General features: G+C 51.8%; 4 protein-coding genes and 1 non-coding gene across 14 annotated transcripts in view; 4 read left to right on the top strand and 1 right to left on the bottom strand.

Annotated features, from left to right (window-relative positions):
• The window catches only part of PIK3R3 (phosphoinositide-3-kinase regulatory subunit 3), an 89,163-nt gene extending 28,315 nt beyond the window's left edge, over positions 1 to 60,848 (bottom strand). The window contains exons 1-3 of one of the 3 annotated variants that reach the window (XM_029083133.2): positions 60,766 to 60,848; positions 51,854 to 51,950; positions 48,042 to 48,128 (exon numbers count right to left, since the gene is read on the bottom strand). In XM_029083133.2, the coding sequence (XP_028938966.1) occupies positions 48,042 to 48,063 (22 nt within the window). In that variant the 5' untranslated portion in view covers positions 48,064 to 48,128; positions 51,854 to 51,950; positions 60,766 to 60,848. Of the gene's footprint in view, positions 1 to 4,898; positions 5,232 to 5,474; positions 5,702 to 48,041; positions 48,129 to 51,853; positions 51,951 to 60,765 lie in introns of those variants that run through there. The other 2 variants (XM_029083132.2, XM_029083131.2) reach the window with 2 other exon arrangements.
• Positions 60,849 to 66,772: 5,924 nt separating this feature from the next.
• Positions 66,773 to 66,845, top strand: TRNAK-UUU. The gene has a single exon. It is a non-coding gene; the product is annotated as a tRNA-Lys (tRNA).
• Positions 66,846 to 77,915: 11,070 nt separating this feature from the next.
• On the top strand, positions 77,916 to 91,649 carry LOC107547149 (tetraspanin-1-like). 3 transcript variants are annotated; one of them, XM_029083134.2, is made up of 8 exons: positions 77,916 to 78,046; positions 78,839 to 78,903; positions 84,740 to 84,946; positions 86,598 to 86,672; positions 86,829 to 86,927; positions 87,424 to 87,564; positions 87,731 to 87,814; positions 91,373 to 91,649. In XM_029083134.2, the coding sequence occupies exons 2-8, from the start codon at positions 78,847 to 78,849 to the stop codon at positions 91,616 to 91,618; spliced, it is 909 nt and encodes a 302-aa protein (XP_028938967.1). In that variant the 5' UTR covers positions 77,916 to 78,046; positions 78,839 to 78,846; the 3' UTR covers positions 91,619 to 91,649. The 3 variants fall into 3 exon arrangements, with proteins under 3 accessions (XP_028938967.1, XP_028938969.1, XP_028938970.1); XM_029083136.1 differs by lacking the exon at positions 91,373 to 91,649 and adding an exon at positions 89,888 to 90,294 and having other exon boundaries at positions 77,918 to 78,046; XM_029083137.2 differs by lacking the exon at positions 91,373 to 91,649 and adding an exon at positions 88,708 to 89,280 and having other exon boundaries at positions 77,919 to 78,046.
• An 11,577-nt stretch (positions 91,650 to 103,226) lies between these two features.
• On the top strand, positions 103,227 to 111,128 carry LOC114818216 (tetraspanin-1-like). 4 transcript variants are annotated; one of them, XR_003766055.2, is made up of 9 exons: positions 103,227 to 103,307; positions 103,724 to 103,788; positions 107,146 to 107,301; positions 107,398 to 107,472; positions 108,154 to 108,252; positions 108,765 to 108,905; positions 109,489 to 109,563; positions 110,004 to 110,808; positions 110,989 to 111,128. XR_003766055.2 is itself a non-coding variant. In XM_029083043.2 (8 exons), the coding sequence occupies exons 1-8, from the start codon at positions 103,271 to 103,273 to the stop codon at positions 110,055 to 110,057; spliced, it is 702 nt and encodes a 233-aa protein (XP_028938876.1). In that variant the 5' UTR covers positions 103,227 to 103,270; the 3' UTR covers positions 110,058 to 110,950. The 4 variants fall into 4 exon arrangements, 3 of the variants coding, with proteins under 3 accessions (XP_028938876.1, XP_028938877.1, XP_028938878.1); XM_029083043.2 differs by lacking the exon at positions 110,989 to 111,128 and having other exon boundaries at positions 110,004 to 110,950; XM_029083044.2 differs by lacking the exons at positions 107,398 to 107,472; positions 110,989 to 111,128 and having other exon boundaries at positions 110,004 to 110,951.
• Positions 111,129 to 120,866: 9,738 nt separating this feature from the next.
• Positions 120,867 to 135,314, top strand: LOC100090373 (cytochrome P450 4B1). 3 transcript variants are annotated; one of them, XM_007664815.2, is made up of 12 exons: positions 120,867 to 120,970; positions 125,801 to 125,939; positions 127,320 to 127,364; positions 127,645 to 127,772; positions 128,091 to 128,215; positions 128,717 to 128,868; positions 129,127 to 129,233; positions 130,095 to 130,285; positions 131,511 to 131,644; positions 132,753 to 132,817; positions 133,007 to 133,089; positions 133,565 to 135,314. In XM_007664815.2, the coding sequence occupies exons 2-12, from the start codon at positions 125,828 to 125,830 to the stop codon at positions 133,731 to 133,733; spliced, it is 1,311 nt and encodes a 436-aa protein (XP_007663005.1). In that variant the 5' UTR covers positions 120,867 to 120,970; positions 125,801 to 125,827; the 3' UTR covers positions 133,734 to 135,314. The 3 variants fall into 3 exon arrangements, with proteins under 3 accessions (XP_007663005.1, XP_001519517.3, XP_028902530.1); XM_001519467.5 differs by lacking the exon at positions 120,867 to 120,970 and adding an exon at positions 121,231 to 121,596; XM_029046697.1 differs by lacking the exons at positions 120,867 to 120,970; positions 127,645 to 127,772 and having other exon boundaries at positions 125,813 to 125,939.
• Positions 135,315 to 140,966: the final 5,652 nt, after the last annotated feature.

The raw sequence follows: 140,966 nt of genomic DNA, 5'->3' as shown, positions 1-140,966 counted from the left end.
GCTGCATAAAACTAAAAAAATGCTAGTCCCTTTTCTAGGGACTTAATGGTACAACAAGGCTAAAACTGCATTCCACCCCCACCTCTTCCAACCTGATGGATTTTCCTTCACGACTTTTCCAGAAGGCCACTACCCTGGTCCAGGCACCAGTATTAACCCAGTTTAATGACTCCATTAGCCTCCTTGCTGATTTCTGCCCTTCAGTCTCACCCCCATTCAAACCATACTTTCTTCTGCTGTTCCCCTAACTCTTTTCCAAAAGCGTCATTCTCAACACCTCAAAAACCTTCAGTGGCTACCCATTCCTCTCAGCATCTGCTGGCCTTCGGACTGTCCCTCTCCCTCCTACTTATCTATTCTCTTCTCCCACTACACAGCCCCCGCCCATCCCCACAGCCCAATTTGCACTCTGGATTCCTCTCAAGCTAACCCTATTATCATCTATCCTGACCCCAATTTCTATCTCACACCTCTCAACCTTCCTGGAATGGCTCTGCCCCTTCAGATTCTACACACCCCATTTTCAAAGCCCTTCTGAAATCCCATTTCTTCCAGGAGGCCTTTCCCCATTAATTTCTAATCCCTGCATTTCTATCCCCCTACTGCCTGCTCAACACTTCTGTATCACCTAAGAATTTAAGTCCTCGCAACCTAAGCGCTCAATCTACACTACTGATGAGGTTCAGAATTCAGTTACCCCAATACTTAAAATGAATGCCCACAAAAGAACAATATGGTTAACGAAGTAAAGCTGGGAAAGGTAGGACATGTGAGATAAAGCCTGAGGACTTCTTTTTCTGTCATTAGGGGAATCTGCAGAGTACTCAATAGCATTGTTTTAATTACTTGAGGGGGAATTTAGCACTAAGCCACCATCACCTACACTACCCTTACTAAGACATGTCATCTGGCCCCAAAATGAAATATCCTCATGATGAAAAGGAGGAAGACTCACAAGAGGTAGATCTATTTGAAGTAAAAAGTCCAATTTGACTGCCTAGTCAGCCTCACAGATATGGGTCACTTGCTCACCAATGGCAAGAACCACATGATGTCAGGTGACCTAATTCTGTGGCCCTTGGTCTCAGCAGTCATTTTCCAATCACTGAGCCAACGGTCCCCAACTGTGTGCCCTGCAGTTCTCCATCAAAGCCCACTCCCACCCCCGGATTCTATTACTGAACCCCAATTCTAGCTCTTGGCAAAAGAAGAAGGCAAATAAAACAGCTAGCGGGGATGACTTGAAAGACCGAAACAGGAGTGTGGAGATCTGTTTCTATTTCCAGCTTGGCCCTTAGCTTGCTGCTAGGACAGAAGGAATGCCACACTGAATCAGAACAATGGTCCACCTAACCCAGCATTCTGTCTTCAAACAGCGAGCTGGTGGCAGTCCCCAGAATCCTTCCGCAGGAGTTAGAACACTACTGGAGAAGCAGTGCGGCTTAGTGGCAAGAGCACGGGCTTGGGGGGTCAAAGGACGTGGATTCTAATCCCAGCTCCGCCAATTGTCTGCTGTGTGACCTTTAATTCTCTGTGCCTCAGTTACCTCATCTGTAAAAGGGGGATTAGGACTGTGAGCCCCAGGTTGCACATGGGGCAACCTGATTATCTTGTATCTAACCCAACGCTTAGACCAGTGCTTGGCACAGAGTAAGCACTTAATGCCATCATTATTATTACTATCATTGTTCTAACATTTCTTAACTTCCCCCCGGTTTAGTTTCCATGAGGACGGGGAGCCTACTCCCCAAGTTCTTCGGCATGTTTAAATTTTTTTAAAACAGAGTGAAAAGCTGGTAGATGGGCTTACAAACAATGCTCTATTAAATGGCTTAAGCATTTCATAAATACTATCACTACTTCTAAAATCAGAGAGATAATTATGTCATCTTTTTTTTTTCCCCAAAGTACTGGAATGGTAGAGCAGGGGAAGAATACACAGCACCAAGTACCAGTGAGCACAGAGTCCTAGGATACCCTGTAAGCTCCCGCATCACTGGGAAGGGAGGCCTTCCAAAAGGCTGCTCTTCCTGGGTAGTCCCCAGCCGTGTGTTCTTAGCCAGATCATCCTAAGCACTTTAGGGGACTCACAAACCTTCACATTATCTACCAAACCAGAGTACTGCCAAACGCCACATCCAAAAACCCACTTTTTCTCTCACTGCTCTAAGTTAAGGGGAGGCTATTCCCTGTGGACGTGACCTCTGCGTGATCCAACACATGGAGTAATTTTATTTAACAACTTGGCACTTTTGAAGAAAAGTAAGGGCCCATATGAAAGTAACAAGAAAACCAAAAGTCTACAGGTAGTCTGGGAATTTGCAGTCTGGGTCCTTGCGTCAACATCAATAGTGACTCTTAAAAACCATTTGGACCCTCTGATATGGAAATTCTAGAAGTCACAGACTTTTAAGCTTCGGGCCGTTTTGTCAATAGTAACTCACTTCAAAATCCCTCATTTACAGAAGAATGGGAATGGAAGTGATGACATTAACACAAACCTAGCCATCATAGCCAATTTTCCTACCAAAAAGATGAACTTTTTTGACAAGGTAATATATAATATGACCCTCTCTTCATACAAATTCTCAGATGAAACTGACCCTGTAATAGACGAGTGCTACAAAAAATATAATATGTACTAAGAGAAGCATCTGTACACCCTAACTAGATAAGAATCACAGTATGGTAAATTTCATCCAGAAAGGCAATTTTAAACACAAAAGTTAGAGACTCCCAAACCTCATCCTGGATTTCGGGTGAGTTAGATTGAAATGTGTGACTAGTTCGATACTCTGGCACAATCTTAATTACCCAACCATGTTTCTGGCAACCTTTCTTAAACAGCATTTTCTGACCAATTTAACTAGGCCGATATTTTTCAACCATTAATTCTTCTTCCCCTCCCCCAATCCCTTTGTATGTCTGCTGAGCCAGTAATGCATACAGTAGATTTCTAAGGCATTTTGAATGCTTAATACCTACATTAAAGAAAATTTAGGATCGCTTACCTTGATTTTGTTATGGAAGTACATATCTATCATTTACCAGTTTCCCGTCATATGAATGACAAATGAATTATAAGAAGTGATGCTTTACCATTAGGGGGAACAAAGGGGAAAAATACACACAATGGACTCCGGTAGGGCTTACAAACTTTGATAAACATTTGGGGACTGTACATAGGAAAAAAAAAAACCTCAAATGTAGCGAGCCAAAAATTAATGACATTCAAATACTTAAGGCAGCAGAGAAAGGCGAACTGATCGGAAAAATGATGGGAAAGTCAAAAATTGATTTTTTATTGTTTTTAAAATGCTACTGAATAATCCAGTTTTAAGACTAAACCGAAAAAACTGAAAGCCAAAACAATTCATTCTCTGTTACTAAAGAATTTTTTACACATACTTTTTACATGAAATCCATGTACATCGAAAGCATTGCCTATGGCCTCAAATCCTTTCAAACCCAACCAAAAAACACAAGGGGCACCAGCTTTCACAACATACAATCTTATAATTCATTCGTTCATTCAATCGTATTTATTGAGCGCTTCCTGTGTGCAGGGCACTGCACTAAGCGCTTGGAAAGTGCAATTCGGCAACAGATAGAGACAATCCCTACCCAACAACGGGCTCACAGTCTAGAAGGGGGAGACAAAAAAAAACAAGCAGACAGGCATCAGTAGCATTATAATAAATGAAACCTCCAATACCGATTTATTCTGCAGACTTGGCTGTAAGGATTAAAAAAAAAAACTCATACTGAATTCATTCCAAGCAAAAATACTCATAAAGCCCCTCTATTTATGCAAAATCGTTTGGATGACTATTAAAAGTGTCAACTGAACATGCATATATGGCTTAGAAATTTGATATCGTAAAATGTAGGACTCTGAAGAAAAAAAAAAATCACCCAACTTTTCAGGTCTTCCTTTCCATCTTCCAAAAGGGCACAAAAGAAAGGCAACTGAGGGCTTAAGCAACGCTTTAAAATGAACGGTGCTTGTCTACGTGTGAATGCATGCATTCACATATATGCGGGGACATATGTAACTGTACATATGAGCACTCACTAACCCCCTCCCAATCTCTCTCTCTCACACACACATACGCACACCTTCCCTTCTTTCTTTGCAGATTAAGTAATGGTGGAAGACTCATTAAATCTTCCACTTCGCCCTAAATGAAATGCAAAGAAAGTACGCCTATCCTTCTCAAAGGCAGCTTTCAAAGAAGAAATCTCAGCGCAGGTTCAAGCCCTTACAACCTCTCCCCCACCCATCCCAGAACATTACCCAACTGGTATTAGGGTTCGGAAAAAGCAAAAATCCAGACGTATATATGCACTTTTATATAGACCTATGCATGTATATATAAAGTCCCCAACAAACCTTCTCAACCTCAAAAACGGACGATGCCAGAACGGCACAATGAACCAAATTCTGGTGATGCACGAAGTACCAAACTCTCCATACGTGAACGGTAATTAAATCAAAGAAAGGAACCAGAATGGAGGAAGACCGCCTCTTCCCGGCACCTATCTTGGATGAAAAAGCCTCTTTTGCAAGCCCATATTCCTATTTTGTGAAGACTAAAGTATAATGCCCCGCACTCAAGGGTCAAAAGCCCCCCAACCCTCCCCAAAATAAAACCCCTGAACGGGGTCCCTTCCCCCAACTCCCAGTCCTGGACAATAAAAGGGACCGGGTTCCGTTGCAAACTTTAAATATAAATATATATATATGCATATATATATATATATGGTAAAGGCAGACTTCAGCCCTTCTCTGCAAACGACCCCCCTTTACTTGAAGAGATAAACCTATCTGGAAGCCCCCACAGGACGCACTGTTGAGCATAAATGCAATAAGAATATTTCTTTTTTCTCCTCAGTACCTGGAGGATCCATTTCAATATAAAATATCAGTTCCGTGGAATAGGGCATCATCACCTCCCTCCAGTCTGCGTCATCGCGGTCCATATTCCACACTGTATTGTACATCGCGGGGCCGGGCGCGGGTCGTTAGGAAATAGAGAATATATACTTTTTTTTTCGCTAGAAAAATTGAAAAATAGAATCCTATCTTTAAAAAGTCCCCTACGGAAAGGTATCTGAGGCTTTGGAGCGGTCACCGCTGCTGGTAATAATGGTGGTGACCTCCTACCCAGCCAAAAAAAAAAAAGATAAAAACGCAAACTTTCCGTCCCAAGGGTTTGGGGGAAGAAAGTGGATTTGGGGGGGGGGGGAATAGAGATGTTCAAAAGGGGGGAAAAAAAGGACCACCCCGACGGCCACCTGGAAAATCTTTCCTTAGAAAAGGCACTTTTGGGGGGGGAGGGTCCTTTGGAAAAGGACCGTCGGAATAAAAGGGGGTTGGAGGGGGATGAGGGGAAAAACGGGGAGGAAAATTGGGGGGGACTGTTATGGGGGAAATTTGGAGGGGAGGAGGGGATAGGCCGCTGCCCCCCAACCTCGACGCCCTGTTGGGCCCGGGGCGGGTGGCTTTGTCAGCGGCCCCGTCGGGCTGGGTCCGTCCGGCGGGCGCAGTGGCCGTCGCCGTCGGGTTCCGGGGCGTCCGTCCCAGCTCCTGTCAGCGGGATGGGCCTCCGCTCCGCTCCCCCGCCCAGGATGGCGACCGATTGGGGATGGTTCTTCGTCTGCCCCGGCGCCCCCACTAGAGTTTCATTTTAACAGCGCTGAGGGGACGGCTCCTCCCCGCCCCCCCCCTCCTCCCCACCGCCCCGACGGGGTGAGACCAACACGCCTCCAGGATGGGGGGGGGGAACGGCCAGAGACAATGGTCGCATCCCTCCCCCTCGATGTCTCCGCCAAGACGGGTTGGGGTGGGATCAGGGCGGACTCCTCAGGCGGTTGGGGTCGTTGTCGGGAAGGGGGCTGGACCCCTTCTCCCCACCCTCCGCCACCGTGATCCGGCTCCGGGGGGGCGCCCCCGCTTTTAAGGGGGGGGCGGGGATGGTACGGTCCGGGCTGGCCGCGCGCCAGGGGCTGGTGCCGCGAGCACGCGAGCCAAGGGGGGGGCGCGAGGGAGGGGGGGGGGAAAGAGGGAGAGAGGAGGGACGGGATTGGCTGAGCCCCGTTGCCGGAGCCGGAGCCTGCGTCTTTTGTCTGCCTCGCTCCACCGAGAGGGCGCGAGACGCCTGCGTGCCCGCTCCGGCCAATGGGGAGGCAGCCGGCGCCGGCCGCTTGGCAGGCCATTGGCTGGATCCCAGTTACTAAGCGGGACAAAAGGCAGAAGGGGGAAAAAAGAAAGCGGCCGTTGGCTGACAGGCCGGGCTGGCGCTGGGGAGCTCCCGCTGAGGCTCGCTCTGCCCTGCCCGGAGACAGCCGAGGCCGACGACTGAGGGGGAGGGGAAAAGGGGGAGGGAACCGCACTCCTCGCTCTGCCCGGAGACCGGCTTGAGGAGCGCCTGCCCTCACTTTTTCCAACGGCCCCAACCCGAGGGGGAAAAAAGATGGACGGCGAGCCCATCTCCCCTCAGACGGTCCCCTCCAGTCACCCCACCAAAAGGCGACATCAGTCGACCCCCCCCGTCCCCCGCCCGCGGCTCCACAAATAAACCTAATGTCGGAAAGTGACGGCCTCATCCCCTCCATCGTGTCCTCCCCAAGCTCCTTGACAGCTGAGGCCCGGTGCCCTCCCTCGGTCTCCCGGTGGGGATCCGCAAATATTACCGTAATCGATGTCGGGGATCCGCAAATATTACTGTAATCGATGTCGGGCCGTTGTCGGCTCGGCCAGGGTATACAAAAGGTCTTCCTTGTCTCGCCCCGAAAAGGGAGCCAGACTCCCAGACGCCTCTGGGCGCCTCCGAGTTGTCAATGGTGTGACGCTGGGCCGCCACCGAGGCCCCGGGTCATGTCTCGTGGCTGGACTCCCCAAAACACCTTGGGCAAAGCTAAACTCATTTCCAGCTTCTGGGCTACCTGCTGTTTAAGAGGGTCCCCTGTTTTCTCCTAGCCGAGAGAAGGTTTGCAGAAAAGCGCACAGAGGGAGTCAGAGCCGTGGCCCTCGGGGGCAAGACGCCCAAAAGCCACCTGAGCCCCAAGACAACGGCTCTGCACTTGCCCCTTTTCCCAACTCCCTTCTCCCCACCATGATCTGGGTTGCACTACTCGGCCAGAAAAGAATGGTCTGGAATCACCGGGCTTGAGCGTGGCTCCTGAGATAAACCACAGGTGCTATTATTCATCACCATAAAGTCACCCTTCTGCCTCCCAGCCCCTTAAAATGGACGCTTCAAGACTGGATGTTAGTCCCGGCAATTCCCGTCTATTTCAGAGGCGGTGTAATTAATTGGGCGAAGAACCCGAGCGGAGGAAAGGCGCGTTTATATTTTGTAGGGTGCATGTGAGATTGCTGTTCTACACACACCACGGCACAGTACAGGGAGGCAGAAAACTGCTCCATTTCCTCTTTAGTCGGGAGTAACAAAGCCCATTGTGTTATATTTGGCAACCTGCTTTAAGCCCCAACTAAACCTCCTACCCTAAGCTGCTGTGCGGAGTGGCCTTGTGGCTGTAACAGCGGCTGCCACGTCTCACCCTCCACCTCCAGGGACGGCTGCAACTTTGGAGTGGGTGGAGTTACCCAGGTGACCAAAGACTTCAAACCAAGTCAACTGTTTCTGCCACGGATGATGATTTGGGGCAGTGGGCGAAACCCCAGAAGCAGAGTTCCCGGGTGCTCTGGGTTTTCTTCTGAGGTTTCTGAAATTCAAACACGGGTCAGGCCGGGCCCTGACTGGAGGCGGGTGGGGAGTAGGGGGATGTCGGCGGCCCTCCAAAGATCGGGAGGAAGCCTCCCCTCTGGCCATGGACCGGCTCTGATCAATGGCTTCCCAGCGGTCACCTCGCTTAGCCATATCTGGGAAGGAGCAGCACCAGCCTTTGAGAGCTCGTCAGGCAGGACAATCAGTCAAGGGCAAGCTGGGTTATTTTCATTCACGTCCCTGCCCGTGCTGCCTCGATTCGACGAGGGAGAGGATGAAACATGTGGAAAGATAATGGTCTCCAGTTTTCTACCATGACTTTTCCCCTGGACTAAGTTTCCCATTATGCCGTGGAGCTCCATTTTGAAAACAGCACAGTCAGAGGGCTTTTCTTTGGGCAGAGACTTCTCAGGGTAGAATCGCGAGGAGAAATAATACACATTTAATCTTGAAGAACGGGGCACATGGAATAAAGGAGACTGCTTAGCTGTGCCACTTAAGGTTGCGTTTTTTTTTTCTTTTTAACAGGTGTCCAACCTTTTTTTTTTATATACTTTGGATGGGAGAAAAACAGAGTGATGTAAGAAGTGGTGATGATTCAATAGGTGGCCCACTTCCTTCTGAGACAGGATTGAACCAGTGCCCTAGCATGGTGGTAAGGGGCAGGATGATCCTGGTATGGCTTCCTTTCAGTTGAGAAATAAAAAACAAGGTCCTGGCGGCTTGTCACTAAACAGCCCGAGGCCCTTCTGGCAGAAGGAGCGGAGAAAGGGAGGGAAAGTGGGAGGGATGGTAGCTCTAATGTTCTGGACCGCCTCCATTTTGAGGTGTGGTTCAAATTCAGTTCTGAGAGTCGAAACTCCTGAGTTCTAATCCTGGGCCTTGAGCTGCTGGTCTTCGGGCTAAGTAATAGGCTTGGGCAAGTTGCCCCGTTGGATCGGGCGCAGTTTGCCCCCTCTGTATAATGGGCACTTTCACACCAGTCTGTCCTAGAGTGAGGAGAATTGGTTGTTGACAAGCGGCTGAGTGGCCTGATGGAAAGAGCAGGGGACTGAAGGTTGAGAGATCCAGGTCCTGATCCCAGCTCCGCCACGTGATTTTGAGCATAACCTCTCTGGCCTCGGCTAGCTCATCTGTAAAATGGGGATGAAATCCCCATTCCCCCTCCTATTAAGATTTTGAACCTCGTGAGAGACAGGGACTATATCTGACACGATTCACCGAATCTACCCCATTGCTTAAGCACATAGGAAGCATTTAATAAGGCCCGGAGTTAGTATTAAAATTCATTAGGCTAGTTGATCGTGAAGGGTTCTGAGAATGAAAAACATCACGAAAGGGAAAAAAAAAAGTCTGATGGCTAACGTTATTTATTTTCGATCCTAGTTTACCATAGTGTGGCTGTGAAGTGATTCATTGCTATTTCTGCACACTGTGCTCCAGTTTTCCCCCCAGAAGTGGCTGCATTTTAGAGATGGTGAAAAATTTTCTCTGCACGAATGTATATACAGTTTGGTCTCAGAATTCCTTATGCCAGCAAAATCTGCCTGGAACCAAGCCAGTGGGTTATGGAGTGTTGTGTGATTCAAGGTGCTATTTGAGTGTCAAGACGTGCAAAATGGAAATGCAGTGCTTGGATTGGAAAAGAAAAGACCACTGGTTTGAAGAGCACAGCTGGTTTTAAGGATCAGGGAGCACTGGCTTGGCTTCCCTTCCCATCTCCCCACCCTTATGGCCCCCTCACACCTCTCATTTCAGCCGCAGTTTTCCTGCATCTCCTATTAGCTTGAGATTACAGAGAGCTCCTCCGGGGGTAGACCCCAACAAATTTAAAGTAACCTATAACCATGACCTTCCTTAGGGTTAGGGTTAGGGTTAGGGTTAGGGTTTAGGGGTTAGGGTTAGGGTTAGGCCCTCTGAGTCAGAGAAATAGCAATTCTACATGGAAGAGGTCTCTTGCTGAAAGAACCAACTGAAACCAGGGTCATCTTGCCACCATCTCAGAGGAGAAACCGATAGTTATCCATTGAAGAGCCTGTTCTAATCAATCCATAGTATTGATGATTATTGTACTCTCCCAAGCATTTAAGTACTGTGCTCTGCACACAGTAAGTGCTCAATAAATGCCATTGATTGGCTGAATGCTTACTGCAGTGCCTTGCACTGTACTAAGTACCTCGAAGAGTAGAGTAGAGCTCATAGGCATCATCTCTGCCCTCAAGGACCTCAAAATCCTGAGGTGGATCGGGTAATAATTTACAACTTGGAGGAAGAAGGAAAAAGGGGAGATGTGTGCAAATTAGTGCTCGAGTTACAGGGAGGGTAGGATGCAAACAGAAGGGCTACTGGAGGTTGTGAGCACCCAAGAGATCGGGTGGTGCCGAGGTTTCTTAAGATGACGAGGAGCAGTGCGGCCTAGCGGAAAGATCCCGGCCCTGGGAGTCAGAGGACCTGAGTTATTTTTGTTTTGGTTTTCCCCCATGGTATTTGCTAAGCACTTACTACGAGCCGGGCACTGTACTGAGCGCTGGGTTGGATGCAATCCATGCCCCGCATGAGGCTCACGGACTTAATGCCCTCTTTACAGATGAGGTAACTGAGGCCCAGAGAAATTAAGTGATTTGCCTAAGGTCACCCGGTGGCTGAGCCAGAAGGACAACTCAGGTCCTTCCAATTCCCAGGCCTGTGCTCTATCCACTAGATCATATTGCTTCTAATTCCAGCTCTGCCACATGCCCGCTTTGCGTACTGAAGAAAGTCACTTCACTTCTCTGGGCCTGTTTCCTCACCTTTAGAATGGGGATTTCATCCTACTGCCTCCCACTTTGAGCCTCATGAGGGACAGGGACTGTGTCCAATCTGATGATCTTGTATCTACCCCCGGCACTTAGAACAGTGCTTGGCCCACAGGAAGTGCTTAACAGGTACCCTAATTATACTTATTATTGATGGCTGCTGGAAGGGATCCTTATTTGACAACCTTCCCTGCCCTTCACTCTTCTGAAGAGCATGAAAACTAGGACTAGGCCAACTAGCTAAAAACATCAAAAAAAGGCCAATACTGAGTGGAAAAGCTTGTTTATCTCAAAAGTTAAAGATGTTTTGTTTTGTTGTCTATTACCCCATTTCTAGACTGTGAGCCCATTGTTGGGTAGGGATTGTCTCTATCTGTTGCCAAACTGTAATAATAATAATAATAATGTTGGTATTTGTTAAGCGCTTACTATGTGCCGAGCACTGTTCTAAGCGCTGGGGTAGCCATAGGGGAATCAGGTTGTCCCACGTGGGGCTCACAGTCTTAATCCCCATTTTACAGATGAGGGAACTGAGGCACAGACAAGTTAAGTGACTTGCCCATAGTCACACAGCTGACAAGTGGCAGAGCTGGGATTCGAACTCATGAGCCCTGACTCCAAAGCCCATGCTCTTTCCACTGAGCCACGCTGCTTCTCCGTTGTACTTTCCTAGCACTTAGTACAGTGCTCTGCACACAGTAGGCGCTCAATAAATGTGAATGAATGATTGAATGAGAATGCTTCAAGCTAGGCACAGGCTTCTGATGATGATGATGTTATTTGTTAAGTACTTACTAGGTGTCAAGCACTGTTCTAAAAGCTGAGGTAGATGCAAGCTAATCAGGTTGGACAGAGTCCCTGTCCCACATGGGGCTAAGTCTTCATTCCCATTTTACAGATGAGGTGACTGAGGCACTGAGAAGTCCCTTGCCCAAGCAGCAGACAAATAGAAGAGCCAGGATTGGAACCCAGGTCTTTCTGACTCCCAGGGCTGAGTTCTATCCACTAGGCCATGCTGCTTCTAGCCTGGTAACCCTGCAGTTGAGGAAACCCGCGGCTTAGCCGACGTCTACCCGGATTGACGGAGTCCTAGAGCAAAAGCACACCATCTCTCTGCTCCTGAAATCCCCCTTCTGCAGTACTGGTGCTATCTTGGGGCTCTGAGAATCATTATTGCTTTTCTGTTAAGTTATCCAGACAGCTGACCATAGGCTAGCCTTAGTGAAGAGGTGACAGATAAGCCATAAGTAGATTTGGCCAGACAATTGCATAGAACAAAACATGGAAAAATAATCCTACATGCCTGTTCCATATGCCCTCCCCTGATCCCTGGAAAAAGGGGGAGAGAAAATAACGCTGAAAAACAAATAAACCCACAGCAGGCTTTACATTGCTTGAGTTACAGATCTAAATCTGCCTGTTCCTCCCTCACCTCCACCATCTCTTACTATGATCTCCATCCCCAACATTTATTTTCACTCTACTTTTATTTGATCAGCTGCAAATTGCAAAAATTCCAAGCGGTTTGCAGAAAATTCAAGAAAATAATCCTGCAAATAAAGAAACTGCTTTGGGCTTTCGGTAAGGAGACCCTCTCAGAAATGTAACACCATATAGGGCTTTAAAATACCTCCACTTGCTGTATTCATTCTTTCAGTGCTTTTGGAACAATTTGTAGCTCAGCCTTTTTTCCTGGAATGTTCAGTAACTGGCCCATAATTCCCCAGGTCTCCAAATCCAAAAGCAGTTTTTGGAGTGTTCCGTAGTTGAAGGGGGAAAAAATCACCCCGGTTCCCCAATTTGATCATTCTGTTGCTTTTTAAAAATATGCGACAATATTTTCCTTTGCTCCTGACAAGAAAAATCTCCAGCATCCGTCGGAAAAGGGACGTGCCGACCCCGGTTTAAAACTAATTAGAATTTAGCTGTCTAGAAGGTTGATCCTTCACTCTAAGTGTCCCTGCTTGTGGCTGTCTGATTGAAGTCCGTGGAAATTGCGTGTCGCTCGGAGGTTAGGAGATCATCGGGCCCGTTCGGATAACGATCTGCTCTTCCGTCTGGAGCAGACAGTTTCACGTCCAGCCCTGCAATCTCTCCCAGGCAGTTCCTCCGCTCCATAATGGAGGCAAGTGGGGGTGAGGACATTTATTTCTCATTTAAGAAATCCAACAGGGAGACCGTTCTCAGAATTGTTAACATTAGTTTTTGAGCCCTTCATGCTTCATACTCTAGGCCCCGCCGGGAGAAAGAAGGGTAGGAAGAGAGAAGAAGAAAAGGGATAAAAGGAAGAATTTGTCAGGGAGAGAGCGAGGTTGTAAAGCTGGGTGACTCTTGAAATGTACTTTGTACAAATAAAGGGCTTTTCAAGCTGAGAATCTCAGAGCATTTTCCCACAGTAATTAACTACCAAGCAAAATATTATCAACCCCTTTCTGGGCAAGGACACTTGCCATTCTATTTTTCCTCCGATCTGTAAATTATACCTCTCCTGTGTAAGCTTGTTGAGGGCAGAGATCGGGTCTTGAAAAATGTAATGAGAGACTCTAATTAGCCTTTCAAAGCTTCCAGCTGCCTTATTCCCCTTGATCCAACTCAGTTCACTCCATTAGAGTGTCAACTCTTCAATTAGAGCATAAATTCCTTGTGGACAGAGAATGTGTCATTCACTTAGTATTAATAATAATAATGTTGGTATTTGTTAAGCGCTTACTCTGTGCAGACCACTGTTCTAAGTGCTGGGTAGATTGTGGTTAGTATGGCACATTGCCCCCAGTGGGACTCAAAAGATGATCTTTCTACTAATAGGTCGGACCTACTTGTCTTGAACCTACCCCAGTGCTTAGATTAGTGAGTGACACATGGTAAGTGCTTCACAAATACCGTCATCATAGTAACCATGCTTCTAACTCTACTGTACCCTCCTAGATACCGTACAGTGGTCTGACCTCAGTAGATGCTCAAGAAATACTACTGAGTTACTAACTGACAGACTGGAATGAATTACCGATTTTAAACAAATGGGCTTTTTGGTTCTATTCAGTTTGCCTTCTGCAAATTTCAAATTTACGTTCACCCTTCACAAACAGCCATTTTCTTACCAAAGTACTCGACAAGAACAAGATAATTAGAAAAATCACGAATGATCTTAAGGCACACCTGATCATTCTGGGCAGAGGAATAAAAAACAAATAGTATGCCACACGCTCTTTCACCTAGTTTAGCATTTATTTCTTTATCCTATTCTCTTCCCCTCAATTCATTAATCCCACTCTAAATTTCATCCATATGTGTATTCCGCTTTAAAAAGAGATCATGCATGTTAAAGGAAAATCTTTGTATGTTAAAAATAAAATAGGATGAATGGCATTTAGATATTATTTACAATAGTAGTGGTAAAGTGCACTTTTCTTTCAAAAACATAAAGGTCAAAAATCAGTGATGTGACTGTGCAAATCCTTGGTTGCCACTGAATGTGAAACAGGGGTGGGAGGAAGCCTTTGGCCCCTATGGTATTGGAAAGCTAAAAAGCCCTAGTCCTCCTCCTAATCAATCAATAGTATTGATTACTTTATACAGAGCACTGCACTAAGTGCTTAGGAGAATATAGGTGAATTCGAATTCATTCAATAGTATTTATTGAGCACTTACTGTGTGCAGAGCACTGTACTAAGCACTAAACACACACATTCCCTGCCCACAATGAGCTTACAGTATAGAGGGGAGGAAGTCTAGAAGACGCGATCCCTGACTTCAAGATAATTACAATTAGACAATTATTCTCCCCTGCTTCAAAGCCTTATTAAAGGCACATCTCTTCTCTGACTAAATCCTCCTCTCCTCTTCTCCCACTTCCCTCTGCATCACCCTGACTTGCTCCCATTTTTCATCCTCGCTCTCAGCCCCACAGCACTTATGTACATATCTGAATTTATTTCTATTAATGTCTGTCTCCCCTCTAGACTGTAAGCTCCTTGTGGGCAGAGAATATATTTGTTTATTGTTATATTGTACCCTCCCAGGTACTTGGTACAGTGTTCCACACACAGTAAGTGCTCAGTAAATACCACTGATTGATGGACTGAGTGTATGCATGGCTGCAAGGGCCAATGCGGGACCCAGAGTCCAGGCAATTTGTGCACACAAAACCTCTTCCTTGTTGCAACACAAGATAGGTAAGAGATGCCCAGCAGTGACTGCACTATTTTCTTTCTACCGAATGTGAGAAACAAATCCTGGTATTTAATAAACACTGGCCCCTCATTGATTACATTGCCCTGAAGCACGCTCAGCTCACCACAGAGATGGGCAGTGCCAACCCCTGCCTGACCAACATCTGAAACGCTCCAAAATTCTCCCTGGCAATAGCGCCTGGGGAGCAAAAAAATCACTTTAAAACTAGCAAAGACAGTTCGATGTCAGGCTGCTGGAGCAGGAAGCCATCTGCAAGGAGTTTCCAAAACCAAATCAATCAATCATATTTACTGAAAACTTACTGTGTGCAGCACACTATTCTACACGCTAGAGAGAGGACCATACAACAATATAACACAGTGGGTGGACACATTCCCTACCCATATCGAGCTCACAGTCTAGAAGGGGAGACAGACATTAATATAAATTAGGGATATGGACAGAAGTGCTGTAGGGAGGGGTGAATAAAGGGAGCAAATCAGGGTGACCCTGAAGGGAGTGGGAGAAAACGAAAGGAGGGCTTTAGTCAGGGAAGGCCTCTTGGAGGAGATGTGCCTTCGATACGGCTTTGAAGATGGAGAGAGTAATCGTCTGTCAGATATGAAGAGGGAGGGAACTCCAGGTCAGAGGCAGGATGTGGGTGACAGGTTGGCGGTGAGAGAGACGAGATGGAATCCCACATCAGGGAACTGGACTTTAACAGGTTTCAAATAATGCTTTCGGACATGCCCATGTCATCCCAATCCTAAAAAAACCCTCCTTGACCCCACAGCTCCCTCCAGTTATCGCCCCGCCCCCCTCCTACCATTCCTCTCAAAATTCTTTGCGAGAGTTGTCTTCACCCACTGCCTCAGGTTCCTCTCCTCCAATTCTCTCCTGGATCCCCCTCCAATCTGGCTTCTGACCCCTTCATTCCACAGAAACCATCCTCTCAAAGGTCACAAATGATCTCCTTCTTGCCAAATCCACTGGCCTCTACATCATTCTAATCCTCTTCGACCTCTCAGCTGCCGTTGACACTGCTGACTACCCCCTTCTCCTGGAAACATTACCCAACCTCAGCTTCTCTGACCCTGTCCTCTCCTGGTTCTCCTCCTATCTCTCTGGCCACTCTTCAGTCTCTTTTGCAGGCTCCTCCTTGCCTCCCACCCTCTAACTGTGGGGGTCCCTCAAGGTTCAGTTCTGGGCCCCCTTTTATCCTCCATCTATATCCACTCCCTTGGAGAACTCATTCACTCACATGGCTTATTAATAATAATAATAATAATAATACATGTAATGGAATTTCTTAAGCACTTACTGTACTGTTCTAAGCTCTAAAGTAGATATAAAGTGATCACTGTGGACACAGTACCTGTTCCACATGGGGCTCCCCATCTTAATCCCCATTTTAAAGATAGGTAACTGCGGCACAGAGCAGTGGAGTGACTTGCCCAAGGTCACCCAGAGGAGCCAGGATTAGAACCCATGACCTAACTCCTAGATCCATGCTTTACCCCCTAGGCCATGCTGCTTCAACTGCCTCCTCTAACTTGACTCCTAAATCTACATCTCCAGCCCTGATCTCTCTCCCGCTCTGCAGTCTCGCATTTCTTCTGCCTTCAAGACATCTCTTCTTGGATGTCCTGCCATCACCTCAAATTTAATATGTCCCAAACAGAGCTCCTTATCTTCCCACCCAAACCCTGTGACTTTCCCATCCCTGTAGACAGCGGCACCATCCTCTTGTCTCACAAGCCCATAACCTTGACATTATCCGTGACTCCTCTCTCTCATTCAAGCCACAGGTTCAATCTGTCACCAAATCCTGTCAGTTGAACCTTCACCACACTGCTAAAATCTGCCCTTTCCTCTCCATCCAAACTGCTATTATGTTAATCCAAGCTCTTGTCCTATCCCACCTTGATTACCAGATCAGCCTCCTTCCTGACCTTCCTGCCTCTCCCCACTCCAGTCCTTACTTCACTCTGTTGCCAGGATCATTTTTCTACAAAAATGTCCAATACATGTTTCCCCACTCCTCAGGAACCTCCAGTGGTGGCCCATTCACCTCCACAACAAATAGTAACTCCTTACCACCCACTTTAAGGCGCTCAGTCACCTTGCCCCCTACCTCACCTCGCTACTCTTCTACTTCAACCCAGCCCGCAGCCTGCACACTTCACTCCTCTAATGTCATCCTATTCACTCTACCTCTATCTCATCTATCTCGCCGCCGATCTCTCACCCACATCCTGCCTCTGGCCTGGAACGCCCTCCCTCTTCATACCTGACAGACAATTACTCTCTCCCACTTCAAAGCCTTTTTGAAGGCACATCTCCTCCATAAGGCCTTCCCTAACTAAGCCCTCCTTTCTCTTCTCCCACTCCCTTCTGCTTTGGCCTTGACTCGTTCCCTTTATTCAACCCCCACCCAGCCCTTTAGCACTCGTACATATCTGTAATTTATATATTATTAACATCTGTCTCCCCCTCTAGCTCTAAACTCCTTGAGGGAAGGGACAGGGTCTATCAACTCTATTGCACTGTACTTCCTAAGCACTGGCTTTCCCTATCCGCCCTCCCCTCTGCGTCTTCTCCTATGCAGTTCACTGTGAACCCCTTAAGCACTTTGATGCTCACCCCAGCCTCACAGCATTTACATGCAAATCCTACTATTTCCCCTCTTAGTGATTTAATGCCCATCTCCCCGCAGACTGCAAGCTCTTTGTGGGCAGGGATCACCCTGCCAAATCTATTGAATTGAACTTTCCCGAGGCCTTAGTACAGTCTGCACACGGCAAATTCTCAGTGAATAACATTGACTGACCGACTGAAACACTTCCAAGTGCTTAGTCCAGTGCTCTGCAGAGGGTTGGGGCTCAATAAATACTATCCGATGCTGGACGGATTTGATTTGAGGACTGCTGTCCGTGAGGATCCCAGCTCTGCCACTTGTTTACTGTGTGACCCCGGGCAAGTCACTTCACTTCTCTGGGCCTGAGTTATGTCATCTGTAAAATGGGGATGAAGACTGTAAGCCCCATGTGAGACAGGGACAGTGTGCAACCTGATTATCTTCTATCTACCCCAGCACTTAATACAGTGCCTGGCATATGGTAAGTGCTTAACCAAACGTAAGTTAATTAGTTCACACTACTAGAATGCTTGAAGCTGGAAACCACTTCCTATGTTAGCAGTGTAATTATTTGCTATGCAGTCACTACCTCATTTTCCTAGACTCTATAGATGCAGTGTGTCTTCTGGGGATTCGTTGTAAAAGAAGAGCGTTATTCTGTGGCAGCCAGAGCAAGTATAGAATTGGTCACCCCTCCCCCAAAAAGGTTCATTCCCAGTGCTCCATCAGAATTCTAGTTTGATAACCTTAGGAGATAAGGTGCACGTCTTATCTGGCTGGCCTTAGGCTCTTCCAATGGGCCTGAGGCCATTTTGCATCCAATCTGAGCAGTTCCCGATTTTAGCCTCCTTTTCTTTTTGAACCTGAGGCCCAAGTCCCTTCGGCAGTATATCTATTTTTAAAATTGGAACTTTTTAAAATAAATAACGCAGTCTGCCGATGGGAATATCACCAAAGATCACAACAGTTTGGCTAGGTCACCATCAAGTGGATGACCCGTTTTCTTCCACGTGACCCAGATCTTCTACTTATCTGCTAGCTGCACTTGGGTGTGTGATCAATCCCTTTCGGAAAGTTGTTAGGAGGCCAGCAGGGTGGCTGTGGCCTGCTGATACACCACCCAAGATTCAGATACAGAAACAGATAGCCAGCTTCGAGGGCCTTAAAGAAGTGACTGTTGGGCTTTTTGGCTTCACCTCTTCCTCAGCCAGGGCTTTCTGGAGCTCTACAAAGGTCAGGGGGAACTGGACTTCAATGGTCCAAGCAGTTGAAAAAAGAGGAAAAGGCGAGAAAGCGAGATCAAGACACAGAAGGAGTTCCAGAAGAAGACAGAAAAAGGTGGAAACAGAGAGTGATCTGGGAGGAGGCAGAAACAGAAAGTGATCCAAAAAGAAGAGAGAATATGAGAGTGATCCAAAAGGAGAAAGAAACAGTGATCAAAAGGAGACAGAAACAGAGGCAAGCCTAAAAGAGTTCCAGAAGGAAACAGAAACCAAAAGAGTACCAGAAGACAGGAAAAAAAAAAAAAAAGAGTCTCGGGGGAGACAGAAACAGAGGCAGAAACAGAGTTCCAGAGGGAGACCAAAACAAAGAAACAGAATGAATCTTGGGGAAGACAAACACAGAAAGCAATTCAGTCCCTGACACACATGACCCAGAAAGCACCCCCTCTACTCTCTCAGAAACTCAGTCCCTAAAGGCCCACACAGTCATCCACATTCACCCTCTGTACAGAAGTAGCGTGGCACAGTGGAAAGAGCCCAGGCTGGGGAGTCAAAGGTCATGGGTTCAAATACCGGCTCTGCCGCTCGTCAGCTGTGTGACTTTGCGCAGGTCACTTAACTTCTCTGTGCCTCAGTTATCTCATCTGTAAAATGGGCATTTAGACTGTGAGCCCCCCGTGGGGCAAACCTGATCACCTTGTATCCTCCCCAGCGCTTAGAACAGTGCTTTGCACATAGTAAGTGCTTAACAAATGCCATCATTATCATTATTATTATTAGAGCAGCACCAACAGGAGGTGGTCAGGAAGACTCCTGTTGCTGACAGGGGATGGTGGAGGGAGAGAAGAAGGGGACCAGAGTTCCCACTGAGACTGCCTGTGGGCCACCTTCCACTGGAGCCTGTGGAGACAGGCACTCCAAATAGTCTGGGAAGCAACAAGACCTAATGGATAGAACACAGGCCTGGTAGTCAGAAGGACCTGGATTCTAATCCCAGCTCTACCGCTTTTTTTTTTTTAATGGCACTTATTAAGCTCTTACGACGCGCCAGGCACTCTAAGCACTGGGGTAGATACAAGCCAATCAGATTGGACACAGTCCCTGTCCCACATGGGTCTCACAGTCTTAATCCCCATTTTCCAGATGAGGAAACTGAAGCCTAGAAAAGACCTGCCCAAGAAAAGACAACTGGCAGAACCAGGATTAGAACCCAGTCCTTCTGACTCCCAGAACCATCCTCTATCTACTAGGCCACAGCTGCTTCTCTTCTCTGCTGCGTGACCTTCACCAAGTCACTTGACTTCTCTGGGCCTATTACCTCATTTGTAAAAGACGGTGAGCCCCATAAGGGACAGGGACTGTGTCCAACCTGATTAGCTTGTATCTACCCCCAGGGCTTAGTACAGTGCCTGGCACATAGTGAGTGCTTAACAGATGCCATTAAAAAATAAAACTATGGGCCTCCTTCTTTATCTTGCAGCCACAACCCCACTCCAGCTGTGAAAGCAGGGCCTGGAGGATCCCATTGGCCTTCTTTTGGATAGTGGTCTGGGAGGTAAAAAAGTTTGGGATGTTGCCAATCCCTGGATCTGTTATCCTTTCCCAGATTTTCCTGGAATGGGGAGGGGGGTGAGATTTGTGGGGGGATGAGGGGAGACTGAACTAAGAACCCTCTGACCTGAGACTTCTTACAAAAAAATTAAACAAAATTTCTGAGATGAAACATTGCATTTTTGGAACAGGACAAAGCCTTAGTTTGGAAAAATGTCAACTGCAATCCACGTGCTATGTTACATTCTTTCTTCTCGGAAGACTCTGGAGATATTTTACAGAGTATTTAGTAATGCCTGCCTCTCCCACCCACCTCTCTAAAGCTAAGGAGAGTTTTGGAGGTGGCCGGGGTGACACTTTTCGGGTCCTACTGGTTTGTGCCGAGTAACTTGACTGCAAGGAAAAAAAAAAATCAATAAATCCCATAATTGCCCCCTTTCCCTTGGATTAAATAAATCATTTTATCGTGACACTGAATCCAGAGAAGTTAAAGAAATCAAAAACCTAGGTAAGACAGACCCTGTAGATGAAGTTTTTTGCTAAATGATACTCTGAAAATAAGGAGGAATTCAGCTTCCAATTTACAGTGAAATGTCCAAAGCAAAGAGAGAGGCCAAATGGGGAATGATTTGTAGGTCATTGGAAGACTGAAATGGAACAAGATTCCCCTTCTTCATTCCCTTGGAATTTTTACTGAAATAATAACAATACGTTTCAATGGAGGAATCCTCAGGAATTACACAACACTGAAATCCAAGAAAGCAGGAGAGGAAGGATTGTACTCTCCCAAGTGCTTAGTATAGTGCTCTGCACACCGTAAGTGCTCAATAAATATGATTGAATGGATGAATGAATGAATGGATGGATGAATGAATGAATGAATGAATGAAGGGTCTGTGTTTTCTATTATTTGGCTGAGAGAAGTAAGGATTTGATTTGACTCTCTCCCTGCTCTGGATCAGTTCCTTGCCTGTGGACAGACACACAGGGTCTCAGTAATGTTAGAAGACAGAGGCTGCCTCTAGACTGTAAACTCATTATGGGCAGGGAATGTGTCTGTTTGTTATACTGTGCTCTCCCAAGCGCTTAGTACAGTGCTTTTCGCATAGTAAGCACTCAATAAATACGATTGAATGAAATGAATGAATGGAGGGTAGGCTCCAGGCCTTGCAGGTTGGGCCCCATCTGCCTCCCACAGCTCATTGATCTCTCTCCCAAGATCTTTGTACGGTGCTCTGAACACAGTAAGCACCCAATAAATACTACTGAATGTTTTGAGGTTTTTTTGTGGCATTTGTTAAGTGCTTTCTTTGTGCCAAGAACTAAGACAAGAGCTGGGGTATATATGCATGGTCCCTGTCCTGCATAGGGACTGAAATCTTCGTAATCTGATCGTAATCTTAATCCCCATGTTACAGAGGAGGTAACTGAGGCACAGAAAAGTTGCATGACTTGCTCAAGGTCACACAGCAGACAAGTGGGGGGTAAGGAGCCAGGACTAGAACCCAGGCCTGTGCTTTGGCCACACTATTTCTCACAATGGCACAAAGCCCAGTCTGAGTTGACCCTGAAAGGAATTTAGGCCAAGAAGAATACCTGGCCCTGGATCCCGGAGCCAACTGTACTCTCCCAAGTGCTTAATACAGTGCTCCAAAAACAATAAGTGCTCAATAAATATGATCGATTGACTGTGCTAAACACTGAGGTAGATTCAAGCTAATCAGATCAGACACTATTCCCTATCCCACCCAGGCGTCACAATCTAAGAGTGAGAGAGAGAGGGACCTTTGTCCCCATTTTGCAGGTGGGGAAAATGAGGGCCAGGCAGATTCAGTGACAGACCTGGGACTGGAACCCAGGTCTCCTGATTCCCAGTGCCCTGTTCATTCCACTAGGCCATGCTGCCTCCCTAGGGCGACAGATCCCAAGTGGAGCAGTTTGTGGAAACTGAAACAATAGATCCAGGCAGCATTAGAGCTAACAATCACCTATCTTTGAAAAATTGAAGGATGAGCCCGGGCCTGGAAGTCAGAAGACCTGCCTTCTAATCCATGTTCTGTCATTTGCCTGCTGTGTGACCCTGGGTGAGTCACTTCACTTTTCTGGTCCTCAGTCTCTTCATCTGTAAAATGGGGATTCAATACCTGTTCTCTGTCCCCATTAGACAGTGAGCCCCGCGTGGAACAGGGTCTTGTGTCTCACCTGATTCTCTTGAATCTTCCCCAGGGCTTAAAAATAATAATAATGATGATGGTATCTGTTAAGTGCTTACTATGTGCCAGGCACTGTACTAAGCGCTGGAGTGGAGACAAGCAAATCGGGTTGGACAGATTTTCACAGTAAGTGCTTAAATGCCACAATCATTCTTATTATCGACTATGAAAATCATCAGCAGTCCAGCATATAGGCGAAATTACCTCCCCACGTCTCTACTGACCCTATAGCTGGAACCCATCCCATTGCAGCACTTTAGCGTCCTTCAAAAAACTGAATGTTGGGTAGGCACTAGGTACAAGAAGCCGTAATGAAAAGCAAATAACTTGATGCTTTCTTCTCTACCAGGCTTTCCTTGGCTTGAGAAACCTACTTGGCCATGACAGGGGCTCCCCAAAACAGAAAGCCCAGGCAGTAATCTTGTACTAATTTTTAGAGGTCACACTGGGTTAGAGGGTGTCAGTGCTAGACGGAGTACCTATGATGGAAATTTGGGGGGCCGGGGGCGGGGGGGAGAGGGGAGCCCTCAGGTTGCAAATTCAAACACCCAAAGCACGGGAACTGCAGAATCCAAACTAGTCTCAGTATGCCAGCTCAGATCCTCCCCTCCCCAAAGACATCTGGATGTCCTTTGATTGGCTGAATGCCCAGGCCCAAGCCAATATATATTTCTTATTCTTCCAATAGAAGCAATGTGGCCTAGTGGAAAGAGCCCCAGGAGACTGGGGCTCTAATCCTAGCTCTGCAACTTCCCTGCCATGTGATCTTGGGCAAGTTGCTTCACTTCTCTGGGCCTCAGCTTCCTCATCTGGAAAATGGGGATAAAATACCTATTCTCTCCCCACCTTTGACTGTAAATGCCCTGTGTGGAACAGGCACAGTATCTGATTGCATCATATCTATCCCAACACTTAGTATGATACTTGGCACCTAGTAAGTGCTTAAAAAAACACAACTATTATTACTATCATCATTATTAATATTAACCCGCCGGGAAATTTGGGGAAGCAATCCATTTGGGGACAAAGAACTCAACAAGTTGAACCCAAGTTTTGGAAGAGAGGGTTGGGGGGAAGTAACCACTTTGAGTCAGAAAAGGCAGGAAAAGATCATGTCCTGGGTTGAATTTTTTTTTTTTCCAGAAAGCTCAGGGTGAGTCTGTAGGAACAGTGCGGTATTGATTTACAGCTCGGATATCACAGCCGCGTGTGCAGATATTTTAAAAATTAAATGCATCCCTTTCCCTATTTTCAAATGGACAACTGCAAGGATCCCCTGGCTTATGGAACAAGTTAGGAAGAAAGGGCTAGACTTACGTCTGGCTTGGTCTGATAAGGGCCCGGTGGCAAAGACTGATGCCATCAGGCTTCCACCCGACTCCATGTAACCGGGTGAAGAGACCAACTTATAGGGGTGATAATAATAGACATTTAATTTTAAAAAAGAAAGATGTAATTTAATTGCCAGGTAAACCATAATTGGTCCCCAATGGCCCGCCCCTGAAACCCGTAGTTTTGAATTATTTAAATACGTATTTACGTGCTCCACTCGAGCTGAAGAAGAGGTCACAACAGGTCAGTGACGATCAGATGCTTATTTCTAAGAGGCTACTATGGTGGTTTGCTATTTTTGTTAAATGTATGTAATTACCGAGCTGAGCCACCCCAAACTCAAAGGGGAACTGAAATCACAACAGTGCCATTAGGAAAATAAGTCAGAAGGTTCGGTTGACACCCCCAGGGTCGATCTAAGGTGATTGGATGGGTGGGTCAGTGGGAAGGGGAGGGGGCTGTTTAAGCCATGAATAGGGGCCTGAGGGAGGGGGCGGTGACCAAGATTAGGGGCAAGAGGTAAACACACCATTCAGTAGCTTCCTCACAGGGTGACTCTCCACTTTCACAGCATCACTCAAGTACATCTTCTCCAAGAGGCCTTCCCTGATGAAACCCTCTTTTCCCCCAGCTCGCTCTCCCTTTTGCGTCATCTATGCGCCTCTATCTGTGACCTTTGGACATCTGATATTCGCCCCAACCCCTCAGCACTTATGTACATATCTTTAAATGCTATATTATTCATTACTTATTTGTTCAGATCAACGCCTCTGCCCCTCTAGACTGAAAGTTCATTATGGACAGGGAATGTGTCTGCTAATTCTGTCGTATTGGACTCCCCCAAGCGTTTAGTACAGTGCTATGCACATAGTCAGTGCTCAGTAAACACCACCATTGTCTGATGGATAGAAGCCCAGCTTAGTACCGGGTGTAATAATTAATAATTATGGTACTTGCATGTTCTGATAGCCCTTGGTTTAAACTGGTGGTACCTGGTTAAATTCAGAGATGCTAAGGTCTCCAGTACAGCACTTGTGTATACTTATTCATTCCACTCAATATTTAATTCTTTTATTTTGATGATTCCATCTGCAAATATTTTTATGTCGGTCTCCCCCATTACAGCATAAGCTCCATGTGGGCGGGAAACTGTTGCTTCTCTGTTTTGCATGCTGAGAACGAGTAAGTGCTCAATAAATGCTATTATGATTATTGCATTTGTTAAGCACTTACTGTGTGTCAAGCATTGTCCTAAGCATTAGGGTAGATACAAGTCAATCAGATTGGACACAGTCCCTGTCTGTGGGGTTGGGGGTGAGTGGGAGGGAGAGAGAATCAATCAACACAGTGCTCTGCCCACAGTAAGCACTTAATAAACATCACCAATTGATCTATCAATCAGTGATATTTATTGAGCCTCTCTGATGTGTGGAGACCAGTGCTAAGTGCTTAGGAAGAGAAGACAGAGTCATTATAAGAATAACAGCATTTATTGAGCACCCACTGGCACTAGGCATTTGCACGCAGTAGATGCTCAATAAATACCCCTGATTGATACCACAGCTCTGTCTCTCTGCCAGGTCCATCCAGCTTGATGTCGTAACAACACGCTGCGTGTGCACCTGATATAACATAGCAACTTTGGATCAATGTCCATTCAGATCCCCACAGATGAAGCATTCTCTAGCGGGGAGGGGTGCTCCCACCATCCATCTTGCTCCGGAGCTATCGTGTCCTCTCCCAGGTCTCTGTTCACACAAGGGTCGCACCCATTGAGCGGACACTTTCATATTTTGAAATCACCACCCCCTTCTGAGGCTGTGCCCCGAGACAGCTGCCTTCCTCACTGGAGTGGGCACCGGTCTTAGCTTCTCTGGGTCTCCTCCCGTCCCAGGCCGAGCCCTGACTTATCGCCCGAGTGATAAAGCACACAAGATGCTATTGTCCCAATTGATAAACGAGAGATAAACACATGGAATCAGAGGGCAATCACCCAAGAGTTCTGAAGAACTAAAAAGGGAAGGAAAAGAAGTGTTGGTAAAGAGCGGGTAACCTATCATCCCAAATGGCGTCTGTCCAGAGGACTGGCCAATGTCAACTCTCTTCTTTAAGGAGGGCTCCACAGGTGCCCTCTATAAAAATGCAAGTGTCATTTCTACATCTGGCAAACTGGTAGATTCTGTAATTATGCTTAGGATCAGTGAGCACTTACAGAAGCACAACCTGCTGGAAAGACAATACGGTTTCTGTACAGATAAATCACACCTCACTACTCGGCTGGAGTTTCTTGAAGGGTCAGTAAGACTCTTGATAGAGAAGAATTATGGAATACATTTCAATTTTCCAAAGTCTTTGGAAAGATTCTACACCAAAGCTTTCAAAAATAATTGAATTATTATAGGATGGGAGGGAATGTTCTACCTTGGAGGGGAACCAGTCTAAAAAAGATTCGGGGTGAATGGGAGAGATAATAACTATTATTATTAACAATAATAATAGATAATAATAGAGAAGCAGCGTGGCTCAGTGGAAAGAGCATGGGCTTAGGAGTCAGAGGTCATGGGTTCTAATCCCAGCTCTGGCACTTGTCAGCTGTGTGACTTTAGGCAAGTCACTTAGCTTCTCTGTGCCTCAGTTACCTCATCTGTAAAATGGGGATTAAGAATGTCAGCTCCACGTGGGACAACCTGATTACCTTGTATCTCCCCCAGCGCTTAGAACAGTGCTTGGCACATAGTAAGTGCTTAACAAATGTCATCATGATTATTATTATTATTATTACAAGCAAATCGGGTTGGACATAGTCCCTGACCCACATGGGGCTCACAGACTTAATCCCCATTTTACAGATGAGGAAACTGAGGCCAAGGGTCATTAAACTTGCCCATGGTTCCATAGCAGATAAGCAGCAGAGCAGGGATTAGAACTCAGTGCCCTTTGACTCCCAATCCTGGGATCTTCCGATGTAGTTGGGGCAAGCGGGACTAGAGAGACCATGACTGGCACAGGCTTCGCGCCAGAAAGGTGTGGGGGACAAAACTGCGGACCCCGTCCCCAGGCACACTACCTACCTGAGGTGCCAAAGGCCGGAGAGGGCCATCAGTGACGACGGAACAGGCTCCCTCACCTAAATAATCCCCTGATCTATGATTCTATTTATCTATTTTGGTGGTATTGATGCCCCACTAATTTTGTTTTGCTGTCTGTCTCCCCCTTTTAGACTCTGAGCCTGTTGTTAGGCAGGGATTGTCTCTCTCTGTTGCCGAATTGTACATTCCAAGCGCTTAATACAGTGCTCTGTACAGAGTAAGCGCTCAATAAATATGATTGAATGAATGACTGAATTTATGTCCAGTGGTGGGGCTCTATCCCCATCTCCACCAACATGGATAGTCCATTCATTTAAATTCTGGTTCTTTCTTAGAGAGAGTAATAACGATAATAATTATGGTATTTATCCATGTGCCAGGCACTGAGTAAACACCTCTGCTTCTTCTCTTCTCCCACTCCCTTCCACATCACCCTCGTGCTTGGATTGGCACCTTTTATTCATCTTTCCCTCAGCCCCACAAACACTTATGTACACAATCATTTATTTCTTTATATTAACAATAATAATAATAATAATTGTGGTATTGGTTAAGCACTATGTGCCAAGCACTGTTCTAAGCACTGGGGTAGATACAAGTTAATTAGGTTGTCCCATGTGGGGCTCACAGTCTTAATCCCCATTTTACAGATGAGGTAACTGAGGCACAGAGAAGTGGCTTGCCCACGGTCACAGAGCAGATGTCCGTCTCCCCCTCTAAACTGTAAGCTCCTTGTGGGCAGTGAATGTGTCTATCAACTCTGTTATATTGTACTTTCCCAAACCCTAAGAGCTCAATAAATACCAATGATAGAGTTGATCCAGGGCTCCTGATTCTCAGCCCCAGACTCTTTCCATTAGGCCACACTGCCTCCCAACCAATTGCCCAAAGACACCCAGGGACTCAGTGGAAGGGTCGAGGGCAAAACTTTTGGGCCTAGATCCAGTCACTGAGCCATTTTCTCCAGAAATTTGGACCCAATTCAGTAAGGCCTCGGTAGACCGGAAAATGACAGAAATCTTGTCAGGAAGCCAAAAGGCTGAATTTGGTAGAGAGAGGTTCAAGTTCTTCCATGCTGGGCTGGGCCCTGGGGATCCTGCTGAAGCCTGATAAACCACCTCATCTAATGCTTGCAAGAGGGCCAGTCCAGAGAAGGCTCTAGACATCGGCCAGAAACCAGGGTGGGGCTCGAGCCTTGAGCGAGGAGGATCCCTCTAAACTGTAACCTCATTATGGGCAGGGAACAACGCGTCTGCTAATTCTGTTTTACTGTTCTCTCCCAAGTGCTTAAAACAGTGCTCTGCACAGAAGAAGCACTCAATATGCCATTAAAAAAAAAGCCTGCCAGATGCGAGGGAGGGGAGGGGGGTGACGTCATAGGAATTAAATGGAAACTGGCAGTTTTACCTTCTGCTTAGGGTCCCCAGGGTCAGGACTTTGGGCAGGGCTGGTGACCCATCAGACCGCCCCCCTACAATCGACATCGACGGTGGTGCCATCCTGGAGTCGCTAGTTGGGGATCACTGTGCTGGGCACCTCCTGGGCAGGGAGCACTGTTTAAATCACTTGGGAATATTCAGTATGAGGAAAAGACACAGCCCCTGCCTACGGAGACCATACCAGAATAATAACATCTGTGGTATTGGTTAAAGTGCTTATTCTGTGCCAAACACTGTACTAAGCCCTGGGGTAGATACAAGATAAGCAGTTCAGAGTTCCCGTCCTAGATGGGGTTTACAGTCTAATAATAATAATTCTGGTATTTATGAAGTGCTTACTGTGTGCCTGGCAACATCCTAAATACTGGGCTGGAAACATGCAAATTGGGATGGACGTAGTCCCTGTCTCATGTGGGGCTCACAGTCTCAATCCTCATTTCACAGATGAGGGCACTGAGGCACAGAGAAGTCAAGTGACTTACCCAAGGTCACACAGCAAAAAGGTGGTGGGAGTCTAAGAATGTAAGCATTGTGGCCTAGTGAATAGAGCACTAGCCCAAGAGTCAGAAGGACTTGGGTTCTAAACTTAGCTCTGCCACTTTGCTATGTGACCTTGGACAAGTCATTTGTGCACCTACTGTGTGCAGGGCACTGGGCTGGACACCTACAGAGTGTAAAGCCCTGTACTAAGCACTCATAGGGGTCGGCGGGGAGGGTAGACCAGACTTAGGAGACCCGATCCTGGACCACCGGGAATTTACAATCTAGCAGGGGAGACAGACACAAAATAATTACGGCTATGAGGAAGGTGAGAAGGGAAAGGTGGGTGACGAAGAGCGTAGACAGGAGGGCTGTGCTGCCCGGCTCCTCTGGCCCAAGGCATCTGGGGACTGGAAGGGGCGGTATTTTCTGGGAAAGCCTCCAGCGGCAGTGCCAGTCACGCCCCGGGCGAGGGGAGCGGGCTTCTCCCCCCACCACCCGGGCCGCCGCCTCCTCCCACGCGGGGCCCCGAGGGTCCAGGGCTCCACGGCGATCCCCGAGCTGCATTGTTCGGCTGGGAGTGTGTGCAGGGGACTGGATTTCCTGCCATTGTCCCGGGAGGGCGGCACAATGAGGCCTGTGACGGGGAGAGGGTCAGCTGAGTCGCACATGGGCCACCCGCCCGCCCGGCCCGAGGCCTCAATGCGCTTTCAGTTTGGCCGCTGGGGTGGCCGGGTCCCTCTCCAAACAACACCCCTTCTTGTCACCCTCCTGGCTGGCTTCTCTCTGCCTTGTTTTCCCCCAGCGGGCCGGCTCCAGAGTTGGCAAAGAAGTGCCGAGGGGGAAAAAAAAAAGTGCCCAGGCTCCCAGCCTGGGCCCTTTGTTTATTTACTTGCCGGTCCACGGGGCGGTCACCTGATGAGGGACAGAGGAACAGAGGAGGAGTTGAGCCACACTGAGGACTCAATCAATCCATCGCATTTATTGTGTGCTTACGTGTGCGGAGCACTGTACTAAGCGCTTGAGAGAGTGCAACAGAAGAAAAGACAGACACATTCCCTGCACACAATGAACTTACAGTCTAGAGGCCTGCAGTCTCCCCAGAAAACTGCCTTCCAAGGTGGGGAAGCAGAATGTAATAGTGGATAAAGCCCAGGCCTGGAAGTCAGGACCCGGGTTCTAATCTCGGCTCTGCCACTTGTCTGCTGTGCAGCTTTGGGCAAGTCACTTCTCTTCTCTGAGCCTCAGTTCCCTCATCTGGAAAATGGGGATTATATGCAGGACAGGGAGTGTGTCCTACCCAATTTCCTTGCAACCACCCCAGCGCTTAGTACAGTGCCTGGCACTGTAAGCCCTTAACAAATACCACAATTATGATTATCCCAAGGATCAGTCTGGCCTATGACCAAGCAGGTGAGGTGGGGGAAGGTGTGGCCAGACAGGAGGGCCAGGCGGGACAGAAGGGGATTTCCCAGGGTTGTGAAAGGCCCCTCCCCCAAAACTCCCTTCAAGCAAAGGTTACCAACGGCCCCCAGCCTGTGGGCAGGGAGCAGGTGCAGGCTAAGTCTGGGGGCATTGTTTAAAGATTAACTTTGGATGTCAAACCGCTAAAGAAATGCTCCTTATTCCTTAGGAGGCAGCCTGCTGGGTCGGGGGGGTCACAGGGTGGAGGGCCCCTTCCCCCCCTGCTCAGGAACTGGGAACATCCAGGTTTCAGCCAAGATGGGGGAAATCTTCTCCAAGAGGCCTTCCCTGACTAAGCTCTCCTCTTCTCCCACTCCCTTCTGCATCACGCTGACTTGTTCCTTTTACTTGTCCCCCCAGCCCTCTGCCAGCTCCACAGCACTTATGTCCATATCTGTAATTTATTATCATCATCATAATAATAATGGTATTTGTTAAGCACTTACTATGTGCCAGGCACTGTACTAAGCTCTGGAGTGGATATAAGCAGATCAGGTTGGACGCAGTCTCTGTCCCACATGGGGCTCCCGGTCTCAATCCCCATTTAAAGATGCGGTCATGGAGGCCCAGAGAAGTGAAGTGACTTGCCCAGGGTCACACAGCAGACAAGTGGTGGAGCCAGAAATAGAGCTCTTGACCTTCTGTCTCCCAGGCCTGTGGTCTTTCCACTAGGCTATGCTGCTTCTCATATCATGTTTGTCTCCTCCTCTAGACTGTAAGTTTGCTGTGGGCAGGGAATGGGTGTTTATTATTATACTGTCCTCTCCCAAGCACTCAGTACAGGACTCTGCATCAGTAAGCACTCAATAAATATGACTGAAAGAATGAAAGAAAAGAGGCCAGGGCCTGGGACCCCTCCCCCATCCATGGTTGCCACTTTTCTCCTCCTTTGGAGAACAGGGAATGAAAGTTGGTATTCATTAAAGGCTGTCATGGTAATAATGCCCATCTCTGAGGCTTGCTCCCACTCTACAAGTAATAATAATAATAGTGGTATTTAAGCCTTTACTCTATGCAAAGCACTGTACTTAAGCATTGGGATTGATAGAGTATAATCAGATCAGACACAGCCCATCCATCTCCTTGTCAAACAGAAACTCCTTATCATAGGCTTTAAAGCACTCTATCACCTTGCCCTCACTTTAATCCAAGCCCTTATCTTATCCACCTTGATTACTGCATCAGCCTCCTGGCTGACCTCCCTGCCTCCTGTCTTTCCCCACTCCAGTCCATTCTTGACTCTACTGCCTGGATCATTTTTCTAAAAATACGTTTAGTCCACGTTTCCCCTCTGTTCAAGAACCTCCTCTGGCTGCCCATCCACCTCCGCAAACAGAAACTCCTCACCTTCGGCTTTAAAGTAGACAATAGCCTTGGCCCCTCCTACCTCACCTTGCTGCTCTCCTACTATACCCTAGCCCACACGATTCGCTCCTCTAATGCCAACCTTCTCACTATACCTCTATCTCACCGCCCACCTCTTGCCCACATCTGCCTCTGGCCTCGAATGCCCCCCTCTTCATATCCAATATCCAGCAGATGTTTATTCTCTCCCCCTTCAAAGCCTTATTAAAAAACACATTTCCTCCTAGAGGCCTTCCCAATTAAGCTCTCATTCCCTCTTCTCCCATTCCCTTCGCCCTTGGATTTGCCCCTTTTATTTACCCCTCTCAGTCCCACTGTGCTTATGTAAATATCCATAATTTATATTATGTCGGTCTCCCCCTCTAGACTATAAGCTCACTGTGGGCAGGGAATGAGCCTACCAACTCTGTTATATTGAACTCTCCCAAGCGCTTAGTGCAGAACTCAATAAATACAACCAACTGAGTCCCTGTCCCACATGAGGCTCAGTGTCTAAAAGGGTGGGAGAACAGGTATTTTATCCCTGTATTACAGGTGAGATAATGGAGGCGCAGAAAAGTGAAGTGACTTGCCCAGGGCCACACAGCAGGCCTGGGCTCTTTCCAATAGGTCACGCTGCTTTAATATTTACTGCTTTAAATTAAGGATGCTGGGTCATCACTCCACGGGATGCCCAAGGCTGGCAGAGGGGAGAGACAAGGGCCTTGTACAGGTGGCTCTTCTGCAGGCAAGATTACAAACTCCCATTAGGAAGGCCTGAGGCCCCAGTCAGTCAATCCTATTTATCGAACACTTATTGGGGGCAGAGCACTGTATTAAATGCTTGGGAGAGTACAATATAACAATAAGCAGACACATTCCCTGCCCACGATGAGCTTACAACCTAGAGGGGGAGACAGACATTGATGAAAATTAATAAATTGCAGATACAGAGGTAAGTGCTGTGGTGTTGGGTGAGGGGGATGAATGAAGGGAGCAAGTCAGGCCGATGCAAAAGGGAGTGGGAGAAGGGGAAAGGAGGGCTTAGTCAGGGAAGGCCTCTTGGAGGAGATGTGCTTTTAATAGGGCTTTGAAGTTGGGCAGAGTAATTGCGAGTTGTATATGAAGATGGAGGGCATTCCAGGCCAGAGGCAGAGCTTGTTAAGTGCTTACTATGTGCCAAGCACTGTTCTAATCACTGGGGTAGGCAACTTAATCACGTTGGACACGGTCCCTGTCCCACATGGGGCTCACACTGTTATGCTCATTTTACAGATGAGGTAGCTGAGGCCCAGAGAAGGGAAGTGACATGCCCAAAGTCACACAGCAGGGTGGTGGAGCTGGAATTAGAACACAGGTCCTCCCGACTCCCAGGGCCAGGCTCTGTCCACTAAGACATGCTACTTCTCCAAAGATGGATCAGTACTCCCAGTTGATCCAACATCAATGTCACCACGACCAGGGCCGATAGCTTTTCATTCATTCAATCGTATTTATTGAGGGCTTACTGTGTGCAGAGCACTGTAGTAAGCGCTTGGAAAGTGCAATACAGCAATGAAGAGAGACAATCCCTGCCCTCAGTGAGCTTACAGTCTCGGGGGGGGAGAGAGGCATCAATACAAGTAAACAGGCATCAATGTAAATAAATAGAATTATAGATCTATACGTATATACATAAGTGCTGGGTTGGGGAGCAAAGAGGAGGAAGGGAGGGAGAGCTGAGGAAATGGGAGTTTAGTCTGGGAAGGCCTCTTGGAGGAGGTGTGCCCTCAGTAGGGCTTTGAGGGTTGGGGGAAGGGTGATCTGCGTGGGGGGCACTGTAGTGGCCATCCCCCATGTGCAGGTGCTGTACTGGGCACCCACAGAGTGCAAGGCATTGTCTTGGTTATCTGGCCTTCAAGAAAGGGAGCAGGCAGCCCTGGTTGTAAGAGCTGAGGACAACCCTCTGGCTTGCCCCCTCCCTGTCCCCGGCCCTGGGAACCTGTGGCTAAACCTTGGGCCTGACTCCTAGCCCCACCTAGGACCTGATGATCCAGTGTGTACCCCAGCACTTAGTACAGTGCCTGGCACGTAGTAAATGTTTAACAAATATCATTAAAAAAAAAAACACAGCCGGGGTCACGGGGTCACGGAAACCAGGCAAGGGGAGGAGGGTTGAGGTCCCTCTTCTCCCCATCCCCCAGAGGCCCCAAGCTTGCAAGCAAATTCTCGAGCTTGCAAGCGAACCCCCCAGCTTGCAAACAAATTCCCGAGCTCGCAAACGATTACTGAGCTTGCGGGAGCCAAGCACCGGCAGAGAGGTGACATCATCGGAGGCTGCAGTGCAGCCCCCTCCTCCCGGCCGCAGAGCAGCCCCCTAGCCAACGTGCCCAGCTCCTGCCAGGCTGGGGAGGGTACTTCGGGACCCCCGACACCTCGGTGAGGCTCCCCAACAACCCACAGAGGACTTGCCCCTTGCCCCGGACTCCTCCAACTGCCCCCAAAGCTTCTGCCTCTCTCTGGCTCCCTGCAAGGGCCCAGTTCAATAATGATGATGATAATAATAGTAGTAGTATTTGTTAATAGTAACTGTGGTATTTGTTAAGCGCTTACTCTGTGCCCAGCACTGTACTAAGCGCTGGAGTGGATACAAGCAAATCAGGTTGGATACAGTCCCTGTCCCCCGTGGGGCTCACAATGTCAATCCCCATTTTGCAGATGAGGTAACTGAGGCCCAGAGAAGTGAAGTGATTTGCCCAAGGTCACAAAGCAGACAAGAGGCGGATCAGGTATTAAAACCCATGACCTTCTGACTCCCAGACCCAGGCTCTATCCACTATGCCATGCTGGGTGGAAAGCACTTACCATGTGCCAGGCACTGTACTAAGTGCTGGGATGGATGCTCTATCAACTAAGCCATGCAACTTCTCAAGTGCTCAGTACAGTGCTCTGCACACAGTAAATGCTCAATAAATATGTTTGACTGATTGACCCTCCCCTCATCCATCTGGGACCACTTCCTCTCCCACAGAATGGCTCAGCTTAAACTGAAGCATTCATTTGTTCATTCATTATTTATTGAGCACCCTGCCCACCACAGCATCCACCGGAGCCCTCCCAAAGGAGCAGAGCAGCTGGGCCTTCCAGAGGAGGTCTGGTCAGCCAGGGGCCGGTGGAGGATGGCAGTGGGATATCTGCTCCGGCCGAGCCTGGTGCCCGGAACGGAAGGCTGGGGACCGGGCGATGGGCCTGATGTTTCTTGGGAGCCAAGTCGGTCTCCTGGGTTCTCCAGCAAGGCAAGGGACTACTCTTTCCAGTGCCCCGCTTAAGGGATATACCCACACGGGCACTTGTGCACATCCATAACCACGCCACCTCCTTGGCCTCCCCTCCACCAATCTTTCTCTCCTGCATACGTGCACGCACACACACACACTCTCTCCTTTATACATCAGCCTCCCCGGTGTCCGTCCTCCCGCCCTCCAAATCACTGGAGCACGGGGATTACAGCATCCCGGGTTTGGGGATTTGGGAGCAGCGGGTACCGAAGGGTGGGGGTGCTGGCACTGGGGTCCCCGGATCTGCCATTCACAAATCGGACGAGGATTTGATGAGTCACACAAAGCGCTCAAGTGCGGCTGTGCCATCCAAGGGGATGACATCACCGTCTCACATTCCTCGGCCCAGCCGGCTGAAACTGCCTTTCCCAAAGCCGCTGCCGCACTGAGCCAAGGGAGACAGGTTGGGCGGGGCTGTGTGGGGGGCAAGAGGGGAAGAGGAGGGGGCGAGGAGGGGTGGGAGGGAAGCAGGGAGACCAGGTAGAGCCAGCCGGGCCTTCTGCTGCCCACACGATCCTTGCCCCGGGCAAGGGCAGGGAGGCTGACCAGCTGGCATCTTGGGTCCGTCTATAGAAGGCTTTCCCTCAGCCCCCCAGTCATTGAAGACAGAAGCCCCCACCTGTGAGGTGGGCAGGCAAGCCCAGTGCCAGGGATGGGGCGAGGGCTGGAGGGAACTGGTCAGTTTGGGGCATTCCTGTGCCCCGGCACAATCTGAGCCGGGAAGAGGCAAAAACTCCCAACCCTATTAATCTTCCCTGTTCTGTCTAGCAACTGCCCTCTCCCCTCACCCAGCCTGGCACTTGCTCTCTGTCCCTCTGCGTTCCATCCTGCTGCCAGTCTGAGAAGCAGGATAGCCTGGTGGAAAGAGCCCGGGGCCTGGGAGTCAGAGGATCTGGGTTCTAAACCCAGCTCCACCAGGCACCTGCTGTGTGACCTTGGGCAAGGCAGTTCCTTCATCAGCAAAACGGGGATTCAATACCTGTTCTCCCCACTACTTAGATTGTCAGCCCCATGTGGGACTTGATTATCTTATATCTACCCCAGGACTGAGTACAGTGCTTGGCACATAGTAAGCACTTAAACACCACGATTATTACTGTACAAAAATAATACAATGCTGGTGTTTATTAAGCACTTACCGTGTGTCAAACACTGTGATAAATACAACCCAATCTGATCAGACATAGTTCCTGTCCCGCTAGGGTTTCCCAGTCCAAGGGAGGGAAAACAGGTAACACCCCCATTTTACAGAAGGGGAAACAGATATAAGAAATTATTTGCCCAAGGTCACGCAACTGACAAGTGGCAGATCTAGGATTAGAACCCAAGTCTCCTAACTCCCAGCCCTATTCTCTTTCCACTAGGCCACAGTACCTCCCAGAAGCTCAAGTGACCAGATGGTGGGATGAAGCAGTTAGCCTGGGTATGGATAAGGCTCAGGATTGGCTCTGTCTCCAGCATGGCCTAGTGCAATAAATATGGGCCTGAGAGTCTGTTGTACTAGACTCTCCCAAGCGCTTAGTACAGTGTCCTACATGAAAAAAAAAGCTCGGTAAATACCATTGATTGAGTCCAAGAACTTGATATTAATAATTGTGGTATTTGTTAAGTCCTTACTATGTTCCAAGCACTATACTAAGCAGTGGGGGAGTTTCAAAATAATCAGGTCCCAGAAGGGCTCACAGTCTAAATAAGAGGGAGGGCACGTTTTGAAACCCCATTTTGCAGATGAGGGAACTGAGGCCCAGAGAAGTTAAATGATTTGCCCAAGGTCATACAGCAGGTCAGTGGCAGAGTCAGGATTAGAACCCAGATGGGCTGACTCTCAGGCTTGTGCTCTTTCCACTAGGCAAAACTGTTTCTTGTTCTAGTCCTGGGTTCTAATCCTCATTCTGCTACCTTCTTGCTGAGTGATCTGGAGACTGGATCTGATCTGATTATCTTACATCAACCCCAGTCCCTGGTACAGTGCTTGACATCTAGCAAGCACTTAACTACATTATTATTATATTGGCCCCCTCGAACTGGGGTGGGTTTTTGACTGTCCTCTGCATCATTTGCATTTTTTTCCTTTCTGTCTGGGGGCTTTTTTTTTTTTTTTACCGTCAGTTTGGGGAGCGGGTTTCATTAGGCATGAAAAGATTTATTAAGGAATCGTGCAGAGAGCAGCCCACAGAGTGTGTGTGTGAGAGAGAGAGTGCGCACGCGAGAAAAAGAGAGGGAGGGAGAGAGTGTATGTGCGTGCATAAATGGAATGTTCCACACACTTCTTCCACCCTGAACCTGCCAGGGAGGGGAGAGGCTGAAGCCACTGCTAAAGAGTGAACGAAGGGGAGGCAGACAGGCAGAGGTAGACAGAGAGACAATCAAGCAACTGTATTTATTTTTTAGATGGTATTTGTTAAGTGCTTACTATGTGCCAGGCACTGTACTAAGCGCTGGGGTAGATTCGAGACAATCAGGTTGGACACAGTCCACCTGGGGCTCACAGTCTTAATTCCCGTTTTACAGAGGGGGTAAATAAGGCCCAGAGAAGTGAAGTGACTTGCCCAAGGTCACAGGGCAGAGAAGTGGTGGAGCCAGGATTAGCGAGCCCGTTGTAGGGTAGGGACTGACTATTTGTTGCCGAATTGTACTTTCGAAGCGCTTAGTACAGTGCTCTGCACACAAGTGCTCAATAAATATAATTGAATGAATGAATGAACCCAGGTTCTTCTGACTCCCAGGTCCGTGTTTGCCCCAACTGGACGGTAAGTTCGCTGGGGGCAGGGAATGTGTCTGTTTATTCTTATATTGGACTTTCCCAAGGGCTTAGTACAGTGATAAATATAGCTGAATTGAACGTGAGCATTTACTGTGTGCAGAGCACAGAACTTGGGAGAGTACAACAGAATAGACATGTGCCCTGCCCACAAGGAGCTTAGAGTCTTCAGTAGTATTAATTGAACCCCTACTGCATCCAGAGCGCTGTACTAAGCACTTGGTAGAGGACAAGAGAATTGGTAGACTGGATCCCTGTCCTCAGGGAGCTTGCAGTTTAGAGGGGAAGAAAGGCCCTGAAGTTACAAGTAAGAGGCATAATAATCTCATTTTTAAGTATATAAGAAAATCGGCACTACTTTGTTACCTTGGGCAAGTGACTTCACTTCTCTGGGGAGTTGTGATTACTTAAGGGCTTAGGCGGCACAAAGGTATTGGCACAGGGAGGGACGCAGAGAGGCGGAAAGCCCGGGGGAGTCAGAGGTAGAGACGGGAGGAAGGAAGAGAGGGGAAGAGTCCGAGAGGTACAGAGAGTGTCAGCTGAAAATCTCAACTCCGGGGACAGATGGTGCTGGCCGAGGAGGCAGGCAGGGGAGGAGGTGGGACAGGCGGTACCCTGAGGATGAGCACCAGGAGGCCTGCATTCGGTTCTAATTCCCTCCCTGACACTCCACCGATTAATATCCGTCTCTCCCTCTAGACTGTAAGCTCGTTGTGGGCAAGGAATGTGTCTGTTACATTGCACTCTCCCAAGCGCTTAGTCCAGTGCCCTGCATATGATAAGCACTTAATAAATACGACTGACTGACGTGACCGAGAGAGCGAGGAGGCTCCCGGCTCAGACTCTCGGTGTTCCCATCTGTAAAATGGGGAGAGGGGTTTAAGCAGGGGCCTCCCTTAGGTACTCCATGTGGCTGCTAGTGGGACTTTTCTTCCCTAAAATACCCCCAATCTTTTTCCATCTAGGTGCAGAAGGGAAGGAGGCTCAGAGATGCTCAGTGGCTTGCGCAAGGTCACACCGGAAGCAGCAGAATGAGAACAACCTGTGGCTTTCCCCCAGACTACAGCTAGCCTCTGTAGGCCTCATTGCTGATATTGGGGGTTATCCAACACCCCTAACTTCCAGCCACTCCCCGGACCCTCAGGCTCCTCTTCCAAACTGCCTGTCGGGCTACCCGCTTCAGGATGCTCAGAGGAATCGTATGCTGCTTGCTATCCGGAACAACACGCCTTCGTGGTTAGAGATGGGTCACCCAACAATCATCTTTGAGCATACTGTGTGTAGAGCACTATACTTAGCACTTAGGAGAGTACAATATAACAAAATAATAGACACGTTCCCTGCCTATAACCAGCTTACAGTCTAGGGGTGGGAGACAGACATTAATAGAAATTACGGCCCCTCCAACACCCCCGATTCTCTCCCAGAGACCCAGCATGAGGAGTTATGCTAGCCCACAGAGGGTGGCATAAATGACACTGTGCCCCGTGGCAAAAGGCATCTGTAGAGCAGCATCAGAGATGGGGTTGAGGGAGGGAGAGTAGTGAAGGGTAAGGAGACAGGGGAAAGAGGCCAGGAGATAGGATGCCCACACTCCTCCCCAGCCTGCGCCCGGCAACCTAGGCAGGCCAGCGCTAGCCTCACGGAGCTAGTGCCGGGCAGGTTCATTTGGCTCAGTTTCTCTGGCTGCCCAGCTGTGTTCTGGGTACTGAATCAATGATTAACCATTACCTATTGCAACAGTTAACTAATCAATGCCAGCAAACACAGAGGTCACAACAATGCCCCGAGGACGGCCCTTTGAAGTTTAGTAGGCAGCACTTAGTTTTCCTTTTTTCCCACCCCCTCAGCCCTTTGCAGACATGACCTCATTCTCCCCCCCTCCCTCCTTCTACCCCCACAACTCAACTCAAGACTTCCGGCAACCTCCTAGCCTCAGCCTTCCTCTTCTCCCCATTTTGCAGAGGGAAAAACTGAACACTGGAGAAGCGAAGGATTGACGCAAGCCATCCCACCCTCAGTCCTGGGGCCCTGAAGATCAAGTTTAGGTGTCAGCCACTTGAAATACCTTGTCTGCACCTCTGGACTGTAAGCTCGTCGTGGGCAGGGAACATGTTTACCAACTCTGCTTACTGTACTCTCCCAAACGCTTAGTACAGTGTTCTGCATATGGTAAGCACTCAATACATAACATGGATTAATTATGAAGGAGAAAGACATACCAAGACACACATTTCATTTTGAATATAGCCCTCCTGACTCACAGCCCGATTTCTTTCATTACCTGGCTTTTGGGTTCTGATCCAATGGGCTTTCCTCACCTTCCCTTCAACGAGTGGGGGAGAAGCTAGAATCCTTAATCCTGTTAACCCAACCACCACAGGTCACCATGTTATAGGCCCACATGCCCAAGCCCCTGAGGAAAATCCAATAAAATTGGTTTTCCAGGGCAGCTTCCTGAAAAGGAACAGCCAACAGGTACCAGCCTGGACTTCGACTCCCTGCTGAGGTGTTTGCCCACGGTGGACCAATGGCACGGAGGCAGGGGGTGAGACTATTTGAACTCTTTAGATAAAAGCTATCCTTTTTCTGGGAGGATTCGGGGCCCAAGAAAACATCATTGCAAAAATCCCAGAATCCTCCAGTCTGGCTGCTACCCTGGCCTCCGTCCGCCTGTCCCCGTCTGTCCCCTCCCACCTGGCCCAGAGCCCCCGCTCTGCCCGCCCGGCCCCCTTCCCCCTCGGCAGATCAGGGCCTTAGAGAAAGGTGGCTCACAGTGTGCAGACACTGGCTCTCTGCGGTTTGGCCAGGCAGGAGAGCTGGAGGAATTGGCAGCTTTTCAGAGTTTCTTTTCCTCCTGCAAACACGCGCTTCTTCCCTCCCCCTCTGCCCCTCCTTCCCCTTCACCACCTGGCTGGGGGTGGGGGGACATGGGAGTTGGGCCCTTCCACCTCACGCCACCACCCCTGAGCGGCCACACCACCTCCTCCCGTCTCGGACTGGGAGACAGGGGGACAGACACACAGATGAGGGACATGGAGAGAAAAGAGAGGAAAGAGGGAAGTAGGAGGAGAGAAAAGAGAGGAGAGAAAAGAGAGGAGTGAAAAAGAGAGGAGAGAGAGTAGGTGGAGGAGAGAAAAGAGGAGAGGAGGTGGAGGAGAGAAAAGAGAGGAGAGAGAGGAGAAGGAGGAGGAGAGAGAGAGGAGGAGGAGGAGAAGACCAGACAAGACAAAAGGGGAGATGGGAAGGTGCCTCAGGTGAGAAAACTGAGGCATAGAGCAGCAAAGTGATTCACCCAAGGTCACAAAGTAGCAGGGCAGTGGCAGAGCCAGGATTAGAACCCAGGTCCTTGGACTGCCACGCCCAGGCTCTTTCCACTGAGCTGCACTGCTTATTATTGTTGACAAAAAAAACCCTCAACCCGGGGAGGGGACCAAACAGTGTGAATGGAGAAGCCTTCCACCCCATCCCGCCCCCACTGTGGCTTTGGCTCCTGACAGCCCAACCCACTCCTCCCCACCTCCTCACTGGGATGCTGTCCCCACCTCATAGACCCTCCCCACCAACCTTATAGACAAGAGAATTGCAGTGGGGAGAGGGACTGTAAGGTTGTTGTGGGCAGGGAATGTGTCTACCAACTCTGTCGTATAGTAATAACGATAATTGTACTCCCCCATGCGCTTAGTACAGAACTCTGCGCACAATAAGTGCTCAAGGAATACCGCTGACAGGGGGGGGGGTATGTTTTTGAGCTGGTGCTTAAATAATTGGGTATGTCACACTTGTACAGAGGTGCTACATGAAGTTGAGTACACAACAAGTGCATGATCAGCACAGAGGCTATAAGCCTACTGTGGGCAGGGAATGTGTCTATTTACTCTTATAATGTACTCTCCCATGCGCTTAGTACAGTGCTTTGCACATAGTAAGTGCTCAATAAATACAACTGAATTGAATGAAGAGTTGAGCTGGGAGGTGGGAGAGAGCCTGTCCTAGTGGATAGAGCCCTGGGAGCCAGAAGAACCTGAGTTCTAATTCTGACTCCACCATTTGCCTGCTGTGGGACCTTGGGCACCTCACTTCACTTCTCTGTGCCTCAGTTACCTCATCTGTAAAATAGGTATGAAGACTGTGAGCCCCAACCTGATTATTTTAAATCTACCCCAGCGCTTAGAATAGTGCCTGGCACACAGCAAGCATTTAAATACCATTTTAAAAAAAGAACAGAAACGTGTTCGGGAAGACCTCCTGAAGGAGGTGTGATCTCAGAAGGGCTTTGGAGACAGGGAGAGCTGGGCCAGAGGAAAAGACAGAGAGAATTCAGGATAGGAGGGACAGCATGAGCAAGAGGTTGCCGGTGGCACGGTGGTATGTTAATCATTTATGATCGACTGACTGGCTGGGCAGGATGGGTGGCCCACCACAGCCCCAGCTGAGCTACGATCAGACCCATGTGCTAAGCACTGTTCTAAGCACTGGGGTAGATACAAATTAATCAGGTTGGACACAGTCCCTGCCCCATATGGGCTCACCCTCTTAATCCCCATTTTACAGGTGAGGTAACTGAGGATCAGAGAAGTTAAGTAACTTGCCCATGGTCACACACCGGATATGTGACAAAAATGGGATTCCTTCTGACTCCTAGGTCCGTAACCACTAAGTTACGCTGCTCTCCTGTCCCGGGGCTGAAGGCAGCAGGGGCTTCGGACCGGAATTGAGCCGTGTCCAACGGGAAGTGAGCCGAGACGACCAGGAGGTGAGCGTCATCAAACAGGAAGTGGCCCAGAGCTCACTCCTGGAGAGACTGCCAAGAATCCCCTCCTCTCATGGAAGGGAATTTCAGGCCGCTTCTTGTCTGGCCTGATCTACTCAATCAGTGGTATTTATCGAGTGCTTACCGTGAGCACAGCACTGTACTAAACACTCAGTGATTTGTTTCCAGTCCATTCAGAAGTGTTGGGCCCCTAGCAGGGGCCGTTCTGGCTGATGGGGAAGACATCCCCCATGCCTCGATAACCCCTGTCCGGCGAGAGGAGGGAAACTCTGCAAATGAGAGGCCACCCTGCCACACCTGATGCCTCAGGTGTGATGCCAAGCTCTCCACCTCACGTGATGACATCGCGGGTGCCATTTTGTGGAAGACCATGGATTTTGCATTATCCTACAGTGGTCCACTGACAGCATCCCGTGCCTCCCTGGCTTTGCTAGAGCTTCCTCGTTCCCTCCCGGGTCTGCGTGACATCGGGTGCCGAGTCCGAGACGCAGAACTAGGTGCTGAAACTGACCGAGGAGCATCTGGGGCCCTACTGACTGAAGGAATGTCCCAGACTTGGAGGAGAGAAGCCGTGCAGGGGGGTGGGGGACTGGGAACCGAAGGAGACAGTAGGCCGGAACAGACTCCAGACATCCCCGGCCTGGGATCAGGGAGCAGGTGGGGGAGGGAACCGGGAGAGGAGGAAGCAGGGCAGGAAGCTCAAAGTGGTGAGCCCTACATGGCACAGCGAAGCCACCCATCTGACTTGGTCGGGCAGGGCAGGGGTGCAGCCACCTGAGGTTCTGGGCTACGGTGGAATCGGTCCCCACCGCCCGCCCTGGCCGACAGACCCCAGCCCATTAGGATTTTCTGAGCACCCACTGCTTGAATGGCCCGGTACTGACCACTTTGGAGAGGGTGACCAGTGTGTCTTAGTGGACAGAGCACAGGCCTGGGAGTCAGAAGGACCTTGGTTCTAATCCCGGCTCTGTCTCTTGCCTGCTGTGACCTTGGGCAAATCACTTGGGCAGATGAGACTCACTAAAAGGTCCTCAGATTTATCTGGCACTTTGATGTTTCCCCAACATTTCCACATTGGCCTCCCCTATATAGTCCCCTCTAGACTGCAGGCTGGTTCTGGGCAGGGAATGTGACTATTGTTATGTCATATTCTCCAAGCACTTAGTACAGTGCTCTGCACACAGTAATCACTCAGTAAATATGATTAACTGACTCTGTGGGGGGGAGGGGTCTTTAAGAGCCAGGGGACCCCATGACTGCTGGGAAGGAGGCTGGGAGAAGGGTGTGGGGGGAAAGGAGGAGAAAGGCCTGGGTCCTGGAGCCCACGGGTCTGGAGCCGGACAGGGCTCCCTTGTTCTGACCACTCAGCTGCCCTGGGGCCTTGCACTGTTGGCTGAGCCAAGTGTCTGGCCCAGGCTGTGTCTTCTATTCTGTCTTGTTGGGGGTGAGGGGGAAGAAAGAGGCTCTCTGACTGACTCTCTCTCAAGCTTCTGCCCACCCTGGACAGAGGAAGGGGAGGCACCTCCTATCCTCCATCCTCCACCAAACTTAATAATAACTGTGGTATTTAAGCGCTTACTATGTGTCAGACACTGTACTAAGAGCTGGGGTAGAGGCGAGCTAAACAGTTTAGGTTCAGTCCCTGTCCCACGTGGGGCTCACTGTCTTAATCCCCATTTTACAGATGAGGGATTTGAGGCACAGAAAAGTTAAGTGACTCACCCAAGGTCACACAGCAGACCTCTCCAAGAGGCCTTCCCTGATTAAGCCCTCCTTTCTCTTCAACTTCCTTCTGTGTCGCCCTGACTTGCTCCCTTTATTCTTCCCCTATCAGCCCCACAGCACTTATGTACATATCTGTAATTAATTTATATTAATGTGTCTTCCCCTCTAGACTGTATGTATTGTACTATTTCAAGTGCTTAGTACAGTGCTCTGCACACACAGTAAGCGCTCAGTAAATACTACTGTTTCCTATTTAGACCATGAACACTGTGTAGGACAAGGCCTAGGGCCAATCTGATTATCTGGTACCTATTCCAGCCTTTGAAAACCACAACTATTATTACTATTATTAGGAAGGGAACCTGGGGGAATGGAGGCAGGGAGAATAGGCCAGAATTGGACCCGCCCATCTCCTGCCCGCAGCTGGTCATCCCAGCTGTTTCCGTACCACTTCTGGGCCTTCCTTGCGGGCCTCCCCACTAGGGTCTCCGCCTCCATCCCGGCTCCAGCTTTGCCCGTTTTTCCCGGGCCAAGTCCCTCTCCCAGCCTCCTGTCTCCCTTACACAATGAGGGCGAGGGCGGGTACCCCGGGTTACAGATACACCACAGGTCCCAGCACGGTCTCCAGTTGCCAGGGGTGGGAGGGGTGTCCCAGGAGAGGGCATGCCCAGAGTGTGAGGAGGAGGAGGAGGGGCAGGACTCCGGGAATCGGGGCAGAGGAGGGGGCCGTCTGCCTCCCATGCAGTGGAATCCAGGGAGGAAGAGGAAGCCATCTGTCTCCCTGAGGAAAAAGCTGCTAGAAATCCCTTCTGGGAGAGGGGCTTCCTCCTGGATTGGGAAGGAGAAGAGGGAGGATGGAGATGACAAAGGAAGCAGAAGTCAGAGGCATAGGAAGCACGGCCACGCTTAGGACCCATGAATCGGTGGTCCCAGCTGGTTTTCCCAAGTCCCTCCTGCCCCACTCTCCACTGTGTAGCTGACCAGAGCAGGCCGGAGGGCTGGGGGGAGAGGGAGACTGCCCCTGGCCCCCACCTCTGACAGCCTAAAGTCTGGAGTCTAACCTAAATCTTTCCTGACCTCCCGTGGAGGGGAAGGGGTCAGGGAGGGGAGGAGGGGCACCAGACCCTTTAACCTTTGGTCTCCAGCTGGCCGGGCTGCCTCTCCTTTTTAGTGCCTTGCTCGTGGCGATGCCAAGGGGCTAAGGGCGCTGGGGAGAGTGCACAACCATCACCCGCTCCTGTAGACCCCTTCCCCTCCCTGCCTGTCGGTCCAGGGAACCATCTCTCCGGGCCTCAGTTTCCCCACCCGGGGGGCACCCGGGAAGAGGTTATTTATTTTTATTAACGCCTGTCTCCCCCTCTACCCTCGTCTGGGGCGGGGAACGTGCCTACCGGCTCTTATAAGGCCCTCTCCCAAGCACTTAACACAGTGTTCTGCACACAGTAAGCGCTCCATAAATAAATGATTGGGTCAGACTCGACAGCGAGCCAGGATCGGATGGGAGGTGTTCCCCTGTTTCCCACAGGGGAAACTGAGCCAGAGGCTGATCGGGGGTCTGGTTGTAGGGTACTCTCCCAATCGCGTAGCGCAGTGCTGTGGACACAATGAGCGCTCAATAAATACGACTGAATGCGTGAAAGTGGGCAGCCGCCCCCAGGGGGAGGGAAAGGCGGCGTTGGGGGGTGGAGGGTCGGTGCGGGGGGCTGTGCGGGGGGCTGTGCAGGGCGATGAAGCGAGAGGGGGAAGAGCCGCGCTATAAATAGCTCGTGCAGCGTTGATGTCATCTCCATTTACATAAGCCCAGCTCCGCCGCAATTCCCCCGCCTCCCTCCAAGCCTGATTCTTTCGAAGCCCCCCTCCTCCAGCCCCCGACCTTGGGGGACCCCCCCACACCCTGGAGGACCCTCCCCACTCTTCCAGGGTCAAAGGTTTGCAACCTGCCCCCTCCCCAGGCAGCCTGGAGGCCCTCTCGGGGGTGGAGGGGAGAGAGAGAAGGGGCTGGGTGGGCGGGCAGAATGGATCAGCCCCCCACCGGATCTCAGAGCCCCCCCATTCCCGACCCGGAGACTCCTGGGGACACTCCCCCTCACAGGGCATTTTCTCGGGAGTTCACCCTGAGCTGGTGGGCCCTGGGGGTGGGCAGAGGCACAGGACGGGGACTGACCCCGATGGAGATGGGAGGTTGGAGCAGCATGGCCTCGTGGCTGGAGCACGGGCCTGGGAGTCAGAAGAACCTGGTTCTAAACCTCACTCCCCCATTTGTCTGTTGGGTGGCCTTGAGCAAGTCACTTCACTTGGCTGGGCTGCAGTTCCCTCACTCAGTCATATTTATTGAGCATTTACTGTGTGCAGAGCACTGCACTAAGCGCTCAGTTCAGCACATAGAGAATCCCTACCCAACAACTGGCTCACAGTCTAGAAGGGGGACTATGTGGAAAATGGGGATGAAGATTGTGAGCCCCTCGTGGGACAGGGACTGTATCCAACCTGATTAAGCTTGTTTCCACCCCAGTGCTTAGTACAGTGCCTGGCACTTAGTAAGTGCTTAACAAATACCTTTAAAAAAAAAAAAGTTTTTTGAAAGGGCCTGTACCAGTCCAGGTGTGCCTGTGTATGTATATACCAGGTGACTCTGATGCACGGACACACACAATTTGCCTTTCTGCCAGTATGAAAGGGGTCCCTTGTCCCCCTCCCCAGATATCTTGGCTACCCCACCAGCTCCTATTTCTAACTCGAACCGTATCTTCCCCCACCCTCCCGCCCCCAAGGTTCACTCAGAGTCCCAGGGAAGAGGACTGGAGGGCCTGGACAGACTCCAACTGGGCCCAGTCCCCCGGGAGCTCCGCTACTTGCCCCCTCCCACTTCTCCTGGCAACCCCTCCGGCTCCAGCCTTCTCCTCCGCAGAGTCCCCTAACCCCTCCTCAGTCCCGTCCTGCTCCCCACATTCCTCCCCAGCCGGCTCTCTGTCCGTCTGCCTGCCCGTCCATCTGTCTGTCCATCGTGATTAAGCATTTTCCCTGTGGAAGGAGCCCAGCTGGCTCCACTGTGGGTCAACGAGCCAGCTCTCGGCTCCACCCGCCCGATGGAGCGATAACCCGCCAGCCCTCCCTTCTGCCTCCTCCTCAACCTCCTCCTGCCCCCTCCCCCCCCCCCCACCAACTGCTTTCACGTCCGCACGGGCGAGTTTCCCAGTGAGCAAACCCAAAGCCCAGGTCCTGAGCACTGATCTGAGAACCTCGATCCCCAAAGCGAATCTGGATTTTCCTACACTCCCATGCCCTTTCCATGTCACCAGATCTCACTAGGGCTTTGTTCCTGCCACTGGGGTAGAGCTTCTGGGGCAGTGATAGTAGCTAAGGGGCATGGGGGTACCCCTCACAGGCAGGGGCCTGGGCCAGCCCCTGGGGACCCCCATAAAACAAGGAGGTGGAGTCCTGCCCCGAGGAATTCTTGCCTAAAATGTGGACTCGGGAGGGTGGAAACTGCCACATAAATTGTCCAGGAAAGAGCAAGGGCCCGGATATCACACCAAGAGTCCCGTCTTGGCCCACCCCCAGTAAATATACAAAAAGCGACGGAGAATGACGGGTGAGGCTGGGCTCGAGGTTGTTCTGGGCCAACCAGCTGGTGATTGGACATAGAAGTGAAGCCCCCACCCACCACCAAGCCCCCCTGCCCTGACCCCAGGGCTACGGGAGAAACAATCACCCTCTTCTCCAAGGCCTGGTCCTCCCTCCTCTGTCACATCAGATGCCGGCCGGATCACCTCACCTACCCACCTTTCCTACCCCCCAGAAGCCCAGGCTGGTCACAGTCACAGAGAAGGAGTTGAGGCTGCTTCCTCACCCCACTTTTCCCACTTCAACCTGCCTGTGATTTCCCATTTTTCAAACACACCCTCATCCACCCCTCTCCCTTCCGGCAACCTTGGGGTTTGGGGACAAGGCAGGCAGATCCAAACTGCAAAGAAGAAAAGTTGGTTTTCCTACCTGCTCCCACCTGGGGCTCCATCCCACCTCTGGCCAGAAGAGACTCTCTAACTTCCGGGGGTCTCACGTAGACCTGGAGTTTGCAGGCTGCAAGAAGAAGAGGAAGGGTGGATTGAGCTCAGCTGGGGCTAGGAGGGGCTGTATCCTAACTTGGGTGGGGCTAGGGTTAACTTGAACTCAGCTGAGTGTGGGGTGCAACTGGAGAAGCCCTTCAGCACTGGAGGAGGGGGTAAAACAAGGCAGAGCTGAGCTATGATGTCTATAATGCCTTCCTCCTAGGTCCCTTCTCCTCTTTCAAAGCCCGTCTCTTCCAGGAAGCCTTCAGTGAGGGCTCCTCGGTGACCTTTGCCTTCTGGGGACTCCCACCCTGGCTGCAGGGTCGTGGTGGGAAGGAAGTAATCTCTCTGGGCCCCTACATCCTGAACTGTGTGCTGCCTGATGTTATGCTTGGATTGGCTTTTCCCTGGCAATCGGGGAGGAACTCCTGGAGAAGGTGGCTTTTCAGGAGGGCTCTGAGGGAGAGGAGGGAGCTCCAGGCAGGAGGAAAAGCGAGTGCAATGGGTCCAAAGCAGCTCATCACTCCCCAGGCTACAAGCTTCCCTCCCTGTTCTGTTGTTGTTTTCTGCTTGTTTTATGGCACTTGTTAAGCATTTACTATGTGTCAAACACTGGTCTAAGCGCTGGGGTAGATATAAGTCAATTGGGTTGGACACAGTCCCTGTTCCACATGGGGCTCAGAGTCTATGTAAAAGGGAAAACAGGGGAACTGAGGCCCAGGGAAGTTAAGTGACTTGCCCAAGATTACACAGCAAACATTTGGCAGAACTGAAATTAGAACCCAGGTCCTCTGACTCCCAGATCAGGGCTTTTTCCACTAGGCCATGCTCTTTCATCAATCTCACCTTGCTGACGACCTCTCACCTTCTTAGGACAAGCAGCGTGGCTTAGTGGTAAGAGTATGGGCTTGGGGGTCAGAGGGTGTGGGTTCTAATCCTGGCACTGCTGCTTCCTGCTTAAGGACTTTGGGCAAGCCACTTAACTTCTTTGTGTCTCAGTTACCTCATCTGTAAAATGGAGATGAAGACTGTGAGTCCCACTTGGGACAACCTGATTTCCTTGTATCTACCCCAGTGCTTAGAACAGTGCTTGGCACATAGTAAGCGCTTAACAAATACCATAATATTCACTTCCTGCTTCTGGACTGGAACGCCCTTCCCCTTCATGTCCGACAGACAGTGACTCTCCCTACCTTCAAAGCCTTATTGAAAGCACATCTCCTCCAAGAGGCCTTCCCTGACTAAGCCCTCCTCTCCTCTTCTGCTCCCTTCTGCCTCACTAGCTCCCTTTAATAAATACTAATAACTGTGGTATTTGTCAAGCACTTATTTTGTGCCAGTCACTGTTCTAGTCATCACCACCAGCTGCACAGCACATATGTACATATCTGTAATTTATTTATATTAATGTCCATCTCCCTTTCTAGACTGAAAGCTCACTGTGGGCAGGGAATGTGTCTGTTAGTGTTGTGATGTATTCTCCCAAGCGCTTAGTCTTACCCTGCATACAGTAAGCGCTCGATAAATACTATTGAGGGACTTATCTGAGGGACCGGAGCAGAAGAGGCGGGGTAGAAATGGTGTCTTCCCCTTTAAATGTGCCCCAAAGGCTTGGCACCTCTGCTCCAGGGAAGGCAGAGGGTTCCAGTAAGCTGGGGTATATGTGTTTGTGTGTGTGTGGTGTGTTTGTGTGTGTGTGTGTGAGAGGGGCCAGGGCTGGCGGGGGCGGGGGCGATTTCCCCTATGTCAGCTGTCGACTCCGCTCATCTCCGGGAAGACTGTCTGCTCACCAACCGCACAACGGGGCCCCGAGGCCGTTTCCAGAATCTGGGAAGCCGGAGGTTGGCACCCCGTCTCCGGCCCCGCCTCTCCCGCTCCCTCTGTCTCTTCACTGAGCCCCGTCGGGGCCTCTCGGGGAAAGTCTTAGACTGTGAGCTCATTGTGGGCAGGAGTGTTCTAATGTTCTAGTGTGGTTCTTATGTACTCTCCCAAGCGCTTAGTACAGTGCTTTGCACACAGTAGCACTCAAATACGATTTCGGGGGGAGGGGCATGCTGGGCGCTCCGGCAGGAACAGCGTTAGCCCGAGGAAATGGCAATGTGGGTTCAGAGAGGGCAAGAGACAAGCTCAGGGTCACACAGCATGGCAGGTGTCCCCTATTGGGAGGAAAACCCAGACGGACGACTGAGCTCAGGGCATCCTGCCTCTCTCCATGGCCCTCAGTTAGATATATTTATTGAGTGCTTACTGAGTGCAGAACACTGTATTAACTGCCTGGGGGAGTATAATATAACAATAAATAGACATATTCACTGCCCATAATGAGTTTCCAGTCTAGAGGGGACCCTCAGGAACCATCAGGGTTCTGGGGCAGGATTTCTCCTCCTGGGTGGAGAGGCAGGAGAACTCCCTCTAAGTTTATAAGCTAACTGAGGCAGGGAATGTGTCCACTGTTGCATTGGTACTCTCCAAGTGCTTAGTACAGTGCTCTGCACACAGTAAGCACTCAATGAATACAATTGACTGAATGACTGTCTTTGCATCGGTCCAGTTCGGATGTTGTCTTACTGGGCAACTCCGGGCCGGGCACCAAACCTCTCTGGGCCCCCAATTCCCGGCCGTGCGATACGGGGAGCGCCATCCCTCGGGTCGCCCACACCACCCACCATCACTGTGCTCGGGCCAGAGGCGAAACCTGGAACCCAGGGCTGTGCCTGGGGGCTACTGGAGACATTGTCCAGGAGACAATGGGAAGAAATACTCCCTCCTGCCAACCTTCCACAGCTGGGGCCATGGAAAGTCAGAGGGTTGGGGGCGAGGGCTGAGGGAGAGAGTGGGGGGCCGTGTTTCAGGTCCTGAAAGAGAGACCTTGGAATATCTTAGCCAACAAGGGAGGCAGCTCACTCTAAAATGGCAGGGGGAAAAAGGGGACCACAGAGCTCCCAGATAATACCCCTCCCACTCCCCTTCGCCCCCCCCGATGGGCGGTTGGAGAGACCCCTGACCCTGGAGGGACTGAGCCGTCTCCCTGCCCATCCCCTGCCATGTGGTGACAGGAATGTGTAGGCCGAGTCCAGCTGGCAGTCGCTCAGCACAATCAGGAGAAAACCACCCACTCTGGCCAGCTGCCCTAGTTGGGGCAGGGGAGGGGAGGAGGGGAAAGGGGGAGCCGGGGAGTTGGGAGGAGAGAAGTCTCCTTGGGGCAGACCCTCCACCCAGCTGGGTCAACTTGGGGCCAAACTGGTCTCTGCTGTTCCTGAGTGTCTGAGCAAATTTAGTGGCAGAGGGAGCTGGTGAAAGTCTCTGCTGGGAATTCTGGGGTGATAGTACTCCCATTTCTGGGCAGTTCTGGCCCCACTCCATCCATGAGGCCGGCCCTGCTGCCCGGTCAGATCAGTTGCCAACCCCCGACCAGCCCTATCCCAGCCGCTCAGCTCAGACCCTGCTGAAAACCAGTGGTTTGGCAGGGGGGTGGGGGGTGCTAACGTTGGTCGGCTGTTCCTGCTGGCCCTGTGCTGACCAGCTGGGTCCCCCCATCATGAGCAGGCAGCCAACACCCCAGAACCCAGGTGCACTGGGATGACCAGATATCAACCCCCATGCTCGCCAGCCTATGGCTGAGGATGCTGAGCTGGGAGACCAGCCACCCCCAGGAACTCTGGCCTGAGGAATGCTGAGGAGTGGGCATGATGCCCCCTGACTTCTGACCTCTGACCCAGGGTTCCTCTCCTGGCTGGAAGGGATCAGCCATCTCACCTGGGCAGGCGGGTGGACGAGTGGGCAAGCGTGGGGGGCGGCGGCAGAGGACCTCGGGGTGGCTGGGTGACTCTCACTCCTCCGGGCTGGGGGTGGTCTGTGGGACAGGGACGGAAGGAAGGAAGGGTAGAGACAGGCTCAGGCGGAGAGATGCAGGAGACCCGGGAGTGTAGCAAGAGAAAGGGTTGAGGGGCACACACAAACACACATACACATACCCATCCTCACATGCATCTGCTTGTGCACTCCCACGTAGAAATACGTACCCACATGAACAGAGGCATACACGCCCCAGCTTTCACACACATATACACACGCACAACTATGCTGTCTCTTCTCTTCCACCTTGTTCCACCAACCCATCCTCACCCCGCCCCCGCTCACACACACGCACACTCTTACTTCAGACTGCGTCGCTGGGATTTGCGTCTGCAGAGCCCCTTGTTGCCCAGGGTAGATGGGGAAGGGGCAGCAGAAGAGCTGGAGGGGCAGCGAGGGCGGCGGGAATGGTGTGGGCAGCCAGTGCTAGTTCCCCAGTAACTGCCCCTGCCTCACCCCCAGGAGCAGACCAGAACACTCTATAGTCCCGGCCTCTTGGGAACCTGAAGCAGAGAAGCAGCGTGGCCTAGTGAGTTGAGCATGGGCCTGGGAGTCAGAAGGACCTGAGTTCTAATCTCGACCCTACCACTTGCCTGCTGTGTGACCTTGGGCAAGACACTTCACTTCTCTGTTTCCTCATCTGTAAAATGGGGATTAAGACTGTGAGCCCATGTGGGATGGGGACGGTGTCCAAACTGATTATCTTATATCTACCCCAGCGCTTAGAACAGTGACTGGCACATAGTAAGTGCTTAACAAATACCATAGTCAAAACAACAGTTCCTGCCCCCCCGGGGGCTTACGGCCTTTAGTTCTCCCTCTAGACTGTAAGCTCCTTGAAGGCAGGGAACATGTCTCCTAACTCTGTTATATCGTAGTCTCCTAAGCGCTTAGGTCAGTGCTCTGCACCCAGTAAGCACCCAGTAAATAGCATTGAATGAATGATTGATTCTGACCACCCCCAACTCACCATCCCCCTCTAGACTGTGAGCTCGTTGTGGGCAGGAATGTGCCTGATTGTTGTTATATTGTACTCTCCCAAGTCCTCAGTACAATGCTTTGCACATAGTAAGCAATAAATACAACTGAATGAATGAATGAATTTCCTGCTCTCCTATCCCAAGTCCCTGTGGTTCCCAGTGCCTGCTCTCAGCCCTGTGCATCTGGGGCTGGGAGCCCCTCGAAGGGAAGGACTGTGTCCACCCAAACTTAATAATTATGTCTAATTATGGTACTTGTTAAGCACCTACTATGTGCCAAGCACCATTCTTAGCTCTGGGGTAGATATAAGTTAATCAGGTCGAACTCAGTCCCTGTCCCACATGGGACTCACACTCTTATCCCCATTTTACAGAGAAGTGAAGCAACTTGCCCAAGTTCACACAGCAACTGGGAGCCGGAGCCAGAATTAGAACCCAGTTCCTTCTGACTCCCAGGCCCGTGCTCTATCCACTAAGCCAAGCTGCTTTGCTTTCAGTTTGGGGGACAGTGGGAGGGGGCTTACCACAAAGGCCACCTGCTTCCAGGTAGCGTCTTGGGTGGAGGACCCCAGCACTCTGGGGGTGTTGGTTGGGTAACCCCAACCCTGCCAGAGAGGAGGCTGGACGGTGCCACCCCCACGCCCCCAGAAGCTCGACTTTCTTGCCAGGATTGCCCACTGAGGGGCCTGGCTGGGGTGGCTTTCCCACTCCCCACCCAGAAAAAAGGAGCGGGAGGGAATGGAAGCCTCCCCCAGCCGGGCGGGCGGGGGGTGGGGTGACGAGGGAGGAGAGGGGGTTCTGACTGCGCTCAAACTGCCCAAAAGGAAGGACGGTCAAAAATAAAACCCGCAGACGTCTTGGCCCTAGTCCCCAGAGGAAATTCCCGGAGCCGGCTGGGATCCATCCTGCTCCCACCCCAACGGATCTCCAAGCCCCTTCCAAATCAGTCCCCCTCCCCAGCTTCTTTCCGTTGAGTTCTCCATTCGCTGTGTGACATCGGGCGAGTTACTTAACCTCTCTGGGACTTAGGTGCCCCCGATTAGAAGGATCCTTGCTCCTTTCCTCCCTCTCGCCCTTCCTCCCTCCCTCTAGACAGGCTCGGGGTTTAGGTCACACAGTTCTTGGAGCAATTTGGAAGAAAGGGCACTTGAGCCATCTCCAGAATCCGACGTGAGCGTGTGAGTGCAAAGATCCAGGTGCCTGCAGACGAAGGTGAGAGGATGAGACCTGTCTGCTGCCTGACCTTGGGCAAGTCGCTTCACTTCTCTGGGCCTCAGTTACCTCAGCTGTAAAATGAGGATTAAAACTGTGAGTCCCGTGTGGGACAGGGACTGTGTCCAACTTGGTTTGCTTGTATCTACCCTAGGGCTTAGTACAGTGCCAGGCACATAGAAAGCATTTAACAAATACCACTATTATTATTATTATTACAGGTATTGTTTTATAGGGGGGCCATCATGGACCCTGTTTTCCAAGAACGGTCCTCACACCTCACCATTCAGGGGAAGGGTCAAACCAAGAGGGCCGCTCTGACTGGAATCCAGGATCACCACCTCCCTTCCCCCTTTGCCCCCCAAACCAGTCTTCCAGGGAGCTCAGAGTACCTTGAACCCCGACTCCATTCACCTTTCCAGGGAGGCTTCCCCCCATTCTCGGGATTAGAAAACCAATAAATGAGTCATTTTCAAGTCTTGTTGTCTACACAACCAAAATGAGATTTTTCAGCAGCATTTGGGAGGGGGAAGGGGCCTATTTCAGGGAGCTGGGAGGCCAAAGGGTGGCTGGCTCCCTTGGTTCTGAGCCAGCAGTGTTGTTTCCTATGTAGACGGGGTATAGGGTCGATGATGATCCACTTCACTGGGTTTGGATCGGAGATTATACGACCAGGATCTTTTCCTGGAGAGGTAAGAAAGAAGCGTGCTGGGGAATCACCCCAGTAAGGGTGGGGGACTTGGCAGAGAGCCTGGGTAAACTGAATTCGAACTCACTTGGAGGTAGGGGAGTTCCCCCCCAGCCACCCTTCAGGGTAGTTCCTTCGGCTTTCCCGGGGGAAAAGGGAGGGAACTGAGGTCTTCCCGGGTTCCCTCAAGCCCTGGTCCCCTTAAGACAGAAGAGGCCCCAGTATCGAGGATAATCAATCAATAGTATTTACTGAATGCCTTCTGTGTACAGAGCACTGTAGTAGGTGCTTGGGAGAGGACGACAGAGTTAGAAAACATGATCCCTGCCCTCAGGAAGCTGACACTCTAGCAGGAGAGACAGACATGAAAATAAAACGCAGACAGGAGGAAGTGATAACAAAGAAAACTATGTCTATAAGCGTTCTGGGGGTTGGGTGGGTGAAGAGCACCCGGGGCTTAGGGGGCAGAGGATCTCAAAGCACTTAAAGGATTTGTTTTCCTAGTAATAATAATAAAAGAACATGGTATTTGTTAAGCATTTACTTTGGACCAGGTACTGTATTAAGCGCTGGGGTAGATAAAAGCAAATCGGGTTGGACACAGTCCCTATCCCACATGGGGCTCATATTCTTAAGCCCCATTTTACATATGAAGGAAATGAGGCCCAGATGAGTGAAGTGACTTGCCCAAGAAGCCGAGATTAGAACCCAGGTCCTTCTGACTCCCAATCTGGGCTCTATCTACTAGGTCATGCCGCTTTCCTGGCTGACCCCACCCTAAGACCGGACCTTTGAGCTGGGGACGCTGGGTGTCAGAGCTCCGGTGGTCAGCGGGGCCCACGCCTAGCCTCTCACAAGAGACTCTCTGTGGCGCCTGTCCCCCCCAGCGTCGTCTGGGCCACCAGGCAGGAAGGGGAAGACCACTTGGGGGACCAAAGGAGCTGGAATCCCGGGGTCCTGCCCTCTGAGTTCCCCCCCATCTCCCTTCAGGGGCTTCTGCCAGAGGCCTCCCTAAGGTCCCTGTCTGCCCCAACACCCTTCTGGGCTGCAGTGGCGGCCAGTGTTTCCCACGTCCTCCAGCTGTTCCCCAACAGCTCAGGCCCCCGCCCCCTCTCTGCAGGCGACCCCCACGGCTGCTCCGGGTCACACCCACGTGCATGTGCACACATACTTACATACACCCACATGGATAGCATAATAATAATAATAGAGAAGCAGCGTGGCTCAGTGGAAAGAACACAGGCTTGGGAATCAGAGGTCATGGGTTCTAATCCTGGCTCCGCCATTTATCATCTGTGTGACTTTGGGTAAGTCATTTAACTTCTCTGGGCCTCAGTTACTTCATCTGTAAAAGGGGGATTAAGACTGTGAGCCCCACACGGGACCACCTGATTACCTTGTATCCCCCCAGCGCTTAAAACAGTGCTTGGCACACAGTAAGCACTTAGCAAATACCATTATTATTGTTAAAATTGTGATATTTGTTAAGTGCTTACTATGTGTACAAATATCATCATTATTATTATTAAGGGGAGAAAGACACAAAATAAATCCAGTTGAGGAAGAAGCATGTGAGGAACCCAGACCAACCCTTCCCCCTTCACAGATTCAGAACTACCAATGATGATAATAATTATGGTATTTGTTAAGCGCTTACTATGTGCCAGGCACTGTACTGAGCGCTGGGGTGGATACGAGCATATCGGGTCGGACACGGTCCCTGTCCCCCGTGAGGCTCACTATCTCAATCCCCATTTTACAGATGAGGTAACTGAGGCCCTGAGAAGGGAAGTGACTTGCCCAAGGTCACACAGCAGACAAGTGGAGGTGCTGGGATTAGAACCCATGACCCTCTGACTCCCGGCCCCCTGCTCTATCCACTAAGCCAAGCCGCTTCTTTAAGCCCCACGCACGCAGATACACAAACATAGACGCAAGCCGTACATTCCCAGAAAGACACAAATGTCCGTCCACACATGCACGCATTCCCAGACACATGCGCTGGCATTCCGAATGAGCGCCTACCCCGGGGTTTGGTACAGCGCTTGGCATATTGTAAGCGCTTAATGAATGCCACGATTATTATTATCGCACACACAGACGCCCTCCCGCCCACCCATCCAGCTCTCACGATGGAAAAAATCCCCGGCCCCATATGCCAGGAAATCCCCACGGCCCTCCCTTGACAGCAGCAGGAGGCTGGAGTCGCCGTCAGCAGTCGTCTCTATTTTGGGCTCTTCACGGTGGGGGGGTTGGGGGGAGGGGCGGGGGTGCACAAAAGACTCGGGGTGGGGGGAATCTGGGTCAGGCCGGCTCAGCTCTGACTCACAGCGCCAGGCCCTCTGGCCCCTTCGGGGAGAGGTTCCCGGAACCCGGGGGCTCAGACTGAATCCCAGCCTCCCGCCTAATAATAATTATGGTATTTGTTAAGCGCTTACTCTATGCCAGGCACTGTATCGGGCGCTGGGCTGGACCAAATCGGGCTGGACACAGTCCTTGTCTCATGTGGGGCTCGCAGTCCCCATCCCCATTTTACAGATGAGGGAATTGAGGCCCAGAGAAGTTAAGTGGCTTGCCCAAGATTACGCAGTAGACATGTGGGGGACCTGGGATTAGAACCCAGCTCCTTCTGACTCCCAGACCCTGGCTCTAGCCGTTCTTCATTCATTCATTCAATTGTACTTATTAAGCGCTTACTGTGTGCAGAGCACTGTACTAAGCGCTTGGGGAAGTACAGTACAACAATAAACACTGACAATCCCTGCCCCCGATGAGCGCTGAACCCCTTCTTCTGCCCCAGCAGTGGGGGTGGGGACAACTAGAGGGTCTCGGTTCCTAAGGGGGCTGGAGCAGGAAGTTGGCAGAGGTGGCGGAGAAAGGCGGGCAGAGTCGGTAGGCAGAGGACAGCTCGGTCCTCTGTATAAGACCAGAGGAAGGACAGTCAGGGATGGCCCAGTGGGCTAGGTTAGAGTTCAGGTCCGGGGGACTGGCAGTCTCCCTCGGGGAGGTAGAAGAGTGGATTCAGGCCTGGGCCCAGGACAGACAGGCGGACAGAGCGGGCAGACTCTCAGCTGGGGGGGTTAAAGAGGGGTGTGCGGGTGTGTGTGTCTGTGTGTGTGTTTGTGTGAGGGTGCTGACTCAGCTCCTCTGGCAGCTGCCCTGGCAGGGGGAGGGGGCGGGAATTCTCCTGATTCAGGCAGGAAATGACCTTCCCTTGGCCGGAGTCAGCTGGGGGCTGGAGACGGGGAGACGGCAGAGGCCGGGGCTTGGCAGGGGCGCGGAAGTGGGGGGCAGTTAGTTCAGCAAGCCCCGGCCTCTCCGGCGGGGAAAAGCACAGCGGGGCAAGATGGGCACCCCCCGTCTCCTGCCCCTCTCCCACTCAGATAGAGAAGCAGCGTGGCTTAGTGGATAGAGCACGGGCCTGGGAGAAGGACCTGGCTTTATAATCCCAGCTCTGCCACATGTCTGTTGCGTGACCTTGGGCAAGTCACTTCACTTCTCTGGGCCTCAGTTTCCTCACCTGTAAAATGGGGATTTAGATTGTGATCCCCTTGTGGGACAGGGGATTGGGTCCAACCTGATTAACTAGTATCTACCCCAGCACTTAAAACAGTGCTTGGCACAATGTAAGCGCTTAACAGGCAGGGACTGTCTCTATCTGTTGCCGACCTGTTCATCCCAAGCGCTTAGTACAGTGCTCTGCACATAGTAAGCGCTCAATAAATACTATTGAATGAATGCATTTTGGTGCGGGGGGGGGTGGTCTGGAAGGGTACACGGATGGCTGCCTTTGTGGGGGTCTCTGGGTCAGAGCCAGAGATAAAGGAGAGAGGCCACATCTGGTGGCATGGGCTGTGGGAGTGTGGGCTAGGGAGGCCGGGGAAAAAAGGCCGGGAGGGTAAGAGGGTCAGTGTGGCTTCTCGGGACGGGATGAGGACCGGCCAGCGAGGAGAGAGGCTCAGCCACCGTGGAAGGGGCCAGAGCGAGGCTTCTTGGAGTCCGGGCCCACGGCCGGAAGTCGGAATCCAAGTCGGAAGCCCAGCGGTTTGTGCCCTGACTGTGACTAGCTATTGTCGTCCGAGGAGCTATTGTCCTGCGGGATCCCGTTTGGGCCAAGGCGATCATTCCCTGAATTTCCATGGTTTCGCTTCCCCTTCCTGAGCCTCCCTCCACGGAGGGTTTCCGGAGGGAGGGGACGAGCAGCCTCTCCCATCCACCCACTCCGGGGGGCTGGAGCGTGACCTGGTGTGACACTGGTGGGAGTGAAGGTGTTTCTGGCGGGATGGGGGGAGAGAGGGAGAAGCTGGGGGGGATGGGGAGAGGAAGGGGGTGCTGCCGACGCCCCCCAAGCTCCTTGACCCCAGCTGCCCAAATGGATCTCTACCAGTCACTCAGTTCCCTTTTCTAGGACCAGGGTAGGGGTCGGGAGCACGCTTGGGGTGGGAGGAGGGGGAGGAGAAGCCAGGAGACTTCCAGAACATGAGCAACAGAAGTCTCCCCTTCTAGACTGTAAGATCGTTGTGGGCAGGGAACACGTCTACCGACGGTTATACTGTGCTCTCCCAAGCGTTTAGTGCAGTGCCCTGCACACGGTAAGCGAATACGACCGATGGATTGTGCCAATGAGAAGCTAAACACGATGCAAGTGGGCTCTGCTTCTTTTCTGAGTTGCCAGTCTGGGAAACTTTGACCCTCAGCTCTGTCTGGGGCTGCCACTTTGAGGGGCCCCGCAGGGACTTTGTGGGCTTGGAGAGGAGGCGGGTAGGACAGAGAGGTGGGCGAGGGTAGAGGGATGGAGAACCCCTCCCCACCTCACAACAGGGGCGGGGACACTTGGATCTGCGACCTTTTGGTATTTGATACTCACCCCACCCTCAGCTCCACGGCACTAGGTACATATCTTTAAATGACGTACTATAAATGACATAGCAGCAGCATGGCATAGCCGATAGAGCACGGACCTGCGCGTCAGAAGGTGACGGGTTCTAATCCCGGCTCTGCCACTTGTCTGCTGTGTGACTCTGGGCAAGACACTTCACTTCTCTGGGCCTCACTTACCTCATTTGTAAAATGGGGATTGAGATTGTGATCCCCAAGGGGGACAGGGACTGTGTCCATCCGGATTTTCCTGAATCCACCCCAGCGCTTAATACAGTGTCTGGCACATAGTAAGGGCTTAAGAAACACAGTTATTATTATTACTCATACTAATGCCTGGCTCCCCAGCTAGACTCTAAGCTCGTTGTGGGCAGGGAAGGTGTCTGCTAACTGTATTACTGTACTCTCCCAAGCGCTTGCTACAGTGCTCTGCACAGAGAAAGCGCTCAATAAATACCTTGGATGGATTGATTGATTGATTGACACGGGAGGGGGGCTGATGCCAAGTCGCCATCTGCTGGCGGGCTCTGGGACTTCGCTTCGCTACCTGAGGATCCTGGTCCTTTCCACACCTGTTTTTCCCCAGCCAGGCCCCGCTCCTCTGTGCCCTTCGTGGGACTGGCTTAGGGGTGCTTGGGGGTGTGGCTGGCACATAGTAGCCTTAACAAATATCACAATTATCATTAGTATTGTTATTCCCAGCGTCTCCACCATCCCCCAAATGATTCCACTACCCCCAGAAGACCCAGTGTCCCCAGCAGCCTGGTGTGACCAGTTTTCCCTGCATCCCCACCATCCCTAATCGGGATGGACACAGTCCCTGTCCCACATGGGACTCACAGTCTTAATCCCCATTTTTACAGATGAGGGAACTGAGTCACTTCACTTGCTCAAGGTCACCAAAGGAGACGAGGGGCAGAGCCCGGATTAGAACCCAGGTCTTTCCGACTCTATCCACTAGGCATCACTAGGCATTCCATGGGGCAGACAAGACAACTTCGCCGTCGTCATCTCAGCCTTCTTTAGCCCCCCACCACTGCACACACGTCCATCACCTGGTCTCTCTGGAGCCTCTGGGAATGTAGCACAGTCAGCTTGGCACCTTCGGGGAGTGGCGACAACTAGCTGCCCTGCGATCCTGGAAAACACAGAAAACACACTCAGACCCAAAGCCCGATTCAACCCCAGCAACTGCCCAGCCTGAGGAGAGTCTGCAGGTCAGTATTGCCAGGATTGCCTGAGCCTATGGTGAGCAGAGCACTGTGCTGAGCACTACAGTGGGCTGAGTGCTGGACTGAGTGCCGCAACATTACCTTGCACGTGGTAGAACGTTTTTGATTTTGCCAAAGGGCTTTCATACTTCTTATCTCATTTTACTTCTGCTTATTATTGTCCCTCATGCCACACTTCACAGTTGAGGAAACAGGTTCAGAGAGGGTAAGTGGCTTCCCCTAGATCACAGAGAAGGTCAGGTGGAGGCAGAACTTAATATTAATAGTAATAATAACTAGTATTTTTAAGCGCTTACTATGTGTCAGGCGCTGTACTAAGTGCTGGGCTGGAGACAAGCAAATCGGGTTGGACACGGTCCCTGTCCCACATGGGGCTCACAGTCTTAATCCCCATTTTACAGAAGCGGGAACAGAGGCCCAGAGAAGTGTAAGTGACTTGCCCAAGGTCACACAGTACACAGGTGGAAGAGCCAGGATTAGAAACCAGGTCCTTCCGACTCCCAGCCCCATGCTCTATCCACTAGGCCATGTTGCTTTTTGAACGCCGGAGGCCAGGCCTCCCGAATCCCAGGCCTGTGCTCCGTCACTGAGTGCTCACTATTGCCAACAGCGGTGGACAGACAGAGCCTAGACAGTCCAAAAGGGCAGTAGTGGGGAGGGGGTCTCAGCCCCCGGGATTACTCCCAAAAGGGTCCAATGTTGGCTGCCTGGAGTTCTGTGCTACAAAGTAAAAATAACAACTGTGGGATTTGCTAAGCACTGTTATGTGCCAAGCACTGTACTGAGCACCGGGGTAGATACAAGCTCAATCAGGGCAGACGCAGTCCCTGTCCCACTTGGGGCTCACAGTTTAAGTAAGAGGGAGAACTGGAATTTAATCCCCATAGTACAGATGAGGAATATGAGGCCCAGAGAAGTTAAGTGACTGGGCAAAGGTTGAATAGGAGACAAATGGCTGAGGCGGCCCGGACTCTTTCCATGCCCTTAACCCTATTTTCCAGGGATGCTGTAAAGCCGGTACCTTGTTCATTCATTCATTCAATCATTCAATCATATTTATTCAGCTCTTATTGTGTGCAGAGGACTGTACTAAGCACTTGGAAAGTACAATTCAGCAACCGTTCTGAGCTTGTTAGCTGCAGGGCCAGGAGCATCAAAGCTCCCTGCACTAGGCAAACATGTAAACACATACACACTGACATACAAATATACTCTCTCAAACACTTAGTACAGTGCTCTATACATAGTAAGCACTCAATATATACCACTCATTGATGGATGGATTCACCCAATCAATCAGGAGAATTTACTGAGCACTTACTCTGTTCTCGTGGGAGAATACAGTAGAGTGAGAAGACATGATCCCCGCTCTCAAGGAGTTTATAATCTAGCAGGGTAGGCAGGCACTAAAATTAATTACAGGTAGGACAAAGCAATAGAGAATAAAGACATGAATGTACATACTCATGTGTACATATGTACCTATACACAGAAAACGGAGAGGCCCCGTGGAAAGACCACAGGCCTGGGAGTCAGGGGACTGGGTTCTAATCCCAGCTCTGCCACATACCTGCTTATGACCTTGGGCTAGTCACTTAACTTCTCTGTGACTCAGTTCCCTCTCCTGCAAAATGGAAATTAGTACCTGTTTTCTCTCCTACAGGTCGTGTGGGACCTGATTATCTTTTATCTACCCTAGTGCTTAGTTCAGTGCTTGGAATTCAGTAAGTGCTTAACAAATACCACAATTATTATTATTATTCCCCAAGTGCTTAGTGGAAATAGGGTGGGAAGGCCTCCTGGAGGAGACGTGATTTCAGGAGGGTTTTGAAGATGGAGAGGACAATGGTCTGCCACATGTGAAGGTGAAGGGAGTTCTGGGCAGAAGGGAGGGCGTGAATAAGAGGTTGGTGGCAAGAGAGACAAAAATAAGGTACAGTTGGTAAGTTGGTTTGAGAAGACCAAATTATGCGAATTGAGGTGTGGTGGGAAAGGTATGACGGTAAATAGAGGGGAGATACCTGATTGAGGGCCATAAAACCCAGAATAAAGAGCTCTTGTTTGTTGTGGAGATGGTTGGGCAACTACTTAAGCAGCGTGTCCTAGCGGATAGAGCCTGGGCCTAGGGGTCAGAAGGACCTGGGTTCTAGGCTCCGCTTGGCCATTCATCTGTTTTGTGCCCTTGGGCAAATCACTTCACTTCTCCGTACCTCAGTTCCCTCAAATGTAAACTGGGGACTAAGACTATGAGCACCACGAGGGACATGGACTGTGTCCAACCGGATTAGCTTGTATCTACCCCAGGGTTTAGACCAGTGCCTGACACATAATAAGCGCTTAAATACCATTTAAAAAAAAACAAAACTACTGGAGGTTTTTGAAAATAGGGGAGATGTGCACAGAATGAGGTTTTAGAAAAATAACCTGGACAGTTGAGTGAAGCCTTGTCAGGTGCGGGGAGAGGCTGGAGTTGAGGCGGGGAGGTCCGAGAGGAGGCTGAGGCGGTGGTTAAGTGGGATTGTGTCAACCAACTCAGTCACACTGTACTCTCCCAAGCACTTCGAGAAGCAGCAAGATAGAGCACGGAGACCGCGGAGTCAGAAGGTCATGGTTTCTAATCCCCACTCCGCCACGCGTCTGCGGCGTGGCCTTGGGCAAGTCACTTCGCTTCTCTGCGCCTCAGTTACCTCATCTGTAAAGTGGGGACTGAGACTGTGAGCCCCACATGGGAGAGGGATTGTGTCCAACCCGATTTGCTCCTATCCACCCCCGGGCTTCGGTCGGTGCCCGGCCCACAGTGAGCACTTAACAAATACCACAGTTATTAATAGTAGGACAGTGCTCTGTACGAAGTAAGGGCTCCATAAATACTGGATTGATTGAAGTCTCTGGGTGGGAAGTCTGGACGTCCACTCACCTACACGTGCCCACACGTGCCCACATTGGAACCCACCGGTTCCCTCCCCGACTTGTTAACCGGGCCGCGGGCACCGGCGCCGGGCGGCCACTAGGGGGCGCCCGCGGACAGCCCCGGCGCACGCGCCGGATGACCACCAGGAGGCGTCCGCGGACAGCCCGCCCACCCCCGCGCCTGCGCATTTCCTTCCTACCTTCAATCAATCAATCAATCAATCAATCGTATTTATGGAGCGCTTACTTGTGTGTAAAGCACTGTACTAAGCGCTTGGAAAGTACACTTGGGCCACAAATAGAGACACTCCCTACCTAACAACGGGCTCACAGCCTAGAAGGGGGGAGACAGACAACAAAAGAAGTGGACAGGCAATAATAGCATCAATATAAATCGAATTATAGATATATACCCATCATTAATGAAAGAAATAGAATAATAAATAGGTACAGATATACACAAGTGCTGTGGGGCGGGGAGGGGCGGTAGAGCAGAGGGAGGGAGTCGGGGCGATGGGGAGGGGAGGAGGAGCAGAGGGAAAGGGGGGCTCAGGCTGGGAAGGCCTCCTGGGGGAGGGGAGCTTTCAGTAGGGAAAACTCTCTCATTCATTCATTCAATCGTGTTTATTGAGCGCTTAAGTGTGTGCAGAACACTGTACTATGCGCTTGGGAAAGTACAATTCAGCAACAAGGAGAGACAATCCCGGCCCACACTGGGCTCACAGTCTAGAAGTGGGGAGACAGACATCAAAACAAGTAAACAGGCATCAGTAGCATCATTATAAATAAATACAATTATAGATATATACACCTCATTAATAAAATAAATAGAATCATAATTACAATTATAAATATATACATATATACGCAAGTGCTTTGGGGTGGGGAGAGGGGGTAGAGAGAGAAGAGGGAGCAGGTAGGGGCAGTGGGGAGGGGAGAAGAAGCAGAAGAAAAGGAGGGTTTAGTCTGGGAAGGGAAGTCCCTCCTGGGACTTCCCAGATGCCCGGCGCTGCCCCAGTCAGTCAGTTGTATTTATTGAGTGCTTACTGTGTGCAGAGCACTGTACTAAGCACTTGGGAGAGGATTCTTTGCCTACGAAGAGCTTACCTTGTAGAAGGGGAGACAGACATTGATATAATGAATTATAGATATGGACATAAGTGCTGTGAGGTTCCCCCTCACCCCCCACCCCCTTAACATGCCCAGAGGCCAGGTCTGGGAGTCAGAAGATTTTGGGTTCTAATCCCAGCTCCGTTACTTGTCTGCCGTGCGACCTTGAGCAAGTCACTTCACTTCTGTGTGCCTCAGTTATCTGTAAAAGGGGGATTGAGACTGTGAGCACCATGGGGGATAGGGACTGTGTCCAACCTCATTTGCTCATATCCACACCAGAGCTTAGGACAGTGCCTGGCACACAATAACCACTTAACAAATCCCACAATTATTATTATTATTATTACACCATCATGCACATCTGCCTGAGCCTAAAAGAGCAACTAGATGATACCAAACTGGTAATCTTTCCCCGGGAATGACCGGCCCTTCTGTCACCAGCCCCTTGCCCCAAATCTTCCAGGCCTGGCACCCACCTCATCTCATGCTTTCAAGACCAGGGTGGGAGAGACAGATGGGGGGCAAGAAAGAAGGACACTGGGAGAGGGGAAGAGCCCCCCACTCTTGGGGTCATTCGATCACTTATTGAGGGCTTCCTGTGTGTAGAACACTGTACTAAGCACTTGGGAGAGTACAATAGAACAATAAACAGAAGCATTCCCTGCCCACAACGAACTTACAGTTTAGAGGGGGAGACAAACGTTAAGAGAAATAAATGACAGATATGATACCAAGGGCTCCGGGGCTTGAGAGCCCAACCCCCAATCCCACAGGGGGGTGGGAGGAGGCTGGGCACTGGAGCAGATGTGCGGAAGCAGCATATCCCAGCTGGACTCCATCTGTTGCCACCAGGCCTCCTCATTCTCTAGACCAATTAAAAGTCGCCAGGGCCCTCCAGAAGGCCTCTCGTCCAACCCCCTGCCTCCACTTCAGTGACCCCATGAAAGGGGATATTCCCTCATCAATCCCAACCTCCAGAGAGTCCAGTATCATGTGTAAATTCTTACCAACACCTAACTCCAATCCCTCCTGCTGCAGCGCAAGCCGATTTTTTCATGTCTATTTGTTGCTGAATTGTACTTTTCAAGTGCTTAGTTCAGTGCTCTGCACACAGTAAGCACTCAATAAATAGGATTGAATGAATGAATGAATGAATGAATGAATGAATGAGAGGGCAGGTAGCCCTTCAAGTTTTAATTGTGGTATTTGTTAAGCACCTCACTATGTTCCAGGTACTAAGCGCTGGGGTAGATACAAGCAAATAGGGTTACACACAGTCCCTGTCCCATATAGGACTCACGATCTCAATCCCCATTTACAGATGAGCTGAGGCCCAGAGAAGTGAAGTGACTTGCTCATGGTCACAGAGCACACAAGTGGTGGAGCCGGGATTAGAACCCATTACATTCTGACTCCCAGACCTGTGCTCTATCCCTTATGCCATGCTGCTTCCCCACGGAAAACCCACTCAGCGAGTCAGTCATATTTATTGAACACTCACTGTGTGCAGAGCACTGTACTAAGCGCTTACGAGAAGCGGTGTAGCTTAGTGGAAAGACCACGTGCTTGGGAGTCGGAGGTCATGGGTCCTAATCCCGATCTGCCACTTGTCAGTATGTGACTTGGGGCAAGTCACTTCACTTCTCTGTGTTTCAGTTACCTCATTTGTAAAATGGGGATAAAGACTGCCAGTCCCACATGGAACAACCTGATGACCTTGTATCTACTCCAGAATTTAGAACAGTGCTTGGCACATAGTAAGCGCTTAAAAAATACCATCATCATTGAGAGAGTACACTATGACAATGTGTGGATAGCTCAGTCGGTAGAGCATCAGACTTTTAATCTGAGGGTCCAGGGTTCAAGTCCCTGTTTGGGCAGCTGCTTACTTTGTTACTTGCTCCGGCTACATGACACAGACCACAGTAAAGATTTAGGAACTTGTATCACTGATTATATTGATTTTCAAGCGCTTAGTACAGTGCTCTGCACATAGTAAGCGCTCAATAAATACTATTGAATGAACAGACACACGACAAGCTTATAGGCTGGACCCCTTAGGAGACTGGGAAATCTTGAGGGCAGTGATCCCATGTAACGCCATCGTATTCTCCCAAGTGCTTAATACAAAGCCCTGCACACAGCTAGCTCTCAAGTAATATCGACTGTTTAGCATGCAAAGCAGTGGGGCCCTTTGCAGAGCACAGGGTCGGGATTCAGAGGATCTGGGTTCTAATCCAGAGTTTGCCATTTGCCTGCTCTGCGGCCTTGGGCAAGCCAATCAATCAATTGGATTTATTGAGCACTTACTGTGTGCAGAGCGCTGTACTAAGGGCAAGTCACTTCACTGGGTCTCAGTCTCCTCAACTGTAAAAGGGGGATTAAATAACTGTTCTCCCTCCTATTTAGACTGTGAGCCCTATGTGGGACAACCTGATTAACCAGTATTTAACCCAGCATTTAGAAGAGGGCTTGACCCCAGTAAGCCCTTAATAAGCTCGTTGTGGGCAGAGACTGTGTCAGTTTGTTGTATCTCCCAAGAGTTTAGTACAGTGTTCTGCACACTGTAAGTGTTCAAAAAATACAATACAAAATACAATGTGTGTGCGCGTGTGTGAATGCCCACACTTTCATTCAATCATATTTATTGAGCGCTTACTGTGTGCAGAGCACTGTGCTAAGCACTTGGAAAGTACAATTCGGCAACAGAGATAATCCCTACCCAACGGGAATTGACTGGCTGACATTATTATTATCATTAGCGGTGGTCAGAGAAGATAAGTTAGAGGACTGTCTCCTCTCTTTCATCAAATCCACCCACCTTGGAAAGCCACCGACTGACTGCCACTGGGAAAGCCCCTCTCCCACTTGGCAAGCTGCCAGACTTGCAATCATCAATCAGTAGTATTTACTGAGCACTGTACTAAGGACTCGGGGCAGCACAATACATGATCCTTACCCACAAGGATCTTGCGGTTTAGAAGGAGAGACAGAAAATGGCCAGCTGTGCCCCCTCCCCTGTCTAGCAGCCCTGATGCCCCTTCACCTCCCTAGGCAAAGATGGCAAAGACTTCAACAGCCCTGACGGGGAAGCTTGAAGCCTGCAGGGAGAATCCCCGAAAGCCTCTTGGCATAAAGTACTTTACAAATATCACAATCATCATCATCTTCGTCCACTCTCCTTCCCTCCGTCACCCCAATTTTCTACCTATATTGCACCTGCCGTGTATAAAAATTCCTGGGAATATTCGCTCCACCCTTCACCCCACTACACGTCTGTCCATCTCCTTATACTGTGCCATTTTCCCTCTCAGTGATTTATTTTAATGTCTGTCTCCATGTAACCAGCATGGCGCAGTGGATAGGGCCTGGAAGTCAGAAGGTCGGGGGTTCTAATCCCAGACATGCCACTTAATAATTATAATTATGGTATTTGTTAAGCACTTACTATATGCCCAGGCACTGTACTAAGTGCCGGGGTAGATACAAGGTAATCAGGTTGTCCCAGGTGGGGCTCACAGTCTTAACCTCCATTTTACAGAGGAGGGAACTGAGGCCCAGAGAGGTTACGTGACTTACCCAAGGTCACACAGCAGACAGGTGGCGGAGCCGGGATTAGAACCCACGACCTCCGACTCCCAGGCCCGTGTTCTTTCACTAAGCCACGCTGCTTCACTTGTCTGCTGTGTGACCTTGGGCAAGTTGCTTCACTTCCGTGTGTCTCAGTTACCTCATCTGTAAAATGGGGATTGAGATTGTGAGCCCCATGTAGGACAGGGACGGTAACCAGCCCGATTTGCTTGCATCTACCCCAGCACTTAGTACAGTGCCTGGAACATAATAAGAGCTTAACAAATACCACAATTATTATTAAGATTATTATTAAGCTCCTTGTGGTCAGGGACGGGTCTACCAACGCCCTCATACTGTACTCTCCTGAGCGCTTCCTACAGTGCCGGTGGATTGAATCCCAGAGAATTTAAAGATTGTCCATTTTAAAGCAAAGGACCAGACTAAACCCTTAGCCCAGCTGGGTGGCTGTCCAGGTACGGGTTATATACCCAGGAATTGGATGACATTCATTCATTCATTCAGTCAGTCAGTCAGTCGTACTTATTGAACGCTTACTGGGTGCAGAGCACTGTACTAAGTGCTTGGAAAGTACAATTCAGTAGCAAATAGAGACAATCCTTGCTCACAAGGGGCTCTCACAGTGTAGAAAGGGGGGTACAGGCATCCAAAAAAGTAAACGGGCATCAATATAAAGAAATAGAATTATAGATCTACACACATCACTAATAAAATAAATAGAATAATCAATATGTACATGGCAAATGCTGTGGGGCGGGGAGGGGGATAGGGCAGAGGGATGGAGTCGGGGCGATGGGGAGGGGAGAAGGAGCAGAGGAAAGGGGGGCTCAGTTTGGGAAGGCCTCCTGGGGGAGGTGAGCTCTCAGTAGGGCTTTGAAAGGCGGGGAGTGGGCTAGTTTGGCGGCTCAGGTGTGTGTTAGACACAACGACGAGGGACTCTGGGGTGCGGGCCTTGGGCACAACATTAGGGTAATTCCTCCAGCCTCTTCAGTCTTTGGAGAGAAGGGGGGAGGGGGCCGCGGGGGCGTGTTTCTGTCCCCTGGGATTCCCCCAGTTCTTCCACAAGTAGAAGGGGGAGGGGACCCCTACCCCCCCAACCCTCACCACCCCAGACCCCTTGAGTGGCTGACCGGCAGGGTAATATAATAATAACAACGGTATCTGTTAAGCGCTTACAATGTGCCAAGCCCTGTTCCCCTCCCAGGGGTGAGGGGTGGCATCCAGGGGCAGTGTCACCAGGTGGGCCTGGGGGTGGGTGCCCCCCTCCCCCGCCTCCCTCGGCGCCCCCCTCCCCAATTCCTGGGCCTCGCCCCTCGCCAGGCTGTGCCACCCCCTCCCATCCATCCCTGGGGTGGGCACAGGGCAACGGGGACCCCCCTCTTTCCCCCCCAGCCAGGGGGCCCCACCCCAGGGGCAGCCCCGGCCCCTTCCCCCTGGGCACCAGGGGGCTCGATGGAGGTTGGCCGGGGGAGGGGGGAATCCCTGCCCCTTTGGTCCAGCTGCCCCCCCGGGCATCACCCAGCTTGGGGGAGGGGGTGTCCCCGGTCCCCAGCTCACCTCCTCCGGGCGGGCCGGGCTCCTGCTGCCCCTGCGGATGGGTGTGGGTCTGGGGGGGCTGGCGGTGTCCGGGGGTGGGGACGACGATGGGGGGCTGCGGTTGTCTGGGTGGCCGTCAGGCTTCCCTCCCCCGCCCCCTCCGGCCGGTCCTCCGCGCTTTCCCCGGTGATGTCAGTGCGGAGGGATGGAGAGGGATGGAGAGGGAGGGAGGGAGGGATGGAGGGCGCCCCCTCCTCTTCCTAGGGGGGCGGGGGACCTGTCGGAAGGGAGGGGGAGGGGCTCCAGCGCACGGACAGACGGACACACGGGCAGGACCCTTCCCCCCGCCCCCCACCGCTGCCAACCTGGGGCGGCCGGTCCCGGGCGCAGGACCAGGGCAGGGATGCAGAGACGTGGCCGCAGAGACAGAGGCAGAGACAGCAGGGGAGGGCGAGACAAAGAGGGGGGACACACCGGGAGGGGCCAAAGGAGATTAGGAGACCCCCACCCCCCATCCCCACCCCGAAGACGCAGGGGTGCTGTGGTTGGGGGCGAAGCCTTGTTGCAGTCCTATTATCATGACGATTTTTTTAATGACCAAAGCCCCTGACCCCAAAACGTCGGGCTTCGTGGTGGTCTTTTTGTAGCTCATTTGTACAGAGACGTTCTTTCCGTAGCTCATTTGTACCGAGGTTTTCTTTCTGTAGCTCATTTGTACAGAGATTTTCTTTCCGTAGCTCATCTGTGCAGAGATTTTTCTCTCTGTAGCTCATTTGCTAGAGATTTTCTTTTTGTGGCTCATTCGTGCAGATTTTCTTTTCGCATCTCATTCGTGCAGATTTTCTTTTCGCATCTCATTCGGGCAGAGATTTTCTTTTTGTGGCTCATTCGTACAGATATTCTTTTCACATCTCATTCGTGCAGAGATTTTCTTTTCGTGGCTCATTCGTGCAGAGATTTTTCCTTTCGCATCTCATTCGTGCAGATTTTCTTTCTGCTGCTCATTTGTACTGATATTTTCTTTTCTTAGCTCATTCCTACAGAGATTTTCTTTTCGTAGCTCATTCGCACAGAGATTGTCTTTTTGCAGCTCATTTTGACAGAGGTTTATATAAGGGTAGAGAGCACCAAGAACCCTTATTTATTGATCGATCTATTTATCTGTGTATATTAACATCTGTCTCCCCCTCTAGGCCGTGAGCTCATTGTAGGCAGGAATGTGTCTGTTGTTAATATGTACCCTCCCAAGCGCTTAGTACAGTGCTTTGTGCACTGTAAGCGCTCAATAAATACAATTGAATGAAAGTGTGTGCATTCACACACACACACACACACACACACACACACGCACACACATACCTGTCCCCTTGGGCTGCACTCTGGAGGAGGAGGAAAACGTGCTATGAGTCAGAAGGTCACAGGTTCTAATCCCTGGGCCCTGGGATTGGAGGGGCAGACCAGCCCAGGACAGAAACCAGGATCCCTGACTCCTAATCCAGCCCAGATCTGCTTCCTTCTCTCAAGGGTCTGTCTGGAAAATGAAGAGATAGATGGGAAGAGACACCCAGAAAGGTGAGCTGAGGGGCTGGGATCAGCAGGCTTAGTCTGCAGAAGAGAGGGTCAAGGAGTGATTTCACGGCTTTCAAGTCTGAAGGTTGGGGACCTGCCACTCTACAGCAGGGGGGACTTAAGCTAGACAGAGAGAAGAACATCCTGACCTGACTCAGGGTTAGACACTGGGATGGATGACCAAGGGAAACTGAGAGCCCGTCATTGGGCAGGGATTGTTTGTCTCTGTGGCCGAATTGTACATTCCAAGCCCTTAGTACATTGCTCTACACAAAGTAAGCGCTCAATAAATACTATTGAATGAATGAGAAAGGGGCTGAGCTGCCTCCTTTGGAGCACTCCACAGCAAAGAGGTCAGGGAAAGGCAGGGGATATGAAAGGGAAAAATTCCAAATCTGCAGGAAACGTAACCCCTTCCTCCTCTGCGGGCCCTGGGGCTCTTGTTCCTCCGAGGCTGCGATGTTAAGGTCCAGCCTGAGAGGCAGGAATGGACATTTACCCTCCCGTCCCGAAAGCCTTATTGAAGGCCCATTTCCTCCAAGAGGCCTTCCCAGACTAAGCCCCACTTTTCCTCATCTCCCACTCCCTTCTGTGTCACCCTGACTTGCTCCCACTGCTCTTCCCCCCTCCCAGCCCCACAGCGCTTATGTACATATCTATAATTTTATTTATTTGCATTAATGTCTGTCTCCTCTCCCTCTAGACTGTAAACTCGTTGTGGGCAGGGAATGTCTGTTTACTGTTGTCTTGTACTTTCCCAAGCACTTAGTACAGTGCTCTGAACACAGTAAGCGCTCAATAAATACGGTTGAATGTATGAATGGGGAGGATAGGGTGAGGGACTAAGAAAGAAGGTTTAGCAACCTGTTGGCTAAAAAAAAAAAAGAGGAGAAAACTGAGGCAGTGGGAAGAAAACTAATGAGCCAGGCAGGGGTCTCAAAATCTCGGGGTCTTGGGTCTGGAAGACCCTTCGAACCAAGGAGATGGGTCAAATTTCCATCCCCTGCCCCAGAGTCATGGAGCTTAAAGATCAGGAAAGGGTGGACATATCTGTATATATCTGTTCTATCTCTATATATCTGTAATTTATTTATTTATATTAATGTCCGTCTCCCCTCTAGATGGTGAGCTCGCTGTAGGCAGGAATGTGTCTGTTTATTAATGATAATAATAATTGTGGTATTTGTTAAGCGCTTACTATGTGCCAACCACTGTACTAAGCACTGGAGTGGATACAAGCAAATCGGGCTGGACACGGTCCCTGTCCCCCATGGGGCTCACAGTCTCAACCTCTCTTTTACAGATGAGGTAACTGAGGCACAGAGAAGTGAAGTGACTTGCCCAAGGCCACACAGCAGACAAGGGGTGAGGCGGGGATTAGAACCCCAAACCTTCTGACTCCCAGGCACGTCCTCTATCCACTATGCCATGCTGCTTCTCTTTTTTGTTGTTAAATTGCACTCGCCCAAGTGCTTAGTACAGTGCTCAATCAGTATGAGAATCAGCATGGCTCAGTGGAAAGAGCCCGGCCTTGGGAGTCAGAGGTCGTGTGTTTGAATCCCGGCTCTGCCACTTGTCAGCTGTGTGACTGTGGGCAAGTCACTTAACTTCTCTGTGCCTCAGTTACCTCATCTGGAAAATTGGGATTAACTGTGAGCCTCACATGAGACAACCTGATTACCTTTCATTCAATAGTATTTATTGAGCGCTTACTATGTGCAGAGCACTGTACTAAGCGCTTGGAATGAACAAGTCGGCAACAGATAGAGACAGTCCCTGCTGTTTGACGGGCTTACAGTCTAACCTTGTATCTAGCCCAGCGCTTAGAACAGTGCTCTGCACATAGTAAGCGCTTAGCAAATACCAACATTATCATTATTATTATGGAAGAACGAATGAATGAACGACTGAAAGAATGACTAAATGAACGAATGAATGAATAAACGAACGAATGAATGAATGAATGGCCCGGGCGGGAGAAGACCTGTCTGACCAGCAGGGGGAGCCAGTCCAGCTCTGAGTCCCCAGCACATTTAGACCTGGATTATGAGCGAGGAAAGCGCCACCTTGTGGCCGCAGCGGGCAGGACGCTCCCAGCGCCAACAGAACATGGGAGGATTTGCGGGGGATAAATAATAATAATAATAATGTTGGTATTTGTTAAGCGCTTACTATGTGCAGAGAACTGTTCTAAGCGCTGGGGTAGACACAGGGGAATCAGGTTGTCCCACGTGGGGCTCACAGTCTTAATTCCCATTTTCCAGATGAGGTAACTGAGGCCCAGAGAAGTGAAGTGACTTGCCCACAGTCACACAGCTGACAAGTGGCAGAGCCAGGATTCGAACCCATCACCTCTGACTCCAAAGCCCGGGTTCTTTCCACTGCTTCGGGGAAAGGGGACAGGGAAGGACCCCGACATCAGCAGCCTCAGCAGCAGGAGGTCCACCTTCCCTTCTTAGACCCCCAAGAGCGTAGGAGTAAGTGCTTAGCACAGTGCTCTGCGCACAGTAGGTGCTCCATAAGGAGGATGGATTGATTGACTGCCCCATCCCTCTGCCATCCTCCTGCCAGGAAAGTCCGGGGGTCAAGATGATAATAATTATGGTATTTGTTAAGCGCTTACTATGTGCCAGGGACTGTATGTACTAAGCTCTGGGGTGGATACAGGCAAATCGTGGTTGGACACAGTCCCTGTCCCACGTAGGGTTCACAATTCTTCTAACCCCATTTAGACTGTAAATGCAATTGGGGACATAGATTGTGCACTGTAATAATAATAATAATAATATTTAAGTGCTTACTATATGCCAGGCACTGAGAAGTAGCATGGCTTAGTGGAAAGAGCACGGGTTTAGGAGCCAGAGTATGTGGGTTCTAATCTCTGCTCCGTCACTCATCTGCTGTGTGACCTTGGGCAAGCCACTTCACTTCTCTGGGCCTCAGTTAACTCATCTGTAAAATGGGGATTAAGACTATGACCCCCATGTGGGACAGGGACTGTGCCCAACCTGAACACCATGTATCTACTCCAGTGCTTAGAACAGTGCTTGGCACAGAGTAAGCACTTGACAAATACCACAATTATTATTATTATTCCCTTCTCTGCAAATTGGGGTTTCAATTCCTGTTCTCTTTCCTACTTAGACTGTGAGCTCTGGGTGGGACCTGATTTCCTCGTATCTATTCCAGCGCTTAGTACAGCGTTTGGCATATAGTAAGGGTTTAACAAATCCCACAGTTATTATTATTACAGTGCCTAGCTCACAAAAAGACCTTAACGACTATGACATGATTATTATTATTGCAGCTTGTCTGGGCCATGGTGGGCTGTGCCAAACACTGCCAAGGGTGGAGGTCGCCATGACTATCTTCAATAGATTCCCTGGACCTGGGCGACCCAATTCCCCAGTGCCAGGGCCTAGGGCTCCTCGGCATCGCCCGATGCCCGGCCCTTTCCAGTTCTCTAAACCGCAAGCTCGTTGTGCGCAGGGAATGTGTCTCTTATGTTGTTATATTCTACTCTCCCAAATGCTTAGTACAGTGCTCTGCACGCAAAATAATTCCATATTTCTCCCTTTATTCGTCCCTCCTCCAAGCCCCACAGAACTTATGTATATAACTGTAATTTATTTATTTATATTCATTCATTCAATCGTATTTATTGAGAGCTTACTGTGTGCAGAGCACTGTACTAAGCGCTTAGAATGTACAATTCGGCAACAGATAGAGGCAATCCCTGCCCAACAATGGGCTCACTGTCTAAACGGGGGGAGACAGACAGCAAAACAAAACAAGTAGTCAGGCATCAGTACCATGAAGATAAATAGAATCACAGATATATACACCTCATTAATAAAATAAACAGAGTAATAAATAATATATACAAATATGCACAAGTGCTGTGGGGAGGGGAAGGGGGAAGAGCAGAGGGAGGGAGTAGGGGGAATGGGGAGGGGAGGAGGGGTGGAGGGAAAGGGAGTGCTCAGTCTGGGAAGGCCTCCTGGAGGAGGTGAGCTCTCAGCAGGGCTTTGAAGAGGGAAAGAGAGTTAGTTTGGCGGATGTGAGGAGGGAGGGCATTCCAGGTCAGCGGTAGGACGTGGGCCAGGGGTCGACGGCGGGACGGCGAGAACGAGGCATCGTGAGGAGGTGAGCGGCAGAGGAGCGGAGTGTACAGGGCGGGCACTAGAAAGAGAGAAGGGAGGTGAGGTAGGAGGGGGCCAGGGGATGGGGAGCCTTGAAGCCAAGAGTGAGGAGTTTTTGTTTCATGTGAAGGTTGATAGGCAACCACTGGAGGTTTTTGACGAGGGGAGAGACAGGCCCAGAGTGTTTCTGTAGAAAGATGATCCGGGCAGCGGAATGAAGAATAGACCGGAGTGGGGAGAGACAGGAGGATGGGAGACCCGAGAGGAGGCTGACACAATAATCCAGCCGGGATATTATGAGAGCTTGTACCAGCAAGGTAGCGGTTTGGATGGGGAGGAAAGGGCGGATCTTGGCGATATTGTGGAGGTGAGACCGGCAGGTTTTGGTGACGGTTTGGATATGCGGGGTGAATGAGAGAGCAGCGTCAAGGATGACACCAAGATTGCGGGCCTGTGAGACGGGAAGGATGATCGGGCCGTCCAGAGTGACAGGGAAGTCGGGGAGGGGCCCGGGTTTGGGAGGGAAGATAAGGAGCTCAGTCTTGGACATGTTGAGTTTTAGGAGGCGGGCAGACATCCAGGTGGAGATGTCATGAAGGCAGGAGGAGATAGGAGCCTGAAGGGACGGGGAGAGAACAGGGGAGGAGATGGAGATTTGGGTGTCATCTGCATAGAGATGATAACTGAAGCTGTGGGAGTGAAATGTCTCCCCCTCTAGACTGCAAGCTGGCCTTAGGCAGGGAATGTATCCGTTATATCGTTACACTGTACTCTCCCAAGCACTCTGTGGAGTATTCTGCGTACTGTAAGCTCTTGATAAATACAATTGACTGACTGACAAAGTAAGTTCTCAATATAAATAGAGAAGCAGCATGGCCTACTGGATAGAGCCCGGGTCTGGGACTCAGAAGGTCCTGGGTTTTAATTCCCAGCTCCAGCACATGTCTGCTGTGTGATCCGGGGCAAGTCACTTCACTTCTCGATTCCCTCATCTGTAAAATGGGGATTAAGAGTGTGAGCCCCATGTGGGACAGGGGCTGGGTCCAACCTGATTAACTTGTAATAATAATTATGGTATTTGTCAAGTGCTTACTATGTGGCTGGCACTGTCCTAAGCTCTGGCGTAGATACAAGATAGTCGGGTTGGGCACAGTCCCTGTTCCACATAGGGCTCACAGTCTTCATCTACTCCAGTGCTTAGAACAGTGCTTGGCACATAATATGTGCCTACCAAGTACTATAATGATGATAATGATTATTATTAATATTAATAAATGGCACCATGGATAGGGCATGGGCCTGAGAGTCAGAGGGCCCTGAGTTCTAATCCAAGCTCCGCCACTTGTCTGCTCTGTGCCCTTAGGCAAGTCACTTCATTTCTCTGTACCTCAGTTATCTCATCTGTAAAATGGGGATTTAGATGGCGAGCCCCACGTGGTATAGGGACTATGCCCAGCCCCATTTGCCTATATCCACCCCAGGGCTTAGCACAGTGCCCGGCGCATAGGAAGCCCTTAACAAATACCATCGTTAACTTCCCTGGGCCTCAGTTACCACATCTGTAAAATAGGGATGAAGACCGTGAGCCCCACGTGGGACGCCCGATTACCTCGTATCTACCCCAGCCCTTAGAACAGTGCCTGGCACATAGTAAGCACTGAACCCAGACCGTCATGATTATTATAGAAGCAGCGTGGCTCAGTGGAAAGAGCCTGGGCTTGGGAGTCAGAGGTCATGGGTTCGAATCCCGACTCTGCCACTTGGCAGCTGGGTGACTGTGGGCAAGTCACTTAACTTCTCTGTGCCTCAGTTTCCTCATCTGTAAAATGGGGATTAACCGTGAGCCTCCCGTGGGACAACCTGATTACCCGGTATCTACCCCGGCGCTTGGAACAGGGCTCTGCATATAGTAAGCGCTTAACAAATACCAACATTATTATTATTATTTTTATTAAATACTATTGTGGGACTTTCCCGTTGGCCTGGGGGTGTCCCCTCCTTGAGCCAGCAGGAGGCAGCAGGAGGCCAGGAGTGCCCAGGGCGGGGCGGGGGTGGGCACAGGCAGGTTGGCACCAGCCTGGGGAGGAGAGGGTTGGTTTTCCTGGACTCCGCTGCCGGGGTTGTGGGTGTGTCGGTTCTTAAGAGTCCGGACGTGTGACCAGGGGCGCAGCAGCTCGGTAGGGCCTGTGGTCTTTCCCTCCTCCACCCTGGTCATTTTCTCTGCTGCAGCACCCAGGGACCAGGTACTGCTCAGGGCCGGGGGTCAGTCCCAGGGTGGGGACGGCGGGGTGGGCAGAAGCCGCAAAGCCCCAGGGGCAGGAGAAGCTCAACGCTGAAACTTCTCCCTCTAAACTTAGTTCCGCTGCGGGCAGGGACTGCGTCTCCTAATTCTGCGGGACTGTCCTCTCCCGAGTGCTCGGTACAGTGCTCTGCACACAGTAAGCGCTCAGTAATAGCCGCGATCGACTGATGGATTACACAGATGTGTTGGGGAGGAAGGAGGTTTTGCCCACAGAATGCGGGGTGGGGTAACTTGGGTGTGATGTTTGTGCACTCCCGGGGTTATGTGATGGTCTGTGTGTTCATAGATGAGTGAGAAGGCCCCTTGCCACATGTCTATAAACGTAATAATAATAATTATGGAATTTTTAAAGCGCATACTATGTGCCAGGCACTGTATAAGCCCTGGGGTGGTAACAAGCAAATCGAGCTGGACAAAATCCAGCTAGGACAGTGTGTGCCTACAGATGCGTGGATGTCTGTAGACTTGTATGTGTGTGCCCGGAGATAAAAGTGTGTGTGTGTCCCATGTTTGTGTGGGAGTATGCTTACAGATGGGGATAGATTTGTATATGTGTTTGTTTGCCCATTGGTAGAAGTGTGTATGGGTGTGCGTATGTGGTTGTTTTCACAGACGCGTGCAGCTTCGGAGGTGTTTCCTTTGTCCCAGGTCCTGTCCGGTTTGGGGACCGGGTTGGTTGGTGTCGGGGTCTCGGGGCGCCCACCCGGTCCCTCTGACTCTGGTCTTTCCGCAGGAGCCAAGATGAGCTGCTTCTCATTTCTCAAGATCCTGATGATCCTCTTTAATCTGGCCATCTTCGTAAGTGCCGAGGGGTGCGCGGGGGTGGGGGGATAGGGACCGGGGTGGAGGGACAGGGGCCGGGCGGCGATTGCTGACCCTGGAGTGGAAAGCCCTTCTGGTCCAGCCCCGGGAAAGTCCGGGGGGGGGGGGGCGGCCTGACAGGCTGGGGAGCGTCCCTCACCCACCCCTTCTGAGGAGGCCCGGTGTCAGTTGGAGAAGGGCGGGAGCCGGAGAGCCAGGCCAGCTCAGACACCTGCCCCCCAGTCCCCTGCAGAACTGGGCCCCTGGGAACCCACAATCCCTCCTGGCGGAGAACCCTGGGGGATTCTGGAAGTTCGCTCCCTTTCTAGGTAAAGCGACAGCGAAGGGCAGCCAGCCAACACTGGAGATGAAGGTAGACAAGATCCCTGCCCTCCAGGAATTGTGTTCAGGAGGGAGGGGAACACTGGCTCAAGATGGCTACTATGGAAGGTGCTAGGGCTACTTGGAAATCCAGGCCCGGCCACCCTCAGGGGGGAAGCCGGACCCAGGAAGGCAGGAGGAGGTCACGGAGCATCCAGAAAAGCTTCCTGGAGTGGGCGGGTATGGCAGGGGGCTGCTGCCTAGAGGAAGAGGAGGAGGGGGAGAGAGGAGAGGAGGAGAGAGGGTGGCACGAAAGGAGAAATAGAGTTTGGTAGCTGGAAGCAGGGCTGGGGAAGTGGAAGTGGCTGTTGCCAGGAAGGGAGGGTGACATAGGTCAGTGGATTATAGGAAACCGAATATCCACTGGTGGATGAAACAGACCCTTTCCACTGCCCTTCCCTCATCCAGGGATGCAAACTGCCCATAAAGGCGAAATGGCCCTGGCTCCTTTGCTTTTCATCTGCCCAGCCCAGGAGAGGGAGAAAACTTCCTCCTCCTCCTTCTTTCCTTCCTCCTCCTCCCCCACCCCAAATGAATCCCACCCCCATGTCCTCTGGAACACCTTCCAGTGGCTACCAATCTCCTGAAGGCTTTGAAGTGTGAGGGAAGGAAAGCAGCTATCTCCTCTTTCATCCTGCTCCTTTTGAGGGGGCCAAGACTCCTGGCTTCTCATCCTGAAAGCCCCTCCTCGCGCTCCAGTTTGAAGCCCCTGGGAAGTGCTGGTCACTGAAATACCCTGGATCGGAGAGGAGGAGTGTGTGAATGGAAATAGCCCTTCCCTGGTTTCCCGAATCTGGTTCAGGATGGGCTGGAAGGGTCGGGGGAGGGCCAGCTCTGAGCAGGAAGTGGACAAGTCCACAGGTGCTGGGGTAAACACATTGGGCTCTGAGAATAGAAAGGCAGAGGATTAACCCCGTGTGGCCAAGTTCCTGGAAGGGCAGCTGGGTGGGGGACAAGATCAGGGAGGTCACAGAGAAAGAGTTTTCTAGACAGAAATATGTTGGGGAGGGGGATCTGACTTGATGATCTTCCCCCCCTCGCCTGCCACTACCAATATCCCAGGGAAAAGGGTCTCCTGGGCATTGGGCTGGGCAGAGGGAATGGCATGTGGAAATTGTTGGGGGCTCAGAGGGCCCAGCCTAATTAAGAATAATAATGATAATAATTTGTGATATTTGTTAAGTGCCTACTATGTGTAAGGCATTGTATTAAGCACTGGGGTGGATACAAGCAAATCGGGTTGGACACAGTGGGGCTGTGGGGCTGTGGGGCTGTAAGCCCCATGTGGGGCTCACAGTCTCCATCCCCGTTTCACAGATAAGGTAACTGAGGCACAGAGAAGTGAAGTGACTTGCCTAAGGTCACATAGCAGACAATTGGCAGGGCTGGGTTTAGAACCCATGACCTTCTGGCTCCCAGGCCCCTGCTCTACCCACTAGGTCTAAGGGGTTTCTCATGGATTGCCCAAGAGCCCTGACCCTAGTCTGGGACATGGCAAACTAGTCCAAGGGCTCCCTCTCAGACCCCTGAAATCCCCTGGTCTCACCCAGCTATTTACACTGTCCGTGTGGCCCCTGAATAACACCACTGGCTTGGAGTGAACCAAGTTGGATAGAGGAGATTCATTTCCACACCCATCTCAGGGCTCGGATTGACCCGGAGTTAGCACTCCAGATCAGAGCCGGTGGTGAGGAGCGGTGAGCGGGTCTACTGCTTCCTCACCAAAGAGGTCATCTCGTCCATCCCTCTGCCTCCAGGCAGTTCCTCACTGAAAACATCCTGGATAGTGGAGGCTCCCTCCAAGGTTAACAGACCTTCAGGAAAGGAGCTTCCCAGCCCCCTGAATTCCTCAACCTCCCGCCTCGGAACCCCCACCGGTGGGCAGTTCTTCCTTAAGTCTAACCTAAATCTTTCGGGCTGCACCACCAACGCATTTCCTCTTGTCCCTTATCTCCGAAATCCTCCACCCCTGTAGTGAAAAGGAGTCTTGAGGTCACCTCTCCTGGTGAGCAAGGTTGGGGGTGGCCGGGGCGGATGGGACTGACCAGAGACTGAAGCAGGTTGGGGAGGGTGTGTGAGTCTCCACCTCCAGAAAACCTAGCTCTTATTACTATTATTATATTTAAGTTCTTACTATGTGTCAAGCACTGTTCTAAAGACAGATACAAGTTAATCAAGTTGGACACAGTACCTGTCCCACATGGGAGTTCACAGTCTAAGTAGGAAAGAGAACAGGTATTGAATCACCATTTTACAGTTGAGGAAAGTGAGGCACAGAAAGGTAAAATGACTTGCTCAAGGTCACACAATAAGCAATTGAGAATGTCAGGATTAGAACCCAGGTTCTCTAACCCCCAGACCCGGGTTCTGTCCACTAGGCCATGCTGCTTCTCTAGTAAGGCTGGTACCGACCTCACAGAGTTGATGGTAAAATCAGGAGTGTGACCCTGAAAGTCAGTCAGTTAGTCAATCATATTTAATTCAGTGTATACTGTGTGCAGAGCACTGTATTAAGCGCTTGGGAGAGTACAATATAACAATAAATGGATACATTCCCTGCCCACAACGAGTTTACAGTCTAGAGGGGGAAATGGACATTAATATAAATCAATAAATACAGATTTGTCCGTAAATTCTGTGGGGTTGAAGAAGGGATGAGTAAAGGGAGCAAGTCAGGGCACCGCAGAAGGGAGAGGGAGAAGAGGAAAGGAGGGTTTAGTCAGGGAAAGCCTCTTGGAGGAGATGGGCCATCAAGAAGGCTTTGAAGGTCCTACAGCAGCAGCAAGCCTGGGAAATGAAGGGGTTGGGGGCTGGGATGGGGGTGGGGAGCGAGGTTGGCGGGTGGGACTGGAGGAAGGAGGGCCCGGTTAAGCTAAGCCGGTTTGTCCTCTTGCATAGGTGCCCCTTCAGGAGGCCCGAGGCCCAGCAGAAGCCTTCTCCCTTGAAATCTGATCCTCCTTGAGTTGTTGTTTTTCTTTCTCTGGAAAGTCTATGCGTTCCTCCCTCCCTCGGTCCACAGCCCCGGGTGTTCCAGCTGGCCTGTCCTCGGGCCTGGGCTACACCCAGGGGCGGACTGAGGCCTGGGACAGGGAATGGGGGAGGGCCGGTCCCCAGTTCAAAGTCCCTCAGGGATTTTGGGTGGGAGGGTCACTGGGGTAGAGGCCGTGGGTAGGCTGGGGTGGGGGCAGGGGGGATGAGTCTACTCTGTGACCTTGGGCAAGTCACTTCACTTCTCTGGGCCTCAGTGACCTCACCTGTAAAATGGGGATTGAGACAGTGAGCCCCTCATGGGAGGGGGACTGAGTCCAACCTGATTTCCTTGTATCCACCCCGGCGCTTAGCACAGTGCCTGGCATATAGTAAATGCTTAAGAAGTACCACATTTATTATAAGTGGAGAGGGGCAGACTTCTGCAAGGGTGATGGGATCCAGGGGGCTGGCCTGGAGGGAGGAGGCACGAGGGGGGTAGTTTTGTACTACTTCCTGGTTGACCCTGAGGTGGCCCTCTGAGAGACCTGTCCGGCCACACATTGGAATTTCCCTGCCTGGTGTGTGTTGGGGGTGTTGGATCTGGAAGTCGGAAAGGCCTGGGGTCTGATCCCAGCTCCGGCACTTGTCTGCTTTGTGACTTTGGGTGAGTCATATAACTTCTCTGGCCCTGTTACCTCATCTGGAAAATGGTGACTGTGTGTCCAAAATGATTAACTTGTATCTACCCCAGTGCTTAGAACAGTGTTTGACACATAGTACACTTAACAAGTACTGATATTATTACTCTTATTATTATTGTCATTTGTCATTCCCCCACCCCTACAGCCCCCAGTTTGCCTCAAGGAGAGAGACACTCTCCCCCGACCCCGTTCAAAGCCTTATTGAAGGCCCATCTCCTCCAAGAGGCCTTCCGTGACTAAACCCTCCTTTCCTCTTCTCCCACTCCCTTCTGCATAACCCTGACTTGCTCCCTCTATTCAACACTCTTCTCGACCCCACACAACTTATGTGCATATCTGTATTTTATTGATTTACATTAATGTCCGTTCCCCCCTTTAGACCGTAAGTTCATAGTGGGCAGGGACACGTCGGCTTATTGCGATACTGTACTCTTCCAAGTGCTTAGTACAGTGCTCTGCACACAGTAAGCACTCAATAAATAAGATTTACAGACTGACTGACTCCCTCTGTGTGACCCCTCTGTGACACACTCACCTCAGCCTCTCTCCCCTCAACCAGGCTCCCCCCACTTCTTACGGGGCCTTCCTCAGTCAATCCGTAGTATTTACTGAACACTTTTAAACACTGTACTAAACACTTTAAGAGTCTGCAATAGAGTGAGTAGATAATACCCTTGCCCTTGAGGAGATTGCAATCTTCCTTCTTCAATCAGTGGATGGTATTTATTGAGCACTTACTATGGGCAGAGCACTGTACTAAGCACTTGGGAGACTGCAACAGAATTAGCAGACATGTTATCTGCCCATAATAATCTTACTCTGTTGCCTAATAATAATTATGGTGTTTGCTAACTGCTTATTCTGTTCCAAGCACTGGGCTAAGCACTGGAACAGATTCAAGACTAAGCCCTCATTTCCCCCCTCTGCCCTTCCCTCTGCATCACTTATGCACTTGGCTGCGAACCCCTTAATTAAATCAATGGAATTTATCAAACACTTACTATGTGCAGAGCACTGTACTACGTGCTTGGGAGAGTGCAGTACAAGAGAGTTGGTAGACATGTTTCTTGACCGCAAGCAGCTTACAGTCTAGAGGGAGACAGAAATGAAAATAAATTATAGGTTAAAATAAATTATGGAAATACTTTGATACCACAGCCTCCCTAGCATTTATGTTCATATTCTAATTACCATTTCCCCTCTCTGTAATTTATTTTAATTCATTCAATCACATTTATTAAGTGCTTACTCTGTGCAGAGCACTGTATTCAGCGCTTGGGAGAGGACAATAGAACAACAACATTATTCATCAGATTAGATACAGTCCAGGTCCCGCAATCTAAGAGGAAGGGAGGGAGGGGATCTTAACCCCATTTTACAGATGAGGAAATGAGGCAGAGGGAAATTGTGACGAGCCAGAAGTCACACAGCAGGCATATGTTGGAGCCGGGACTGGAACCCAGGTGATCTGTCTCCCCAGCCCATGCTCGTTCCACCACGCTGCCTGTCGTGCTTTCACCGGGCAGTCGGAACCTGAGCCGTGGGTCCAACCCGCCTCTTCCCAGGCCCTCAAGGCACCAAAGAAAATCTTTTTGGTCTCCAGGGGCAAGAATTTTAGGGGCCCCTTGGGTGGAAAGGGGTCCAGTGTTGGCGGGGAGAGATTGAACTGAACTGAGGCACTAGGCAGGGAAGAGAGCAGGAGAAGCAACCAAGATGGCTGCCGAGTGGCACGATTGCTCTTTGATTTTTCCCTTCTTTTTCCCGTCCCTCTCCCCTGGCAGCTGGGTGGAGGTGCCCTCCTCGGCTTGGGCATCTGGGTAACAGTGGATGGCGCGTCCTTCCTGAAGATCTTCGGTTCGGTGTCCGCCTCAGCTATGCAGTTCGTGAATGTGGGCTACTTCCTCATCGCCGCAGGCTGTGTCCTGATGTCCCTCGGCTTCCTGGGCTGCTGCGGGGCTCATAGGGAGAGCAAATGTCTCCTCATCACGGTGAGCGGGGGTCCTCCTGGCCAGTGCTCCCCTCTTCTCTACCCACCTGGGGCTCCCCCGTCACCCCAGGACTCTTGACATCTCAGATCTGGATCTGATGCGATCTGATCATGGGAACCCGGCTGGGTCCCTCAGCTCTCACTCATTCATTCATTCAATACTATGTGCAGAGCACTGTACTAAGCGCTTGGGATGAACAAGTCGGCAACAGATAGAGACAGTCCCTGCCGTCTGACGGGCTTACGGTCTAATCGGGGGAGACGGACAGACGAGAACAATGGCAATAAACAGAGTCGAGGGGAAGAACATCTCGTAAAAACCGATGGCAACTAAATAGAATCGAGGCGATGTACAATTCATTAACAAAATAAATAGGGTAACGAAAATATATACAGTTGAGCAGACGAGTACGGTGCTGTGGGGATAGGAAGGGAGAGGTGGAGGAGCAGAGGGAAAAGGGGAAAATGAGGCTTTAGCTGCGGAGAGGTAAAGGGGGGGTGGCAGAGGGAGTAGAGGGGGAAGAGGAGCTCAGTCTGGGAAGGCCTCTTGGAGGAGGTGAGTTTTAAGTAGGGTTTTGAAGAGGGAAAGAGAATCAGTTTGGCGGAGGTGAGGAGGGAGGGCGTTCCGGGATCTCGGGAGGACGTGACCCGGGGGTCGACGGCGGGATAGGCGAGACCGAGGGACGGTGAGGAGGCGGGCGGCGGAGGAGCGGAGCGTGCGGGGTGGGCGGTAGAAAGAGAGAAGGGAGGAGAGGTAGGAAGGGGCGAGGTGACGGAGAGCCTCGAAGCCTAGAGTGAGGAGTTTTTGTTTGGAGCGGAGGTCGATAGGCAACCACTGGAGTTGTTTAAGAAGGGGAGTGACACGCCCAGATCGTTTCTGCGGAAAGATGAGCCGGGCGGCGGAGTGAAGAATAGACCGGAGCGGGGCGAGAGAGGAGGAAGGGAGGTCAGAGAGTAGGCTGACACGGTAGTCTAGCTGGGATATAACGAGAGCCCGTAACAGTGTAGCCGTTCGGGTGGAGAGGAAAGGGCGGATCTTGGCAATATCGTAGAGGTGAAACCGGCAGGTCTCGGTAACGGATAGGATGCGTGGGGTGAACGAGAGGGACGAGTCAAGGATGACACCGAGATCGCGGGCCCGAGAGACGGGAAGGATGGTCGTGCCATCCACGGTGATAGAGAAGTCTGGGAGAGGACCGGGTTCGGGAGGGAAGATGAGGAGCTCGGTCTCGCTCACGTTGAGTTTTAGGTGGCGGGCCGACATCCAGGTGGAGACGTCCCGGAGGCGGGAGGAGATGCGAGCCCGAAGGGAGGGGGAGAGGACAGGGGCGGAGATGTAGATCTGCGTGTCATCTGCGTAGAGATGGAGGCTTCCCCGGCTGGAACCAACATTCATCCAATTGTATTTATTGAGCACTTACTGCGTGCAAAGCACTGTACTGAGCGCTTGGGAGAGTACATTGAGGCAATACGGGGTGGCTGCCCCACGGCCCAGTCCCAGAGCAGGGAGCAGTGGGGTGTTTGGGGTCACTCTTGATGGGAGGAAACTCACAGCTCAGTTTGGGGAGAAAGGAGGGAGGGTCTTTCCTGGAGAGAGGGAGGGTCCCGGTCGCCAGCTGGGGGACCCTGACCCTCCACCCCTTCCTGCCCAGTTCTTCAGCATTCTCCTCATCATATTCGTGGCCGAAATCGCCGTGGCAGTGGTCGTCTTGGTCTACACCTCACTGGTAGGTGGCATGGCTGGGGGAGGAGGGAGTGGTGGGGGCTGAGGGAGGGAGGAGGGCAAGGCAGGTGCTGGGGGTCCCTCAGCTCCTTAGAAAAGGGGTCCCCGAGGCCTCCGCCCGGACCCAGAATGGGGATTCAGGGGCTGATTTTCCCGCTAGGCTGAGATTCTCCTGCAAAACCTCGTGGTGCCCATGATCAAGAAGGAGTACGGGGTGCAGAAGGACATCACGCAAGCCTGGAACAGCACCATGGAGGGGGTGAGCCCACCCTCTCTGGCCCCCCACCCCCAAACTTGACATCTCCTGACATCTCAAATCCGGATCTGATGTGCAAAGGATCACAGGAAGCCGGCTGGGCCCCTCTGCTCTCCTTCCACCCAGGGTTCCTCCGCTGGAACCAACGTTCATCCAGGTGTATTCATTGAGCGCTGACTACATGCAAAGCACTGACCAGGCAGACCCATGTGTTCTCGGGGGCGTTTCCACACTGTATTCATTCACTGAATCTTATTCATTGAGCTCGTACTGTGTGCAGAGCACTGTACTAAGCACTTGGGAAGAGTCCAACAGAACAATAAACGGCCACGTTCCCTCCCAAATGACTTCCGCCTTCCGGGCCCGACCTCCACAAGGGGATCTCGGGGACGGCGATGAGCCCACAGACGCCCGTCCAGTCAGGGTGTGGATCGGGCCGGGGAAGGAGGGACCCAGGAGATGGGGCCCGGCCCTGAGCCAGGCCTGTCCCCTCTCCCAGCTGCACTGCTGCGGTTTCAACAACTACACTGACTTCAAAGACTCCCCCTTCAACAAGGAGCACAATTCCTTCCCAACATACTGCTGCTCTTCCACCAACAACTCGTGCACGGAGAACATGGCGGAGACCGCAAACGTAAAGGTATGGAGGAGCGGACCCCGCTCCAGGCCGCCTGGGATTCGTGCTCCCGGAAACCAGGGGTGGGACGGATGCCAAAGGGAGGTCTGCCCACCTCCCCTCGGAGAGCTGAGGTTCTCCCTCCTGGTTTCTCCCCTGACTGTTTTTTCTCTCCCCTCTCCCCACGCAGGGCTGCTTCAAACAACTTCTTCTGGACATTCAGAAAAATGCTTCCGTGGTCGGTGGGGTGGCGGCAGGAATTGGGGCAGTGGAGGTGAGCCCCTCCACCCCTCCCGCCCCTGTGGGGGTGGGAAAGGGGGGCACTGGCATTGGCGAAGACCTGAAGTAGCAGAGAAGCAGCGTGGCTCAGGGGAAAGAGCCCGGGCTTGGGAGTCAGTGGTCATGGGTTCGAATCCCGGCTCTGCCACTTGTCAGCTGTGTGACTGTGGGCAAGTCACTTCACTTCTCTGTGCCTCAGTTCCCTCATCTGTAAAATGGGGATTAACTGTGAGCCTCACGTGGGACAACCTGATTACCCTGTATCTACCCCAGCGCTTAGAACAGTGCTCGGCACATAGTAAGCGCTTAACAAATACCAACATTATTATTATTAAGTAGCATGGCATAGTTGATAGAGCACGGGCCTGGGAGTCAGAAGGTCATGGATTCTAATCCTGGCTCCGCGGCTTGTCTGCCGGGTGACCTGGGGCCAGTCACTTCACTTCTCTGTGCCTCAGTTCCTGCATCTGTAAAGTGGGGCTCGAGACGGTGAGCCCCACGTGGGACAGGGACTGTGTCCACCTCCATACGCTTGTATCCATCCCAGAGCTTAGTACAGTGCCTGGCGCATAGTAAGCGCTTCCCAAATGCCGTAATTATCATTATTATTTTCATTATTACCCGCTCCCTGCCCACAGGGAGCTGTCTGTCCACAGGGGCACTGAAGCCGACAGCCACACAAACTTGAGCGTGAGAGGGCAGAGCAGGACATTGAAATGTCACGGCCTCAGGGACCCCCAGACAGAGATTCTGACCCCACCGGGGGAGCGGCAGATGGAGGGTTCAAGGCTGGATTGGTGCTGGCTCAGTCCTGCAGGGCTTCCTGGAGGAAGGGGTGTTCGCCCGGATCAGGTCTCCCCCTCTGACCCTGTTTTTCTCCCCTTGCAGCTCGGTGCCATGGTGGTGGCCCTGTACCTCTACTACAAGCTGGGCACTCCCTGACCCCCGGCTGGCCGGAAGGACCAGCGGCTGGGGCGGGGTGGGGATGGGGCAGGGGAGGGGACACCGTCCACCTTGGATTTTAATGCACAAACGGATAAATCGACAGACCTGATCTCTGAGCCTGGGCCTAGGGCAGGGCCCAGGGCCCACAGCCAATGCTGAATCTGGGGAGGGGGCTAGGGAGAGAGAAATGTCTCCCCACAACTCCCGCCCCCCCTAAAACTCTCTCCCTGGGGAGCTGGGGGGACAACCTCCACCTCCAGCTGTTCACTGCAGGGTAGTGAGAGGGTTGGCAGCTTGGGCCCTCTCTCTACCTCCCTAGGTTCTGAGCCTTGGAAGGGGGGATGCGCCCCAAGGGCTATGATGATGGCTTCTCATCCGGAGACTGAACGGCCCTGGGGGTGAGGGGCTGGTGGAGGGTGGGGGCTGGTTCCCCTGAGGCCCTGCACCCCTACTGTGATCGGGGGGTGGGAGGGCAAGTTGGGTGTGGGGAAGGGCAGATTTTGAAATAAAGACCTTCTACTTTTGCCAGAATGTGGGGTGTCCCCCTCTAGGGGGTTGGACGGGGGTGTGGGGTATGGGCTGGAGCGGGCTGGAATGTGGGTGGGGCTCATCCACAGAGCCTTAGAAACACCAGGCTGGGCTTTGTTTACTCTCCGCTGCTGTGTCGGGTGGGCTGGGCACGGCCTTGGCACTGACTGGGCCATCGCCGGGGGGACGGGGAGTCTGGTTGGCTGGGCCCCCTCTTCTGCCAGCCCGGGGTGCCCAGGTAGTGGTTGGTGAGGTTCAGAGCAGGAGAACCCGGCCTGGGCTACCATAGACCCAAACTTTCACCTCAGTTGCCCTGCCCTGGCCCGGAATCCCACCCCAGCCAGGCTCTCAGCTGCCATCGGTCAATCGTATTTATTGAGCGCTTCCTGTATGCAGAGCACTGGACTGAGCGCTCCGTAGAGCACGATACTACAATTTAACACATTCCCTGCCCACAGTGGTCTTACAGCCTAGAGGGAAAGTCTGGACTCTGTGGGCCCCTCGTCCATTCCATAAGGGGCTCCGAGTCCCTTCCCTGACTTGGGTTATTATCGTTCCGGTCCCTCGGATCTAACCCAGATCCCTCCTGCTGCAGCTCAAATCCGATCCCTCAAGCTCTGCCCTCGGAGAGACGGTGGCCAGCGAACCCGTGCCGGTTTCCACGGCTCCGGTAGATCATTAGCCGAACCCCGTTCTGGACCAAAGCTCTGGCAACCAGGACGGCCCAGCTCCGCTCTCCGGCCAACCGGCCTGGTGACTTTCTCTCCCTCTTCTCTCCCTCCCCCTCCTCTTCCTGAAGGGGCTCCCCTCCCCCCGCCGCCTCCTCTGCAGCCTGGTCACCTGCCCGGCTTGGGTGCCCGCCAGCCAGGCGTGGCTCTGTGGGTGTCCACGTGCCCGGCAGCATCCCCAGCCGATGCCATTTCCTGGTAGGCTTCGCACCAGACTGCAGGGGTCGATCAGCGCCCCCGGCCCCCTGCCTCAGTTTACCCCACCAATGAGCGGGATATAAGCAAAATAATAATAATGATGGTACCTGTTAAGGGCTTACTATGTGCCAGACATGGGGATGGACACAAGCAAATCGGGTTGGACACGGTCCCCGTCCCACATAGGGCTCACAATCTCAATCCCCGGTTTCCAGATGAGGTGACTGAGGCACGGGGATGTGAAGTGACTTGCCCAAGGTCACACAGCATGGACTCATGGAGAGAGCACAGGCCTGGGAGTCAGAAGGTCACGGTCGTGGGTTCTGAGCTTTGTGGGGGCTGAGGGCTGTGGTGATGGGGCCGTGTACAGAGACCGAACGGTCCTGGTGGGAGAGGGGTTAACTCTTGCTCCCCTCACCCCCCGCTTTCCACCCCCTCCTCTCCCACCCCTGGGGTCTCAGAAAGATTCTTTGCCCGAGTCCTCCCTCTGACCTGGAACTCTCCCCACCCCATATATGACAGACCACCACTTTTCCCACCTTCAAAGTATTATTAAAATCACGTCTCCTCCAAGAGGCCTTCCCTGATTAAGCCCTCTTTTCCCCTACTCCCTCTCCCTACTACATACTCAGATCTGAACCCTTTAAGCACTCGATATTAACCCCACCCTCAGCCCACAGTATTTAAGTGCACACCCACAATTTATTTATTCAAATTAACGTCTATCTTGTCCTCTAGAGAGTACGCTCCTTGTGTCCAGGGAATGTGTCTACTGACTGTTGTAATAATAACTCTGGTACTTGTTAAACGCTTACTATGTGCCAAGCACTGATTTAAACACTGGGGCAGATACAAGTTCAATGGGTTGGACACAGTCCCTGTCCCACATCGGGGCTCATCCTCTTAATCCCCATTTTACAGATGAGGGAACTGAGGCCCAGAGAAGTGAAGCCACTTGCCTGAGATCACATAGCAATGTGGCAGAGCAGGGATTAGAACCCAGGTCCTTCTGACTCCCAGGCCCGCGCTCTCTCCACGAAGCCATGCTGTACTCTCCCTGGCACTCAGTACAATGTTCTGCCCACAATAAGCGCTCAACAAATACCATTGTAGGGGATGAAGGGGCAAAACCAATACGACTGTGACCGCCACAGGTTTCCTTGCCCCGCAATCTCGCCGTACCCCTGAGGAAGGAAAGGAACAGGAGCGAGGAACAGGTTCCCTGGATCCTGCCCAGACGTAGCTTCAACCTTGATGAACTCCGTATCAGGTGCCAATTTCCTCCTGTGTGTGTCCTCCCACCCTGTGTGCATGTGTATATGTGCGTCTCTGACGTGTGTTTCCCTCTCCTGACCCCGGTGTGCAAGGGACTGCGTGAAGTGAAAAGCAGCATGATGTAGTGGATAGGGCTCAGTCCTGGGAGTCAGAAGGTCATGAGTTCTAATCCTGACTCCGCCACTTGTCTGCTCTGTGGCCTTGGGCAAGTTACTTCACTTCTCTGGGCCTCAGTTCCCTCATCTGTAAAAGGGGGTTTAAGAACTCTGAGCCGTCTGTGGGACAGGGACTGTGTCCAACCTGATTTGCTTGTATCCACTCCAGCTCTTAGTACGGTGCCTGGCACATAGTAAGCACTTAATAAATATTACCATGATGATGATGATTATTATTTGTACATGTGTGTGTCTACCTCCCTGATACCGTGCCTCCAGTTCACTCCTGAAATGAAAAGTACCAAGCCTTGGGGAGCTCTTTCCCCTAACCCATGTAGGAGGTCTGTTCCATGGTCAGTCTGGAGGCAGGAGGATGGATGAGATGACCCCCCCCCCCCCCCCAGAAGACCCTTCACATTGAGGAAGAGAGATAATTTCCTCAGGTCTGTCCGATCCGGTTATGTCCACCTGGATCTAGTATAACCATAATAATAATGGTACTTGTAAGTACTTACTATGTGCCAAGCACTGTTCTAAGCACTTGGAGTAGACACAAGTTCATCAGGGTGGACCCAGTCCCTGTTCCACAGGCTCACACTCTTAACCCCTATTTTACAGATGAGGCAACTGAGGTCCAGAGAGTCCAAGTGGCTAAGTAAGGTCACACAGCAGGCAAGTGGTGGAGCGGGGATTAGAACCCAGGTCTTTCCGACTCCCAGGCCCGTGCTCTATCCGCTAGGGCACGCTGCCTGGAGCGGGCGACTGTGGATTTGGGGTTCTGGAGGCTTCCAGTGATGTTGGCTCTGCCGGGCTTTTGATTTTAGCGTGGGAGGCGACTTATCTGCCGTTGCCTTGGAGACCGACAGCTCCAGCCCAGATATAACTGAGCCAATATTTGGGCATTGCTATCTCAACACCTCGGGTAGGTCAGAGGCCACGGGCAATAGGCTCCCTGCCGCACTTCCTACCCGATAACAATGCCCTGCTTCTGCCCCTCCTCAACCCCAACCTGCCGTAGCCGGGGCATTCACGGAAGGTCGAGAAACCTGGCAGTATCCCCTCTCCAGCCCCCCGCTGCGGGGTTTGGGGTACCCTCCTGCAGCGTGGCCTAGTAATAAAAATAATGTTGGTATTTGTTAAGCGCTTACTATGTGCAGAGCACTGTTCTAAGCGCTGGGGGAGATACAGGATCATCAGGTGGAAAGAGCCCAGGCCTGGAAGTCACAGGTCGTGGGTTCTAATCTCAGCTCCGCCACCTGTCTGCCCTGTGACCTGGGGCAAATCACTTCACTTCTCTGGGCCCACATTACTTCATCTCTAAAAGGAGGAGTAAGACTGTAAACCTCACGCGGGTCAGGGACTGTGTCCAACCCGGTTACCTTTATCTGCCCCAACGCTTGGAACAGTGCTTGGCACATAGTAAGCGCTTAACGAATACCACAATTATTATTATTGTTCACTCTTCGGCGGGCTCCGGCACCAGAGGGTTAGCTGGGGGACTGGGCGGCCATTTTAGGGGGCACAGTCACGCAACCTCTAGACTTTAAGCTCGTTGTGGGCAGGGAATGTGCCTGTTATATTATGTCGTACTCTCCCGAGCGTTTAGTGCAGCGCTCTGCACACAGTAAGGGCTCAATAAATACGATCGACTGGCTCTTTGGCGTTCTGCCCACGAATGACCTTGGGAGGGGCCTTGAGGGACTTGGGGACAGAGGGGATCTCTCTGCCACAGAGGCAGCAGGAGGAGGAAGAGGAGGAATACTGCCCAGTCTCCTCTTCCTCCTCCCACTCATCCATCAATCCATGGTATCAGTACTTCCTATGCTTATTTATCAGCGTTTATTAAGCTGTACGGGGGGCCTACTGGGTACAGAGAACTGTACTGGGCACCTTCTGTCTACAGCTCGGCAATAGATGTTTTACTGTGTGCAGAGGACTGTAATAGGTGTCTGCTCTGTGCAGAGCACTGTAACCACGACGATGATGTTGGTGATTGTGGTACTTTTTAAGCACTTACTATATGTCAAGCCCTGATAATAATAATAGTAATAATCTAATCCTGGCTCCATCACTTGTCGGCTGTGTGACCTCAGGCAAGTCGCTTCACTTCTCTGTGCCTCAGTTACCTCATCTGGAAAAGGGGGATTGCGAGCGACTGTGAGCCCCCCAGGGGACAGGGATTGTGTCCAACCCGATTTGCTTGTATCCATGCCAGAGCTTAGTACAATGCCCGGCACATAGCAAGTGCTTAACAAATACCATTCTTCTTCTTCTCATTATTATTATTATTTTAGTATTATTATATTATTCTGTTATTATTAGTAGTAGTAAGTGCTTAATAAATACCACAATTCTTCTTATTACTATTATTACAGTGCCTAGCATATAGTAAGCGCTTACAATATACCACAGTTATTATAATCAATTAATTAATTTCCAGGATTAGAACCCATTTCTACGGAGATTGAGAAGCAGCATGGCCTAGTGTCTAGAGCACAGGTCTGGGAGTCAGCTCTGCCAGCTCTGCCACTTGTCTGCTGTGTGACCTTGGGCGAATGACTTCACTTCTCTGGGCTTCACTCTCCTCATCCATAAAAGGGGGAATCAGACTGGGAGCTCCACGAGGGGCAGGAACTGTGTCCAAACTGATTACCTTGTCTCTCTCCGGGTGCTTAGTACAGTGTTTGGCCCATGGCAGGCGCTTAACCAATACCATTAAAAAAAAAATGGAACACAGACAGCAGGAACAAGAGGAAAACGAAAAACCACTGCCATGCCCAAAGGCATGGAAAAATAAATGAATAAACCAAAGTCCACCGAGGCGCTCTGGTGGCTGATGGGATGGGAAGAGCCGGGTGGGGGTAGTCAGGGAAGGCCTCCGGCTCTTCCCTCTCCTGCTTCCGCTCCTTTCCGCCCCCTCAGCGTGGGGTAGGACGAACGGACTGTGCCGGGGCACTGCAAGGGACCAGACTGATGGTTTCTGGCTGTGCCGGGCAGGCCGGGCTCTGGAGGCCGACCCTTGCGGTCGGTGCTAGGGTCGGTGGATCACCCCTTACGCTGCCCTGCCCTCCGTCCACCTCCCTCCAGGCCAGGCTCGTGTGGGAGAACTGGTCAGGGAGAAGCCCGGCCTTCCAGTTCCTGCCCCTGGCACGGCGGGTGAGGGCACGGGGGAGGCTCTGGGACCCTTCTCCCCGGGACTGTTCCGCGACTCCCCCGAAGCCTTACTGAAGGCTTCTCCAAGAGGTAGCGTGGTCTAGTGTATAGAGCACGGGCCTGGGAGACAGAAGGACCTGAGTTCATTCATTCACTCATTCATTCAATTGTATTTATTGAGCACTCACTGTGTGCAGAGCACTGTACTAAGCGCTTGGGAAAGTCCAACACAACAATAAACAGTGGCGTTCCCTGCCCACAGTGAGTTTACATTCTAGAGGGGTTCTAATCCCAGCTCCGCCACGGGTCTGCTCTGTGACCTTGGACAAGTCACTTTACTTCTCTGGGGCTCAGTTACCTCATCTGAAAAACAGGGATTAAACACTGTGAGCCCCATATGGGACAGAGACTGTGTCCAACCCAATTTGCTTGTAGCCACTCAGTGCTTAGTATAGTGCCCGGCACATAGTAAGTTCTTAACAAATACCACAATTATTATTATTATTATTATTATTAGGCTCTCATTTCCTCTTCCTCCGCTCTTTTTTTTATGGCCTTTGTTAAATGCTTACTGTGTGCCAGGCACTGTACTAAGCACTCTAGTCAGCCAATCTATCATATTTATTGAGTGCTTATATGTGTAGAGCACCCCACTAAACACTAGGGAGAATGCCATATAACAACATAATAGACACGTTTCCTGCCCATGATGAACTTACAGTCCAGAGGGCAGTAAATGAACGTGCAAATGAGCCTCAGTTTCCCAGCACATGGACATCGGTAATGCCCAGCTGTGACAGTTTGCAGCAGATTCCCCCGAGTTCCCTTCCCCTTGGCTCTGAGCACCGGTTGTCACTCACCGTCCCACCCCGCCCCCGGTCTAAATCTCGGGCTCCGTGGCCGGTCACCCCGGCAACGGAGCCGCGTGGCTGGCGGGCCAGGCAGGCCAGGGCATGCCAACCTGGTAAACCCCGGGGGACGGGCCCCAGAGGGCCCCGGCTCTCCTCCTCCTCCTCCTCCTGGCGGGGCCACTGCCGAGCCTGCGGACCGGGATGCCGTGGGACCTCAGAACAGATGCTACCCCTCTCTGGTCCTCTCCTGGCTCCCCCTCTGCCTTCCCATCACCAGGGACCCTCCTTGGGCTCCGAACCCTCCCCACGTTTCTTCTCCCCAGCTCTTACTACCACATGCATGGGACCCGGTCGATGCTCAATCCATCCGTCAGTCAATCATATTTATTGAGCGCTAGCTGTGTGCTCACCATGACTAGGTTCCTTTTTTAAAAATGGTTTTTGTTAAGTGCTTACTACGTGCCAGGCACTGTATTAAGCGATGGGATGGATACAAGATAATTCATTCAGTGGAATTTATTGAGTATTAACTATACTAAGCGCTGGGAGAGTACAATACGACAATAACAGACATTCCCTGCCCACAACAAGCTTACAGTCTGGAGGGCTCTGGGCTCCGCCACTTGTCTGCTTTGTGACCTTGGGCAAGTCACTTAAGTTCTCTGTGCCTCAGTTCCCTCACCTGTAAAATGGGGATTAAGACTGTGAGCCCCACATTGGACAACCTGATTACCTTGTAACTACCCTGGCGCTTAGAACAGTGCTTGGCACATAGTAAGCACTTAACAAATACCATTATTATTATTTAAAGGGAAAAGACAGACATTAATAGAAACAAATCAATTACAGCTATGTACGTATTCGGGTTGGACACGGTCCCTGTGCCATGTGGGGCTCACAGTCTCAATCCCCATTTTCCAGGTGAGGTCACTGAGGCACAGAGAAGTGACGTGACTTGCCCCAGGTCAAGCAGCAGACATGTGACAGAGCCAGGATTAGAACCCAAGTCACAGGGGTATCGAAGGAGGGCAGCTGGTTGCTGTTGGAGGAATTGAGGGGATGGGGGGAGGAGAGGGCTTTCTGGTGGGGCACTAGACTCTTTCTCTGCAGTGGGACAAGGACTGGTGCTTGGGAAACCCTCCAAATCACTGCTTCCCCCGATTAGACTGTGAGCCCATCATTGAGCAGGGATTGTCTCTGTTACAAAATTGTACATGCCAAGCGCTTAGTACAGTGCTCTGCACATAGTAGACGCTCAATAAATACTATTGGAGGAATGAAGGAATGAACTCCTTATAATAAGGTTGGTATTTGTCAAGCGCTTACTATGTGCAGAGCACTGTTCTAAGCGCTGGGGGAAGATACAGGGTTATCAAGTTGTCCCACATGAGGCTCACAGTCTTCATCCCCATTTTACAGATGAGGCACAGAGAAGTTAAGTGACTTGCCCACAGTCACACAGCTGACAGGTGGCAGAGCCGGGATTCGAACGCATGACCTCTGGCTCCCAAGCCCGGGCTCTTTCCACTGAGCCACGCTGCTTCTCTATGACTCCCAGGGCCGTAGTCTATCCACCAAGCCACCCGGGGCAGAGCCCCGTACTGAACACTTCGGGGAGCACAGCACAGTGGAATTAACAGACACACTCCCTGCCCGTAGAGAAGCAGTGTGGCCCGGTGGATAGGGCCTTGGCCTGGGCGTCGAGGGTCCTGGGTTCTAATCCCACTTCCTCCTTTTGTCTGCCCATAGAGAAGAGACTAAGTCTCCGCTTTGGAGAGGAGGGAGCTGAGGCCCAGAGGAAGTGAAACGACTTGACCAAGGTCACACAGCAGACATCTGGGGGCGTGGCCTGAGGTGGGCGTGGCTTAGCGCCCCGGACCAATCACAAGGCGGCTCCTGGTGGGCGGGGCCAGAGGCTCCACCCCCACGTCTGCGCGGTTCTTCCGCCCCCTGGTGGCCACATCGGCCCACTGCAGGCGCCGCCTGCTAGAATAATAATAATAATGTTGGTATTTGTTAAGCGCTTACTCTGTGCAGAGCACTGTTCTAAGCGCTGGGGGCGAGACAGGGTCATCAGGTTGTCCCACGTGAGGCTCACAAGTTAATCCCCATTTGACAGATGAGGGAACTGAGGCACAGAGAAGTGAAGTGACTTGCCCACAGTCACACAGCTGACAAGTGGCAGCGCCGGGATTCGAACTCATGACCTCTGACTCCCAAGCCCGTGCTCTTTCCACTGAGCCACGCCGCTTCTATCGGCCATAGAATATATATGGATATATGGATACATATGGATATATATATGGATATGGATATGGATAGAATATATATGGATATAGAATGATCTATCGGTCATTCGTTACTAAGAATAATAATGGTAATAATAATAATAAGGGTGGTATTTGTTAAGCGCTTACTATGTACAAAGCACTGTTCTAAGCGCTGGGGGGATACAAGGTGATCAGGTTGTCCCACGTGGGGCTCACAGCTTTAATCCCCATTATACAGATGAGGGAACGGGGGCACAGAGAAGTTAAGTGACTTGCCCAAAGTCACACAGCTGGCAAGCGGCAGAGACGGGATTAGAACCCATGACTTCTGGCTCTCAAGTCCGGGCTCTTTCCACTGAGCCACGCTATTTGCTCAGTGCTTACTATGTGCCAGGCACTGTACTAAGCGCTGGGGTGGACACCAGATAATCAGGTTGGACCTAGTTCCTGTCCCATATGGGACTCACAGACTCGATCCCCTTTTTACAGATGATGTGACTGAGGCACAGAGAAGCGAAATGACTTGCCCGAGTCCACACAGTAAACAAGTGGTGGGACCGGGATTAGAACCCATGACCTTTTGATTCCCCAGTCCGTGCTCTATCCATTAGGCCATACTGCTTCATTCATTCATTCAATCATATTGTTGAGCGCTTACTGTGTGCACAGCACTGTACGAAGTGCCTGGGAGAGTACAATATGATAATAAACCATCACATTCCCTGCCCACAATGGGCTTACAGTCTAGGGTGGGAAATACAGACATCAAAGCAAATAATAAAATCACAGATATGTACCTAAGTGCTGTGGGGCTGGAAGGGGAATCTACCAATCAAAGGTATTTATTGAGCGCTTACTGTAACAATAATAATAATAATTGTGGTATTTATTAAGTGCTTACTATGTGCCAGGCACTGTCCTAAGCACTGGAGTAGATTCAAGGTAATTGGGACGGACACAGTTCCCTGTCCCATTTGGGGTTCACAGTCTCAATCCCCATTTTCCAGGTGAGGTAACTGAGGCACAGAGAAGTGACGTGACTTGCCCAAGGTCATGCAGCAGACATGCGACGGAGCTAGGATTAGAACCCAAGTCCTTATGTCTCCCAGGTCCACAGTCTATCCACAAAGCCACCCTGGGCAGGGCACTGTACTAAACACTTTGGGGAGTACAATACAGTAGAATTAAAGACACATTCCCTGCCAATAAGGAAGCAGGGTGGTCTAGTGGATAGAGCCTTGGCCTGGGAGTCAGAGGGCCTGGGTTCTAATCCCACTTCCTCCAATTGTCTGCTGTGTGACCTTGGGCAACTCACTTAACTTCTCTGGGCCTCAGTTCTCCTGTTCTCCCGTCTACTTGAACTGTGAGCCCCAGGCTGCGCAGGGACTTTGACCAACCTAATTGAGTTGTATCTTACCCCAGTGCTTAGAACAGTGTTTGACACAAAGCTCTCCCAAGCTCTTAGCATAGTTTTCTGCACATAGTAAGCGCTCAATAAATATGATTGATTGATAGTAAGCACTTAACAAATACCATTTAAAAATCAGCTTGCGGTCTGGTATTTACTGAGCACTTACAGGGTGCAGGACACTGTAGTAAGCACTTGGGAGAGACGAGAGTTCATAGACACGTTCCCTTCTCACAACCAAATACTTGGTCTCCCTCCTTTTTAGACTGTGAGCCCCAGATGGGGCAGAGTTCCCAGCGTTTAATACAATGCTTGACACGTAATGAACAGTGAACGAAAACCATTCATTCATTCATTCATTCAATAGTATTTATTGAGCGCTTACCATGTGCAAAGCACTGGACTAAGCGCTTGGAATGAACAAGTCGGCAACAGATAGAGACAGTCCCTGCCGTTTGACGGGCTTACGGTCTAATCGGGGGAGACGGACAGACGAGAACAATGGCAATAAATAGAGTCAAGGGGAAGAACATCTCGTAAAAACAACGGCAACTAAATAGAATCGAGGCGATGTACATTTCATTAACAAAATAAATAGGGTAATGAAAATATATTCAGTTGAGCGGACCAGTACAGTGCCGAGGGGATGGAAATGGGGGGAGCAGAGGGAAATGGGGGGAAAAGAGGGTTAAGCTGCGGAGAGGTGAAGGGGGGTGGTAGAAGGAGTAGAGGGAGAAGAGGAGCTCAGTCTGGGAAGGCCTCTTGGAGGAGGTGAGTTTTAAGTAGGGTTTTGAAGAGGGGAAGAGAATCAGTTTGGCGGAGGTGAGGAGGGAGGGCGTTCCGGGACCGCAGGAGGACGTGGCCCGGGGGTCGACGGTGGAATAGGCGAGACCGAGGGACGGCGAGGAGGTGGGCGGCGGAGGAGCGGAGCGTGCGGGGTGGGTGGTGGAAAGAGAGAAGGGAGGAGAGGTAGGAAGGGGCGAGGTGACGGAGAGCCTCGAAGCCTAGAGTGAGGAGTTTTTGTCTGGAGCGGAGGTCGATAGGCAACCACTGGAGTTGTTTAAGAAGGGGAGTGACATGCCCAGATTGTTTCTGCAGGAAGATGAGCCGGGCAGCGGAGTGAAGAATAGACCGGAGCGGGGCGAGAGAGGAGGAAGGGAGGTCAGAGAGAAGGCTGACACAGTAGTCTAGCCGGGATATAACGAGAGCCCGTAATAGTAAGGTAGCCGTTTGGGTGGAGAGGAAAGGGCGGATCTCGGTGATATTGTAAAGGTGAAACCGGCAGGTCTCGGTAACGGATAGGATGTGTGGGGTGAACGAGAGAGACGAGTCAAGGATGACACCGAGATCGCAGGCCCGAGAGACGGGAAGGACGGTCGTGCCATCCACGGTGATAGGGAAGTCTGGGAGAGGACCAGGTTCGGGAGGGAAGATGAGGAGCTCGGTCTCGCTCACGTTGAGTTTTAGGTGGCGGGCAGACATCCAGGTGGAGACGTCCCGGAGGCGGGAGGAGATGCGAGCCCGAAGGGAGGGGGAGAGGACAGGGGCGGAGATGTAGATCTGTGTGTCATCTGCGTAGAGATGGTAGTCAAAGCCGTGAGAGCGAATGAGTTCACCGAGGGAGTGTGTGTAAATGGAGAACAGAAGAGGGCCAAGAACTGACCCTTGAGGAACTCCAACAGAAACCACATTTCTAGACTATAAGCTCATTGTGGGCAAGGAATGTGTCAGCTAACTCTGTTGTACTGTGCTCTCCCAAGCACTTAGTACAGTGCTCTGCACTTATTAAGCGCTCAATAAATACCACTGATTGATTGATTGCCTGCTGTGTGATCTTGGGCAGGCCACTCTGCTTCTTTGGGTCTCTATTCCCTCATCTGTAAAATGAAGGCTGTGAGCCCCATGTGGGACAAGGGCTATGTTCAATTTGATACCCTTGTATCTAACACAGTGCTTAGTACAGTGCCTGTCACATAGTAAGGTCTTAACAAATACCATAAATAAAAAAGAACTAGACCTGATAGGGGAGGGGAGATCAGATTAGGGCAGGTGATGGGATCCAGGAGCCTGGGTTTTTGCGGGGGGTGGAGGGGAGGGGTGTGTGTGTGTGTGCTAAGCGCTTAGTACAGTGCTCTGCACATAGCGCTCAGTAAATACGATTGAATAAATGAATGAAGTTGGGCACGGGGAAAGAGAAGACGGCAGGCTCCGGGCTTCTGGGCGCCTGCCCCTTCTGGCCAGCAGGGGGAGCCAGTCCGCCCCTGCGACCCCACACAACTGGATCCGGATTATCCGCGGGGAGACAGCGCCACCGTGTGATCACAAAAGAGAGTTGAATGATCCGGGTGGGGACAGCGCCCCCGTGTGGCCGCAGGAGAGAGTGGGATTATCCGCGGGGGGGGGACAGCGCCACCGTGTGGCCGCAGGAAAGAAGGCGCACCCAGGAGGGAGGAAAAGTTGGGGGGACAAGGAGGGGTTCCGGGGTGGGGCAGCATGGCGTAGTGGCTAGAGGACGGGCCTGGGGGTCAGAAGGTCAGGGGTCCTAATCCCAGCTCTGCCCCTTATCTGCTGTGGGACCTTGGACAAGTCATAGTAATAATAACAATAATAATAATAACAATGGCATTTGTTAAGCCCTTACTATGGGCAAAGCACTGTTCTAAGATCTGGGGAGGATACAAGGTGATCAGGTTGTCCCCCGTGGGACTCCCACTCTTCATCCCCCTTTTACAGATTTTACAGGCAAGGGCAATGACTGGCCCAAAGTCACCCACCTGACAAGCATCTGGGATGGGATTTGAACCCATGACCTCTGACTTCCAAGCCCGGGCTCTTTCCACTGAGCCACGTGGTAACTGAGGCACAAAAACCTTATTAATAATAATAATAATAATGTTGGTATTTGTTAAGCACTTACTATGTGCAGAGCACTGTTCTGAGAAGCAGCGTGGCTCGGTGGAAATAAGTCAGAGGTCATGGGTTCGAATCCCAGCTCTGCCACTTGTCAGCTGTGTGACTGTGGGCAAGTCACTTCACTTCTCTGGGCCTCAGTTACCGCATCTGTAAAATGGGGATTAAGACTGTGAGCCCCATGTGGGACAACCTGATTCCCGTGTCTACCCCAGCGCTTGGAACAGTGCTCTGCACATAGTAAGCGCTTAACAAATACCAACATTATTATCCAGGGTCATCAGGCTGTCCCACGTGAGGCTCACAGTTAATCCCATAAGTGACTTGCCCACAGTACAGTGCCTGGCATAGAGTGGCCGCTTAACAGCGTGGCTCAGTGGAAAGAACCCAGGCGTGGGAGTTAGAGGTTATGGGTTCGAATCCCGGCTCTGCCACTTGTCAGCTGGGTGACTGTGGGCAAGTCACTTCACTTTTCTGTGCCTCATCTGTAAAATGGGGATTAACTACGAGCCCCACGTGGGACAACCCAATGACCCTGTATCTCCTCCAGCGCTTAGAACAGTGCTCTGCACATAGTAAGCGTTTAACAAATACCAACGTTATTATTATTAACAATTATATTCCGCCACCTGTCAGCTGTGTGACTTCGGGCAAGTCACTTGACTTCTCGGTGCCCGTTACCTCATCTGTAAAATGGGGATGAAGACTGTGAGCCCAAAGTGGGACAACCCGATGTCCCTGGATCTCCCCCAGCGGTTAGAACAGCGCTCTGCGCATAGTAAGCGCTTAACAAATACCAACATTATTATTATTAACAATTATTATTATTAGGGGCCTGGGTGGGGAGGGGGGCGCTCCCGGAAAGGGTCAGCAGGGGGCAGCACCGGGCCGGGAGGAGGCTGGCAGAGCGGTTTCCCGGGAGGCCGCTAGGGGGCGTGTGGGGGTGTCGGTTTTTAAAAGGGCTGACGCTGCCCTCGCCTGCTCCCTCCTCCTCCTCTTCTTCTTCTTCTCCTCCTCCTTCTGCCTGGCCATGGCCCTGATGCAGGACTATGGACAGCTGCAACCAGGTACACCCCAGCATTCAGGGGATGGACCCTGGGGGCGTCATTCGGCCCCTGGGCGATTGGGGAGGAGCGGTCAGTCCCTGGGTGAGAGGTGGCAGGTGCCCCCCTGGGGGTGCCAAGCCATGACCCCCTAGAACTGGAGGGAGGGCGCCTGCCTCTGGACCCAGGCTCTCTGGGCTAAACCTCCGCTCAGGAACAGGTGGGCCTTGTCGCGGGCAGCGGGGTATGGGGAGCATGAGTGTGGACACCCAGAAATGTGTGTTTGCGGGTCCACAGTCGCCCTGGCCTGCATGTGTTTGGCCCAGTTTGTGTGTGCAGAGGAGGGAGGAGAGCTCACCCTGCTCCGGAGGTCCGGGGCTGCGTCCGGCCGTGCCGGTCGCCCCGACACACCCAGCTCCTCCAGCTCCGTCTCTCCACAGGAGCCAAGATGGGTGGCTTCAGTTGGATAAAGATCCTGATGGTCATCTCTAGCCTGACCCTCTATGTAAGTGCCCGGTGGTGGGGCTGGGCGGGGGGGAGGTGGGGCAGGTCACCATCCTCTAGTGGAAGTCCTGCTGGCCCAGCCCCAGGGCCGCCATCCTCCTGCCCTGGCTTTTAGGGCCCAATGGGCTGGGGGATCTGGGGAGAGCACCTGTCTGGGGTACAGTGTGATAGCTACCTCACTGTGGGCAGGGAATGTGTCTGTTTATTGATCTAGTGTACTCTCCCAAGCGCTTAGTACAGTGCTTTGCACCCAGTAAGCACTCAATAAATACGCTTACAGAATGAACGATTGCAGGATCTCCTTGGTGTTGGGCTGGGCCGTGGTGGAAGTTCCACTGAGCCCAATTACTGGCCCCGAGGCTGGGTACTGCCTGCTATGACCCTGCCCTCTCTCTTCAGCTCGGCAACCACTAATCCTCCTCCTTCCTCAATTCCCATGCCCACAGCCCCCTCCAGCTACTCACGGCCTTTAACTCCTCATCTCCTGTCCCTCTTTAACCTAGCTACCTTCTTGGCAAAACAGAAAGCCCCGGGCAGAATCTTCTTCAGAGGCTCTCCTACCACCCCATGGCCTCCTCTCCGAAGATTTCTCCGTAAATTTCCTGCTTTTTCCTTTCGATCTCCCCTCGCCTCGGACCCCGCCCCCTCTCGCTCTTTAAAAACCCAGGGTCCCTCCTTTCTCTCTTCTCCTCCTGCCATTTTCAATCTCTCATTCTTTACCCGATGCCTTCCTCCCCGCCTCCAAACACGCTCCCGTCTCACTTAGAAAGGTTTCTTTTCCCTGATTGCCCCATCTCCCGGCTCCCACGCCTCCAACTCCTCTAATGGGGTTGTACTCGTGGACTGCCTTCATTTTCCTCCCCACCCACCCACCCCCTTCATTCCTCTGAGACCGCACTCTTCAACATCACCGACGATCCCGGTCCTCATCCTTTTAAGACTCCACCGTAATAATAATATGACGATATTAGCGATATCTGCTAAGTGCTTACTAAGTGCTACGCCCTGAGATAGATAGGAGATAATTAAGTTGGACCCTGTCCCGGTCCCATGGGGCCCACGGTCTCAGTAGGAGGGGAGATCCGGGATTGAATCCCCCATTTTACAGATGAGGAAACTGGGGCCCAGAGAATTGAAGCGACTGGCCGACGGTCACACGGCAGGTAGGTGGTGGAGCTGGGATTAGAACCCAGGTCTCTGGAATCCCTGGCCTGTGCTCTCTCCACTAGTCCATGCCACACATCAGCTCTCACCAGTCGACCAGTGGCATTTGAGCGCTGACAGTGTGCGCAGCACTGGACTAGGTGCTTGGGAGAGTACGATAAAGTCGGCAGACATGATCCCTGCCCTCTTGTTTACACGCTCTGCCCTTTCCAAGCCCTCAGTCCTACTCTTCCCCCGCTAGACTGTAAACTCCTTATAATAATGATAAATTAACTGTGGTTTCTGTTGAATGCTTACTGTGTACCAGGCACTGTACTGAGCGCTGGGGTGAATAAAAGCAAATCAGGTTGGTCACCGTCCATGTCCTATGTGGAGCTCACGGTCTTAATCCCCATTTTACAGATGAGGGAACTGAGCCCCAGAGAAGTGAAGTGACTTCCCCAAGGTCCCACAGCAGACAGGGATTGGAATCCAGGTCCTCCTGATTCCCAGGCCTGTGCTCTATCCACTAGGCCACACTGCTTCTTCTTGTGGGCAGGGATCGCGTCTCCTAATTCTGTCACGTTGTACTCTCCCAAGCGCCTAGTACAGTGTTCTGCACATAGTAAGCACTCCATAAATACAATCGATTGATTACCGTGCCTTGCTCAGGACTCTACTGCCTCCAACACTTTGCTCATCCCCTCCCTCTGGCCTGGAATCCCCTCTCTTCCCTCCTCCTCTTCTCCCCCACCCCAGGCCAAAACTGCCACACCACAGCTCTCCTGAAATCCCACCTCCTCCTCCAGAAAGCCTTCCCTGAACAGTTTCCAGTCCCGACTGGCGAAAGCCGACAGCTGCATTTAGCACTTACGTATCCATCGATCTACGAACCCTACTTCTCAATCCACTTATTTATTCATCTTCCCATTCTCTTGCCATTACCCGTCGTATCTCTGTTCTTCCTCCCACTCCCAATCTCTAATACATAATTTAGAGCGTTTGAGTGTCTGTCTGTCCATCCTCAAACGCCGGCCCAGCCTCTCCGGCACCCAGGGGTGGGCCTGGGCTCCTTGCCCACGGTCAGTTTGCTGCCCGTTGAAGACAGAAGAGATTCTTCCTCTTTTGTCTTGGCTCGCGGTAGAAAAATGAAAATCAGGGTTCACCCACTTGCTTTGAGATAAAGGCAAGCAAGAGGGGGAAGGCTGCCTTAGTCCTTGTTTTAGGAATCATCCAGGGTTCCAAACCTGCACTTCGGGTCATTCCTAAAATCAATCACATTTTCCTGGACAACTCGGGGCCGGTAATTTATGCCTGCCCGACTCCCCCATCGGACCGTAAGTTCTTTAAATAAAACACCAGATCTCTCTGGTACTCCCCAAAGTGCCCTGTAAACAGTAGGTGTCCAGTAAGTACTCCTGATTGATGGATTCCGAGGTTTCCAAAGTCTATCCTGAAGGCCCTGGGGACTACGGTGACCGTCCAGCCTGACTGTCCATCTCTCCCCCCAGGCTGCTTCAGACACAGGTTGGGTTTGCTGGCCTTCCCCCTGCCACACCTAACCCCAATCTTATTATTAATAATAATAATAGTACTTGTTAAGCGCTTACAATTTACCAAGCACTGTTCTAAGCATAAGTTCTAAGCATCTAAGGATAGATACAAGTCAGTCAGGTTGGACCGGGTCCCTGTCCCACATGGGGCTCACACTCTTAATCCCCATTTTCCAGATGAGGTCACTGAGGCCCAGAGAAGTGAAGTGACTTGCCCGTCGTCACACAGTAAACAAGTGGCGGAACTGGGATTAGATTCCTTGACTCTATTTATTGCCATTGTTCTTATCTGTCCGTCTCCCCCGATTAGACTGTAAGCCCGTCAAACGGCAGGGACTGTATCTGTTGCCGACTTGTTCATTCCAAGCGCTTAGTACAGTGCTCTGCACATAGTAAGCGCTCAATAAATACTATTGAATGAGTGAATGAATGAACCCAAGTCCTTCTGACCCTTAGGCTCGTGTTCTACCCACTAAGCCGCACTGCTTCTCCACCTGCTTTCCCAGAATGTTTCAGTGAGGTTGGTTGTGGGGATGGAGGGGGCGGGAGTGGTTGCTTTTTGACATTTCCTTCCCTCTCCTTCCCTGCCCCTTCCTCTGCTCCCCGGTTTTCTCCCCTCCACCCCTTCCCTCCTCTCTCTGGTTCCTCCTCCCCGCTGGCAGCTGGCTGGTGGTGCCCTCCTGGGTGAGGGCTTCTGGGTGTCTGTGGACCGGGTCAAAGTGGGCTCGGTTCTCATCGCCGTGGGCTGGGTCCTGATCCTCCTCAGCGTCCTGGGCTGCTGTGCGGCCCTGAAGGAGAGCAGACAGCTCCTTCTAATGGTGAGTGTTTGGGGGACCCCTCCCCCTTCCTGGGGGGCCAGTCCTCCCTCTCCCCCTACTCCAATCCAGGTCTCTCACTTCCCTCTCCCCATGCAGTTCTCCGGCATTCTCATCCTCGTCTTCATGGCCGAAATCGTCGCCATGGTGGTCGCCCTGGTCTTCCAAACACTGGTAATAATAATCATCGTGGTGTTTGTTAAACGTTTACTAGGTGCCAGGCACTTTACTAAGCACTGGGGTGGATCCAAGCAAATCGGGTTGGACACAGTCCCCGTCCCACGTGGGGCTCACAGTCTCCATCCCCGCTTTACGAGATGAGGTGACCGAGGCACAGAGGAAGTCTCGGTTCCGGACGTTGGAACCGTGGGAAGAGTGTGACTTCTGCCCCGTCCAAGGCCGGGCCTACCCGGAGCGGGGAAAACCCCGGGACTCTCCCTTTCAGACGGCCGTGTCCACCGGCTTCCCTCGTCTCTTTCGACGTCGTAGTTATTATGGCTTATCTGAATTTCCCCTGCCGTCTCCCCGACCTCCCCCAGCTCCGGTTTTAGACTGGGTGTCCCCATCAGGTAGGGATCCGAGACGGATCCAATGGCCCGGTCCCGGTCCGCCGGCGCCCCACGCGAAGCAGTGCCCCGGGGGCTTAGCCAAGGAAATCGATTGTATTTAGTGAGTGCTTCCTGCGTGCCGAGAACTGTATTAAGTGCTTGGGGGAGTATAATTTGAGTTGGTAGACAAGTTTGCTGAACAGCAGTCCTCTCCTTTTGGGGGGGCTCTTCCGGAACCTGGAGCCCCCGGAGAACAGGCCTACCTCCCTTAGGGGGACGGGCCTTCAGTCGCTGATTGTCTTTCTAGCCCGAGCCCCCCAACTCCCACCGGAGTAGATCCTTAATCCAGAAGGGGTATGGCAGCCAAGAGGCTTTCACCCAGGCCTGGAACAACACGATGGAGATGGTGAGTTGGTGGGCCCCTCCCCGGTTCTCTCCCCCTCTCCCTACCCCGCCCTGCTTCATAGTAATCGTGCGGCGCTTACTATGTGCCGAGCATGGTACTGAGGCCGGGGAGGGTATGAGAAAGGTCAGGACGCAGGGGTGGGCGTCAGAGAGTCCATGCCCAACCCCGTGCCCCACGGACAGGTTTCGGTGGGCTCCGGCACGGCTGCAGACCCCAGAAGCCGGGCCCGGGCCGGCCTGGGGTTCAATCCCGGAATCCTCCCGCCTCGCATGCTCCGCCGGCCTCTGGGGCTCCCAGCTGCAGAGCTCCGTGTGACGTGGGGCAGGTCGCCAGCCCTTTCAGTGATCTCGGGCCCCCATTTCAGGGCTGGGTGGGGACGAGGCGGGAAGGGTAAGAAAGAGCCCACCCGCCCGCCCCCCACGCTCCTGGGGGAGAGGAACTCCGGTGGCCCTCGGCCTTGCCCACGGCCAGAGGCCCAGGCCGATGCTGAGGCCCGCTCCCCTCGCTTCCAGCTGTGCTGCTGCGGCATCGACGGCTACGCGGACTTTGAGGATTCCCCCTTCTACAACATGGCAAAGGTCTACCCGCCCTACTGCTGCCGGAACACCACCATCCGGTGCATAGGAGCGGCAGCGAGTGTAGACCCCATCCAGGTACTGAGGGCCAGACCCGACGGGGCGGGACTCTTGCTCTGGGACCACCCCCCGGCCCTGGGAGCTGGTGGTGGGACGGGACAGGGCGCTTGGCCATCTGTCCGTCTGCCCTGAGGTTGCTGGGTGGGAAAGGTGTGTAGGAGGTGGGATTTTGGGGTGGAGGGGAGGGGATTTGTGGAGGGAGGGCATTCCGGGATGAGGGGGGAGGGCCCGGAGGTGGGAGAGGCGAGAACCGGCAACGGTTAGGTTGGCTTAGGAGAAGCGGAGAGAGTGAGCTGAGCGGGAGTGAGGGCAGAGGGCTGGTATTTGTTGAGCGCTTACTATGTGCCAGGCACTGTACTAAGCGCTGGGGTGGATACAAGCAAAGCGGATTAGACACAGTCCCTTTCCCCCATGGGGCTCCCAGTCTCAATCCCCATTTTACAAGATGAGATATCTGTGGCCCAGAGAAGTGAAGTGTCTTGCCCTAGGTCACACAGCAGACAAGCGGCAGAGCCGGGATTAGAACCCATGACCTTCTGACTCCCAGGCCCGTGCTCTATCCACTACCCCATGCTGCTTTTCCTTTTCTCTTCCCCTGCAGGGTTGCTTCATGTGGGAAAGATGGACCAGTGCTACGGTGGTCAGAGGGGTGATGGCAGGAATCGGGACTCTGGAGGTGAGCAGACCCCCTCCTCCCCCTTCCCAGTGGGGACCAGGGGGAGGGGGACACAATCCCACCCCTCTAGTCTACCCGCAGGGGGTAGAAAGGAAGTGGGTAGACTGGAGTGGGAGGAGGGGGGGGTGCTATTCAAGGGGTTAAAAGGCTGGGTTGGGGCTGACAGGGCCGGAGGGCTTCCTGGAGGAGGGGACAATTGAAGAAGGGAAGTTGTGGGGCGGGGGGGGCTGTACCTGCATGGTTCGTCTCCCTCATAAGAATAATCCCTGTGGCATTTAAGCACTTTCTACGGGTCATGTACTGTACTAAGCGCTGGAGGAGATACGGGTCAGCCACTTGAATATCAAAAAAACCCACTGTTGTAAGCGCTGGGGGAGATAGAAGACAATGAGGCCGGATACAGTCCCTGTCCCATATGGTACACCTGTTCTGCCCGTCAGGTCATCGCCATGGGGTTGGCCCTGTATTTCTTCGGCAAGCTGGACACTACCTGATCTCCGGCCGGACCACTGACGCCACCCCCTCCCCACCAGATCTCCTGTTTCCACCGCCTTCGACATCACCTCCTCCCGGAAGCCCCATCCTCAGCTATGATTTCGCTCTCCCCACCGCCCTCCGCCACTCAGTCCGCCCACCACCCTGGTTAAAGCTGTCACCACCCGACTGTAGCGGCCTCCCCCGTGGCCTCCCTGCCTCCAGCCTCTCCTCCCCCGAGCCAGTCCTCCCTCCAGCGGCTCAGACCTCCTTCCCAAAAGCCATTTCCGGCCCCCTCCCGTAGCTTCGGCTCTCTCTGCCACAGATCGGTTCGAGGCCTTCCAGTCGCCGTCTCCTCCTCCTTTCTGCTCCCCTCCCCTGCTCCACCTCAGCTCGCACCCTGGTTCTCCTTCTCCGAATCGTCCCTTGTCCGCACCCTGGAACTCACTCCGCCTCCAAACCCACCAGACAGACCCCCGGCTCTCCCCTTCTTCAGAGTCCCCGGAAATCCACCTCCTTGGGGAAGCTTCCCCGATAAAATCTCCACCACCCCCGGTTGTGTCAGCGCATCAGTCTTTAGTCTTCCCCTCTGCATTTATTTATGCGTTTACCATCTCACTTTGGGATAGTGTCAGTTGTAGCTAGGTTTCTTTTTCATCCAGTTCCCCTGTAGCTATCCGAGGAGTGTCCGCCTGCCTCTCCCGTTACACTGCAGATTCCTCGAGGACAGTTATTCATCGGATAACATCACTTAGCAGTGCTTGGCACATAGTAAGCACTTAACAAAGACCATAATTATTATGATAGGGCTTTGCCCACAGTGAGTGGGTAGTGATATTATTATTATTATTACTCTCAGTCCTCAATAAACACTAACAAATGAATTAAGGTGTGGGAGTTCAAAATGGAATCCCGTCACCTGTAGGAGACCTTCCTTTCTCTTCTCCTCAGGCTCCAACTTCCCAACTTTCACCTCAACACTCTGCACCTTGGCATTTACAACCTCCCTCTAGCACGCACGGGTAGCAGATTGCCTAGGGGAAAGAGCGTGAGTCCGGGAGTCAGGGGACCTGGGTTCTAACCCAACCCTGCCACGGTTGTGCTGTGTGACCTGAAGCAAGTCACTTCACTTTTCGGTGCCTCACCTGCAAAATGAGGATTCGATACCTGTTCTCCCTCCTGCTTAGCCCCACGTGGGACCTGCCAGTGCTTAGCACAGAGTAAGTGCTTTACAAATACCACCGTTAGGGTAATCACTCATTTCCAGACTCAAATATTCTAGCACTTCTTCCTCCTATCTAAATTACTTTTGGTCCGTCTTCCCCGTTAAGTTGTAAACTTCTCGAGGGCAGGGATTGAGCGCATCTCCTAACTACTGTATTCTCCCGAGGGTTTAGTACAGGGTTTAGGGTCCCGAGGGGACCCGAGAAGCAGCGTCGCTCACTGGGCAGAGCCCGGGCTTAGGAGTCAGAGGTCATGGGTTCTAATCTCAGCTCCGCCACCTGTCGGTTGTGTGACTTTGGGCAAGTCACTTATCTTCTCGGTGCCTCAGTGACCTCATCTGTAAAATGGGGATTCAGACGGTGAGCCTCACGTGGGACCTGATGACCCTGTATCTCCCCCAGCGCTTAGAACAGTGCTCGGCACATAGTAAGCGCTTAACAAATACCAACATTATTATTATTATTCCAGGGTTCCGTAGAAAGTGGAGGCTGAGTACTCTCCCAAGGTGCTCTGCCCACAGTGAGCACTCAGTGGATGATTGACGGGTGGCCACGATTCCACCATCGGCAGCATCTTTATCTTTGAAAAAGGACGGGGAGATCCAAACGTGGGCTACTGAACTCTGCTGTGGCAGCAATTCTCCCGCCTGGGGCTCTAGCCCAGAACCCGTCATCACCTCACCTAGCATATTTACTGAGCCCTTACTGTGTGCAGAGCACTGTACTAAACGTTTGGGAGAGTACACTATAACAGAATTGATAGACACATTCCCTGCCCACAACAGGGAAGCAGCATGGCTTAATAATAATAATAATAATAATGATGGTATTTAAGTGCTTACTATGTGCAAAGTATCCGCTGGGGAGGATACAAGATGATCAGGTCATCCCACGCGGGGCTCACAGTCTTAATCCCCATTTTACAGATGAGGTAACAGAGGCCCAGAGAAGTGAAGTGACTTGCCCAAAGTCACCCAGCTGACAAGTGGCGGAGCTGGGATTTGAACCCATGACCTCTGACTCCCAAGCCCGGGCTCTTTCCACTGAGCCACGCTGCTTCTCTGGAAAGGGCTTAGTGGAAGGGGCACGGGCTGGGGAGTCAGAAGGTCATGAATTCTAATTCTGACTCTGCCATTTGTCAGCTGGGAGACTTTGGGCTAGTCACTTCACTTGTCTCTGCCTCAGTTACCTCATCTGGAAAATGGGGATTAAGACCGGGAGCCCCAAGTGGGACAAACTGATTACCTTGTAACTACACCGGTGCTTAGAACAGTGCTTGGCACATAGTAAGCACTTAACAAACACCATCATTATTAACAGGCTTAGAGGATAAGTTTACAGTCAGTGATGGGGAAGCCTCGGACTTGTCACAAAGGCTTCATTGATTCAATCGTATTTATTGAGTGCTTACTATGTGCAGAGCACTGTACTAAATGCTTGGAATGAACAATTCAGCAACAGAGACAATCCCTGCCCAACAACGGGCTCACAGTCAGGAGTGAGAATCCGTGTGGAGAAATTGAAAATAAAAATAATAATAATTGTGGTATTGTTAGGCGCTTACTATGTGCCAGGCACTGTACTAAGAGAAGCAGCGTGGCTCAGTGGAAAAAGCATGGGCTTTGGAGTCAGAGGTCATGGGTTCAAATCCCGGCTCGGCCACTTGTCAGCTGTGTGACTTTGGGCAAGTCACTTAACTTCTCTGTGCCTCAGTTCCCTCATCTGTAAAATGGGGATTAAGACTGTGAGCCCCACGTGGGACAACCTGATTCCCCGTGTCTACCCCAGCGCTTAGAACAGTGCTCGGCACATAGTAAGCGCTTAACAAATACCAACATTATTACTAAGTGGTGGGCACAGTCCTGGTCCCACGTGGGGCTCCCAGTCTCAATCCCCATTTACCAGTGAAGTAATTGATAGTACATGAAGGTGGGCCCAATGGTTTGCGCAGTGTCACACGCTGCCGGTCCTGCACACAAGGATTTTAAGGACAAGACCCTTTGGGGGCCAAAGTGGCCGCAGCCCAGTGCCCGTGGGGTTGCGATATGCCGGAGGGAAGCTGGCGGTTGCCCGGGCAACCACCTCTCTGGCCACTTTGGCCACCGGTAGCCCACTCTGTCCAGGTGAGCCAATCTCAGGAGCCTGCAGATGGTGCCAGGCCCGGAGGTTTCGGGAAAAGCCAGATGTGGCTTTGATTTGGCAAAGGACACCCTCTTCTAGTCTGGTCAGGAGTCTCATTTGCCCTTCAGGCAATAATAATAATATTTGTTAAATGCTTACTATGTGCCAGGCACTGTTCTAAGCACTTGGATAGATACAAGATAATTGGGTTGGACACAGTCCCTGTCCCACATGGGGCCCACAGCCATTCATTCATTCAATCATATTTATGGACCGCTAATTGGGTGCCGAGCACTGTACGAAGCACTGGGGAGAATACAATAACAGACACTTTCCCTGCCCACATCGAGCTTACAGTCTAGAAGGGGAGATGGACATTAATATAAATAAGTAAATTATGGATATGCACAGCAGTGCTGTGGGCCTGAGAGGGGGAATTAAAAAAGGGAGCAAGTCAGGGCGACGCAGAAGGGAGTCGATATGTCAGGGCCCTCAGAGTGAGGGGTGAGGGTGTCTTGGGGGGGGGTCTATTTTTCCATGACAACCACCCCATTAACTGGCTATGTGGCAGTGGGGCGTACTGGGGTGCAGATAGACGCTCTGGCTCGCTAAGGAGAGCCACCCGGTTAACACTGGGCAATGTCCACCCCACCCTGGGCACAGGGGCCACTCTGTCCGGGCACAGGGCAGTGCCAGCTGAGGGTCAGATCCCAGCTCTGGCACATATTGCTGAGACACAGGAGCCTCCCTGGGTGGTGCCCCCCACTCCCATTTCGTATAGGATTTCCCCCTCCTTGCCAGCGTGACTCACTCAAACACACAAGCCCTGGGTGCAGGGTGACAGGCAGAGCTGAGCACGCCTCGGCTTAGAAGGAGCTGGGTGCTAACGCGGGGTGGAGTATTTGCCCTGGTCCCCACCCCGCCCCAGGAATCCAGGGCCGGTGCCAGTAAGGGTGGAGTGAAGAGTCGGGGCACCAGACTGCCCCAGATTTAACAAACTGCTCCCCTTTATTCTGGGCACGTTGGGCACCTGCCCTCCAGGAGCCTCTGCCCACCCGCACCTCGCTGACACGGGGCTCACGTCTCCCTCACGAGGAAGATGAAAAGCAGGGTGGCCTAGTGGATAGAGCACGGGCCTGGGAGTCGGAGAACCCGGGTTCTAATCCCAGCTCCACCACCTGTCTACTGGGTGACGTTGGGCAAGTCACTTTATTTCTCTGTGCCTCAGTTACATCATCCATAAAATGGGGTGAGCCCCATGGAGGTCAGGGACTGTGTCCGACCTGATTAGCTTGTATCCACCCCAGCACTTAGTACAGTATCTGGCACATAGTAAGCAATTAAATACTGCAATTGTTATTATCATCTCTTCCCCTCTTCAAAACCCTACTTAAAGCTCACCTCGTCCAAGAGGCCTTCCCAGACTCAGCTCCCCTTTTCCTTCTGCTCCCCCTCTACCCCCCCTTCACCTCTCCTCAGCTAAACCCTCTTTTCCCCCCTTTCCCTCTGCTCCTCCCACTCTCCCTTCCCCTCCCCTCAGCACTGTACTCGTCCGCTCAACTGTATATATTTTAATTACCCCATTTATTTTGTTAATGAGATGTACATCACCTTGATTCTATTTATTTGCTATTGTTTTAATGAGATGTTCATCCCCTTGATTCTATTTATTGCTATTGTTCTTGTCTGTCTCCCCGATTAGACCGTAAGCCCGTCAAAGGGCAGGACTGTATCTGTTACCGATTTGTCCATTCCAAGCGCTTAGTACAGTGCTCTGCACATAGTAAGCGCTCAATAAATACTACTGAATGAATAAAATGGGGATCGAGACTGTTACCTCCTCAGTAAAATGGGGATGAAGACTGTGAGCCCCACATGGGACAGCCTGATTACCTTGTGTCTACCCCAGGGCTTAGAACCGTGCTTGGCAGGTAGTAAGCGCTTAACAAATATTATCGTTATTATTATCATGCAGGACAAGGACTGTGCCCAACCAGATTATCTGTTATCTACCCCAGGGTTTAGCGGACTTTCTGGCAGAGGGTAAGCATTTTAAAAAAGGGACAGGATTGGGCAGTGATGGGGACCTCACCCTGAACGGGCCTCCCGCTTTCTTCTCCCCACCCCAAGCTTCCCATTGCCAACTCACCGTCTCTTCAGGACACCTGGGTTCCAATCCTGACCGTGGGAAAGTCGCCTAACTTCTCTGGGCCTCCGTTTCCTCCTTTGTAAAATGGAGAAAATAACACATCACCCTGCTTCACATGCCCGTCGTGACAATCAGAGGTGGTGGTTGGCGGGGAGGGGGAGAGCCTGTAGCTTTTGGACACGTTAAATTTGAAGTGATGAGAGCCCCAGTGCTTAGTACAGTGTCTGACATATAATGTTGGTATTTGTTAAGCGCTAACTATGTGCAGAGCACTGTTCTAAGCACTGGGGTAGATACAGGGTCATCAGGTTGTCCCACGTGAGGCTCGCAGTAAATCCCCACTTTACAGATGACAGCGTGGCGCAGTGGAAAGAGCATGGGCTTTGGAGTCAGGGCTCATGGGTTCGAATCCCAGCTCTGCCACTTGTCGGCTGTGTGACCGTGGGCAAGTCACTTAACTTCTCTGTGCCTCAGTTCCCTCATCTGTAAAATGGGGATTAAGACTGTGAGCCCCACGTGGGACAACCTGATTCTCCTATGTCTACCCCAGCGCTTAGAACAGTGCTCGGCACATAGTAAGCGCTTAACAAATACCAACATTATTATTAGATGAGGGAACTGAGGCCCAGAGAAGTGAAGCGACTTGCCCACAGTCACCCAGCTGACAGCTGACCAACATTATTATTAGATGAGGGAACTGAGGCCCAGAGAAGTGAAGCGACTTGCCCACAGTCACCCAGCTGACAAGTGGCGGAGCCGGGATTAGAACCCATGACCTCTGACTCCTAAACCCGGGCACTTTCCACTGAGCCCCGCTGCTTCTCCATATAGTAAACGCTTACCAAATACCACCATTATCCTAATTATAATATTAATAATAATGATAACGGTGGTATTAAGTTCTAACCACGTGCACTGTTCTAAGCACTGGGGTGGATTACAAGCAAATCGGGCTGGACACAGTCCCTGTCCCTCCTAGGGCTCACAGTCTTAATCCCCATTTTACAGACGAGGGAACTGTTGATGATGATAATTGTTATTATTAGAGGAAAGAAGAGCTCACCACCTCTCAGCTGCCCGTTCTGCCCGGTCCCGGCTGGTCCTGGGCCTCCTGGGCTACTAAATCCCTGGCCGTGGCCACCGAGGGGGCGGTGTGGACTCCACACCGCCCCCTCCCGGCCGCCCCGAGGTTGCAGCTTCTAGCTCGCCCCCTAGTGGCCGCCCTCGGCCCTTGCAGGGCGGACCAGAGCCCCCCGCGACCCCCCAACTGCCGATCGTCCCAATTCTCGCGAGAAGTCCGGGCGCCAACCACCCCCCCCACCTACCACTGAGAGGGGCAGTACCGCGGCCCAGAGCGGCCGCTGAGGGGCGCTCTCCAGGCCGCTCTATGTCCCTGGAGGACCAAGCTCAATGATTCCCTCTCTTTTTTTTAATGGTATTCAATAATAATGATAATGTTGGTCTTTGTTAAGCGCTTACTATGTGCAGGGCACTGTTCTAAGCGTTGGGGGAGATACAGGGTCATCAGGTTGTCCCACGTGAGGCTCACAGTCTTCATCCCCATTTTACAGATGAGGTCACTGAGGCCCAGAGAAGTGAAGTGACTTGCCCACAGTCACCCAGCTCACAAGTGGCAGAGGCATAATGTTGGTATTTGTTAAGCGCTTACTATGTGCCGAGCACTGTTCAAAGCGCTGGGGTAGATACAGGGTCATCAGGTTGTCCCACATGGGGCTCACAGTCTTAATCCCCATTTTACAGATGAGGTAACTGAGGCACCGAGAAGTTAAGTGACTTGCCCACAGTCACCCAGCTGAGAGGTGGCAGAGTCAGGATTCGAACCCATGACCTCTGACTCCCAAGCCCGGGCTCTTTCCACTAAGCCACGCTGCTTCTCTAAACCCTTGGGACCCTAAACCCTGTACCTAAACCATGCTGCTTCTCTGTGCCAGGCACTGCTGTAATTTAATTAATTAATTAATGTTGGTATTTGTTAAGCGCTTACTATGTGCAGAGCACTGTTCTAAGCGCTGGGGCAGATAGAGGGTAATCAGATTGTCCCACGTGAGACTCACAGTCTTAGTCCTCATTTTACAGATAAAGTAACTGAGGCCCAGAGAAGTGAAGTGACTTGCCCACATCACACAGCTGACAAGTGGCAGAACCGGGATTCGTGGCAGAACCGGGATTCGAACCCATGATCGATGACTCCCAAGCCCGGGCTCTTTCCACTGAGCCACGCTGCTGAGTTCCGGAAAACGCGTATGTGTGTGTATGCAAAACACTCTTTTATATGGTATTTCATTCATTTGATCGTATTTATTGAGTGCTTACTGTGTGCAGAGCGCTTGGAAAGTACAATTCAGCCATAAAGAGAGACAGTCCCTGCCCACTCCGGGCTTACAGTCTAGAGGAGGGGAGACAGACATTAAAACAAGTAAACAGGCATCATTGTAAATAAATAGAATTGTAGATCTCTACACAGCAAAACAAGTAAACAATCATCAATATAAATGAAGCGCTTATCATAGGCCGGGCACTGTACTATGAACTAATCAGGTTGGACACAGTCCCTGTCCCCCATGGGGCTCACAGTCCTAAACCCCATTTTCATGATGAGGTAACTGAGGCACAGAGAAATGAAGTGTCTTGCACAAGGTCACGCAGCAGACGGGTGGTGGAGCTTGGGTTAGAACCCAGGGCCTTCTGACTACCAGGCCCTTGGCAACACTCCTTCTCAGGTCTCTAATGACTTGGAGACTGTGGGATGAACAGAGCTAGGCCGGTTCGCATGACCTGCTCTAGTGGCCAGTATGATGATGATAATAATAATAATAATAATATTTGCATTCCCTCTAGACTAAGCTTGTGGGCAAGGAATGGACCTACCAACTCTGCTTTATTGTACTCTCCCACGTACTTAGTACAGGGCTCTGCATACAGTAAGTACTCAGTAAATACAACTGATTGATCAAGCGCTTACCACGTACCATTCATTCATTCATTCAATAGTATATATATACTATATATATATCAGGTCCCATGTGGGGCCCACGGTCTAATCAATTTTAGTTATTAAGCACTTACTTTGTTCAAAGCACTCTACTAAGCACTTGGGAGAGTACAATTTAACAATATAACAGACACATTCTCTGCCCACAATGAGCTTACAGTCTAAGCAGCAGGGAGAACAGGTATCGAATCCCCATTTTACAGATGCGGGAACTGAGGCGCAGAGAAGCGAAATGACCCACCCAAGGGTACACAGGAGGTACTGGTGGAGCTGGGATTAGAACCCAGGTCCTCTGTCTTTTTAGCCCAGACCAAACTGCTTCTCACAATGTTGGAGAAATGACTGCCTTCACATTCCCTCCAGTGACTTTTGCAATGCCAGACCAGCTGCAGCGAGGTTTGATTCCCCATCTGCCAAAGAACCAGTTAGAAATTCTAATTTCCCCTCTGCCCTGGAACCTGCTGTGAGTTCTGCTGGAAAATCTAATTTCCCCTTTGCCACCTAGACTGCTATGAGTTCTAATCCCTAGCAGGCTGCTGGGAGGCCTGAGGCATGACCCTTGACTTCTCTGGGCTTATCTATCAATCAATCGTATTTATGGAAGACTCACTCTGTGCAGAGCACTGTTCTCGGTCCTTAGGAGAGTACGATATAACAGAGTTGGTAGACGGCTCCCTGACCACAGTGAGCTTACAGTCTAGAGGGTGAGGCGAATATTAATATAAATAAATAAATTACGGATATGTACATAAGTGGTGTGGGGCAGAAGGAGGGTGAATAAAGGGTGCAAATCCAAATGCAAGGGGGGAAGCAGAAGGGAATGACAGAAGAGGAAATAAGGGCTTAGTCAGGGGTGCCCTCTTGGAGGAGATGTGCTTTTAATAAGACTTATTGAATGTCCAGACTTCTAATCTTGGTGTTGACTCAAGTGACTCGGGAATGACATTAAACCCTCACTCCCCAACCCTCACTCCTTTTGGGTGGTGGTCTTTCCCCCTGCCGCTGAAAAGGAGGGCAGCCTCCTCACCAAAGGGTAACTCCCTTTGGCCTGTGGACAGAGAGGAAGGATTAGCGTAGCACCTTACTAGAAAAGGTGGTGGGGCAGATCCTGACCCCGTGGCCTCAACAGCTAAGCTGGTTTCAGAGAAAAGAAGAAACTTGGGTCACCTCCCTCTCTGCACACAGAGTATACTTTTTCTCATTCCTCCCCCTCTCTTCCTCCTCCTCTCTCCCTCTCACTCCCTCCTCTCTCTTTCTTCCTCCTCCTCCTCCTGGCAACGAGCTCAGACTGCAACAAGAGGGATTTGACTTGGAAGACAGTGGAACCCATTCCTTTCCTGTCATTTATTTTAATGTCTGTCTCCCTGGCTAGGTTGTAAGCTCTTTGAGGGCAGTTAAGTCCATTATACTCTCCCAATCATTTAGTACAGTGCTCTGGACAGAGTAAGTGCTCAATAAATGCTATCGATTGATTGTCCTGCCTCTGAAACCCCCTCCATCTCCTTATGCAACCGACAATTACTTTCCCCGCCTTCAAAGCTTTATTGAAGGCACGTCTCCTCCAAGAGGCCTTCCCTGACTAAGCCCTCATTTCCCCTTCTCCCACTCCCTTCTGTGTCACCCTTTCCCTTGGATTCACCACCCTCTCAGCCCCACATCGCTTATGTCCATATCTGTAATTGATTTATTTATATTGATGTCTATCTCCCCCTCTGGAGTGTGAGCTGGCTGTGGGCAGGGAACAGGTCTACCAGCTCTGCTACACCGTACTCTCCCAAGCACTTTAGTACTGTGCTCTGCACCCAGTAAGCGCTCAGTAAATATGATTATTTTCTGAGTGACCAGAGAACTCCTGGCAAAGATCAAGGGTCCAGGGCTCCTTATTTGTTCTGTGGAGGAAGCTGGCCCTTGGCTTCAAGTATTCCCAAAGGACTTGGGATTAACTGAAGATTTGCATTGACTTCACTCCCCCGTCCCCATCCGTGGTGATAAATGAACACTGGTTGCTTTCTGCTTCCATGTGCTGGGCTAGGAAAAGAAGTTGAATCTAAGCATCACGTATCTGTGTCACCCTCTAGACCGTCAGCTCTTTGTGAGCAGGGAATGGGTCTGTTTTATCGCTGTCGTACTCTCCCAAGCTCTTAGTACAGCGCTCCGCACACGGTAACTGCTCAGTGAATATCTCTAATCGATGGGTGCTCTGTTGTGCTTTCGGATTAACTACGGATTTGAATTTACCGGGCTCCCCGCCTCCACCGGTTGGACTGTATTCAACCTGATTAATTTGTATCTACCCCAGTGCTCGGTACAATGCCTGGCTTAGCAAATACTGTAAAAAAATGTTTAAAGGAAGACAACTGAGAACTGGCTGCTTTCTGCTCAAATTAATCCGAGGAATCCCCAGCTCAGGATAATTACTTATTCCAGGTAAGGGCAGGGGTATCAGTGGGGCTTGACTGTGGTGAGATTTGGAAACTGGTTGAGGGGGTTCCAAACCCCTTCCCTCTTCCTCTCTCTGAGCCCCCAAATCTCCCCCGCTTCTCCCCTCCTGGGTCGATCATGGTTTTGCTGACTGTGAGGTCACAGTCCTTCCACCCAGACCAGGGGCTTCTGGAAGGGAAACAAACTTCGAAAAATCCCTTAAGGCATCGGCCTTAGCAAGCTCCCTGCTCTGCTTAGGAAGTGGGGCAAGTTAGGGCCAGAGGAGGGAGTTGGCAACCGGTCAAACTCTCCGGCTCTTGCCCGCTCTGTCATGGGGCGGTCGGCGGGAGGATAAGAGGGAGCCACTTGAGGCTGAGGGACAGAGTCGGGGCAGGGGCAGAGGGACGGGAGACGAGAGGAGGCCTCCTGCGACGATGGCGCTGTGGAAGGTGGTGGACCTCCCGGGGCTCAGCATGAACCTGTCTGGGCTCTTCCCCTGGCTGGCTGGACTCTTCTTGACTCTCCTCCTGCTCAAGTTGTCTAAGCTGTGTGTGCGGAGAAAGTTGTTTGTCCAGGCCTTTGGCAGCTTCCCCGGCCCCCCGGCCCACTGGCTGTTCGGCCACGCGCTCGAGGTACGGCGTGGGGATCCGGCGGTGGGGATGGCGCTGGGGTTCGGACATCACCACGGAATCTCAGATCTGACCTCCGGAGGGGTGACAGGTGCGGGGAAGAGCCCTGCTGTGGTCCCCGGTAGTGATAAGTAACGATAGTGGGGCTATTTGTTCAGCGCTTACTATGTGCCAGAGAAGCAGCATGACCTAGTGGATAGAGCACGGGCCGGGGAGTCAGAAGGTCATGAATTCTAATTCCAACTCTGCCGCTTGTCTGCTGTGTGACTTTGGGCAAGTCACCTCACTTCTCTTCACCTCGGTTCCTTCATCTGTAAAATGGGGATTAAAACCGTGAGCCCCACGTGGGGCGATCTGACTACCTTCTATCTAACCCAGCGCTTAGAACAGTGCTTGGTGCAGAGTAAGCGCTTAACAAATACCATAATTATTATTATTATTATGGTTGATTGCCTTGTATCTACTGCAGTGGTTAGAACAGTGCCTGGCACACGCTTAACAAATACCCTAATAATTATTATTAGATGGCCAGTAACTGTACTGAGCGCTGATGTAGATAGGAAACCATCAGGTCAGACACAGGCATTCTGTTCGTCTGTCTGGGGCGGCCCGGGGCGGGAGAGGGAAGACTGCATGGATTGCGGTTTTCACGTTAGGGGTAACGGGACCGGCGGGGCCGTGGTCTCAGCCTCCCCTGAGCTGGACCCTCTTGGATATGGAGCTGGAATTCCCACTCTGGAGTTCCAGCTTTGGGTCCAGCAGGAATTTCAAGCGACACTGCTCTATAGGGGGAGGGGACAGCGTGGACACTTTGAAACGGCAGATTTGCCGTAGGCCACTGGGAGGACGGGGTTAATGAGTGAACAGCGTCAGTATTGGGTGAATATTTACTGGCATCCAGCAGCTGGGTCAGTTGTTCTAGGAGGGACCCAAATGTGGGGGGAGTTGGTCAAAATAGAGGCACAAGAGGTGTTCCTTGAGGACATACAGCTGACTGCTATTAGCACTGGCCCGATCCAGGGACTGACTTGTCACTTCTAGTGGGCAAATAACAATAATAATAATAATGATGGGATTTGTTAAGCGCTTACTATGTGGAAAGCACTGTTCTAAGCGCCGGGGGGGATATAAGGTGAGCAGGTTGTCCCACATGGGGCTCACAGTCTTAATTCCCATTTTACAGATGAGGCAACTGAGGCACAGAAAAGTTAAGTGATTTGCCCGAAGTCACACAGCTGACAAGCGGCGGAGCCGGAATTAGAAACCATGACTTCTGACTCCCAAGCTCGGCCTCTTTCCACTGAGATAGATTCTCAGGCCTGGCCAGTTCTCTCGATCTCAGCCTCCTCACCTGTCTTCCCTCCCACACACCTCCTCCCTGCAAATCTGTCCTGTTCCCCCCTACCCAGAATCGGCCGATCTTTTGACCCCGTCCAATTTTCTCAAGCCCCATTTAGTCTCCGTACCCAGACTACCTTCCCACAATATCCTCAGCGCTATGTGCCGGGCACTATACTAAGCGCTGGGGCAGATACAAGCAAACTGGGGTGGACGCACGGGGCTCTCAGTCTTAACCCCCATTCTACAGGTGAGGGAACTGAGGCACAGACAGGTGAAGGGAATCACCCAAGGTCACACTGCAGGCAAGCAGCGGAGCCAGGATTAGAAGCCAGGCCCGTGCTCTATCCACTAGACCACTCTGCTTCTCTTCCCCGGGGCCCACTCAGGCCCACAGGATCCTCTTCCCCCACATCATTCAGTCTCTGAGCTGCTCTTGGATGAATTCCCTCCCCCACCCCACTCCATCCTCCACAAACATCACCGAGATGTCACGCTAGGGGTGGTAACCGCAGGGCAGTGGAAAAAAACCCTCCGAGCCCTGGGAGGAAAAGTGCCGCTGAAGAGAGCAGCGATGGCAGGGAAACCTTTGTTCCGGAGTAAACAGACACCTGAGAAAGGAGGAAACTCTGCCCGATCCAACCCCGCCTGTTGGGTGATGGGGTAACAGCCCCCTCCACCCCACTCCTCACCAGAAGGGGCCTGGGAGTCAGAAGGTCATGAGTTCAAATCTCGCCTCCGTTACGTGTCTGCTGGGTGACCTTGACCAAGTCACTTCACTTCTCTGTCCCTCAGTCACCTCATCTGTAAAGGGGAATTGAGACTGTGAGCTCCTCGGGGGACGGGGACTGTGCCCAACCCGATTTGCTAGTATCCACCCCGGTGCTTGGTACTGTCCCTGGCACATAGTAAGCGCTTAGTAAATACCCCAGTTATTATTATTATTATTATTGCCAGAACTCAAATGAACTTTCCTGGGCAGTCTCCACGGGGGCTGCAGCCCCCTGACAAGACCCCCAGGACCCATTGCCTCCCCTCCAACCTCAAGGTGAGAAAGGCAGACTGGTCAAATTGCATATTTTTTGCATGAGATTCATTCAGCAACAGCAGTGGGAGTATTTACTAAGCACTTCTTTTTAATGGAATTTAGTAAACACTTACTACGTGTCAAGCGCTGTTCTAGCACTGGGGAAGATACCAAGTAAGCAGGTCAGACACAGTCTCTGTCCTTCAAAGGGCTCACAGTTGAAGTAGGGAAGAGACCAGGTACTGAACAGTGCTTGGCACATAGTAAGTGCTTAATAAGTACCATAATTATTATTATTGAGTCCCCATTTTGCAGATGAGGTAACTGAGGCATGGAGAAGTTAAACGACTTGCCCGGGGTCACCCAACAGGCACGTGGTGGAGCTGGGATTAGAACTCAGGTCCTCTAGCTCCCAGGGCCGTGCTCTTTCCACTAGGCCACGATGCACCTCTGTGGTTTTTTTCTTTTATTTTTTAGCGGTATTTGTTAAATCCTTACTACGTGCCAGGCACTGCACTAAACACTAGGGTAGGTTCAAACCATTCTGGTAGGACACAGTCCGTGTCCCACATGGGTCTCACAGTTTTAATCCCCCTTTTACAGATGAGGTAACTGAGGCACAGAGAAGTTAAGTAGCTTGCACAGGGTCACAGAGCAGACACCTTTGTTGTGCAGAGCATTGAGCTAAGCACATTCAAGAGCAAAATGCTTCTAGACTTCTCTGTTCCCCTCCCTCTTTCCAGTCCTTATTCTGCTTTATCAAGTAGGATTGGAAATCTTGGGGACAAAGGGAGGGTTGGAATAGGTCAGGTGGAGGGGATTCGGAAGGGGCAGAGATTTCTCCTGGAATGAGCAGGAATCTCACCGGTCTCCCAGATCACACACAAAACACTTGACCCAAGAACTCCTGTAGGGTTCAGGATTTTGTTCAGAGTCTGGCACAGTCAATAGTTACAAAACATTGCATAATCTGGTCCCGGGGCCAGATCTAATCATTACCCACTCAAACTTTTAGTGGTTTGGATAGCTGGCAGCCAGCCCAGGAATGTGGAATTGAATGTTTTTCCCTCTGTGGATCCGTGTTCAAGAAAGGCAGGTGCAGAGAAGGGTAGGAGCGTGGCCTAGCGGATAGAGCACGGGCCTTCACTCCTCTGTGCCTCAGTTACGGTAACTTTAAAATGGGGATTAAGACTGTGAACCCCAAGAGGGACAGGGACTATGTCCAACCCAATTTGCTTGTATCCACCCCAGCGCTTAGAACGGTGCCTGGCACATAGTAAAAGCTTAATGAAGACCACAACGAAGAAGGGTAGCCCTGAGCTGGTGAACCAAGTTACCCTATTTGCAAGGTGGCTCGAGCCAAGAGGGCCACGTCTTCTCTGGGGTCTTCTAGGGCCACCGGAAGGTGGGGCCAGTTAAGGACGTCACATTCTACAGTTCCTTCAGGGGCTGAAGCCTTGCTTAACGCCAGTTATTATTATCATTATTATTATTCATTCAATCAAAAGTATTGACCGCCTACTGTGTGCAGAGCACTGTGATAAGTACTCTGCCAAGTGTACTCTCACTGAGGTACAAATCTGTAATTTCATTTATAATAATGATGGCATTTGTTAAGAGCTTACTATGTGAGGAGCACCGTTATCCCTTTGCTCTTCCCCTCTCCCAGCTCCAAAGCACCCAGGTACATATATGTAATTTTATTTTATTTGCCTTGATGTGTGTCTCCCCCACTCTAGACTGTGAGCTCGTTGTGGGCAGAAAACGTCACTGTTAATTGACCGCCAACACCTCCCAGGTCCTTAATTCACCTATTGTCCTTCTAACCTGCCCCCGGTCCAGATTCAGCGAGGAGGCTTGGACAAGGTGATGGTTTGGGCTCAGGATTATCCTCACGCCTTCCCGCTGTGGCTCGGGAAGTTCATCGGCTATCTGAACATCCACGAGCCGGATTATGCCAAGGCTGTGTTCAGCCGCGGAGGTGAGGTCAGGGGTGGGTGGCGGGAGGGAGTGGGCCAGTCTGGGTAGGCGCAGGGAGGGGCTACAGAGATAATGGGTCACAGGCCAGATGTGAGGGGGTCTTTCCTCTCGGGGGGGGGGGGGGGGCGAACCTGGGAATTGAGTTTGGGGGAGAGCTTTTTTGTTTCCTTAGGGAACTTGTTAAGCGCTTACTATGTGTCAAATGCTGTTCTAGGCGCTGAAATAATAATAATAAATAATGCTGATATTTGTTAAGCACTTGCAGTGTGCCAGGCACTCTTCTAAGCACTGGAGTGGTTTCAAGTAAATCAAGTTGGACACAGTCCCTGTTCTACCTGGGGCTCACAGTCTCAATCCCCATTTTACAGATGAGATAACTGAGGCACAGAGAAGTGAAGTGACTTGCCCGAGGTCGAGTGTTTAGCATTTGGCAGAGCAGTCGGCAGTGACAGGATTAGAACCCGGGTCTAATCCTCTGACTCCCAGGCCCACGCTCTTTCCACTGGGCCACACTGCTTCCCACCGGTCTGGACAGCTGTGGGGACAGAAGGGGTTCAACCCCGCAGCTGGGAATCCGGGGAGGCAGGGAGGACCGCCCCCCGTCACCCCTGAAGAACGGGCGCTCCCGGGTACGATGGGTCTCGTCCTCCAGGCCCACTGCCCAGGGCAGACTGCTGGCCACTGGCGGGAAAGTTTCAGAAACCCAGGGCTTCTCCAGGCAAAGTCCTTTCCTTCCATCCTTTCCACCAAAGGAGGGGTGTGTCAGAGAGTACCCCAACCCACGACTACAGTCACGGCTGTGGGGCAGGGGGCCGGTGATGTGGAGGGGGCTTCTCTGGAAAGGGGACTCGCGGGTGGAAGAATAGGGTAGAGGGGCTGATTTCCTTGGGCCTCCACTGACTTTAATGCTAACCTTCTCACTGTACCTCGATCTCGTCTAGCTCACCTCGGACCCCTCGCCCACATCTTCCCTCTGGCCTGGACCTCCCTCCCTCCTCCTATCGGACTGCAGGTTGCTCTCCCCTTCAAAGCTTTATTGAAGGCACACCTCCCCCAAGAAACCTTCCCTGGCTAAGACCTCCTCTTCTTCCACTCCCTTCGGCATCACCCTGACTTGCTCCCTTCACTCACCCCCCCGCCCCCAGCCCCACAACACTTACGTATATACCTGTAGTTTATTTATATTAATGTCTATCCCTCCCTCTAGACTGTGAGCTCACTGTGGGCAGGGAATGTGTCTGTTGTTGTATTCTACCCTCCCAAGTGCTTAGGGCAGTGATTTGCACACAGTAAGTGCTCAATAAATACAACTGAGTGAATGAATGAATGAGTTTCAAGGGAAGGAAAGATCTCAGACCCTCATTTCTCTTCTCCCCACTAGATCCCAAGGCACCGGATGTCTATGATTTTTTTCTCCAGTGGATTGGTACGTACACAGACCTTCCTTGTCCATTCCATCGCGGGACTCACTGAGCCCTGGGCACTTTACTGAGTGCTTGGGAGAGAGCAGCAGAAGCAAGGCACACGTTCCCTGCCCTCGAGGGGCTCCCGCTCTAATAATAATTGTTGTATCTTTTAAGCCCTTACTATGTTCCAGGCACTGCACTAAGCACCGGGGTGGTTAGGGCGAATCAGGTTGGACGTAGTGCGGCTCCCAGCGCTCAATAAATACGACTGAATGACCGACTTGGGTCGATGGTTTTTAGGAAAAGGGCTGCTCGTTCTAGAAGGGTCCAAATGGTTCCAGCACCGAAAGCTGCTGACGCCAGGATTTCACTACGACATCCTGAAGCCTTACATACGAGTCTTTGTGGACTCCTCCAAGGTGATGCTGGTGAGTGGAGAAATGATAATGATGGTGATGATGATGAATGTGGTATTTGGGTTTTTTTATGGTAGTTGTTAAGCGTTTACTATATGTCACTGTTCTAAGTGCTGCAGTAGATACCCGTGCTGCCTCTGCTCCCTATGACTTAATCAGTCAATCATATTTATTGAGCCCTTACTGCCTGCAGAGCATTAGGCTAAGTACTTGGGAAAGTACAACAGGGTAGGTAGACGCATTCCCCGCCAGCAACGAATTTACAGTCAAGAAGGGGAGACGGATATTAATATAAAGAAATAACAGACTTCTGCTCTATCCCCCACACAGGACAAGTGGGAAAAGAAGATCACCGCAGGTTCGTCCCTGGAAATCGTCCACGACGTGGGACTCATGGCTCTGGACAGCCTCATGAAGTGCACCTTTGGCAAGGGGAACAGCAGCCAGCTGGAGAGGTCAGAGGTCACCGGCCCTTACCCGTGGCCCCCTCCTCACCTGTCTTCGGGCCCCTTCCCTCCCTCCTCCCCCCACCTCCTGCTGGTCTGAGGGAAATGACCGCTTTCTCTGGGACTTCCACGATAATAATGACGAAACTGAGGAAAGGCGTACTCTGTGCCAAGCACTGTGCTGAACGCAGGGGCGGATTCTGGATGGTCGGGTCAGAACCGGGCCTGGGGCTCACGGTTTAAGAAGGAGGGAAGGACGGCAGAGATCTCAGTCCCGTTCTACAGAGGCGGAAACGGCCCCGGAGAACTCGCTGCGGGCAGGGAACGCGTCTACCAACTCCGCTATATTGTACTCTCCCAAGTGCTCAGTTCAGTGCTCCGCACACCGCGTGATTGGTCGATTGACCCATCGAGAGGTTCAGGGCCGGGTCTGAGGTCCCGCGGCAGGCCGGAGCAGAGAGGGGACTGGAAATCTTTGACGCTGTTCCCCTCCTCCCCATCCCCCTGCAGTGAAAACGCCTACTACCTCGCAGTCCACGACCTGACCTTTCTCATGCAAGAGCGGATCGATCGCTTCCAGTATCACAACGACTTCATTTACTGGCTCACCCCCCACGGGCGTCGCTTCCTCCGGGCCTGCAAGGCCACCCACGACCACACAGGTACATCTTGGGGGCTCCCTCCGCCCCGGTCCCCCTCCTCCCCTCCCCGGGCGGGGATCTCCCCCATTGGACACACGCGGGGAGGGACATGGCCTACGGCCTGGGACGGGGACGGTGTCCACCCTGATTGACTTGTAATGACCCCCGTGCTTAGAACAGAGCTTGGCACATCGTAAGAGCTTAACAAGTACCATAATTATTATTATTACAAGTATGCTCTCAATAAATACCACTGATTGATGGTTTTATTGAACACAGACCAAGTCATCCGGGAGAGGAAGGAGGCCCTCCAGAACGAGCGGGAGCTGGCGGTGCTCCAGAAGAAGCGACACCTGGATTTTCTGGACATCCTGCTCTGTGCCAAGGTCCGTCTCAGGGCGGGGGTCTCGGGGCGGGGGTCTCGGGGCTGGGGGTCGGCCGGGGGCCGAACCGTAACTGACCCGAAAAGACCTAAGGGAAGTCGCCGTGAACCCTGAAGCCGGAACTCCGAAGCCGTGGAATGTGGGAACCCCTGCCCCTCCGTCCCCCGATTCCAGGGCCTTCCCGGGCCCCTCTGAAATGGACACTGCATCTCAGCCACAGGTCTTGGAGACGTGAGCCACAGGGCTGGGCCGGGGTGACCAGAGGCCGCCTCACCTCGCCGCTCCCCTACTCCAACTCAGCCCACACACTTCAATCCTCTAATGCCAACCTTCTCGCTGTACCTCCATCTCGTCTATCTCTTCATCGACCGCTCTCTGGCCTGGAACGCCCTCCCTCCTCGTATCCGACGACGATGACTCTCCCCCATTTCAAAGCCTTCTTAAAGGCACATCTCCTCCAAGAAGCCTTCCCTGATTAAGCCCTCCTTCCCTCTTCTCCCGCTCCCTTTTGCGTCACCCTGACTGGCTCCCTTTATTCATGCCTCCCTCCCAGCCTCTCAGCACTTATGTCCATAAATGTCATTTATTGACTTATATTAATGTCTGTCTCCCCCTCCAGACGGTGAGCTTGTTGTGGGCAGGGAATGTGTCTGTTATATAGTTGTATTGTACTCTCCCCGGCGCTCAGTACACTGATCTACACACAGCAAGCCGCCAATAAATACTATAGACCGACTGGCTGACTAAACACAGAAGGGAGACTGGCGCCCACTAGACTGGAAGCTTTTTGAGGGAAGCGACCAAGTCCGCAAACTCCATTGGCCCCTCCGAAGCGCTCAGCACAGTGCTCTCCCCCTCCTTCAGGATGAAAGCGGCGAGGGGCTGTCGGACGCGGACCTGCGGGCCGAGGTGGACACGTTCATGTTCGAGGGCCACGACACCACCACCAGCGGCATCTCCTGGTTCCTCTACTGCTTGGCCCTGCACCCCGAGCACCAGCGGCGCTGCCGGGAGGAGGTCCAAGAGATTCTGGGAAACCGGGACGCCTTCCAGTGGTAAGGCTGCCCCACCTTTTTTTAAATGGTATTTGTTAAGCATTTACTATGTGTCAAGCATTGTTCTAATAACTGAGGTTGGCGCAAAATAATCAGGTTGGACCCAATCCCGGTCCCACATACGGCTCGCAATCTAAGTCAGAGGGAGGAGGATTTAATCGCCTTTTTCCAGATGAGGTTATTGAGGCGCAGAGGAGTGACACAAAGTCCCACAGCTGGTACATGGCAGAGCTGGGATTAGAACGCAGATCCTCTGATTCCCAAGTCTGTGTTCTCACTACTAGGCCTCACTGCTTCTTCTTTCTACTTCCTCCCAAGTGTAATTTATTTTAGTCTGACTCCCTCGCGAGGTTGTAAGCTTCTTGAGGGCAGGAATCATGTTTCCTTACTCTTCTGTGCTGTCCCAAGCACTCGGTAGGGTGCCCTACACTCACAAGGTGCTCAGTATCAATTCATTCGTATATTCGATCTTATTTATTGAGTGCTCCCTGTGTGCGAAGCACTGTACTAAGCGCTGGGGACAGTACAACACAGCAGAGTTGGTAGACACGTTCCCGACCCACACCGAGCTTACAGTCTAGAAGGCTCAGTACATGCCATGGATTGATTTCTTTGGAGGATTTAGATGGTAGACCATAAAGTCTAGATTTAGAGAAGCAGCATGGCTCAGTGGAAAGAGCCCGGGCTTGGGAGTCAGAGGTCATGTGTTTGAATCCCGGCTCTGCCACTTGTCAGCTGTGTGACTGTGGGCAAGTCACTTAACTTCTCTGTGCCTCAGTTACCTCATCTGTAAAATGGGGATTAAGACTGTGAGCCCCACGTGGGACAACCTGATGACCCTGTATCTACCCCAGCGCTTAGAACAGTGCTCTGCACATAGTAAGCGCTTAACAAATACCAACATTATTATTATTATTAATTATTGTTAGGCCCCTTTAGACTGTAAGCTCCTTGTGATCAGGGAAGGTGCTGAACAACCGTTAGATTGTACTCTCCCAAGTGCTCAGCACAGTGCTCTGCACACAGTAAGCGCTCAACAAATACAGCTGATTGATTGATCGATTGATTGAGATGCAGGGTTTTCTCCTGGAGGGAGAAAGAATCCCTAGACCATTTTTTTCCAGGAGGGAGGTCAAAGCGGGAAGCCTCTTCCCCATTTTATAGACGGGGAATCTGAGGCATCCGGCCTCCCCACCTCGGTGTTGACAGCCCCTGTTACCTCCAGGGAGGATCTGGGAAAGATGACTTACCTCACCCAGTGCATCAAGGAGAGTTTTCGCCTCTACCCACCCGTCCCCCAGGTGTATCGCCAGCTGAACAAGCCCGTCCAGTTCGTCGATGGAAGGAGCCTTCCGGAAGGTCAGTTTCCTTTCTTTATCGAAGGCCCATCTCCTTCAGGAGGCCTTCCCTGACTAAGCCCTCCTTTCCTCTTCTCCCACTCCCTTCTGCATCACCGGGACTCGCTCCCTTAATTTATCACCCCCACGTCCAGCCCCAAAGCATTTATGTCCATATCTGTAATATATTTGTTCACATTAATATCTGTCTTCCCTTCTAGATTGCAAGCTCATTGTGGGCAGGGAAGGTGTCTGTTTATTGTTATAGCATACTCTCCCCAGCGCTTAGCACAGTGGTCTGCCTATAGGAAGCGCTCAAAAAATATGATCGGCGGACTGACTGACCTATTTTCCAGAGAGCAGCCAAGTTACCCTGGCTCACTGGGTCATTGGATCCTTCCGCTGGCTAAAAGCACCTCTTTCCCCACCATTGTCTTGCAATTCCAATCCAAGAACATTCGGGAAATGTGACCCTCAAGGATAGAGGGCAGAGGATCCAGGGAGAAATTCATTCTCAAACCACCGCAGGAATCTTGGACGTGGGGATTTAGTTTGGAGGCAAAGGGGGAGGTAGATGAGATTTTAATGTTGACACTTCCCCAGTGAAAAAGCTTCAGTGACTATATAGACTTCCCCAAATGGGCAAACGGCCTTCAAAAAAACAAAAACAAAGTCCTATAAACATGATCTCTTGGACCTGGGCACATCACTCATGGTTCGCAATGAGGAGGAGAGAGATGATGGTGAGGATGATGATGCCGATGATGGGAGTCAGGTAGGGCCAGGGAGGTGAGAAACAGGCCCAGAAGAAGCCTCTCAAGTCCTGAATTTAGGAGCTCTGCCCGACTTGCTGATCAGGTCTCTTTGCTCCCCCAGAAGACATCATTTTCCCAGATGATTCTGGGAAGTGATGGGCAGAGAATGGAGGAGGAGAGAGCTGTAGAAACTAGCTCCCTCTTCCTCTTTCGGTGGCCGCTGACCTCCATTCCGCTTCCGCTAGTGGTCTGACCATTTCAGAGAGGAGCTAACGTCCCATGGGAGCTTTGAAGGTTGACTGCCTCATAGCTCAACCCATGGAGGCGGGGGGGAAGCTATGATTTCATTTTTGGCTTTTCCTTCCCTCCACCCAGGCGCCCTGGTCTCCCTGCATATCTACGCTCTCCACCGGAACCCTAAAGTGTGGTCTGACCCCGAGGTACCTCAGGGCCCGGGGCGCCCCTGGGCTGGTCTTCCTTCCTGTGGGTTTTGGGGGAGGGGGCATCCCTGAGCTAGCACGGAGAGGGACTAGGGCAGGGTCAAGGGTCAACGTTGTCTAAGCGGGCAGGCCGGAGCGCAGGACGTAGACTCCGGTCGATGGACAAAGCACGCGCGTTCTCCCTCTCAGGTGTTCGATCCTCTCCGCTTCTCCCCGGAGAATTCCGTGGGCCGACACCCCTACGCCTTCTTGCCGTTCTCCGCGGGGCCCAGGTACGGTTCGGTGTCGGGGGAGGCCGCTTGAGGGGAGTCTCCCCTCCATACGTCCCCCTCCAGACCCCTGTGTGGGTGGCCAAGAGGGAGCAATGAGGGTGGGGCTCTATCTCCCTCCCCTCCTTCTCTTTCCTCTTCTGGCTTGAGAGGTGAAAGGTCATCCAGGATGCTCAGGGGGAGGAGATGACGGGATCCAGAGGAACAGAAAAGCGGGAAGGATGGAAAAATATCCTCCCTTGGAAGCCCCCATTCCCAGATGTCACACCCCCTGAAGACCCCACCCCCTGCAGGTCCCGCCTTCTAGAAACACCAGCCCCAGGCCTGTGGGAAAGATGTCCGTCTTTCACGGGTTCCCCCCACCCCCCTCCCCGGTATTCTTTCTTTCTCTGTCTCTACTACCTCTCTCCACCTTCCCCGAGTCTGGCTCTCTCTGGCCAGGGTCCCTGACAGCCGTGCGGCCTCCTCTCGCCTCCAGGAACTGCATCGGGCAGCAGTTCGCCATGTCCGAGATGAAGGTGGTGTCCGCCCAGTGCCTGCTCCGTTTCGAGTTCTTGCCCGATCCTTCCCGGCCCCCGGAGCCCATCCCCCAGCTGGTCCTCAAGTCCAAGACGGGCATCCACCTGCGCCTCAGGAAGCTGCAGTAGGGGCGGGTGAGGGGAGGCAAGGGACAGGGAGGTGTGCCCAGGGGAGGGGAAAGAAGGTGATGAGAGGTGGCGAGGGCTCTTTCCTGCCTTCAGTGAGTTTATTATTATTAGTAGTAATAATAATAATAACAATGGTACTTGTTTAAACGCTTACTGTGTGCCAGGCACTGTCTAGAAGGGGAATCCAGACAGACGTCGGGGTCTGTTTCGACCCCAGAAGCGGCGGCGGTGCCCCCGTTTACAGCTGAGGTGACGGGAACCTGTGTCTCCCATCTTCCAGCTGTCGGGAACCGTTGCCCCCCAGTTTCATCTGTGGGATGAAGCCATTTTGTCTTCCCCCCAGGTGTCATTCATTCATTAAATTGTATTGACTGAGCTCCTACTGTGTGCAGAGCACTGTGCTAAATGCTTGGGAGAGTACAATAAGGCAAGAGACAGACTCATTCCCTGCTGCCCGGGTTGCACCCTCAGCCTCACTCCCTCCAGGCAGCCAACCGGACCTGCCAGCTTCCGTACAGGCTGGAAAGACCCCAAATGGGGTGTTTCTGACCCACTGGCTCTCGGCCCTCCCCTGCCCGGTCGCCCCGGGACCTCCCCACTGGGTCCCACCCGATCCCCCACCCGTGCTTGGCCCCGTGTCCATGATGCGTGGTCATCTCTAGGACATCAGCGACAGGATGTGGCAGGGTGACGCCAACCGTGGGGGTCACACGGGTTCCGGGAGGCACCGGCCCGGGCTCTCCGCGGCCCTGGCCCACGGACACCCAGCTGCTCCGAGGCCGGGGGACACCCGGATGACCCTGTCCCCTGAAGCCTCCAGTCTCTACGGTGGGTTTGAACACAAGCTCTGTAGACTGTCAGCTCATTGTGGGCAGGGAATATGTCTGCTTATCGTTCTACTGTACTCTCCCAAGCGTTCAGTACGGTGCTCTGCACACTTTAAGTGCTCAGTCAATACAACTGAATGAATGAATTGAATGAAAGTCAGGAACCATGGAAATTAAGAGAGGTAAAATCAAGGAGTTGTGTAAGTCACCCACCTCCCCTGATAGGCCCTAAGCCCCTCGAGGGCAAAGGTCTGTCTCATACTTCTTCTGAACGTCCCCCAAGCACCCAGCACGGTGCTCTAAGCCCAACAGGCACTCAGTACAGTGCTCCACAAACATGTATGCTCCCTTTACTGCACTTTGCTCACATAAGTACTCAGTTCCCTGCTCTGTTTTAAACGCCCATTAGATGCTCAGTACAGTCCCTGCTCACAGGTATCCAGAGCAGCACCCTGCATACGCTGGGCATCTCAGTTAATCCTGGTGATGATTGTGAAGATGATGATCGCGTTTAAAGCTTCTGGAACGTTCCCTGCCTTTCCTTAAAAAATTCTGCATTGAAAGATCTCACCCTCCACAGGCTCCATCGCCAACATCCACCAAAGCCTCACAACTCTCTGAGTGAGGAAGTTCTTCCGGATGTCTAGCCTCAATCCCTCCAGCTGTCACCCTCTCCTAGAAAGGGAACAGTTGTCGGCCCCAACTTGTAACTGACTTTTAGCGAGGCATCAATCAACTTTCTTGCTCTGCTCAATGCTTCCCTATGTGGTTTTCCTGCATCCCCAAGGATTACATCTGTTTATTGTTAATAATAATAATAATGTTGGTATTCGTTAAGCGCTTACTATGTGCAGAGCACTGTTCTCAGCGCTGGGGTAGATACAGGGTAATCAGGTTGTCCCACGTGAGGCTCACAGTCTTCATCCCCATTGTACAGATGAGGTAACTGAGGCACAGAGAAGTTAAGTGACTTGCCCACAGTCACACAGCTGACAAGTGGCAGAGGTGGGATTAGAACTCATGACCTCTGACTTTCAAGCCCGTGCTCTTTCCACTGAGTCACTCTGCGTCTCTTAAAAAAGAGAAGAGGAGAAAAAGGGGGGGGGGGAGACAGAAAGAGAGAGGGGGGAGAGATGGAGAGGAGAAAAAGAGAGGAAGAGAAAAAGAGAGGGAGTGGAAGAGAAAAAAGAGAAAGAAAGAGAGGGAAAAAAAGCAAATGAGAAACAGAGAGAGTATGAAAAAGAGAGACAAAGAGAGTCAGAAAAATAGGGAGAAAGAGAGTGAGAAAAAGAGGGAGAAACAAAGAGAAAGAAAAAGAAAGAAAAAGAACCTAGCACAGAGCAGAGCTTGGCACATAGTAAGAGCTTAACGAATGTCATTATTCTTATTATTATTATGGAAAGAGAGAAAGAGCGAGAGAAAGAGAAAGAGAGAGAGAGAGAGAAAGAAAGAAAGAAACAAAGAAAGAAAGAAAGAAGGAAAAAGAAAGAGAGAAAAAGAAAGAGATAAAAAGAAACAGTCTCGTTCCCTTTGTTTGAACTAGAGCTATTGAAGCCTGTTCAACCTTCCTTCTGGTTTCAATTGTGGTGAGACTTTAACCCCGGAATCTGCAGGATCCATTGTGGACCAGAACCCCTGGGAGGTCTCAGCCAAGGCTTTATCCTCTGTTTATCTATATTTAGCCTTAATGCCTTCGAAAGGCTTGAGGTTGCTCTTCCTGTCCCTAGAACCTCTGAGAGCTTCGTCTCATTCTCCAGTTGGCAGTTATTGTCCGCGACGGCCCACCCGCCCTCTTTATTCACAGTTTCTTCAATGGCGACCATTGTCCAGCAGTCCCCGGGGCTTGGGGTATTGTCCAGCTGCCCCCGCGCAGGTGTCCCAGGTCGGCCTCGGCGGCTGGATCGTCTGGCCGGACGGGGAGGCCTTCCTGTTTCCCAGGCCTCAGCAGTCACCGGGGCCTCCACTCCGATGTCCTCTGTCCTCCAATGTCCTCTCCCTCTCGGCATCATCCCGCCATCGCTGCTTCAGTCAGGAAAGCGGCGAAGCGTGGCCTAGCGGCAGGATCCCGGACCTGGGTTCTAATCCCTGCTCCGACGCTGGTCTGCTGGGTGACCTCGGGCGAGTCAATTCTCTTCTCTGGGCCTCGGTTCCCTCGTCTGTAAAATGGGGATTAAGACTGTGAGCCCCACCTAGGACAGGGACTGTGTCCAACCCGATTTGCTTGCTGTTGCTTGGTACGGCGCCTGGCACCTAGTAAGCTCTTAACAAATCCCACGATTATCATTATTACGCTAATCCCGGTTCCGCTGCTCGTCTGCCGTGAGACTTTAGGGGAGTCACTTCATTTCTCTGGGCCTCAGTTTCCTCATCTGTAAAAGGGGGATTCAATCCTACTCCCTCCTACATTGAGCCCGGGTGGGACAGGAACTGTTTCCAACCTGATGATCTTGTATCTACCCATTTTGCTTAGTACAGTGCTGGGCCTATGCTAAGTGCTTAAGAGGTACCTCAGTTATCATTACTAAATTCCACTGATGAGGAGGAGGAGGAGGAGGAGGATGGCAGGAAGGGATCCCTTCTGTCAGTAGAGGAAACCTCCTAGCCCGTCTCCTTCCCCCACTCCCCAAATACGTATGTACGCATCTTATATATTTTATTACTCCCTCCTCTCTGCAATATAGTTTAGGGTCAGTCTCCCCCACTCAACTGGAAGCTTCTCGAGGGCAGGGCTCACGTTTCCTAATTTCACTGTACAGTTCCAAGACCTTAGTAACAATTATGGTATTTGTTAAGCGCTTACTATGTACAGAGCACTGTTCTAAGCGCTGGGGTAGATACAGGGTAATCAGATTGTCCCTCGTGGGGCTTACATTTTTTAATCCCCATTTTTACAGATGAGGTAACTGAGGCACAGAGAAGTTAAGTGACTTGCCCAAGGTCACACAGCAGACAAGTGGCGGAGCCTAGATTAGAACCCACGACCTCTGACTCCCAAGCCTGTGCTCTTTCCACTAAGCCACGCTGCTTCTCAGTACAGTGTTCTGCAGACAGTAAGTGTTCAATAAGTGATGGATTGATTGATTCAAGCATATCACCCCTCCCTGGCTCCCCAGAAGAAGGGAATACACACTTTTATGTATTTTATTATGTACAGCAGGGGCCGTACCTGCAACAGAAACCGCTGACACAGATGTTTCTGGACAGTTCTGACCCAGAGAGGTTATATAAATTGCTCTAGACTTGTGGGGGGCAGAGAATGCGTCTGCCAACTCTGTGGAATTGTATTTTCCGAAGGATTCAGTACAATACTCTGCGCGCAGTATTTCATAAAGGCCATTGATTGATTGAGTGATTGATTGCCCAAGATCACGTAGAGAGTGTCAATCAATCGTATTTATTGAGCGCTTACTATGTGCAGAGCCCTGTACTAAGCGCTTGGGAGAGCACGACAGAATTAGCAGGCACGTTCCCTGCCGAGACGCGCTTACGGTCTAGAACTTACAATCACTTGTATTTCTTTCCCGCTCTCTACATCCTCCTCGCTAGAGAGGAGGCCTTTTGTGGACAGGGACTCATCACTTGTCTGTGCTGTACTTCCCAAGCATTCAGTACGGTACATTCCCCCCAGCGGGCGCTCAGTAAATACTACAACAACTATTTCTCAGTATTCCCAAATCCCACGTGAAGCCCCCGCCATTCCACCCTGCATTCTGGGCCTATTCCCAGTCTCCGACTGGGAAGCCCCCACTAGTCATTCGGGGAATTTCACCATCAGTCTTCCCTGCCTTCCCTGTCCCCGGGATCCTTGGCTCCTGGAGGAGGGATGTTGGTTGCCATTTGAATCACCCTGGGAAGAGGGAGACAGATCAGAGGGCTGGGAATTCCTGGCTGACTCCCACGGCGCAACTCCTGGTAGGAGGGGAACAACTGCCTGCTGACAAGTCATGCCAGTGACAGGTGTCCGGCATTTTACTTTTGGTTTATTATTTATTCTTGTTATCACTGTAGTGACTTATCTCTCCAGTCAGACCCACGGATGCCGGCCCACCGGAAACTTCAGGAAGCAAGGCCAAGTGAATCAGGGGCATCCTTGGCCAGAAGAGAACGTGGGGGTGGGGAATCACTTTTATTGCGATTAAGTTGTCTTGGTTTTGTCCATCTGTCTCCCCTGATTAGACGGTAAACCCATCATTGGGCAGGGATTGTCTCTGTTGCCGAATTGTACATTCCAAGCGCTTAGTACAGTGCTCTGCACATAGTAAGCACTCAATAAATACGATTGAATGAATGACTATTACAGCCCGTTGTTGGGCAGGGAAGATATCTGTTGCCGAATTGTACATTCCAAGCGCTTAGTACAGTGCTCTGCACGTATTTTACTTTTATATAGACTTCTTTGGGTTCCAAGCAGCGTGGCTCAGTAGAAAGAGCCCGGGCTTAGGAGTCAGAGGTCATGGGTTCGAATCCTGGCTCCGCCGCTTGCCAGCTGGGTGACTTAGGGCCAGTCACTTCACTTCTCTGGGCCTCAGTTCCCTCATCTGTCAAATGGGGATGAAGACTGTGAGCCTCACGTGGAACAACCTGATGACCCTGTATCTCCCCCAGCGCTTAGAACAGTGCTCTGCACATAGTAAGCGCTTAACAAATACCAACATTATTACTATAGTAAGCGCTCAATAAATGCTATTGAATGAATGGATATTACAGCCCGTCTTTGGGCAGGGATGGTCTCTGTTGCCAAATCGTCCATTCCAAGCGCTTAGTCCAGTGCTCTGCACCCAGTAAGCGCTCAATAAATACCATTGAATGAAGGGAGGAATGAATGGAAGGAGAAAAGAGTGACGTCGACGCCGGAGGCTGCGGCCCCTTTAAGAGTGGGGTGGGCCTCTGCTGGCCAATGGGCGCGCGCGTTACGGCCCGGCCGCGGCCCCTCGCCCCGACCAATAGGCGCGCGCGTTACGGCCCGGCCGCGGTCCCCGCTCCGACCAATGGGCGCGCGCGTTAGGCGGCGGTCGCCCCCGTCCGGACCAATGGGCGTCGGCGATGCCGGGCGGCGGCCCCTGGCCAATGGGCGCGCGCGTTAGACGGCGGCCGCCCCCGTCCGGGCCAATGGGCGTCGGCGATAGTGGAGGGTGGCGCGGCGGCGGCGGCGGCGGCGGTGGCGGCGGCGGGCCGGAGGGCCGGAGGGGAAGTGAGGCCGGGCTGCCGCCATGGGGCGGGAGGGGAGGCCGGTCCCGCCCCCGCCCCTGCCCCCGCCCCTGGCCCGGCCCCGGGAACCCGCCTGACCCCCGCCTGACCCCCGCCAGGACCGCCCCGCACCCACCAGCCCGCACCGACCCCCAGGACCGGCCCGGACCGGTCGAGACCGGCCCGGACCGGCCGGGGGGGAGGGGAGGGGAGAGGAGGGGGCGGGGCTATCTCCTTCCCCCCCAGATCCTCCTCTTCTGCACCCGGCCCCCCCCCCCCAAACCTTCTCCCCGTAAGACCGGGCCCCCCCACATCCTCTTCTTCTGGGCCCAGGCTCCCCCAAACCCTCTCCCCGCATCACCCGGGGCCCCCCCCAAATCTCTCCGTAAGACCGGGACCCCCCACATCCTCTTCTTGTGCATCCGGGGCCCCCCAGATCCTCTCCCCGTGAGACCAGGGTACCCCAAATCCTCTTCTTGTGCATGCGGGGCCCCCCAAACCCTCTCCCCGTAAGACCGGGGTACCCCACATCCTCTCCTTCCGCACCCGGGGCCCCCCAAATCCTCTCCCCGTAGGACCGGGGCCCCCCACATCCTCTTCTTCTGCACCCGGGGCACCCAGGCCTCGTGCCCGCATTGCCAGGGCCCCCCCAGATCCCCTTCTTCTGCACCCGGGGCCCCCCAGATCCTCTCCCCGCAAGACCGGGTTAACCCAGATCCTCTTCTTGTGCCCCCGGGGCCCCCCCATACCTCCTCCCCGCATCGCCCGGGGTACACCGAACCCTCTCCCGACAAGACCGGGGTACCCCAAGTTCTCTTCTTGTGCACCCGGGGCGCCCCAATCCTCTCCCCTCAAGACTAGGACACTCAAAGCCCCCTTCCTGCACGCCTGGGACACCCCAAAACTCTCACCTCCCTCTCCCCTGCCACCAGAGCCCCCCAGCTTCCTCCTCCTCCTATTGCCCCCTTCCTGGGACCTGGGACCCCCTCTGACCTCTGACCCCCAGCTTCTCCCTCCTATTCCCCCTTCCTGGGACCCCCCCCCGACCTCTGACCCCCAGCTTCCCCCTCCTATTGCCCCCTTCCTGGGACCCCCCCGCCCCCCAGCCCCCACCCAGGAGGGAGTCCCCCCTTTGGCCCAGCAGAAAGGAGGAGGACCCCCTCCCCGTCCCATCCGGCGCCCCCTCCCCCCGGGGGCGACCTCCATGTGACACCCCCCC

Source organism: Ornithorhynchus anatinus, chromosome 18 (genome assembly GCF_004115215.2).
Source record: "Ornithorhynchus anatinus isolate Pmale09 chromosome 18, mOrnAna1.pri.v4, whole genome shotgun sequence".
Taxonomy (NCBI): domain Eukaryota; kingdom Metazoa; phylum Chordata; class Mammalia; order Monotremata; family Ornithorhynchidae; genus Ornithorhynchus; species Ornithorhynchus anatinus.
This window is presented reverse-complemented; position numbering and strand designations above follow the sequence as displayed.

Coding starts and splice junctions, on each gene's coding strand:
- LOC107547149 (XM_029083134.2), top strand. CDS start 78,847: ATGAGCTGCTTCTCATTTCTCAAGATCCTGATGATCCTCTTTAATCTG. Junction 78,904..84,739: donor TCTTTAATCTGGCCATCTTC/GTAAGTGCCGAG, acceptor CTCCCCTGGCAG/CTGGGTGGAGGTGCCCTCCT. Junction 86,928..87,423: donor GGAACAGCACCATGGAGGGG/GTGAGCCCACCC, acceptor CCCCTCTCCCAG/CTGCACTGCTGCGGTTTCAA.
- LOC114818216 (XM_029083043.2), top strand. CDS start 103,271: ATGGCCCTGATGCAGGACTATGGACAGCTGCAACCAG. Junction 103,789..107,145: donor TCTCTAGCCTGACCCTCTAT/GTAAGTGCCCGG, acceptor CCCCGCTGGCAG/CTGGCTGGTGGTGCCCTCCT. Junction 107,302..107,397: donor GCAGACAGCTCCTTCTAATG/GTGAGTGTTTGG, acceptor CTCCCCATGCAG/TTCTCCGGCATTCTCATCCT.
- LOC100090373 (XM_001519467.5), top strand. CDS start 121,399: ATGGCGCTGTGGAAGGTGGTGGACCTCCCGGGGCTCAGCATGAACCTG. Junction 128,216..128,716: donor AACAGCAGCCAGCTGGAGAG/GTCAGAGGTCAC, acceptor ATCCCCCTGCAG/TGAAAACGCCTACTACCTCG. Junction 130,286..131,510: donor AACCGGGACGCCTTCCAGTG/GTAAGGCTGCCC, acceptor TGTTACCTCCAG/GGAGGATCTGGGAAAGATGA.